The sequence below is a fragment of the Spermophilus citellus genome (genome assembly GCF_964194105.1).
Source record: "Spermophilus citellus genome assembly, chromosome: 7".
NCBI classification, from domain to species: Eukaryota; Metazoa; Chordata; class Mammalia; order Rodentia; family Sciuridae; genus Spermophilus; species Spermophilus citellus.
In genome coordinates this window covers 26089444-26215203 of record NC_138188.1, presented here as the reverse complement: position 1 = coordinate 26215203, position 125760 = coordinate 26089444, and the positions used below count along the sequence as shown (strand labels likewise).

The 125760-nt window shown below is 52.1% G+C and overlaps 4 protein-coding genes across 7 annotated transcripts; all 4 read right to left on the bottom strand.

The window, feature by feature from the left end:
* Window positions 1–3743: 3743 nt before the first annotated feature.
* GNAI2 (G protein subunit alpha i2) lies at window positions 3744–25308 on the bottom strand. 2 transcript variants are annotated; one of them, XM_081301875.1, is made up of 9 exons: window positions 25032–25308; window positions 10402–10444; window positions 10023–10164; window positions 9675–9835; window positions 7125–7253; window positions 6658–6787; window positions 6420–6573; window positions 5388–5601; window positions 3744–4094 (listed from the first exon to the last, which is right to left on the bottom strand). In XM_081301875.1, exons 1-8 carry the CDS (start codon window positions 25147–25149, stop codon window positions 5411–5413), a joined length of 1068 nt encoding a protein of 355 aa, XP_081158001.1. In that variant the 5' UTR covers window positions 25150–25308; the 3' UTR covers window positions 3744–4094; window positions 5388–5410. The 2 variants fall into 2 exon arrangements, with proteins under 2 accessions (XP_081158001.1, XP_081158000.1); XM_081301874.1 differs by having other exon boundaries at window positions 3744–4702; window positions 25032–25307.
* Window positions 25309–37750: 12442 nt separating this feature from the next.
* SLC38A3 (solute carrier family 38 member 3) lies at window positions 37751–55121 on the bottom strand. Of its 2 annotated transcripts, none has more exons than XM_081301530.1 (16): window positions 55012–55121; window positions 46746–46898; window positions 46556–46637; window positions 46281–46396; window positions 45650–45723; window positions 45470–45562; window positions 45292–45373; window positions 44147–44229; window positions 43946–44004; window positions 43381–43545; window positions 43224–43303; window positions 42852–42952; window positions 42497–42621; window positions 42267–42411; window positions 40377–40480; window positions 37751–40286 (listed from the first exon to the last, which is right to left on the bottom strand). In XM_081301530.1, the coding sequence occupies exons 2-16, from the start codon at window positions 46844–46846 to the stop codon at window positions 40182–40184; spliced, it is 1515 nt and encodes a 504-aa protein (XP_081157656.1). In that variant the 5' UTR covers window positions 46847–46898; window positions 55012–55121; the 3' UTR covers window positions 37751–40181. The 2 variants fall into 2 exon arrangements, with proteins under 2 accessions (XP_081157656.1, XP_081157657.1); XM_081301531.1 differs by having other exon boundaries at window positions 46746–46894; window positions 54873–55085.
* A 9445-nt stretch (window positions 55122–64566) lies between these two features.
* On the bottom strand, window positions 64567–69539 carry GNAT1 (G protein subunit alpha transducin 1). The gene is made up of 8 exons (XM_081301007.1): window positions 69124–69539; window positions 67858–67900; window positions 67608–67749; window positions 67348–67505; window positions 67126–67254; window positions 66780–66909; window positions 66374–66527; window positions 64567–66262 (listed from the first exon to the last, which is right to left on the bottom strand). The coding sequence occupies exons 1-8, from the start codon at window positions 69227–69229 to the stop codon at window positions 66072–66074; spliced, it is 1053 nt and encodes a 350-aa protein (XP_081157133.1). The 5' UTR covers window positions 69230–69539; the 3' UTR covers window positions 64567–66071.
* Window positions 69540–71406: 1867 nt separating this feature from the next.
* SEMA3F (semaphorin 3F) lies at window positions 71407–100797 on the bottom strand. 2 transcript variants are annotated; one of them, XM_081300754.1, is made up of 19 exons: window positions 100222–100797; window positions 95803–95961; window positions 82281–82441; window positions 82112–82174; window positions 81881–82000; window positions 81043–81135; window positions 79401–79494; window positions 77604–77723; window positions 77237–77376; window positions 76994–77108; window positions 76761–76830; window positions 76461–76605; window positions 75290–75512; window positions 74617–74705; window positions 74460–74501; window positions 74117–74274; window positions 73852–73919; window positions 73430–73563; window positions 71407–72757 (listed from the first exon to the last, which is right to left on the bottom strand). In XM_081300754.1, the coding sequence occupies exons 2-19, from the start codon at window positions 95912–95914 to the stop codon at window positions 72347–72349; spliced, it is 2358 nt and encodes a 785-aa protein (XP_081156880.1). In that variant the 5' UTR covers window positions 95915–95961; window positions 100222–100797; the 3' UTR covers window positions 71407–72346. The 2 variants fall into 2 exon arrangements, with proteins under 2 accessions (XP_081156880.1, XP_081156881.1); XM_081300755.1 differs by lacking the exon at window positions 81043–81135 and having other exon boundaries at window positions 100222–100796.
* Between the last annotated feature and the right edge of the window lie 24963 nt (window positions 100798–125760).

Genomic DNA, 125760 nt, shown 5'->3' with positions numbered 1-125760 from the left:
GCCTGTAGGTTCTCCCACTGTGGGGAGAGCAGCAGGGGTTATCATCACTGAGGACTCTAGGGCTCAGCAATAGGGACGCAGGAGAGAGCAGGCCTGTAGGAAGCCCTTCTACTTTCCTGGGTCTAGATGGGGAACTGAAGGCATACCTCAGACCACTCCTTGACCCTGCTCAGCTCCTCAGAAATTGACTCCCCTCACCCCAGTGAGGTCAGAAAGCAGAGCTCAAGGGAGGAAGGACATACCAAACTGATTTTCCTCCCAACCTAGATTGTGTGTGAAGCTACATCTTAAGCAAGGGAAAAACCAAGGCAAGGAAGATTAAAGGACCCATGGCCTTGCCTCTTCCCCCTTGGACTCTGGTGCCTACCACTGTGCGATTGAGGCTTAGTGCCTGGTAGGCATGCACACACTTGTTTGCACAGCTGGACACATAGCCCAGTTGGCAGGAGGCCATCACCCTGAGTGGGTGACAGGGGCTGCCTTCTACTTTGACAGTCCAAGGGGGTTGGGAACATGCAAATACCCACATCAGGATCTCCTTTAGGGCAGTAGAAACAGGGATAGGAGTCAGTGTTTTTGGATGAATTCATACTCAGAACTCAGCCAAGAGATGCTACAGTACTGTCTTTGCCCCTCCTAACTCCTGGGGGCTACTCAGACCTAGCTGGCCATGTCAAAGGCCAGGCAGCTGTAGTCAGGACCTAAATGCCCCAGCCTGTGACTGGTTTGGCACTCTGGATCTGAGGGTGTATATGGAAAGATTCTGAGGAACTCTAAGGGGGTGGGCGGGGTAGGAGGGTTTCCTGATGTCAGAAGCCATGAGAGAATGGAGTATGATGGCACATACCTATAATTCCAGTGACTCAGGAGACTGAGGCAGGGGGATTGCAAGTTTGACACCAGCCTCAGCAATTTAGTGAGGCTCTCAGCAACTGAGGGAGACCCTGTCTCAAAAAATAAAATTAAATTAAAAGCTGAGTATGGAGTTCTGTGTTGTAAAGCGGCCCTGAGTTCAATCCTCAGTACCCAAAATAAAGTAAAACCAGCAGTCATGGGGCTGCCCTGGAACAGTGAGGGGTTCCTCCAGGTCCTGGCAGGAAAGACCTCAGTTCTAACCCTGTGGCTGGCATCAGGGCCTCGACCCACCTGGGCCTGGGGAACTGAGAGCCTGCCTGCCTGCCTCTTCCCACAGGGTTTCCCAATATTCTCCCCTCTTTAGGCCTCTGACTCTTAGAGCTTGTCACTTTCTCTCTTCCCAGCTGTTCCCCTGCCCCCAAAATGGGTTAAAAATACCAAGGCTGCCACCACATCAGTAGCTCAGAGCAACTATTTCAAGTGGGCCCGGCCCTCTTTGAGGCAGATGAGCCTCACGGGCTGTCCCCAAAGTCTGGGACAGCCCATTCTACACTGAGAACATGAGCTTGGGTCTCTACCTGACTCTGCGTACCCTGCTAAAAGGTCGTGGGTTTCATAGCTGCAGCTGCCCAAGGGTGTGGACAGTATGATGAACAGTCTTAGGTTGGGAGAGCTCTGGAGACACAGGGACAGGGAGCATTGACGTTCAAGGGATGAGAAATGGCCAAGTCTCAACACTCCTCCAGGCAACCCCAGGCAACAGGGGATACCCACCTCATGAAGTTCCTCCAGTTGGGGTGCAGGATACCTGGGCAGCCCCTTTTGCCTGCCACCCCTCCATGGCTGGGAATTTCCCAGCTGTCAAAGACAAGGCAGAATTGAGAAGCCGCCCCCGCCAGTGCTGGGACAATAGAGCCTTATGCCCTCGAAAATCCAGCTGGGATAGGAGGGCCAAGGGCAGGTGGAGGCCTAGCTGTCTGCACCCAGGGAAGCCCTGCTTGCCAGAACCCCACCCAGACCCACTGGCAACTCTGGTCCAAGGGGAATCCTAGCCAGAGCCCTGCATGGCCCACCCAAGGTGGGAGGCAATGAATGCATGACAGGCAGACAATGCCAGCCCCTCAATGGTCCCTCTGTGCTGGGATCCCCCTCAGGACAGAGGGAAGGAACCATCTCCGGCACCCGCTTCCTGCTGGGCGGGCATCGGAACACTGGAGCAGCTCTCCCCACCCGACTCTAGCATGTCTGGAACTAAGCGGGGTCCAGGCCCGAGCCTCTGAGGGAAAGCAGGTGTCCTGGGATGGGCGCGGGTTGTTTTCCTTGTCAGTCAGAGGTAGCGGTAGCCATATTGGCCCATTGGAACTGGGGCCAGGAAGGAGGAGGCTGGGGATGGAAGGGGGGCGCTAATCTCCTTCCGACTCGGGCGGCCACAGGCTCTCATCTCCTGCCAGTACCCTAGGATCCGCTGCCGCGGGGCACCGGCAGGTGTGTGGAGGCGGAGCCTGAGGCCCAAGGCCCAACCCCTCCCTCTCCGCCTCCGCGGCGCCGACCCCAGCCCGCCACTGGCGCAAGCAGCTTTGTCCGGCCGCGGGCTCAGAGCCGCCGCCGCCGCACAAAGCTGTCTTTGTGCCCGCAGCCTCGGCGGAACCCGATGACGTCAGCCTCCGTGACCTGCCGGGAAGCGCCGAGCACGGACTGTGGTGCCTCCTGGCGGCCGGAGGCGGAAGCGCTGGCCCTAGAACCCGACCCAGCTGAGACCGGCCTTTCACTGTGTCTTCAGGTGCTCAGCCCTCAGAGGTCTAAGAAGGCGCTGGAGGCGCTAGAGCGCTTGCCTAGCACGTGCGAGGCCCTGGGTTCGATCCTCAGCACCACATAAAAATAAATGAAAGGGGCTGGGGATGTGGCTCAAGCGGTATTGTGCTCGCCTGGCATGCGTGCGGCTTCGATCCTCAGCACCACATACAAAGATGTTGTGTCCGCGGAAAACTGAGAAATAAATATTGAAATTCTCTCTCTCTCTTTAAAAAATAAAAATAGATAAATAAATAAAAGGTATTGTGACCAACTACAACTAAAAAATAAATTAAAAAAAAAAAAAGTCATGGAGCCTGGGGTTGGCACATAAGGCCCAACCCACTGATATCCATCACTTCAGTTAGTTTCTTGCAACTTACACATTCGGAGCCCTAGCCCCCAATACAGCCAATGACCTGCAGCTTCCCAGGCCTCATGCACCTTAACCTGTGGTTATCTGCCTGTCTCAACCCTTCAGGTTTGAAAGGGTAGGCTCTTTAGTCATGCAGCGCACTCGGCTGTGACCCAGCACCTCATACACCTTTGTACTTGGGAGGTCAGAAGTCACCATTTCCTTCTGCACTAGAGGTTGGCTGGGCACCCCTCTTGTTTGCAAGTGCAAGAACCCTTTAGAAGAGTTTCTGCCCAACTGCTTTGCCAGGCTTGCAAGCTGCCCCAAACCTGTAGAGAGGGGGGACACCCAGGCCTCTGCATACAAGCTGACCAGTCCAGTAGGAAATTAAAGCTCAGAATATTGAATCCTGGGGCTGGGGATGTGGCTCAAGCGGTAGCGCGCTGGCCTGGCATGCGTGCGGCCAGGGTTCGATCCTCAGCACCACATACAAACAAAGATGTTGTGTCCGCCCAGAACTAAAAAATAAAATATTAAAAAATTCTCTCTCTCTCTCTCCCTCCCTCCCTCTTTAAAAAAAAAAAAAAAAAAAAAAAAAAAAGATGTACTAAGAGATTAAAAAAAAAAAAAAAGAATATTAAGAATATTGAATCCTGGCCCAGGTGAGGACTGAGGTCCAGACCAATCACTGAGCACATGAGTCGTGGTCTCCTGGGAGAAAGAAAAACCATCAAGTCTTGGCATTTTTTTCTTTCTACATTTTATTATTTCAAACCATGTGAACAATTCCATAAAACGTGAAAAAAGCAAGGAAGTGTTCAACGCTGAAGGACCCGGGCCTGGGGCGAGGGCATGAGGGGCCTGGCCCCTCAGCAGGCAGCGGCGGTTCCTAGGTTAGCGCTAAGGAGCTACATTTAGGTTAATGGAGCCTGGGCCCAGGGCCACGGGGTAGGGCCTTCTGTGATGTTGGCAGTTGTCTGGAACAGCCCTTGGAACCCAATTCCGTGGAGGGCAGGGCGGGGTGCTGCCCGCACAGGGGTGGCGAGCAGATGGATGGGTGTAAACACGCAGACACACTCAAGGCACGGAATCACTGGAAAGGGGTTGGGAGGGTGCTGGTCAGGATCTGAGTTTTAAATAGGTTTTCTCTAAAATTCTAGGTTTGCAGTTTTTTTTCTTTACTTTCATTTTTTTTTTTTTTAAAGCTACGAGAATGAGCAGGTGGACTGTGTTCTCCAGGAATGGTGGTGTTTTACACTTCTTGTGCTTTTTCCTTTGGGGCCTCCAAGCGGTGGGGATGGGGTGGGGTGGGCAGGAGGCTCCCTGTAAACATTTGGACTTGGGCTGGGTCAGGGCTGGTGTTGGGCGAAGCTAGGGGTCTGGACTGGAGAAGTGGGTGCCCCTCCAGACACAGGCCTTGGGAGATTCAGCATGTGCTCCCCCCATAGAACAAGATAACGGTCAGAAAATCAGAACAGATGCCCAGGAAGAGGTACCATAGCCACTCCTGGCACCTCAGAGTCAGGCTTCAGAGAGGCCTGTGGTAACCCCTCCCCTAAGACTGGAGCTGAGAGAGGGGAGAGGAACTGGAACAGAGGAAAGATTTGAGAAGCAGCCAGGGCTGGGTGAGGCAGGCTGGGAGTGTGGTCTTCTTGCCCCCATCTTCCTCAGGGACTGGGGGGAGCAGAGTCAGCGATGGCCCTGGAGGTGGGGACAGTCATGACATGGGTTGGGAGGTAGCTGGGTGTGCCTCTTCCTCCTGCCTTCCTAGACAATGACCCTCTCCTTTATTGAACTTGCAATCCTCCTGCCCAAGTCTCCTGATTCTCCCAAGTAGCTGGGATTACAGGCATGCACCTCCACACCCTGCTGAACCTCTCCTTTTCCCCACCCACCTTTACCAGGAACCCAGGTGTCACTCAAGAAATAGTTTCTGTTGCTGGGTTAAGGAGGGTAGGGGAGATAGCACTGGCAGAGTCGTCACACTCCACCAAGGCCAGTTGGGCCAGCCTGAGCCCAGGACCCTGTCTGAGGGAAAGGTGGCTAAGGACAAGTGCAGAGCTGGTCACAGTGAGCAGTAAGTATAAACCTAGGCTCCCATCAGCATCCAGCTTCCATCAGGTTAGGTCAGTGCCCTGGTGGGTGAGGACATGAGTTTTCTCCAAGGAATACTGGGACAGAACCAGAAGACCAGGCCCCTTTTTCTGGCTAGTGGGTTAGGCCTACCTGTGCTACCTCCTCAGTGCCCTGAATACAAATAAGTTGACCTGATGGCCCCTTCCCTCCCATCTTCAGGCTTACCACCCCCACCAGGTCTCTCCCCAGGTCCCAAGTCTGTCTCTTTCTTTTCTTCCCCAGCTCCCTGCCTCACCCCACTCTGGCTCACCATCCTGCCAGGCCCGCTGCCCCTCAGAAGAGGCCACAGTCCTTCAGGTTGTTCTTGATGATGACATCAGTGACAGCGTCAAACACGAACTGCACGTTCTTGGTGTCGGTGGCACATGTGAAGTGCGTGTAGATCTCCTTGGTATCTTTGCGCTTATTCAGGTCCTCAAACTTACTCTGGATGTAGCTGGCTGCCTCGTCATACTTGTTGGCCCCTGAGGGAGATGCAATAGTGAAGACTTTTGCTGTGTGTGGTAGGTAGGCGATTTCCTATGTATATAGCAACTTTCTGTGCATGTGGATAGACAAGCATGTAACATGTATACATGCGTAGTGACCACATATGAATATACATGCACACTCTATGTAAAGAGAGCACCTGCTGTGTGAAGGATGTGCCCATGTGTCCATGTCTGTGTGTCTATGTTTTTTGGTACTAGGGATTGAACCCAGCAATGCTCTACTACTGAGCTACATCCCCAACCCTTTTCATTTTTTATGTGGAGACAGTCTTACTAAGTTGAGCAAGCTGGCCTTCAATTTATAATCCTCCTGTATCAGCCTCCTGAGTCCCTGGGATTATAGTCATATACCACTGTGCCTGGCCCCATGTATATTAAGAATGCCCTGTGGCTGGGCATGGAGGCACAAATCTGTAATCCTAGTGACTTGGGAGGATGAAGCAGGAGGATCACAGTTTTGAGGCTGGCCTCAGCAATTTAGTGAGACCTTCAGCAACTTAGCGAAACCCTGCCTCAAAAATAAATAAATAAATAAATAAATTTTTAAAAAGGGCTGGGGATGTAGTTCAGTGGTAAAGTGCCCCTGGGTTCGATTCTCAGTAACAAAAAGAGGGGAAGAAATAAAAGGCCCTGTGTGTGTGCAGATACAGTTCATAAGCCAGCCTCTGCAGGTGTGTCTTATAGTCACTCTTCGGTCCAGAGGAGGGCGCCCATGGGCCACCTGGTCCCCACTGGGTCCTCTTGGGAAAGGCACTATCTCTCCCTAGAGGCAGTGTCTATAGTCCCCTCACCTGTGTACTCAGGAAAGCAGATGGTCAGCGAGCTGTGTGTGATCTTCTCCTCAAATAGGTCCTTCTTGTTGAGGAAGAGGATGATGGATGTGTCCGTGAACCATTTGTTGTTGCAGATGCTGTCAAACAGCTTCATGCTCTCATGCATGCGGTTCTGGGGGCAGGACAGTGAGGTCAGCAATGGCATCCCCCCCACCCTCTGCATTCTCTTATGCCCAGCATTTTCTCCATCTCTCACCATCTCCTCATCCTCAGCTAGCACCAAATCATAGGCGCTCAAGGCTACGCAGAAGATGATGGCTGTGACACCCTCGAAACAGTGGATCCACTTCTTCCGCTCAGACCGCTGACCACCCACATCAAACATCCTGTGGACATAGATCACCTTAGCTCCAAGAAAGGGGAGATTCCCTACCTGTTTCACAGGCTGAGGACAGAGATGTGTCCAGAGTGGGGCCACTGCCTTCATGGAACCATCCACTTGCCCACTTCACTGCTAGTTCCCTGCTGGGGCAAGTCTTGATGGCAGAGGCGTGAACAGCTGGCAGAAGTGACCACTGATTTACTGGGTCATGAAGACATGCTTTCCCCAAACGCACCCTTGAGAAACCTGAGTGGGACCAAGGAAGGCTGGCCTAGCCCCCACTCTGCTACCCCAAAGGCTGGCAGGTGTTGCCCCTCTACCCTGCCCACATGCCCGCTCACTTGAAATGTAGGTCCTTGAAGGTGAAGTGTGTTTCCACAATACCCGTGGTCTTCACACGGGTCCGCAACACATCCTGCTGTGTCGGGATGTAGTCACTCTGCGCAATGCGCTCCAGGTCATTCAGGTAGCTACAAATGGGGGCGGGGGTCAGTGGAGGCCTCCTTACATGGACCCTGGGTCAGCAGGAAGAGCCCCCACTCCCTCCCACACCCACTTCTCAGGCAAAGTACTTGCTTCTTTAACTTCTGCCTACTTTACACTCTCTGCTCAGATAAGAAATCTGGACTCATAGCCTCTTGTCTCCCATCCACAGAAAGGGACTGGGAAGAGTTGAAGCTCAGTGGCCAGCCAGCCAAGCCCCAACTCCAGGGTTTTGGAGCTTCAGAAAAGGGGGTGGAAGGGGGTGGAAGGGAGTGGAAGGGGGTGGAAGGGGGCAAATTAGTCCTTCAGGGAGGGATTCAGGATGCTAATCGTGCAATTATGGTAATTGCCGCAGAGCAGCCTGGTGTGGTCCCTTGATATGAGGCTGAACATGTTGGGGCCTGCCAGGCCCAGTGGGCACCAATAAAATTTTGGCTTCTTAGGGAGAGAACAAAGATACCCGCTTGGCAGGTGTCCCAGGGGCTCCTCATTACCAGCTCCCTTAATTAGTATCAGTGCTGCCCCTGTAGGCCTGTCTCAATACACTTGCTACCCTGGAGGTTGGATTTAAGCATCTACACCACTGCCCTCTACCCATGTCTTGCTCCTGAGGCAGAGCTGCTAGGGCCAGCAGCCGGGCCAAACCAGGCCAGAGGGAAATGATCTCAGAGACACAGGGACAGAACAGAAAAACAGGAAGGGCCATGGGGGACCATGACGCATGTGCTGTGACCTGTGTGCCACGCCCCAACCACTACTGACAGAGCCCCCAGCCTGAAAATTTCATGGTGGGTTCCACAGCAGCCTCTCCTTCTCAATAAGTGGATTCGCCCTAAGGACCCCCTGCCCTACCTGCAGTCTTAAGAGTATTGCAGTAAAGAGGGTTAATGTATTCTTGTTCTCTATGGTATTCCAATCCATACCTCACCCCTGGGTTATCTTGTCAAAGTATAACCTACCTGGGAGAGTAGAACCTGTAATCACAGCTAAACCCTAATTCCCAAAACAGTATTGGAGGGCTGGGGATATAGCTCAGTTAGTAGAGTGCTTGCCTTGCATGCCCAAGGCCATGGGTTCAATCCACAGAGCCACCAAAAACAAAAACAAAAAACATCTAAAACAGTGTTGGGCACCCAATGGGTGCTCAATGTCTGGGGAATGAAGAGTCAGGATGGTAGAGAAGTGGGAAATTGCCTATAGGTGGCTTTAACCCTATCCTCCTTGAGTTTTAGGAGCACTGAAATGGCAATAGATGACTGAGCTTACCCCTTCCTGCCCCTGTGTCCTACAAGCTCTGCTGGTAGCTGAGCCTGTGACCTCAGTGAGGTGGGGGTAGCACTGAGGCCTACAGGCCCCTACAGTATTTGCTATAATCCTGCAGCTTCTATGGAGGGGACACACTCACAAGGGGGGTCAGGCCATACAAGGCGGGTAGAGGGAGGCTGCCCGTAAGATGAGGGGCAGGACTAGAAAATCCTGGCCAGGCAAGTCCTTCTTCTCACCCACCCTTGAAAGTTCCAGCCCCTCTTAGGTGGGCTGTGGCCTGGACAGACAGTAAAAGTCAGAAAGATGTTCCACACAGGAGTCCTAGCTGGAGCCTCTGCTCCAGGAGGGAGAGAGGACAGGAATTGCCGCCTATCTGGTTCCAGTACCTGTGGATATCCCCTAGAACATCTCTTTCCCATCCTTGTGGGGTCCTTAGCACCCTGCTGCAGTCCTGACATATGGAAAGGACTGTAGGGAAGGAGTTTAGAACTGTGGGCTGGGCTGAAAGGGTCCAGACCTATTACACATCTGGGATTCTTGGGACTCCCTGTGATTCCCCAGATGAATATTAGGCTCACCCTGGAGCCAGCAAGGGTCAGGACAGAGGTACAGGTTCCAGCCTGTGCACATGCCTGTCACCTTGCACAGAATCTCTACCCACTTTGCGTGTCCCTCTCAGGCTGATCTGATCTCAGTGCCCTCAAGCACAGCCCTGGAGTTTGTACACATCACACTCCTACCTGGAACCCCTGCCCATTCTTCCCATGGCTAGCTCTTTTTCAGCACTCAGCTGAGATGTCCTTCCACTGGACATCCCCCTCATGGTGCTGACACCCTCAGCTGTCACTGTTAGAGCAGGTGACAGTAAATGTTCTTTAGAACAATTGTGCATAAGACAGATAAGGCTTAAGTGGCCTGTAAGAATATTGTACAAGCCACCCTGTCATTCCTCCTGGCCTTTTAATACTATGCCACCCCAGCCCGTCCAACCCCACAAACCAGCAAAGCTTTGGTTGACAATCATCAGCTTCATAACCAGAAACAAGTAGTACCTCACTGGGGATGCTCAGGTTCTACAGTCCAACCCATAGTCTAGACCTCCCCAGACCCTTGCTCTCTACCCAGCCCCTTGGAGCACTCACTAGGCTGCTGAGTCGTTGAGCTGGTACTCCCGCGAGCGGCCAAAGCAGGCCTGCACACCTTGATCAGCCCAGAGCCTCCGGATGATGCTGGACAGATCCTCAGGAAGCATGCCCTGCTCCTCAGCAGTGCAAGACAGTGCAAACAGCTGCCTGGCATCATCCTAGGTACAGCAGTGGTGGGCAGTCAACCAGTAGAAGGACCATACCCCCACCCTGCCTGTCAGAGCCAGGGAGTCCTCAGGAATGGGGCCCAGGCTGGGATATTCTGATTTCCCAGGACAAGACTCCCTTAAAGCCTTATGGCTTAAAGCCTTGTGGGAAATGGGTGGTGGTGGAGGATGTACATACCGCACGTTGGGAATCAGCAAAGTCAATCTGCAGGTTGCCCATGGCCTTGACAATGGCCATGATGGACTGGATGGTGTTGCTGTAGACAACTGCCCGGTATTGCCGGCATTCCTCCTCTGAGTAGCCATCCTCATGGATGATCCTGACAGCCAGGGGTCAGGAGTTAGGGTCCACAGGGCACAGGGAGTTCATATGGCTTCCTGGGGCTTCTGGGGCCTGCTTCGAAGAGGGAAAAACTTCCCCCAACCCACCAGGGCTGATAGATAGATGACTAGCTATAAGTCTGGGCCTGGTTGAGCCTATACTGGGAGCAATACAGGCCCATGGGAAGAAAAGGGGAAATCAAAGTTTGGGGACTGACTGTGTGCATAGCACTTACTTCATCTGCTTGACGATGGTGCTCTTCCCTGACTCCCCAGCACCTGGAAGAGAGGGCACAGGCAGTCAGGGGCAGGCCCAGTAGGGCTCCACAGGCCTGCCCCTGTAGCCCTAGAGGCAGAACCCAATCTCCACATCTGTGGCACAGCGAGAGGGAGGCAGCTAGCAGGACCATATTGGTCAAGAACCTATAGTACCTGTCCCATGGAGACTGTCTATAGGCCTTTTCCTCTGTAGACTTCACTGGCCCCCATGGCTCCCCTCTGCCTTGGTTGAGTTCAAGGAGTCCTGACCAGAGACTTAAGGCCAGCCCTGCATTCCCTGTCATCCTCACATTGGCTTGCTGCCTTGTGCACCTGGGGCTCACCAACATGGCACCTCAAGCAGAGCTGGTAGGAAAGTGCCTTGTATACTCCAGCAGGACAGTAGCCCCTCTTCTCCCCACATCCTGAACCTTAGCTTCCTGGGGACCTAGGCTGGCACACAGTGTCATACTCATTTCTCCTGGATGTGGCTCAACATCTCTGCTGGATGGGGCAGGTCTGCTCTGAGCATATGGAGTATAGAATCTCAGAGACCTGGAACCACATGGAGACACACACAAACACACACATCCCTCTATACTGGCTCAAGCTTCTTCTTTAACCTGTCAGAGCCTCTACCCCATATTTCTTTCCAGCTTATTCTCTTGAGATTTGCTGCCATTCTCTCCTGTTCATCACAGCAGCCCCTATAGGCACTGTTTTTACTCCCATTTTTACAAATGAGGACTTTGGGGCTCAGGAAAATAAAATCTTGGTCCAGATTGTACAGCCAGGATTCAGAAAGACAGGGGAATACCAAGAACCATGTTGCCTAGTCTACCCTGCCTTTCTCAAAACATGGCTCAGACCTCCAGGACCATGCCCTGGGAGGGTATTTAAAAAGACAGATTCTGGGGCTAGGGGTGCAGCTCAGCAGTAGAGTGCATGCCTAGCATGGTTTAATTCCCAGCACCTTAAAAAAAAAAAAAAGAGAGAGATAGGACAAGGATGGACAGACTAGAAATAGGGCCCTACCTTTCCCCACACTGCTCCCCTGTTCTGAGCTACAGGTAGAATGGCCCTCAGCCAGGCCCCACTCTCCTGCCCAGGCTTTGCCCAGACTGTCTCCTCCTGCCAGACACTGCCTCTTGTCATCTCCAGACCTCTGCTCATGCTGTTCTCTTTGCTGTGCAGACCTGCCCCATGCTCCATTTCTGGCATCCCAATTCTCCTGAGCATTGTGGCAGGGCCATCCCTCTGAGCAGCTCAGGACGACAGGTGGCAGAGTCTGTGGGGAGGTTAAACTTAAGGACTGTGACCCGGCCACCAGCAACCCTAGGGGCTGATAAAGACAGCCTCAGAGGATAAAGGGGCTAACCTACAAATTAGCATGGGCAAACATCAGCAATGATACTGGCATTACTGTAAAGAGTGCTAGATGATATTACATTCACTAGGTACTTTAATCCTCACAGTAACCTTGAGAGGTAGGTTCTACTCTCATCCCTATCTAACAAATGAGGAAACAAACACAAAGAGGTTGAGGTAGCACAGTTATAGCCCCCTGTGTGGGTGGCCCACCTCATTCCACACACCATTCATTCTAGAGTTGTCCTAAATGACTCATACCACAGCTAGGCCACACAGTCCTCTGGGGCCAGCTGTACTCCTCACTGGGATACTGAGTTCACTCCCTACCTGCCCAGGCCAACTCTGGTCCCAGTCTATATGGTGACCAACAAGCAACAGCAGCATTAGCAGACACCAGGACTGGGTAACAGACATTTCCAAGGGCCTTGCCCAACTTAGCTCTCCTACCTGAGAATTTTTTTTTTTTTTAAGATGACATCTCACAATGTTGTCCAGGCTGGTCTTGAACATGTAGACCCAAGTGATCTTCCTGTGTCAGCCTCCAAAGTAGCTGGGACTATAGGCATGTATGGGAGGCTTCAGATCCACATTTTACTAGGAGAAACTGAGATCTAGCTATGACCCTTGCAAGAGTGGGTTTGGGCATCTCCCTATTCCAGTGGCTACTCTGAGAGGATCTGAACTCTCCTTATAAATGCTACCGGTTCCTGTTTCAATTTGTCCCAGGCCTGCTTCTTAGGATAGCGGAGGGTATTGGGTGGTATAACGTGTAGGCTCTGGGCAGATGGAATAGTGATTCCCTCTACGGTTTCAGCCCTGGGCATCAGGGGCACCTGGCCCCATATAGTTGCCTGGTTGTGGACTGCAGTCAGATGGTAGCACCCTCCCCCTCTACTGGGCTGCACATGGCAGAGCAGCCAGGATCCCTCGTACTCCACAGGGCTGGTAGGGATGTGGAAGGCGTAGAAAGCCTGGTAGTAATACCCAATCAATGGGACCCATGTCCCTGGGGCCTCAATAGCAACTCAGGAAGGGAGGGCAGCAGCGGCCATCTGGCTCTCCTTCCCTCTTGCTCCTACAGAGCAAAAGGAAGGAGGCACATTTAGAGCAGAGGAAGAACTAGGAGTGAGCCAGAGAGTCTTAGGATTGGGGGCCTCACTGGGACAGCAGAGACCAAGGATGTAAATTCATGGGTTAGATCAATATGCTGACCCCAGCCAGTGAAATCAAAACTCAGAGGAGAGCAACTGTCCAGGATACAGGAGACCTTGGAAAGGTAAAGATTTGCTCCCCTTTTGTTTCTTTGGGACCCCTGACCACCATCGGTTTCCCCCATCTGACCACTAAGAATTGAAAAAGCATCTGGTCTTCTGATCTTTCTCTTTCTAGGTAGCGTGGGCCACTCGTGACCCCGCCCAGTGATAGGGATAAAGCACAAACTTGCTTTGAATCTCATTTTCCTAGCAGAGCTGGTAGACATCAAGACACTGATAGCAGCACCTGAGCATGCCAGGCCTGAAGTCAGGACACTCGTTCTCTGCTCCACCCACTTCCCTGTCCTCTTCAAGCCTCAGTTTCTCTTCACAAAGTTCTCAAATGCTAAGAGTTAGGAGGACATTCTCTGGCCCCAGCAGGGGTCAATGCAAACAGAACCCCCTTTAACAGGTAGACTAATCAAGGTCATAGAGCTTCCATCCTTGGATTCAGGGTGGTCCCTTTGTTCTTCCAGTAGTTGTGACTCAGGCGGAAAACAGTGAGAGGGAGGACAAGGGCGTGGTGTTGGAAGCCAGGCAGAAAGCAGGAAGATACCAGGACAGAGTCAAGGCATTGCCCCAAGAAGCTACACAGGGGAGGGGCCAGGAGCACAGTGGTGGGGCACATGGGACTTCCAGTGGAAAGGGTGGGGTGAAGACCCTGGCTTTCTGGCAGCCTCTAGGCTGAGTGCCTGGGGAGCTTTGGGGCTGCAGTCTTGTTCTTCATTCCCTAGGCTGGGCTCCCTCTCTATCAGGGCCTGATGGATCTCCTCACCAGATAAGTGGGCATCTGGCCCAGAGTTTGCTTGCACCCTGCTGATTGGGGGCATTCAGCTTCCCCAACCAAGCCCTGTATCTTTCCATTAGGAGGGACCTTCCCCAGCTGACTCCAGATTGCTGCAAAGGGGCAGGGGAGCTCTGCCAATAGGTGACAGAAATCAGCTCCTTCTGCTGAGAGAGGACTCCACTGGGTACTCCATCCTCAGCTGGGTGAGACCAGAGGGGCCCACAGAGGTTCCCTGCAGGGGGGTGGAGATGGGGCTTGACATTCCCACCGGGTCACACTTCTTTCCACGAAGGAAGCCACCTCTGAAGCCTAGCCCAGTGGCACAGCTGCTGAGCTCAGAGCAGGCAGTCAGTGACTGCAGCAATGTGCTGGGCTCCAGGGGCTGCTCTGCATTAGAACAGCTGCCTCTACTGTGGGGTGTTGAGCTCCTGTGGAGGAGGGGACAATGGAGGAAAGGAGACAGTAACACCCCATCTGTCTGAACATAGCCAGCAGGGCCTTGCAGAAAGAGATAGCTCCATAGATCCACCTACTTGATGCTGATCCCAGGTCCCAGTATCTAAGTCACTATCCACCCATCTTGGACCCTCTACTCCCCCCATTAGGCTTTAATCTGCTGGGAGGTAGTAACAAGCTGTCCTCTTTGACCTCAGTTTCTCCTCTGAAGACTGCCAAGCACGGAGAGGCCAGACAGCCCATCTTCCCACTTTCAGATCTTTTCCCAAAGAGGTCCAGACCCACCATGGCCCTGCTGCCCACTGTGATCCTTCCTGAGATCTCCATGAACTTCAGTTCCCTCCCTGTCCTTTCTCTGGTACCTCACCTATGAAATGGAATATCCCATTATCTTCTCCTGGGAAAGGGGTGAGGATTTAATGCAAAGCTCTTCTCACAGTGCCTGACACATGGTAAGCATTCAGATAAAAATTCACACTTCTACCTTGGGAAGAACACAGATTTCCCCAAATCTCTCATTTGCTACAACCCACATTGACCATGCTGTGCTGGTCACTGTGACAGCAACTTGCAGAGTGGACTGCTGTGGTCATCTCATTTGAAGGAGAGCTTCTGAGAGCTTTCAGATAAAGAGTGGATGAAGAACAATGAATGGTGACCAACAGGCTGATTCAGAGAGTGGTAGTTCCCTGCTTGGATTTAGTGTAACCTGGGACAGGAGTAAGAACCAGTCAGTCTCCTGGCTTTTTGCCGAGTTCATCACTCCTTTTCCACAGCACTACCTCTCCTACAGGGCCCTCCTTCCTGCCCAGGAGCCTTCCCACTGATATTGCTCACTGACTACACACTTAAAAAGCTGAGAAGGCTTGGGAAAAGGCCTCCCTGAAGAGAGTTCCCAGGCTGGTGGGCTCTCCTGGAACACATGGGGTGAGGGAGAGCAGCCAGCTGACGTGGCAGCCCAAGGGCAGAGATTCTCATAAGCAGCAGTGGCTGGAACCACAGGGTAGACTTGGGCAGCAGCCCAGCTCAAACCCACAGCACCAGGCGCACCCATGCTGTCACAATCTTCTCTGGCCTATCCTGGTGGGGCACAAGGTAGGGGGGAAAATCGGGGTGGGCCCTGGAAAGCCCACCCCAAAGGCAACCCAGACATAACCTCTACTCTCATCCCAGGAGAGTACCACATCTCCAGGTTAGACCATGGTTCTCAGATCCCCCCATCCATCCCCCACCATGCAGCCTCGGTGTCCCAGGTCTGGCCACCAGCAGAGGGAGCACGGCAGCCAGAGAAAGCGGAAGAGGTGGGGGTTGGGCAGAGCTGGGGAGTGTTTTGTTTGGGAAAAACAACCCCCCTAGCTAGGGATGACTGGGGGAAGTGCCTGGACCCTCACCCACCACCTCCACCCTGGGAAGCCCCCAGCCAGCTTCAGAGACCACATGCAGAAACAATGGGAATAGGAGGGAGGAAGGGGGAGAAGGCCCAACCAGACAAAGGCCCTCCAGGCCCCACCCCCTGCCGGTCTCTTCCTTCCTCCAGGTGCTGCTCTTAGGCCCCTTCAATCCCTCCAAGGAGGCTCACAGGGTCCAGCACTGGAGTGGAGGCAGGGATATGAGGTCTTGTATGGCCTCTTCCACACTCCCACCCATTCCTGTAGCCTGGCCTTCCACCAGATGCCCCAACAAACCAAACCCTTTCTGGTCTCTGCCACTTGGGCTGCCTCCAGCAACTTCCAGAAGTTCCCAAACCCATTAGGGAAGCACCAACAACTAAGGCCTGTCTTGCTACTGCCAAGTCAAAGATCTCTGTACAAAGGCAACTGAGGCCTGGAATCCTGTCCAGACATGGAAGGCTTTCCTGGGTAGGAGCATCTCTCTCAGTGAGGCCCTTGCCCAGAAGGAAACTCAGATACCTGGTGAGGAAGGGAAGCCTGGGGTAAGGGAAACCTTGAGACCAGTTCATCATTGGTTAATCCTATGGGCTGCAGATCTCACCCTCTGCAGAAGCCAGAAGATGCTGGACAAGCCCAGGTCACACAAAGAGCTGGATCATTTGGTACATCCCTTTTCCAGGAAGCTTCTTCATTTAAAGAATCCCCCCTTTTTTTTTTTTTTTTTTTTTTTTTTTTGGTACTGGGGATTGAACCCAGGGGCACTTTACCCCAGCCCTTTTTATTTTTTATTTTGAGACAAGGTCTCAACTGAAATTGCTTAGGATCTCGCTAATTTGCTGAGGCTGGCCCTGATCTTGTAATCCTCCTGCCTCAGCCACCATACCACCAAGGAGACTCCTTTGTTATTTTTTTGTGGGGGTGGGGGCACACTAGGGATTGAACCCAGGAGTGAACCACATCCCTAGCCCTTGAGACAGGGTCTCACAAAGTTGCTTAGGGCTTCACTAAATTGATGAGAGTGGCTTTGAACTTGTATCCATCCTCCTGCCTCAACCTCCTCACCAGCTGAGATTACAGGTGTACACCACTGCCCCTTTGTTATTCTTAAAATATCTGAATAACCACCAACTCTTTTCTGACTTCTTTTGTTGTACCATGGGTGAGGTGTCTAGAGCCTAGCTCTCAGTGTCCCTAAATGTAAAATGTACCCCTCAGGGGAGTGCCAAACCCATGGTCTACACTGAGCAGCCTCTCTTGGGTCTTCACACTCACCCCAAATTGCGTTCATGCCCAACAAGCCAGCAGTTGTCCACATGTCCACAGATCACAGTATTGTGCTAAGAATCATATTACAGGCCCCAGCATTGGGCACAGACAGGGAACAGGATAGCCTGAGGTCATACAATAAGGAAGGTAAGGGATTGGACCCCTGGAACCCAGTCTTGTGTAGCCTTGAGGCTGTATGGTTTCTGCTTTCTGCATAGCTCCTGGCACAGAGAGATGTGGATACTTCTGCCCTGGCTCTCCTATGCCTCTCTTGGGACCCTCTATCCCCCTAGAACCTGGCTTGACAATATAAAGCAGAACCCCCGGGAACCTCCAAGGTGGAGGGCAAGGCCCCACCAGCCACAAAACTCAATGTGAAGACCAAGAAGCATGAGGAACTGACCTTACCAATTGTCATGCTGTCACCAGCCCACTGCAGCCACAATCAACCACCACACAGTACCATAAGCACCACAGGGGCACACACCTCTGAGTTGGCGCTCACAGCAGAAGCCTGCAGGAACATTCTTCCTTTCCACTCATCTGGCCAACTCCCCATCTTACAGCCCCACCCCAGACTTCAGCAAATCTGTAACCCTTCCTCAGGCCTGGTGTGTCTCCCTAAGAAAGAGAGCTACAGAAGGAACAATCCTAATATTAAGGGAAAAGTGAAGTGCTAAATTGCAGACTGTGACATGAACGTTGCCATGACATGAACATGGGCTGGGAAAAAAGGTGGGAAGTTAAAAAAAAAAAAAAATGTGCTGCATGTAGGATGAGGTCATCGCATGGACACTCCACAGATTTCTTTTTTTCTTTCTTTTTTTTTTTTTAGTTGTAGATGGACACAATCTACAATAAATGTAGATGGACATAATAAATATCTTTATTTTTATGTGGTGCTGAGGATCAAACCCAGAGCCTCCTCATGCATGGGAGGCAAGCCCTCTACCACTGAGCTACAATCCCAGCTCCCCACAGATTTCTTGTTTTGAGCAGCAAAGATTTATGCAGAATCTTGATCCCACCTTCCAGGGCAAAGGAGGAAATGAAGGCCCCCAAGGCAGGGCCCTTAAGCTTACACAGAACACATGGGCACCAGGGCAGCTGCCCCAGTATCTGCCTATCACCCTGACTGATCAATTCCCATAAGTTGGGCCCAGACTTCCAAGAGGCTATGATGATCAGAACAGGTGCTCAATTACTACCTGGGTCATATCCTGGCATCTCCACTTATTGAGTAAGTCACATAATGTCCCTGAGCCTCTGGCTTCCTCATCAGTGAAATGGGTGTGACATCAGTCTCAGTCTCTCAAGAAGATAAAACTGCAAAGAGTTCAGCTCCACACAATCATCAAAGCTTAATCAGAGGCAATGGCTGCTAATATTAGAGGAGAAACAGAGGCCTAGTGAAGGCCCAGAGAATGGCTGGTTGGCAGGAGGACTCCTTAAACTAGGACCAAGGCCCTCTCTGTCAATCTCCAAGCAGGGGAAACCCAGAGTGAGCTAATCCTGGGGCTGGTGCTCCATTTCCAGGCATTCATCTCGGCCTGTGGCTGGCCTTCCGGCTTTGGAGGGCAATGGCCGCTCGGGAATCTAACAGCAGCTTTCTGCTTTCCTGCTGGTCCTCCCACTGGCGTCCTTCTCCCAGCCACCACTTCCTGTGGCCAAAGGAGGGGCTGGAATCCTTCTCAGAGGCGCCACCTTCTCTGGGATTCTGGGCCCAGCAGTTATGGGGCAAGACAAGGGCAGAGCAACCTAGATTGGTCCCTACCTAGTGACTGCCCTCAGAAGTACTCTGATGAGTCTGGATACGTGTTTACCTCCTAGACCTTCCAGTTGGCAGAACCCTGGGCTGCCTGGGTTTATACCTCTGAACTAGCACCAAAGAGTCTTCTGGCTTCTTCCTCTTTTGGGCTCCTCCTCCTCCAGCTGCTTCCTCCTTTTCCTCCGATGTGGACACCACTTCCCTGAGAGGTCCTGCCATGCAAACTTCACTGCCCCCTCTCTGGGCAAGAGCACAGCAGGTACTGCTCTCAACATATCCTCTGTACATCCTGAGGCTGTGACAGCCTTGGAGCTCCCAGCATCCTCCAAGCCATAAAGATATCTTCTCTCCAAAAAGCCCTGGGGGATAACCCAGGCTTACTCAAACTGGCCTGTCACTGCCTTCTGAGCCTTGTAAGCACGTTCAGAAAGCCAACAAACACTGAGGGCCTGGCCAGTAATATTTGTTTATTCCAGGGAGATTATTCTTCCCAAACCAAGAGTGGTCACAGTCCCTAAAAGCAACAGGGTGAGGATGGGATTGGGGTTTAGTAAGAACAAGAGTTCCCAGCTAGAGGGCCTGGGTAGAAGGGGCCCCACCTTGTATCTATAGCTGCTGCCTAAGAGCATTAAGTACCAGAGCCATTATCTACACACCCAATTCTTTGCCTTTCTCGGGGCATTTTAAAGAGCATTTTTAAGCAAAGCCCATTAGCTGTCACCTGGTCACACACTTGTTGACCCCTTCCCCTACTCACTGAGCTAAGCTGGGACTCCTGGCTCAAGGTGCTGGGAAGGGGACACAGCTGCCCAGCCTACACCCTACCCTACCTCAGCTGCCTAGTCCTGCCCCCTCCATGACACAAAAGGGTCAAAGAGGCAGCACTTCAAGCTCTAAATCTGACTGGCTCATCATCTGCTGGAGTAGGTGGCCCCTGGGTCCTCAGTGGCTAAGAGCTTAGGCATTCAAAGTTTTCTTCCATCTTGTTCCTGCCAGGTGAATTGGTGGCTAATCTCCCCCCACAAAAAAAAAAAAAAAAAAAAAAAAAAAAAAAAAAAAAAAAAAAAAAAACCTGGTACTAGGGATTGAACCTAGGGGCTCTTAACTACGGAGCTACATCCCCAGCCCTTTTTATTTTTTATTTTGAGACAGGGTCTCACTGAGTTGCTTAGGGCCTTGCTAATTTACTAAGGCTGGCCTTGAACTTGTGATTCTCAGGCCTCAGCCTCCTGTGTCACTGGGATTACAGGTGCACACCACTGGCCCAGCAAATTGGTGGCTTTTGGAAACAGCCAGAGATCAAGATCAAGGGCATGATGTACAGGATCGGTGTGTGGACCAAGCAGCCTCAAGTGCCAGCACCCCTGGCAACCACAGTGCTGGAAGCATGAGGACTTCACTGGGATGGGCTCACATCCCACCCCCAGTACTACCTAAAAGCTGTTGCTTGGTGGGCAAATATTTACTCAAAACAAAGGAGACCAAAGGGGTCACTAACGTGATGCTGCCTCAGGGCTTCTGGCATGGAAGGCTGTGTCCCTAGGCTGGTTTGACTTCCACCTCCAGCACACTGAAAGCTCATTCCCAGTGTCCTTACCACCTGCTGGCCTGTTATGGTTCCCTGTCCCCACCCTCCAGAGATATTCCCAGCTGAGCTACTGATTCACCTAGTCTCCCAGATCAGGGGTATCCCTTGAAGGACCTAGTCACACTCCTATCCTACCCTTCAGGTACAATTTCTCATGGCAGGTGCTGAGCTTAGTGAGACTAAGGACATAGGCAGAAAGAATCAGAAATGGCTTAAATCCCCATTCTTTCCCTGCCGTGCGAACTGAGCTCCATCCCAGCCCACTCCAGCAGACAAAGCCTTGCCCAACCTGGGGGAGGGGTGGGAAGAGACTCTCAGGCCCAAGCAACCCCGCCCCCCATTCAAGTGCTAATGAGCTCCAGCAGGGGAGAAGAGGGCTGGCGGGGAGATTGTCTGGGCTGTGGGCCTGCCTGGGTACCAGCCTACCTGGCACTCAGAGCTCTGCCACATCCCCAACCCTAGGCCCCCAGAGGTTTTGTCTGACATCCCTGGGATAGTCTATCACTTTATCAGGCACTAACTCTTTACAGTACACCTTGGTCTCCCCACTTGCAGTGGAGCTGCTTGAGGACATGGGAGGGGGTTCCCCTAAGTCCCCACACTGGCCAGGCATCCTGTAGAATGAAAGCCCCCTTCCCACCATATGCTTGCTCAGCACTGCAGGAATCAGCAGTTAAGGTCCCTCAACCCTTTTCATACCTCCAGGGTTTAATGCAATGCCACCCACAATACCCTTGGCTGCAGATCTGGTCCCCAGGTTGTATGTGAAAGGCAAAACTCCTGAGAGGGCTTTATCTGAAAGTTTCTTAGCCAGAGCACAAGGTGAAGTTGGAATTTGAACACAGATCTGTGTGACCCCCAAGGTCTTGGGAATCCAGGCCAGGTCTCCTATCTGGGTGTTCTTGCTGAGTTGGTCTGTCTCCCCCAGTGCCTGCCCTGGCAAATGGTGCTCATTTTTCAAAGCCAGCCAGAGGACTCCTCCTCCAGGAAGACCCCTTCAAAAGCACCACTAGAGTCTCCCCACTGCCCAGCCAGGTCGGATCCCAGGGTAGCCCTCCCATCTACCTGCAACCAGGCTCAAGTGGCACCGCACACAGACACCCAGGATTATATTATCCCTCTCCCCAGGGGCTATGCCCTGTTGTAGATGTGTTCAACAGCCTCATTGTTTCCACACACACTTAATATGCACCTTATAAAGTGTCAGCCCTTTGCTAGAGGCACAGACAGGACTAAGGCCACAAAATTCCCTTCCTTTTCCTTTGGTAAACTTATTCTTTGTGCAGTCTCCCTCTGTGCAGTCCCTGTGCTGGCAGGCCCAGAGACTCTGCAACATTGCACAGGTCTCAGCCTGGTAGCCCTCAGGCTGTACAGAAGCTTTTAGACTGTCAGAGAAGGTAGCCTTGAGGCAGTCTCCAAATACCTCTTATTGAAAGGAAGAATACAAAGCTACTCTTCCCACAAACAGATGGAGTTCCTACTATGTGCTGTGCCCTGTGACAGGCTACAGGCTGGGCAGCAAATATTGTGGATGGAACGGGCTAGGGTCTGTTTCTGAGGTGCCTGCACAGACTGTGGACCAGGAAGAAACAGGCTGAAGAACTGTTCTCTTAGTGTCAACCCAGCCTCTATGGCTCAGTGACCTCCACCTACCCATTCCCCAAACCAAGTTCTGTGGATATGTACTTCGTTCAACAAATAAGTGAGAAGCACCCAATACATAGCTCTGTGCTAGCAACCTCAAGGCCAATATCATGCTCTGATGGAGGGAAGCAGCAGTACCCAGGGCCTGAAGAGAAGCTTTACCAGCCTCAGTGGAGGACAAGTAAAGATCCTGGGAGGAGATCTCAAGTAGAGTATTGAAGAACAATCAAGGGCCAGGGATTTATAGCTTAGTAGTAGACTGCTTAGCATGTGCAGGGCCCTAGGTTTGAACCCCAGTACCACTAAAAAAAAAAAAAAAAAAAAAAAAAAAAGAATAATCAAGTAGGAAACAACAGATGTAAAGTCCCAGGGGCATGACAAAACTACTGTACCTATACTCTAAATCCTTCATGGAACCCACAGTGGGCACTCTCCTTTCAGAGGCTGTCCACCAAATTCCACCTGGGCCTAGCTGGTCAGTCATGTAGAACTGGGTAAGGTTGGGGGTACGGCTAGAGTGAGATTGGGACCAGCTACTCTGATCCCCCACCAAGCTACCAGGAAAAACTCTTGCCAGTGTGTACACATCTGTCTCTGTCCTGGTGACAGTGACTGTGCCTGACGGCTGGCAGAGCTGCACAGAGGGGAGGGAGCCAGTGTGCAGGCAGGGCAGCAGGCGTGGTTCTGGCTGGGAGGGAAGGTTGGCACTTGCCCAGCCTGAGTCCCGTTGCCTGGACAGAGTTTCCCGCTAAGTGGGATAGGCGCCCAGAACTCTGAACCTGGCACAGTGGGGCTCCCATTGCCACCTTATTCCTGGATGGGGAAGGCATGGTTCAAGCCAGGACCCTTCCCCAGGCAGCCATGGCAGATAGGGTCCTGCAGATTGAGCCTCAATTTCAGGCAGAGCTTGGTCTCTCAGTCCCTTGCAGCATACACCCTGCTGGGTCTTAGTCCCACACCATGTCCCCAACAAGAACCAGAGGTTCCTGTTCGACTCAACCCAGGAAGCCCATGTCACAGAAAGAGCAAAAGCTAGAGAGGCAGAACACTGGGCTGGACTCCTCAGGCTGCAAAGTGCTGAGCCAGACCTTATACCTCTGGCTGCTACTAGTCCAGTGAGAAGGGTTGCCAGGTTCCACCAGATTCCACCTGGCCTGGCCCCAAAACTGAGCTGGGTTCCAAGGGGCAAGTCTGTCAAGATAAGGGAAGCTTCCGGTCCAGTCACAAAACAGGTTAGAATCCCTGTGTCTCTAGTACCCTAGGGTCCAGCCTCACATCTCCTGAGCTACCGCAATAACTGAGATCAACCTGGGAGGGGCTGGCAAAAGTCTTGGGCTGGGCACCAGAAGGTAGCGGTCCCGGAAGTGCCCTCCCCAGGCCCAGCAGGCACAGGGCATTCCGCCGCGTCGACACCCACTCACTGCCTGCCGCACTCACAGCAGAGACAGGAAGAGGCAAGCGCCCAACGCAAAGCAGCCCAGGAGGCTGGGCCGCCGCCCCTTCCCGCCCCTTCTCTTCCTCCCCGCGGCAGCAGTGGAGCGGATGCCATTTTGAAACCTCCGGGGCTGTGCCCCCGAGACCAGACTGCCCGGACAGTCAACAGATGGGCCCATAACGTACATCCATGCGGTTCTCAGCCACCAGCCCTACATAAAAGGGCCTACTCTTCACAGCCTGGAGGCCCTAAGGCAGCTCTGGAACCAGGGGCCACACCCCCACACACATACTATCCTGCCTACAATGCTCCTGCGCTGCTGCCCGAGCCCTCCCTACCCTCATCCCTACCACCACCAATTCAGGCTTCTATAGGGAACTACTGCTCCCAGTGTGAGACTGGGCTATGAGGAAAGGCAGGCTCACTGCCTTTGCAAAAGACCAGCTGGGATGCTCCCAGGCACACTGGCCCACCCCCAGCTCACCCCCCAACTCCTCATCCAGCTCCTCCATCACACCCCTCACATGGCTCTGAAATCCAACAGGCCCACCCACTCTTGAAAGCCATATCCCACCCTTTCAAGTCCAGAAAGGTAGGGGAAGCCCAGCAGCACCCGTCAGCAGATCTCCTCCGCCCAGCCGCAGGGGCAGCAATATGTCGGCTGTCTCACCACTTCCACTTCCCCCCATCCCTCTAGCAACCACCATCTTCCCTGGTCTTGGAAGCAGCTACAACCCTAACTCCTCCACACTCCCTCCTACTTCCCAGACTCCCCCCTACTGGCCCAGACAGGGCTTCAAAACTGGGAAATATGTTCTCTTGGTGAAGAACCTTCCAGGGAGACTTGAGGTCTGGTCCCCTCCCCAACATTACCAGTGGAATCTCAGTCCAGGCCCTTGGGGTTCTACCTAACCAGCCTAGGCTCTCTCCAGACCCTGGTTCTTCTCCCAGCACAGCCCACCTGGTGCAGGAGAGGTGGTGGACTCTGGGAAGGCCAGAGTGTGGGAGAGAACTTACAGAGGAGCAGCAGAGAGTTTGAGAAGTGATGCCTGCAGAGAGGGATCTGGTGGCCAGAAGCAGGGGCTCTGAAGAAGGTCCAGCTGGAGAGGGTTCAAGAACAGTTTCCCACTTGAGAGATCCCTTAGGGTTAGAATGCACAAGTGGAGAATATAGATTCCAGAGTAAGTACAGGGCAGAAGGTAAAGGAGGGAGTAGGGGCCTGGCAGGGACCCCAAGGGATGCTCATGTCCAATAGGAATAGGGGGAACAGGTGAAGCCTGGGGGTGGGGACGGAGTAGGGTTTTGAGGGTTCGGATAAAGTCTAGGAAAGAATGAAACGACAAGGCATGGAGACTCTGTGAGATTAGTTATCAAGGACTGGACAGCTGATGTTAAAGCACCTTTGCCTGGATTTGGAAGTTTGGGGTATGATATAAGTTGAGGATCTGATCTAGTGTGGCCTAGAATTAGAGATCTAGACTAACCCAGAGTTTCCTCACTCTTATTTGGGGGTCGTGGCCAGGCTTATCCCGGGGAGATTCAAACCCGGCTATGGGGTCCAGAGCCTGCCAGGGAGTTTGAAGCCCTTGTCTGGGGATTCCGGCTGGGAATTGGCAAAGGGGTGAGGGCAGATCCAGGCGCGGCCTCACCTAACAGCAGCAACTTCACCTCCCGTGCCGCCTTCTCGCCATCCTCTCGCAGGTTCTTATCGATCATCTTAGAGCGCTCGGCCGCCGCCTTGTCCTCGGCGCTCACGGTGCAGCCCATCCTGCCGTCCGCCGGCCTGGCCCGGCCCCCACACGGCCCACGGCCCGGCTTGGCCCCGCCCGACCCACTCCGCTCCCGCCGCCGGCCCTCTGCGGACAGCTCTCTCCGGTCCGCAGTTCCGAGCGACTGCGGGAGGCGCCTTCCCGGCGGCCGCGCACCGTCGGCGGGGCGGGCCAGGGGTGGGGCCCGAGGGAGGCAAGCCCGGGACTGGACCGGGGCGGGTCTGGAGGCGAGGCCAAGGGAAAATAAGGGCTGACTATTGGCTCGAGGGCGGAGCAAAGAGCGAAGTTAAGCTCAGCCCAGGCTCGGGCGCGGGCTGGAGGCGGGGCCACGCGGAGTGGACGGAAGGCAATAGCAGTGGAGTCAACGTTGGGCTCTGGTTCTGGGCTGGCAGCAAGCGGGGCCGGCTTCGGATTGGGTGCTGAGGGCCTGAAGCCCCGCTTTAGGGGCAGCCGGGAGGAGGCTAGGAGGGTGGATCTCATAGCCCATGGATCTTGATGCCCGCGGGCTGAAAAGAAACCAGCCTTCTAAGCTTTTGAGAGCTGGGCGAATAGGGTGCAGGAGGCGTGTCTAAAGCACTTGTTAAAGTTAATGAACCCAGTAAACTTGTTTTGGGATCCAGTGAGCCAGGCGAATGGTTCTGGACCGTGGTTTTCTTTTCTTTTTGCGGAACTTGGCATCGAACCCAGAGCTGTGCACATGCTAGGCAAGGGTTCTGCCCTCTTCTCTGTTGAGTTGCGGCAAGTCAAAAATAAAACCAGTGTTGGACGTGGTGTCAGACGTGGTGGTGGCAGACGCCTGTAATACCAGCTACTCTGGAGGCTGAGGCAGAAGGATTGCAATTTCGAGGCCAGACTCGGCAACTTAGTGAAAACTTGACTCAAAATATAAATTGAAAAGGACTGGGGATTTAGCTCAGGGATAGAGCACCCCTGGGTTCGAACCCCAGTAATATGAAAAACAAAACTGCTAGCAGCCATCCTGGACTCCTAGGACCAGGTAAACAGGACTAAAGCAGGAGAAGGAGGGGGAAGAGAAATTCTCATTGTATTTCTAGAAACAAAAATCACGTTGATCTTATGACTTGTCTCTTCCATGGCTTATCCACCTCTGAAGGTGTGTGGACTCAATCCCACATCCCATCTTTCAGTAGCCTGTCTCCACTGGACAGTGGCTGCAACTCTATGGCTGGGCAAAGGTGGAGCAGAGGCAGCAGTGTTTCTAGCTGAACCATTTCAAATCTCTCTGATCTGCTCTTCAGGAGGAACCCACAAACCCTAACTTGATTGGACATTTGAAGGGTCTGCCAAGGATTACCCAGGAGGGAATCCTGTGTGATCTTGGTGCCATGAGCCTTGGAGGTCCCAGACCAAAGACAGAGAAGGTCCCCAAAGCAAGGCCTGGCCAGCAATGCTTGGGTCACCCACAGACCCCTGTTTAACACAGCTTCCTCCTTACTACCTTGACACACACCTTATTCCAGTTCTCAGTACTGAAGCTGTCTATGCTCTTTGGAGTGTCTGCATAATCCTATCTGAATGTATCCTTGTTGAGGAGTCTTTTTATTGTTTGTTTTTGTACTGGGGATTGAACTCAGGGGCACCCGAACACTGAGCCACATCCCCAGCCCTGTTTTATATTTTATTTAGAGACAGGGTCTCACTGAGTTGCTTAGCACTTCACCATTGTTAAGGCTGGCTTTGAACTCAGATCCTCCCATCTCAGCCTCCCCAGCAGCTGTGATTACAGGCCTGTGCCACTGTGTCCCGCCCAGCTCTTGTTGAGGAATCTTTGGCCTGTAATCCTCCAATGGTTCCCCCAGAGTTCCTCCTGCCCTAAAAGCAAAACTGAAGCAGTCCCTGCTATGGGCATACAACAAGCAGAATGAAACACAATGAAGCCCACCTCCAACATACCCCAAATCCACAGAACACTTTATAAATATAGGTGCATAGAGCCAAGAACACAGTCTGTCTAAGCACAGACTACAAACCCGACTCCAAGGCGGGCCCCTTCCCCCACTACCCCGCCCTGTGCTGGAGAGCTTCGCTCCTCTGGCCTCCCCAGCCTGCTCCTAGCAACAGCCAACAGCTCTTTCAGTTGCCAGGCAACCAAAAGAACCTGTCAGCCCCTTGGAGGCTGGGCTGGAGGGAGGTGGGCAGGACACAGACCCCAACCTATGGATGCAGGGCAGGATGGGGCCACTAGGAGGCATGGCCTTTTCCAGGCCCAAGCCAATATCATGGTTCTTGGGTCAATCACTCCTTTCCAGTCCTGTGCTCTTCCTAGGGAGTCCACAAACCCTTGCTTCCAAACCTCTAGCTGCTCATTCTCCATCTCCTTGGGGGTTCCCAGGGCTATGGCAGGCTCTGCTCTCTACTCCAGTCATACACCTTTCACTCCAGGGGCTAAGAACGCATGTGGTCATCTCAAATCTGACTTTGCCCCTGATTGCCAGCTCTATATCTACTACTGCCCTGATGCCTCTATCAGATACCTTGGGCTTCTCAAACCCCTGCCTAGAACTGGATACATCTCACCTCCACTGGCACCCCCTGCCTAGAACTGGGTACATCTTACGTCCATTGGCCCCTGCTTCTGGAGCCTCCCACCAGCCAAAGCCATGATCACTCTCCCCCACCCCAACATGTTGTCAGCCTCTTCTCCTCCTCAATTCCCCTTCAAATCTGTTCCCTGCACTGTGTACCATTCTAGACCTCCCTGTCTCCTCCCTGGTTCTACTGTTTCCCCTCTAAATCCATTTTCCACATGGGAGCCAAGAGGATACTGCTGAAAGGAAACACAATTAATACCTTGCTTACAAACCTCTCTGGCTCCCCAGTGTCCTGAGAATAAAGCTCATGCACACTGGTTTGGATTCTGCAGGAGATTGAGGCAGTAGAGTGGCAGTTAGCAACAGGGGCTCTGGGAAATAGTCTGCAAACTTTCTAGCTTCACCAGATGGGCACAGTGGCTCATGCCTGTAATCCCAGCAACTCAGCAGGCTGAGGCAGGAGGGTGGCAAATTTGACCCTGTATCAAAAAAAAAAAAAAAAGTTTGGGATGGATCTGAGGATGTAGCTCAGTTAGTAGAGTGCTTGCCTTGCATGCACAAGGCCCTGGGTTCAATCTTCAGCAGCACTAAAAAATAAAAAGCAAAAAGGACTGGGATGTAGCTCAGTGATAAAGCTCCCTTGGGTTCAATCCACAGGAAACAAAACAAACCAATAACAAGAAGAAAAAAAAAAACTTGCTGGCTACATATTACTTTGGACAAATACCAGAAACTTCCTGTGCCTCAGTTTTCTTGACAATAAAATAGGTCTAGCAATTATATCCACCCAATACACAGGCTGAGGTCAGGACTAAGGGAGGAAATGTAAGTAAAATGTTCAGAACATGTATGGTATTAGAAAACCCTCAATATGAGGTGAATTGTTATAATAGTAATTTCAGTAAAGCCCTTATAAAGGCTGTCCCCCTCCAAGTATCCACCTCATCTTCCTCCACTTGCAACACAATGACACTTCAACTATTGATCTTGCCTTATAGTCTCTGTCTCCTTGCTCTTCCCGCTTGGTCCCATATCCTATTAATCACTGCCCCACCCCACGCCTGCCATCATTCACTTCCTGACTATAAACTGGGCCTTTTTTTTAGGAGGGGTGGGGGAAATTACTATTATAACAATTCACCTCCACCTGAACATGGGTATGGATGTTGGAGCACAGGAGGATCAAGAGGGAAGGGTCGTTTGCTCAAGCACTGGGAACTTATTGGTGCCAGTGTGCCGAGAATCCAGGACAAGGGAAGCAGGTGGACCCTGCCCTCAGGAGCACATACCAAACAAGTAAACAGGGAAAGGAACTCCAGTTTTAGAGGAAGCCTACAGGGTGACACAAGAGTCACTGACAAGTCCTGTGACAAGCAGAAAAGAGTGATAGGCAGAAGCAACATCAAATACAAAGGCCCTGGGGTGGGAAAGAGCTCCCACAAAGAAGGGAGAAAAACTAATGGTTCCTAGAAGTTCAGGAAGCTTTCTTGGTAAAGGAGAGAAGTGCTTGAGGAAGAACACTGAGGAAGAACATTCCAGAAAGAGGAAAGGGCACATGTAGGGGTAGGAAGGTAGGTATTAGAGAATTACCATAGAGAAAATAAAGGGTCAGAGCTAGAGAAACCCTTTACTTTGCAGCTGAATCAAGTGAATCCCATCCATAGTCATCCAGTGAGGGACAGCCAAGGTATACTGGTTATTTCACATTCAGGAATCCAGAAGTCCTTTTGGGCGAGATCATTTTGGGGGCAGAGGGTGGTTGCCTAGCCAGGGCCTCATGAGCACCTGGAGGAAGCATGACTTGTCCTTCTGCCTTCTGGGCCCAGCGCCACCTGGACTATTCCAAAAGGACAGTGGAATGACACAGAGAAGAAAGTGGTACTCTAGTTGGAGCAAAGAAGTACAGCTTCTGGCCTGGTGTAGTGGCACACGCCTGTAATCACAGTGGCTTGGAGGCTGAGACTGGAGAATCACAAGTTCAAAGCCAGCCTCAGCAATGGCGAGGCACTAAGCAACTCAGTGAGACCCTGTCTCTAATAAAATACAAGATAGGCCTGGGGATGTGGCTCAGTGGTTGAGTGCCCCTGAGTTCAATCCCCAGTACCAAAAATAAAAAATAAAATAAAATAAAAATAAAAAGAAGTGCAACTGCTGGCTCACACTGACTACAGGCTCTCCTCCACAGACTACAGACAGATCCATCTTGTCCTAAGTTCCTATAAAGCAGCAGTCCCTAGCAGGGTGAGGAACAGAGACCCCTGCAGTGGGCTGTGACACCCTAGCCTACAGGCTTCAGGAAGGGGAAGCTGCCGAACTTCCCCAAAAACAGTTTCAGAGTGGGTGTGTCTGTACCCCATCCCCTCCAAAGGCAGGACCCCCTAGATCCTGACCAAGATCCTGACCCCAACTATATGGTTCCTAGGTGACAGGGAGGGCTTAGACAAAGAACTGTGACCACCAAATCACAAAGACAGGGTCTTGGCAGTTTTTACTAGAGGATCTTAGTGGCTAGAACTCACATCCTCCCAGCAGTCCTGAACTAGACTCCACCTCTGGGTACATCCCCTGAACTTCCCCCTTCTAGCTTCTTAGCCCAGCAGCAGTTCTGAGATTGGAGTCAACTATCCTGACCTCCCTCCCCACTCCCTGCTAGTCCCCCCTTCTCTGCAGAGGAACAGTCCCAAGCCTGGGGAACCTGAGCCCCAAGACTCCCCTTCCTGGTCATCTGCCCCTTTGCAGATAACTGTCTTTGGCCTAAAGAACTCAGGATCCAGCACTCCTCATCCAGAAGTTTCTGGATGAGGCAAGACCCTGTTCCCTCCACCTGACACATGGGTATGGATGTTGGAGCACAGGAGGATCAAGAGGGAAGGGTCATTTGCTCAAGCACTGGGAACTTATTGGTGCCAGTGTGCTGAGAATCCAGGACAAGGGAAGCAGGTGGACCCTGCCCTCAGGAGCACATACCAAACAAGTAAACAGGGAAAAGAACTTCAGTTTTAGAGGAAGCCTACAGGGTGACACAAGAGTCACTGAAAGGTGTGTGCAAGGGAAAGTCTGGTGGGGCAGGGGGAGGGGGGATTTGAATCATGGGAAGGGAATAGTCCAGTCCTGTGATTAGCAGAAAAGAGTGATAGGCAGAGGCAACATCAAATACAAAGGCCCTGGGATGGGAAAGAGCTGGCTCTTCCTGTACCAGAAAGGAGACTGAACTGCTGGGCACAGCAACGCACAGCTGTAATCCCAGAGATTTGGGAGCCTGAGGCAGAAAAATCCCAAATTCAAGGCCAGCCTTGGCAATTTAGTGAGATCCTGTTTCAAAATAAAAAGGTAAAAAGGGCTGGGAATGTAGTTCAGTGTAAAAATACCTCTGGGTTCAATCCCCAGTACAAATTGAAAAAAGAAAAGAAGTGAAAGAAAGAGAAAAGAAAGGCCTGTCCAGAATAATGAAAGCATAATGATGTGAGAGGGGGCTGCCATGAGGCGTCACTGAGGAGCAGAGCACACAGGAGATACTTGAGGTAGGGACACCAGTATCACCAAATCAGTGACCCACAACTAGCCCTGCAAGTCCTACTGATCCTGGCACTCAGAGTGCCAGGCAGCCTACCTAGGTCCTGGGAGGTCTAGGAAGACCTCAGGGCCTTGAGGCCAAGGTCTAAGCTAAGCTCCCCTCTTGTTCCTTGTTCTTGAAGAGTTCATGATCTAATCTGCCACTGTGCCTACCACATACACTGCTTCCAAAGGCCACTTCCCCTGGGAAGCACACAATCCTTGGCGGGCCTGGGAAATGATAATGGACTCTATCCCCAGGAGCTCTTGTTCTGCTCACATTGTTGCCTAGTCCTCCTTACCATGCTGTCCAAAGGCTGGGCTGGTAGCCTCTCCCATGACTCGTTAGGGCTGTCATTAGCACTGCTTCCTGGAATTTAATTTAATAAAGGCGCAAAAACAGCCCTAATGAAGGTGATGCAATAGCGGACAGCCCAGCAAGGTGAACCTTGCCACCTGGGCCCAGGGGCTTTCTGTATCTGGTGACTAGGAGAGAGAGAGAGAGAAGAGAGAGGGGAATCTGTCCTGGGGAAGTTGGTCACTGAACCCAGGAAGCAAGGGGGCATTTCTCTACTCTATAGGGAGTAAATGCTGTACCCAAAGCCAAATAGACAGTTAGGAATGAGCCTGGTGAGGAGCTGCTGCCCAGGATGTTGGGGAAGAAGCTTCTGAGAAGCCACCAATCAGCAAAAAAGGCCAGCATTATGTCACTCAACAGACCAGGCTAAAGGTTAGCACCAGGGTGTGGAGATTGACAGGAGCCAGATCATCAGGGACATGAGGGCAAGAAAGAATTAAAACTGTATTCTAAGTTTAGTGAAAATCATTGGAAAGTGTTGTTTTGTTTTTAATATATTTTTTTCAGTTGTGAGTGGACAGAATATCTTTATTTTATTGGTTATTTATAAAAAAGTATTTATTTCTTAGTTTTAGGTGGGTATAAAGCTTTATTTTATGTGGTGCTGAGGATCGAACCCAGGGCCTCACACGTGCTAGGCGAACACTCTACAAATGAGCCACAACCCGAGCCCTGGAAAAGTTTTATTTATTTATTTATTTTGGGTACCAGGGATTGAACCCAGGGGCAATCTGCCACTGAGGCACATCCCCAGCCCTTTTTTGTATTTTATTTAGACACAGGGTCCCATAGAGTTGCTTAGTGCCTCGCCTTTTTGCTGAAGCTGGCTTTGAACTCAGGATCCTCTAGCCGCGCGGGATTACAGGCATGCGCCACTAAACCCTGCTGGGAGTTTTAAAAACCAACTAATATGATTTTCCCCCCTCTAATACTGGGGATTGAACCCAGGATTTTCATGCATGCTAGGACACATCCTCAGTCTTTTTTTTTTTTATTTTTTAATATTTATTTTTTAGTTTGTTTTCGGCGGACACAACATCTCTGTTGGTATGTGGTGCTGAGGATCGAACCCGGGCCGCACGCATGCCAGGCGAGCGCGCTACCGCTTGAGCCACATCCCCAGCCCCATCCTCAGTCCTTTTTAAAAAATTTTTTATTTGGGACAGGATCGCACTAAGTTGCCCAGGAGGGTCTGAAATTTGTGATCCTCCTGCCTTGTCTCCTCAGAAGCTGGTATTGCAGGCAAGTATCACTATATTGGGTGAGAGCTGATATTTTAAAGTCCCCTCGGCTATGAGAGGCAAGGCCAGAGGAGGAGAGTAGGCAGGGGGTGGCCACCAAGTGATGGTGATGGAACGAAATCTTTGGGAACAGGGCTGTCCTAAGTCTTCCGGGAGAAGAAATTTGGGGAGTGGGGTGCAAATATAACCAGGAAGTTTCTATTTCCTCTAGAAGCTTTGAGCTGGCTCATCCCCGCTCAGCCTTCTCTGCAGGCTTGGCTTCTCCAAATGGACGTTGCTCAAACACAAAATATAAAGATCCTTCTAAAGACCCCAACTCTCCACCTCCTCGGGAGTGCCCCTTCCACCGCTCTATCCCTAGGAAGACTTCCGGGCCCCCTAACGGGTCTTGGCAAGCGCTAAACTATCAAGGGACCCCAAAAATGCATTTTCCCAACGTACACGGATGGGGGGGGCTCGGGCCTAGAACTTCGTATAGAGCACCCTCCCAGGTTGCAGCCTGCTCTCGGTCCCTGCCCTCCGCAGCCCCCTCGAACTATCCAGTTTTCTACCTCCTAAGAGTTCTCGGGAACCACGCCCCGCCCCCGGGATCCTAGGCCCCCAGGTTCTCGCGCCCCAACCCAGGCCTTTCAAGCCAGCAGAATCCGGAAGCGACCTCAGTACGTTTTGCCCCTCCTCTTCCGGGGCTTCTCTAGGCCCGAGCGCGCGGTTTCTGTGGCCACCCGAGGCGGCTCAAAGCTCGCGGGCAGCGGCGCCTCCTGGCGGGCCTCGGGCGCAGCGCTCTGCCGGTCTACTGAAAGTCAGATGACACCGGCTTTCTGCTTCCTCCTGTCCTGTTGCTTCACACCCTCTGTTTCAGGAAACTCCCTCCCTGTCTGCTACCACTTCGCGGAGATTAGATGGTGATTTGAGTGGTACCCCCCTGGATCCTTGTCTTCTCCCTGAAGACGGGGAGGCTTGGTACCAATCGCCCGCTCTCAGCCCAGAGCCAGTGCACCATGGACTTCCTACGGTGCCCTGTGGATTTTGACTCCAAAGCCGATGGAGAGGAGCTGGATAATACTCGGGTCCCGGAACGCTCAATCAAGAGTGTATCTAGCTGGGCATGGTAGCACATGCCTGTTATTCGAACGACTCCGGAAGCTGAGGTCGGAGGAACGCAAATTGGAGGTCTACCTGTAATTTAGTGAGGCCCTGACTGAAAATAAAAACAAAAAGAGCTGGAGGGAGAGATGTAACTCAGCGGTAGAACGCCCCTGGCCTAGGGGTCTAGCCCCTTCTGCCCTGGGGACCCCTCCAAGGTCAGGCAGGTGGGGAACCTGGGCTGGCTCCTTTCCGTATTCACCTCCCGGTCGAACTCCCACCTGAAACCTTCCTGCCTGTCTTCCTCTGGTATGCCAGCCAGGAAGACTTCCAGAAATGCCTTGGAGCCTTAGGGGTGAGAGGGTCCCAGCCACTGGGCTGGGCAATGCGGTGGGTCATTGTGAAACCCTGACTCCGCGGTTGATCGCATGGGGGCAGCAGAGGCCGCTTCTCCCAGACTGGGGCGATTTAGATCTCTGGCTATAACTGTTCTGACCCAGCTGTGCCTGGCATGGTGAGTTTACAGCCCTGTGTGGTTTTGAAAGCAGTTTTGTTCTCTCAAATTTTTTCCAGGGCTACTTTATTACTAAGTCACTCTCAGTCAATTATCACGGCTCCAAGTTGTTTGAAAGAAAGTCAGTTGCTGGGTGACTTTTCTCTGGGGTCAAGACAAACATCTGGATGAGTTCCCTGGGTCTCTTCACATTCTCATTGTTGTCCCTGGGCTGCCTCTGGGATTCATAATGTCTTAATATCTAGCACTTGGTCAGAAATCAGCAGCCACCCTTCACACTTTCTGTTTTCTTTCTTTTTTTTTTTAATATTTATTTTTTAGTTTTCGACGGACACAACATCTTTGTTTGTACATGGTGCTGAGGATCGAACCCCGGCCGCACATGCCAGGCGAGGGGGCTACCGCTTGAGCCACATCTCCAGCCCCCCTTCACACTTTCTAATGTGCAGATTTCACTATCCAACCTCCCACAATGGTCCTCCAGCTCAGTTTCCCCAGCAGTATATTCACAGAAGTCCTTCACCTACCTTTGGCTCACACCTGACCAGCCTATTCCATTCCTTCCCCCACAATAGCATCTTTCCAGTTTGTTTGGTACTGGGAATTAAATCCACGGATGTTTTACCACATAGCTACATCCTCAGTCCTTTTAAGTTATTTATTTTTTTTATTTTGAAACAGGATCTCACTAAGTTCTGGGGCTGGCCTCAAACTTGTAATCTTCCTGCGTCTGGAGCCACTGGGACTGCAGGCATGTGCCACTGCCCGGGCTTCCAATCTTTCTTAAAAGCCACTTTTGGCTCTGCCCCTTTAACTTCACATAAGTTGTCTATATTAGCTCTTTCTGATTGTCTCTCACTTTTTCCTCTACCCAACCCAGTCATGTTTGCTTCTCCCTCCACAAAACTGCCTTGGACAGGATCCTTAGTTACCACAGGGTCCTGAATCTGATGCTCCCACCTGAAACCTTTCTTAGTGATTCCCAGCATCTGATATTTGCCTGACTCTAGGTACCCACACTTTCCAGTTTTCCTCCTACCTGCTGGCTTTTCCTACGCAGATCCTTGCCTGATTCTGTCTTATTTCTGCAGGGCTCAGTGTGAACTGTTGCCTTCCTCTGTCTAAACGTCCTCCTATTTTGTCCAGGCCCATGGCTTGAAGTACCACTAACTTTGCCTCTCAGACCCAAAGCTCCACTGCCAGCCAATACTGAGCTTGCAGCACACACCGGTAACTGATGTGACTATACTTTGATGTATGGTCAGTACTTTCAACTCTTCACAGTCATGCTGATATCCCTTCCAAGCCTTCTCCTACCCTAGCCTCCTGAAGTGGCAGCTCTATCCCTAGACAAACTTGGAGTCACCCTGATTCATCCTCTCTCCCCATATCCAGGCCATAAGGCAACCCTGCCACCTTTATCTTCCAGACAAAATACCTTACACCAACTCTGCCACTACCTGAGCTAAGCCACCTGACATGATTGGAATAATTGCAGTAGTTCTAGTGACAGTGTAACTCTTGCCCCCCAACCTATCCAGAGTTTAGTTTAGTGTAGTAGCTAGCATAATCCATACAAAGCTTAGAGTCATACTGAATCAGATCCTGCCTCCCTGCCCCCTACTCTGTTTAGGACCCAATATTGATTCTGATCTTACCCAAATACAAATCCAAAGTTCTACTTACTATTTTGTTTTCATATTGGGATTGAACCAAGGGCTGAGCTATATCCCATCCCCAGCCCTTTTTTATTTATTTATTTTTATTTTGAGACAGGGTCTCCTTAAGTTGCTTAGGACCTTGCTAAGTTGCTGAGGCTGGTTTTGAACTTGTTATTCTCCTGCATCAGCCACCCGAGTTGCTGGGATTACAGGCATACACTACCACACCTGGCTCCCAGTACTTTTTATTGTTTTTATTTTGAGATAAGGACTCACTAATTTGCCCATGTTGGCCTCAAATGTGCCTCAGCCTGCTAAGTAACTGGAATTACAGACCTGTGCCACCATGGGATCCAAAGCTCTTTTCTTTCTTTCTTTCTTTTTTTTTTTTTTTTTAAATGATACTGGGAATTGAACTAGGACACTCTTCTATACCCCAAACCCCTTTTTACATATTCATTTGCTTTTATTTTGAGACAGAGTCTTGCTGAATTGCCTAAGTTGGTCTCAAATTTGCAATTCTTCTGCCACAGCCTCTAGAGTAACTGTGACTTCAGGTATGTACCACCACCCTTGCCCCCTCCAAAATTCTTATGGTGGCATGACAGGGCTCCACAACATTTGGCCCTCTCATGAGCCTCCAACCAACCCTGTAACCATCTCTTGCCTTACCCAGCCCCAGCCACAATGGCCTCCTGGCTATTTTCAGATGTCAGGCACATTCTATCTCAGAGCTTTGCACTGGCTGATCCCACTGACTAGAACTTTCCTCCAAAGATGTTCGCATAGCTTCTTCTTTCTTCAAATCTCTGATGGCCTCTTTAGTGAGGGTCACCCTGATCTACCTCCTGATCTCTTGTTTTCTATTGCCCTTACCTTGATATTTTATTTCCCATAACACTGAGCATCTTCTAAGAAGTGATTTAAGCTAGTGGTTTGTTTAATATTTCTGTTCTGAATCCAGTTCTTCACCAGTTCTTCACTGGTGTACTTGGCAGGTGCTGGAAGAATGCCTGGCACATAGGAAGTCTCAAAAAACACATAATTTCTGGGGTAATAGGTAAGTTGTAGTGTGTGTGCCTTGTTATGTGCAAGGTCCTTGGTTCAATTAGGATTGAAGCTAGCACCTCTTAAAAGGCTGGAGATGTATCTCTGTGGTAGAATGCTTGACTAGCATGCATGAGGCCCTGTATTCAATCCCTAGCACTGCAGAAAAAATAAACAAATAGTTGTAGACTGACTGACTAATTAATGCATCCCTTTTCATTTGATAAGTGACTATGTGCATGTAAACATGGGTGAGGATTGTTTGGGCAAGGACAGTGGCTGGGCAGGGAAATCAATATGCTTTTGTCCCTTTTCCTAGTCTGTATATCTTATTTTTCTGTAACATTCACAAGAAAAACAGTGAAAATAAGTAGAGATGATGTCTATATTGGACTTTCTGGCTACCCTGCCTTCTTTTTTTTTAATATTCTTTTTTAGTTGTAGATGGACATGATACCTTTATTTTTTTATGTGGTGCTGAGGATTGAACCCAATGCCTCACATGTGTGAGGCAAGCGCTCTGCCACTGAGCCACAATCCCAGCCCATCTACCTTCTTAATATTCCAAAAAGAGCAAGGAAAAAATTCTTTCAGAACAATGTTTTATTTGCAGTGCTGGAGATGGAACCTAGGATCTCATGCATGCTATGCAAGTATTCTACTCCTGGGCTACATCCCCAGGCTTAGAACAAGATTTTTAAAGTATAAAGGGGAGGAAAAAACTTGGAAATTCTTCAAAACATTTAAAAACGCTTAATAAGGCCCAAGGGCCTGAAAACCCATCCTCATGGAGGCTGAATGGCTAGAATTTGACAGCCAGAGACAAGGGATACTCAATTTCACATAGTCTATGGGCACATGGCTTTGGAATCTAGTGCAGTGGTTACATCACCTGTCCTCTCTTTGCTGGAACTGTTGTCCCATGATCAGGCTAGAAGAGGCCTTTGGAGGCCAGGGTCCCTCTCAATCCAGTACTATATGTGTTGGGGAGTGGGTAGCTAACAGCAAATCCCACCAGCCTGGTGTTTTGATGATGCTCTATCCTACAGCGCTCTTTGGATGGAAGAAGTATGTGAAAAGATCCCCTGGGCCTATTAGCAGGACAGACTCTGCCTCTTGTTGCCCCTGACTCCCCAGCAGCCAAGGGTTCCAGACAGGGCTCTGGCCCCATCTGATGGAGAACAGGCCTGAGAAATCCAGAGGGTAGCCCCTCATGACAGGGCACCCTGGGCTCCATCCACCTCTAGGCTAGTGTTCAGCTGTTTCCTGTGGCCACAGGTCTTCTGGGTGAGTTTCCAGGCTGGAGTCAGGTGCCTGGAGATGGTGGGAATGGGATTCAGGAAGCCCCCCTCTACTCAGCTGGCACTGCTATGGGCCAAGCAGCCACCAGCTTGAGGAAGTTCTTTTTTCAGGAGTTTCCCAGGCTGGCAGCTGCCTTGCTAGTTCAAACTAGATTTTTCCTGCTGTCCTTTCTCTGGTGGCCTAGCATGGTGCAGGGTCTCTCCTAATGAGGGTTTGATGCCAAGGCCTGGACAGCTCCATCCTGCTGTGTTGCAGCTGGTTTAGGCTTGCCTAAGGCGATAGACAGCTTCCCAGTGCCACTGGGCCAGGACACCTGGGGCCTCCTTGCAGCCCCTGCCCTGCCTTGGACTGCCACCCCCTCCCCCACTGCCACTCAGGGCCCCACACATAGGAACTCACTAACCCACCTTTATTCACAGTTGATTTTACTGTTAATAAAAAGATCAGCCCAATGGGGCATAGGATCCCTGGACTTTTGTCCCTAGACTCAAGGCATTGACAGAGGGTTAACCTGGCAGCCTCGGAGCCAGGGGAGGGCAAGAGGCCCTTCCTGGTGCTTCTTCAGGGCTCAGCTGCCCCCAACTCAGACCCTCTGTGAAGCTGCTGGGGATGCACCTCACGTTGCCTCCTTCCGGAGGCCTCTCTCTGTCCCACTTCCTGGGGCCTCATTAATTCCTCCCCACCTCACCCCGTGAGAAAGCAGGTCTGTGTTGAGCTTGGCCCAGGCCCAGAGCTGGATCTAAGCATGCCATTAGTTGTACTGGGAGGCAGGAGAAGGGGTATGTGGGGGTCTTGCCCTGTCTCCACCCTCATCCAGGCGAGGAGACAGGGGGCTCTCCATCACTATTTGTGTCCTGACCCTATCCCACTTTCTAGGAACCCAGGGACTATAGAAACCAAGAATATAAAACACAGCTGGTCTTATGTATATTTATAAAAGGGGGCTGCCAGTTCTTCCCAGCCCTATCCCATTCTGGCCCTTGGGGACTTTGGCTCCCAGGAGCAGGACACTCTAGGCTTGGTCCCTCTTCTCCCAGCAGTGGAATGTGAGCTATGATCCAGGCTTGGGGTGGGGGAGTCCCAGCCTCCCCAGGACTGGTGAAGGAACAAGGCTAGGGTTCCTTGGGGGGACCCATGCTAGCCCTATCCTCAGCATAACCTTGTGGCCCCAGCTATGGATGGGGTCTACTCTCATGGAAGGGATGGGAAAAGAGAATAAGAGTATTCAAGGGCCTGAGCCCAAGTGTCCAAAAGGGGCCAAAGGGATAGAGGGAGTGAAAGCAAGTGGGATGGAGGAGATGAGGCCTCGGGTGCAGACCCTAACCTTGCAGCAGAGTGGAAGAATGACTGCAGGCCTGGGTTCTAGCTCTGTGTGCCCCTAGGCTGTGACCTCAGGAAGCAGTTGTTGGGCCCCAGCATATGCAACTCTGCCAGGGAGATGAGGGATTTGAGTGGGATCTGAGGCAATAACCCCACCCTGTTCACAGCTCAGGAAGCCTCTAAAGCTTGGGAGCCCTGCAGGTAGTGCCCCAGGGCCTTGGTCCTGGTTCTTTAACAAAAACCTTCCAAGGAGAGGACATGGGCGGGGCCAAGTGCTATAGTATTTTCCATGCCTGTCTCCCCTATCTTTCTCCCCCTGACTAGCCACTGGATGGAAGCAGGGGCTGGAGAGTCTAGGCAGGGGCACTAGGACAATTAAACGAAACGGTTTGGGGTCATCCTAGTGGTTTCCTCCATGCTGGCTGGTTCCTGAGACCCAGTCAATGATGATGAAGCTCAAGCTCATGGTCATCAGCAAGAGGCCAAGAACAGCAAAGCAAAGGGCCTATAGGATCAGAACTGAAGGTCAGGTATAAAGGTTCAGGGCAGCCTCCTCAGTCCCACACCAACCCACCAGCTTCCAGGTCCCTCGCACCAGAATTTTGGGGGTGGATCTTGCAGGCTCCTTCTCAGTGGGCATGATTCGGAAGTAGAAGATGGCAGGAAAGATGAAAATGAGGCATGGGGCAGATGTGGCACCTGAAAAGAACAAAGCATGGTCACTGATGACTCTTGTTCACTTACTGGCCAAGTTTCAGGGGTAGATGCTTCAATGAGATCAAACATTCTCACTCTACTTGAGAGTGCTGCCTGATTCTGGGGAGCCCACCAACCTCTGCCTTTGATCTCCACCTATCAGAATGGAAGGCTGGTGCTGTTGGTGTCAGAAGGAAGTCAATGAACAAAGTTGGCAATGAGAAAAGGAAGTTATGTTGGAGCAATGAAGCCTTAAGGATACTGGCTCCTGGGTATAACTTTCTATAGTTTGGATCCTGAATGTTCCCCAAAGGTTCAAGTATTGGGAGACTCTGAAGGGATCTGGAGGGGTCAAGTGCTAGGATACCTTGGGGCCCAGGGTGGCTGTTGGGAGGTGGTGGAAATGTTAGGAGGTGGGGGGATCTTAGGCCATTGGGAGTGTGCCCTTGGATGGGATTATGGGATCCTGATCTCTTCTTCTTTCCCTTTTATTTCCTGAGCTTGAGGTATGTGGTTAGCTCCTGCAATAATGTGGTACCTTGCTATAGGACCAAAGCAATGGGACCAAAAATCATGAAATGGAACTTCTAAAACTGTGAGCCAAAATAAACCTATTCTCATCCTCTCTCTCTCTCTTTCTCTCTCTCTCTCTCTCTCTCTCTCTCTCTCTCTCTCTCTCTCTCTATATATATATATATATATATATATATATATATATGTATGTATAATTTTTTTTTTTTGTGGTACTGGGGATTGAACCAGGGCCTTGTGCTTGCTAGTTGAGTACTCTACCACTGAGCTACATCTGTAGGCCCAGTGATTTCTTCCTTACTTCATTTTGAGCTAGATTTTTCAACTCATAAAAGCAATATCTTGTCCTGGATATTCATAATACTCAGCACCAATACTGTATCAGACCTCACAGAGTTGGGACAAGGAGTCACAGGGAGTCAGTATTCTGAGTTGGGTCACCCCAAACACGTATCAGAATTGTCTGATCTTCCAGCTCAGAACCCCACCTGTGATGGAACAGTGGACAGAGCATCAAGCCTACAGCTTGGTAATCCTAGGACTGAATCAAGGCTCTCTACTCACTAGCTGTGTGGCCCTGCTGCTTCTTTAATCAGCGTGGACTTCAGTTTCCTTGTTATAATAGGGACAAGAACCAATGAGGTCCTTTTGCTTTTCTTTCTGTTTTTTTTTTTTTTTTTTTTTTTTTTTTTTTTGGTGCCTGGGATTGAACTAAGGGGCACTTGACCACTGAGCCACAACCCCAGCCCCATTTTGTATTTCATTTAGAGAGAGGTTCTCACTGAGTTGCTTAGCACCTCACTTTTGCTGAGGCTGACTTTGAACTTGAGATCCTCCTGTCTCAGCCTCTGAGCAGCTGGGATTACAGGCGTGTGCCACTGCACCGGCCTGCTTTTCTTTCTTTCTTTCTTTTCAGAAAGGGTCTCATTATGTTGCCAGGCTGGTCTCAGATGGGCTCAAATAGTCCTCTTGCCTCAGTCTCCCAAGGAGATAGGATTACAGGTGTGTGCTACCATGCCTAGCCTAGTGAGATCCTCTGTGGAGGCCCTTGAACACTGGAGTCCACCTCTGCCTCCCTAGCAAGAAGGATTGACTCAGTAGTTCTCAGGCTTCAAAAGAGCCTACAATAGCCTTAAGGACAGAAGTTCAGATGCACCACCAAAAAAAAAAACAAACAAACAAACAAACAAACAAAAACACCCAGGATTTGCAGAAGTGAGGCAATACCCCCACTTCCACAGCAGGACCAAATTCTCACCGATGATCCCAAAGATGCCCAGGATGTTGGGGGCAAAGATAACCAGCAGGTTGATACACGTGAGCAGACCAGTCGCAATGAGCACATGCCGCAGCCAGCTGAACTCCTGATTCTGAAATAGCATCTGCTGGATGGCACGGCGCACCTGGGGGCAGGTTGGAAGAGCCATCAGCCTGTCTGCCCCATCAACCCCATTCCCCATTGGCTCAGCCACCCATCCACTGGCTCACCGGGAACAGAACAATCGGCACTGTGAGTGTGACAGCTGTCAGCACGGCCACGCGTACACACAGGATCAGAACATCAAATGGGTCCACCTTGCTGTAGGTGTGCAGCAACTCTGACTCCACCCCGTCTGTGGCGAGCAGGGAAGGTGGTCAGCAGGCCAGGGGTGTTGGGCTCTGAGCTGCCTGGTGGACCCTGACACTTTGGGGAGTGGCACTCAGACTCACCTCCACAGCTGCAGGGCATAGGCAGGTATCATGCACCTAATGAGCACCTATAGTATGCAGGGCACCATGGCTGCTGACCAGCCCCTGTCACCCAACCTGGCCTCTGCCCTAGTCCCCACTGGTCCAGTCATACCGTAGAAGGTGAGGTAGCCGAAGAGAGCAGCCAAGAAGTACATGACGTACATGACAGCAATGGACAGGTTGGAGATATGTTGCATCTTTCTCTTGGAGGGGCTATGAGGCAGTAAAGAAGAGAGCTTAGTGACAAGTTGGGCCACATCTGGAGAACTCCATGTGCCAGTCACTGTGGTACCACATCCTCACTATTTGACAGAAGAAGGGAGTCTCCTTCTTGCCCTGAATGTCTTCATAGTAGCCATGGATATCTCTGGCCAGGTAACTTGGATTGTGTTAACCTCCTTGCCCCCTCCCACCCTGGTCCCATCCATTCTCCCCAAACCAGCTCAAGGCAGCCCCAATCCCTCTTCCATCCACAGACACGTACTCCTTGAGCTCTGTGTAGATGGGTAGCACCTCAGGGTGGCAGACGAAGGCGAAGGCCATGATGGGTATGGTATATGCTGTCTGAGGACATATGGGGTTGTGTCAAGCCAGCTCCTTGCCACCAGGCCCCCCCCATCCCTACCATGGCCTGTTGGAACCTGTGAGTTGAGTGTGAAGTAGCTCGGGGTACAGAGGGCAGCAGCCTCAGGTTCTCCTTGCAGCTGCACTTTCTCCTCAAGGATTTCTGTGTGGCTGAAGTTGCCAGTGACGTTGGCTAAGTTGAGAGGCAGGGGACAGGGCACTTGGAACTTTTTGTAGATGACCTTGGGTGGGAAAGGATGAGGGTTTCAGAGCCAGGCTGGGCTGCCTGTGAAGTCACCATGAAGCCATATTTAGATCACAAACTGGAGGAGCTACTTTTTTTTTTTTTTTTTTTTTTTTTTTGGTACCAGGGATTGAACTCAGGGGCATTAGACTACTGAGCCACATCCCCAGACCTATTTTGTATTTTATTAGAGACAGGGTCTCACTGAGTGGTTTAGCACCTTGCTGAATTACTGAGGCTGGCTTTGAACTTGCGAGCCACTGGGATTACAGGCGTGTGCCACCCCGCCTGGCCTGGAGAAGCTACTTTCTGATCCAGGCATCCCCCAAACATCTGTACCTTCTCTTTGACAGAGGACTCCCCTACCCCTTTCTTGACCAACATGGAGGGTGACTCACAGCAATTAGGAAGAACACCATGCAGCTGAGAGAGAAGCCACTGGAGTAGCCCAAATAGCCTGCAAAAGGGGGAGGATGGCTGTGAGAGTGGAGCTCTCTCATGTGTTCCTCCAATATCCCCTCCAAGAGGACTGTGAGATTGGGATCCCTTCTGTACATCCCTCCAACATCCCCTCCAAGGCCTGACCCTACCACACCCACCAAGCTGCCGCATCAGTGCCAAGGGCAGAATGACAGTGACGGACACCAGGATCACCAGGTAGTTCCCATTCATGTACCAGATCCTGTAGGGATGGGAATGGGGTGCCAGGGTTAAAGTCCACCACTTGGCCTGGGGTGGGGCCACCTGCCTCCCCCAGTTAGGGACACCAGCAGAGCTACTGAATAACCTCTGAAAATCTTTGATCATAGCTGAGTCTCCTTGCTCTGAATTACAAAATGGGCACACTCTCACACTCTCCTTCTATGTGATGTGAGGACAAATGTGCTAACCTAGCACATGGTTTGTGCTTACTATTGCAGTTCCTGCTGGTGTTTTCAGAGCACACATAGGTCTGGGTTGAGCCCTCCTGAGGGAGATGAGTGAGAGGAGGGACCTTCCTCTGGGAGGTGGTGTTTTCCATGGGGGCCTCAGGGACTTGCTTATGACCCTGTGGTTCCTCCTGGCATCTGCATTTTGCATCACCCCACCCCCTCAACCTCCTAGAAATGGACATGAGGTTCAGGGAGGTAAGGGGATAAGGGCCAGGACCATCTTTCTAGGACAAACCCAAAGGCCAACTCCTTGGGAAAGGTGGTGGGGTCTTGGAGGCAGTATCCTGGCTCTTCCTGCCTCCCAGAGCTTCACTCAGGCTCACAGCCCCTTCACTTGCTTGGGCTGGGCTGAAAGAGCAGAGCTGGCCACCTTCTCTCTGATTCCCACCCACAAGACAAAGTTGATACCTAGTCAGTGCTGGCTAAAGTAATGGGCAACCAGGACAACCCGGGCTTAATCTCTTGGTGGGAGGAGAGGCGGGGCTGACCCCATGGTCAGGAATAGTAGGTGCTTAGAGATAAGCCTGAGGCTGTCATGCTCACAGGAGGGGTCCAAGCCCAGGCAGGCCCAGCTTCCTCAGTCTCACCTTGGTCCCAGCCCCAGGTGTCCCCATCTGGGGAGGGGTTCACTTAGGTGGTCCATAAACAAGTGGGAGCTAAGTGCTGGCTCTGCTGGCAGCTTTCTGTCCTTCCACCAGCCCTATGTCCACAGTCTCATCTTCCCCCAAAACCCAGCCTGGGCCCCCCAGGGCCAGTGGACACAGGGAGGGGGACTAGGACCTCCCACCCTCACCCCCACCCCCAGGGCTCACGAGGTCTTCTCCTCCAGGTTCAGGAATGTCTGTATGACAAGAGGAAGCTCAGATTTGATGATGTACAGATAGCTGGACATGGCTAGGGAGAGGGGAAAAAGGTGCTGGGGTCAGCCAAAACAGCCAGCCCTCAGCCCTGTACATCACTAATTGCCTGCCACCTGCCCACTGGCTTTACCTCCAATGTTCTGCAATGTGATGGCCAGGGCTGCTGCCAGCTTTCCAGGAGTTCCAAAGGCACGGTAGCCCAGCTGCTCATAGGCGCGGATGCCTGTAGGAACAGGGGATCAGGACAGCCTGGGTAGCTCATACCAGTCTGCTACAGCTCCACCCTTTTGCAGGCTGGTGGGAGGCTCACCCACAATTCCTGAGGATTTGAGAAGCAGGTGGATGGAATAGCTAGAGAGGAGGGCCACGGCCGTCAATAGGAACCTGGGGAAAACGGAGAAAAAGAAGCCACTAGGGACTCCCCTGGCTGCTAGGGGGTAAGGGTGTCTAGGAAGCCTGGGGAGGTCTATCATCTGGACCCCTGACTGGATGTAGATGCAGGCTCTGCATGCCTGGTGGTGTGAATACCATTTTGTTTGACTGAACATGGGACATAACCCAGAAGGGTCCCTGTGGGTCAAGAGCAACCTATGACTAAGGAGTTCTTGGGATAAACACGTTTTCCATTCAGGCTTCAGGGCAGATCCCCCAGACCAAGACATGTGTGCCACACAGGTCCTGGCCACAGGGTTTGACCATCACATGTAAACATGGTTGAAGAACAGACTTGGGCCTGTAAAGCCGGCTCTGTGTCATGGCCTCAGTGGGTTTTCTGGGCTGTGAAGTATATTTGTCTGGCTGTGGATGTTTGCGCAGATGTGGTTTGGGTTTAGAGTAAGAGGTCTCCACCCACTGAACAGGGAACTAGTGGGTCCTAGGAGGTCATGGTGGTGGCTTATTCAGGGCTCCCCATCTATACAAGTTTTGCTGAAGGCACTCACAGGAAAAGGATGATGCCTGTATTGGCCATGGCATAGGCGAGTCCCAGGATGCCACTGCCCATGATGGCGTTGCTGAGGTTGAACACTGACATCCCAAACGACGTCTTCCCCTCGAACTGCAGGCACCAGAATGGGGTGGTGAAATGGCAGCAAGACTAGGGCGTTGTGTCATTCCCCCTTGCTGTCACTCAGCCTCCCATCATCATCAATGAGCATGTATTACTGCAACCAAGCTCCCCACAGTACCCCCAAGCCCCTTAGGCTAGCTGGCTTACATCGGTGAAGTGTGGCTCCTTGCTGGGGCTTTTCTGTAGGAAGCCCTTACTTTCCACACAGCTCTGTCGAGAGTCCTCAGCTCTGCAGACACAGGCCAGGAAAGGCAGCTCAGTTCCAGTCTTGTACTCTGTACCCCTGCCCTGCACTGTCCCGGCCACCACTGGGACATACCTCTGGTTGTCTACATACCTCTGGTTGCCTGCTGTGGGTGTGCTGACTGGGAGCAGCCCCTCCATGTGTTTGCCATTGGGCACCAGCTCCACCATCTCTGTCTGCAGAGGCACCTCCATGGTTCAGGGATGACCACTGGGAGTAGAGTTCTCACACCAACAATCAGGCTGTCTGTGGAGCAGCCAGTCCCTCTGGTTATCCCCACTCTGTGGCCCACTGCCCAGTTCCTCAAATGAGGCCAGAAACCATAGCACCCACCCAAAAGGTCACTCAGGACGGACACACACACACACACACACACACACACACACACAGACGTACACACAGACGCGCGCACACACGTGCACACACACACACACAGACGCACACACAGATGCGCACACACGTGCACACACACACACACACGCAACTTGCCTGCTGTCTCTCTGTGATCTGCCTTTGTAGAGGGCACAGCTTGGACACCTGAGTATATCCTAATAGGATACCTCTGCCAGCACAACTCCCCTACATATTCTAGCCTAGTCAAGCCTTTGGGGCCTCAGTTTCCCCATCTGTGAAGTGAGGGTCATCTGGATAACCCAATTCTGAGCCCAATGGCATCAGGGCCCCTGGATGCTGAGTCCTAGGCTCCCAGACTCTACTCTGGGTTTGCACCCTGGATGGACTTCCTCCATCCACACTAGTCCTGGGAGACAGTTTTATGCACTGGCCCTGTGTGCCAGGGGCATTCTGACCAATATAGAATGGCACTGCCCAACAGCTAGAGGCCTCAGGAGAGGGTGAGGGCTGTGGGCTCTGTTCCCAGCCGCCCAGCGGGCACTGCTGGCAGCCAAAACAAAGGGCCCTCTGTGGGCTGAGAGCTGGCGCTGGGAACAGCAGGCGCAGAGGCTGCCCGCCCTCCCAGAGCCAGGAGGCCTGAGGCAGTGCTGGGTGACTGGACACCTGGGCCCTTCCTGCCTGGCTATGGCGAAAGGCCCTCAGGGGACCTTCCAGGAAATGGGTGTTCCATGGCTCAGTTCTCTGGGCCTCATGGTCTTCATCTTCCACACAGTCCTGGCCCCAGGACCATGTTCTCCTTGTAGCCTCTCCTCTCCTCCAGGGAGGCCCCAGTGCTCATGTGCCCATTATCCAGGATCACACCTCCAAGCAGAACTCTCATTCCCTGAGTCCCTGGACAGAGCTCAGGGGCTTGGCCACCTGAAGAGGAGCCTAGATCACCAGGTCAGTGTCCTTTTCTCTGTTCTCAGGGCCTGGCCTAGCTGGATTCTAGGATCCAGCTTCCCTCCGCTCCCCCTGCACACTGCCCAGACAACTTACTGGCCCCTCGCCCACCAGTGGGGCCTGGAGTTGCCTATCCCATGCCCAGAACGTGTCTGAATCCAGGCTCTGTCAGGACATCACAGACTGGCTAGTAGAAGAACTGAGCCAGAGTGCAGATCAGGAAAGGTGGTTCTGCCTGGCAGGTTGGCCAGAGACTAGTCCTGGGGCCATGGTGCCCCTCTGCTTGGGAACCCCAAGTTCTGCCCTGAATCCCCATTTCCCACTGCAGACCCTTGGGTCTGCTCTTGAGTCTAGAGTGCCAGGGAACTCAAACCAACACTATGTGCTGGGAACAATGAGGAGATGGGGATAGCTGCCTCACATTACCACTACAGGACCCCCTCTCCATTGCCCCAGACCAGAGTTCAGATCCCTGTCATCTCAGCCCTGGAGATCCCATACCTGGCATCCTACATGCCTCTGCTCCTCAGCTGTCAGCTCTGAGCATCCCTCCCCTCCCAGCCAACTTAGCTAGGACATATGTTAAAATTTCTCTCTTTTTTTTTTGGTATAGTTCAATCTTTTGAAGATTGAACCCAGAGGTGTTTTACCACTGAGATACCCACCCCCCAGCCATTTTTTAAATTTCAAGACATGTCCCACTAAGATACCCAGGCTGGCCATGAACTTACAGTCCTGCCTCAGCCACTTGAATAGCTAGCATTATAGCTGTGTACCACCATACCTGGCTTGATATCTCATCTTGAGCCCTCTTTCCCTAGACCAGGGTTCCCTAGGCCAGCCTGTTCTCATGCCCCTGCCTAACTCTTGCCATCAGAGTCCCTCTAAGGATTCCACCTGGATGCACAGGTACCAGTGACGGGTCTCCAGAGTCCCTCCAAAGCTCCCCCTGGCACTAAGCCAGGGTTGCCCTTGCCTGGCCCCCAGCCCTGGGCAAGCTAGGACAGGCCCTTGGAGTGTGCTGAGTCGGCAGCAGGCACAAAGCACCCTTCTCTGTCTTAATAACCAAGGTCTGAGGGCTTGTCTGGGCTGGTGTGTGTAGGGGGTGCACTATACACTGGCTACGGTGTCCCATCAGGACACCTAGCAGCCAGACACTGCCTCGAGGGAAACCCCAATCCATGGCATGGGCCTTCGGAGGTGTATGAGGTTCTGGCTCTAGGTTCACTATCCCCCTGCTGGATGGAGGCTTCAACCTTTGGGGTCTGGTGGTCATTATTCACTCATAACCAGTCATTGCTGGGTCTCAGGTTGGGCTGAGATTCCAGAAAGGACATGAAATATCCCTCTTCAAGTGACCTCCAGTCTGGAAGCAGGGGAAAAAGAGCAAAAAACAATAAAACAAATTCCACCCCTCCACACTACCCTAAAGTTCCTGCTACAAATATGAACCACATTGTACTTGGACTCAGAGAAGGGGAAAGAGGGCCTGGGGACATAGCTCAATGACACAGTACTAGCCTAGCATGTGTGAGGTTCTGGGTCCTATTCCCAGCACAGCAAAAAAAGACAAGAAAAAGGGAGTGGGGTAAAAGGAGTCATCAAGGAGGGTGATGAAGCCAGCCCTAAAATTCCAATAGGAGGCCCTGAGGTGTGGAATAGGAAAGAGGGCCTCAGACAGAGGGCTAAGCATGGGCAACACTTCTGTGGTGTGGGGCAGGCAGTGAGGGTGGAATGAAGTTGTTGTGGCTACAGACAAGCCTGAAAGGCCATGGCAAAGTCTGTACATAGGTCAAGGCCAGGCCTGAGGACTAGGGGGCCAGAGTAGGATTAGCTCTGGCCTGGCACTCAGGACCGTAGCCATTCCCTGAGGCTGCTAGCCCATCTTTGAAAGCTCTCACCCCTCAGGCTTGGTGCCTCCCACAATCCTTTGCATTGGGGAGTCAGGAAAAACTCAGAGGGGAGCCCCTGAAGGACAGCTGCCAGTGAAGCCTGACCCACGGTGGTGAAAGCCTGGACTAGACCCGAGGCAAAGGTCTGGCCTGGCCAGCCTCACTGTGTAGCCATAGAAAGAGTATTCCTGAGACAGGGTTTCCATGACCTCTGGCATCCAGGTTTCCTATGAGGCTTGGCCAAAGTTGAGGATAGAATGAGGAGCCTCCCTAAAGCCTTTGCCCTGAGAACAGACCATAGGTACCCAGAGAAAAGTCAAGCATTACAGCAGGGAGATCATTATGACTGTGGGAAAGTCATCAAAATGGCATCTGTCACGGGTACAGAATTGATGACCTGGGCTCCTGCTCTGGGAGCTATTTGCTCTACTGGGAGAGAAGACCAGGGGGCCCAGGAGCCACAGGATGGTGTGGCAGGTAACACCTGCCCACGCGGGCATCACAGAGTGAGAATTCATCAGGCACACCTCTCAGGTGTTGGGTTTGGCTAATTAAAGACTTTCAGGCCCAGGAATCCAGGCCACTGTGGGGTGATTGCTTTCGTCAGCCACTACAGGAAGCACATCTCTTTGCCCTGGGATCAAGGTCCTTGGAGTCCCCAGGCTCTGAATCCTGCTTTCCTTTCCAATGCTCAGGGACACAAGTCCATCTGCAGTGGTGGGCTGGCTACAGGGAGACATCTGCTTGCCCTTCCTTTGGTCCTGTGGCCACATGCACTGATGGAGGCATAACCCCATTGATAATATTGCTATAGGCCAGGCTTCCAATACCTAGAGAGTCCTGACCTCAGTCCAAGGAGGACCTGGGGAGAAGCAGCTAGTGTGGCTTGAGGTCTGCTGTGGTTATCCCTGGGTGAGGTTCGGGGTGAGGGCTGTCCACAGTCTCAACTCAGCCCATCCTTACCATTCCCCTCCTTAGCTGAGACAGGGCACTCACACTCCCCAGCTACCCCTCTGCCCACCATCTTCTCCAGGCTTCAGGGGAAAGAAAATCCTTTCTAAGGCAGAGTATAAGTCAGTGGGTAAACTAGATGCAATCAACATATTTGAATTGTGTATCCTCCAGGCACAGCCAGGGGCTGCTGGGAGCTGAGGTCAGAGGTCTAGGGCTAGGGCAAGTAGGAGACTATTAGAATAGGGGAGAGTACAAAAACACCCCCTTGTTCCTCCCCCAGGCCACAACCCCATATTTTATCCCAGTCCCCCATCTGCCACTCCTCATTGTCAACAACACATAACAAAAAGTAGCCAACCCTGGGCTGGTTCTGAGGGGGTAATGTACAGGAGGGGGCACATTCAGAGAAAGGTTAATGGCCCAGAACATTAATAGAGTCACCACACCAAACCCTCATTTCCCAGCTCCCTGGTTCTGGGATTAGGCTCTCTGTGTCTGTGATCTGGGGATCCGGAAGTGTCTAGGAGGATCTGAGAGTCCCAACCAGGACCGGAAGGTAGACTTTCCTTTGGTGGGGAACATTTCCTAGACATCCAACAGATGCTTACCAGCCGCATAGGCTTTGCCTCCTACCCAGCCCTGGACCCTCCTTGCTCAGGCTTCCTCCATTGGAGGTTGTAACCAGAACCTCTTGACTCAAGACTGGGCTAGAAGCCAGGTGTTGTGGCACAAACCTATAGTCCCAGCTTTTTGAGAGGCTGAGGCAGGAGGACTGCTTGAGCATAGGAGTTTAAGCACAGCCTGGGCAACAGAGCAAGACCCTGTCTCAAAAAAAAAAAAAAAAAGACTGGGCTAGAGCCAGCAGCACCTCCCTCTCCCCCTCCATTGCCAGCCTGCTGAGAGGGACGTGCAGCCAGAGGCCCAGCAGAGGCAAAGGACAGGACATCACGTGACTGTGGCCCCCCAGGGGCAGGGGAGACCCTGCACCAGCCAACTCATCTTCCTCCCTGCTGACCCGGAATCCCCTGGAGGCGGCCAAATATTTGGACAGCCGGACTTCTGGCCCCAAAGAAAGCTGGAACACAGGCCACGGGCAGTTCAGGACTCATTGGAGACCATGATGGGGGGCTAAAGGCAAGGTCAGCCTGGAGGAGGGGTGACATCCAACATCAGGAAGAAGCAGAGAGAGGCAGAGGGAGGGAAGAGAGAGACTGGGAGAGATCAGGGAGAGAAAGCACACACACATTCAATATATGCACCCATGCATACTGATCTAGGCAGACAGACAGACAGACAGAGGCCTAGCCCAGGGAACTAGAAGAAAAATGGGTATGGATAAAGAGACACAGAGAAAAACACAGAGAGACAAAAATCACATGTAATAGGTAGACAGACATTCAGACAGGGAGACAGAAACAGAGACAACCAGAGAGGTAGGAAACAGAAAAGTCCAACCAGTCAAAGATAGCCAGATGGAAAAAGACACAGACAGACTGAAAGAGATGGTGGAACGAGACAGCCAAGGAAAGACAGAAAACCCCAGAAGGAAGAAGAAGGGGAGAGGGGCTGGATGTGGTAATACATCTATAATCCCAGTGACTCGGGATGCTGAGACAGGAGAATTGCAAATTTGAGGCCAGCCTTAGTAACTTAGAGAGACCTTCAGCAACTTAATGAGAATTGGTCTCAAAATAAAAAATACCAAAAAAAAAAAAAAAAAAGAGAGAGAGAGAGAGAGACAGAGAGAGACACCAGAATGCCCACATGAGGGGGCAGGATGCTCAGCGGGCACTGCAGGAATGACCAGATAGAACCCCATACAAAGGCAACCACTGCATCTTTACATCTTTGCCAGGGCAGGTTATGACCCCGCTGGCTAGGGACAATTGTCATCTAGAGGGTGCAGCTAAACCCACTAGGGTCACAAGGCCAGGATCAGCCACCTGAAGCACCTCTGGTCCAGCACCTGAAGTTTTACTATTGGAACAATGGAAAAGACATGCAAAAATGATGGTCAGTTATAGTGACTCCTATTCCCAATGACCACACACGTGTGCAGACGTGCTGGCTGAGAGGCTGTGTACAGGACGTGGCCTGCAGAGCGGAAATTCAAAACCAAGCCACCCTAGGCTACTGGCAGGAAAGGCCCTCCTGCCCAGCAGCTGGTCCTTTCCTTTGGCCTCTAGAAGCCCCGCCTGGTCCTTAAGAGCCCCACCCTGCCCTCCCATCCAAAGTCAAAGGTCCACCTCTTCAGTACTCTTCCACCCACAAGACTGAGTGCTCATGAGTCACACAGTAAGTGCTTAATAAGTGTTGGATGAATGGAATGAGTTCAAGCCCCTAGGCAAGCCCTCAGTCCATCTAACCTGCTCTAAGTGGGGCTTGACCCTGATCATATCTGTACAAGAACATACTTCCACAGGGCCGCCATCCCAACACAGCATGGACTACAAATCCCATCCCAGTTTTTCGTGCACAGAAACGTCAAAACTGCATCTCCCTGGTAGCCAGTCAACCCCTTCCCTTGCAAATGTTTCATTTTCCTCTGAAACTGAATATCTGACCTCACTCACACTCAGCCAAGACTTCCAAGGTGTGCTCAATTCAACTTGAAATCTTTCCCCATCCTGGCCCAGAGACTATGAATCACCAGCCTAATCTCATTGTGCCTCAGTTTCCCCATTTGCCTTACTAGAGCAGTGGCATAAGGACAGAAAGCAACCAACTCTTGTGATCCGGCCACTTGGAGCCCTGGACCTGGGGGTGGGGTGGGCTTGTAACATGGGCCACAAGAACCAGCACTCAACAGAATGGCTTGAGAGGCCCATGAGGACATAGGCTCTATGGGCCCAGGCACAATGAAGTTCTGAAACACACTTCCATCCTCCCCCAGAGACAATCCCCCTACACCCACTCCTAAGAAGTCAGATTGCCATTCTTGATTTCAGTTATTCCAGTTCTCTCAGAGATGGGACAGGCCTGGTCCTATCCACTCCAGATCCCTCTCTCAGTAGGGGCTCCCAGAGGGATGGCTTCCATGGCTGTATGAACCTCCCCCTTTCAAAAAGGAACTGTCCTTGGATCTCTAGCTTTATGTCACCCAGAATGAGAACTGGGAGGGTCTGGCTTCCCTTCTACAAGGCACTAAGCCCCTATTCCAGACCAAGTGCCTCTTCCATGGGCAGCAAAGTATCAGGAGGCAATCACGGAAGGAAGGACAGAGCTAACAGGCTGAAGGAAGGATGGGCATGGGAAGGGGTGTTCTCCCTGTGCTGCTCAGGACTCCAGGGCCATTGAATTAGCCCTCCTCAGCTCCACTGGAGAGTCTACACCTGGGCTCAGGGTTCAGGTCGGGGTGGAGGGAGGGAAGAACCCCACAGGTCCCATCCTTGACCTCCTTCCTCGGGTGTAAACAAAAGCACGCATTCGTTGTGGCCAATGGAAGGGGACAATTCAGCCAGAGCGGGCTCCTGCAAACCGCGTCTTGGACCCTTTTCTCCGCGTGTGCGCTGGGCTAGGCTCTTATCCCGCCCGCCCGGCATAGTCGCCAGGTGGGGAGGAGCGTGCAAGGCGTCCCGCACTTAGGCCAAAGAGCCACGCGAGCCCTGCGCCCGCGGTGCCCGCTGGCCCCAATGCAAATGGCACTGGCTCTGGGGCCAGCATGTACCCCGCGGCCCCTCGGGCGGTCCGGCCCGATCTGCCCTCAAACCCCTGCCCAAAGAGGCCAGGATAAATATACTCGGATTCCGGGCGTGCCAGCCAGTGGCTCTGCCTGTTAGGCTCCCGTCGGGGCAGCGCTCCAGGGACTGCTCGGGGCCCTCTTGAGTCGTCCTCCGGGACCTCTCTAGCCCGCCCCGCGGGCCATGCCTCTGGGAACCTGGTCGGGTGCTGCCTGAGTGCCCAACAAGGCGTCCTATGATCCCAGTTCTGGGGGCCGCTGACCTCCTGCTGTCCAGCCTGGCCCTCCCGAAAAACCCCAGTGGACCAGGCGCCCCTTCCGGAACCCTGGCTCAAGCCTGGAACTGAGTCCCGACTGGCAGGTCCGCAGACCAGTGCCTGGAGCGCGCGGGGTTCTAACTTGCCGGAGGCTAGGGCGCTTGCCTAGGTCGCAGAGGTCGAAAGGTGCTATCCAGAGCTTGCAACAGACGCCAGCTAGGCGAGTAAGACAGGGCTCGCCCGGGGGCCCTCAGCCTGTAGCCCGACGTCCCCAGTGGTACCTGGCCTCGTGGGTGGGCACGCGCGGCGCTTGGCTCAGGCTGGCTCGGTCTGCTCTGCTCTCGGACTGAGCGCCGGGCTGCAACAGAGCCAGCAGAGGCTGGGGATGAAGGGCGCTCAGCCCCGCCCCCGGTCCGCCCCCGGCCCGCCAATCCCCGGCGGCCCAAAGGAGGAGGGGCTGTCCGAAGAGGGACGGGGGCGGGACGGGCCTGGAGCAGAGGGGCAGCTGGGGCGTAGGGAGTCCCTAGGTTTTGGAGTGCTTACTTGGTTTTTAAGGATTGACGAAATGCTTCAGGCCAAAACAGATTCTATCAGAGGTCTCTTGGTGATCTAAACCCCTGAAATGCTCTGCCCTCCTGTCTTTGAAGCCAGAGGGAATCTTTAGTCAAGAGGAATGGGAACAGGGCAAAGCTTAACTTCAGTGAAGGGTGCTCTGCATGGAGTACTTTTAGACATTACTTAGGCATTTCTTTCCTTTTTTTGGGGTGTGTGTGTGTGTGTGTGTGTTGGTACTGAGGATTGGGCCCAGTCCCTCTACCACTGAGAACTTTTTTATTTTTTGTTTTGAGACAAGATCTCACAAAGTTGCCCAGGCTGGCCTCAAATTCACCATCTTTTTGCTTAAGCCTCTCCAGTAGCTGGGACTGCAGGCATGGCCACCTCACCCTTCTTAATCAGTGATGGGATGATGGGGTGGGAATGGGAAGGACTTCCTATTATCAATTCACCCCAGATATTTAGAAGAAAGTATTATTGAGGCTGGAAAGACAGGAATAGGGGAAGTGAGGACAGGAAGGGAGTCAGGTGACCTCTCTGTGTCTTGCCTGGGGCCTTCTAGATCATGCCCTCCAGGCTGGCCCTGCTCTGGGGACAGAGGTTTTAGGGTGGCCTCCTTCTTGACTGAAGGCTTCCGTCCCACCCCTGTCTGCTTCTCAACTAGGGCCTTGGTGCTTAGAGGTGGCTAGTAGGTGTAAAGCTCCAGGTCCAGCCAACAGGGAGCTGGGGGGAGGCATTGACCTTTCAGGACAAACTGGAGGGGGGTTTTCCAGAACAGCTGTGCCCCTTGCTTCTCAGCCACTGGCTCTGATCCGATTAATCCCATGGCCTCTGCTGTTCCTATCCACGCTGGACTTCTCTGTGTCATGTCTGCCCCACTTCCTGTTGTGGGGGGAATGCCTTCAGAGGACAAGCCTCACCCCTCCCCTGCCATGGGCTGGGAGTCAGGACTCCCAGAATCCAGGACTTCTGGATTCTCTTCCTGCTGACTCATAGCCAAGCCTTAGCATACCTCAGTTTCCCTCTGTATCACAAGGAAAAGGCTTTGTCTTTCCCTGAACCCGAGGAATATGGGCGAAAGGAAAGCTGTATGCTATGGTCAGGGGTCCAGGAGGGCTAAAGAGAAATGTATTGGGATGGGGGAAACCTCCAAAAACCTCAAGTCACCTAATTCCTGCCTTGTCAGTAAAAGGGACTTGGCTTTGCCTCCTGATCTGGGACTAATATAATTGACAGAATGGAGCTCACCATGATCATGAGGGGCCATTAGACTCCCACTATCCAAAGGACATAGACAGAACCCTGGATGTTCAAGGAGCCATTTACAAAGAGCTACTGGCTCCCATTGGCAGTTTGTTTTTTCATTACTTTTTTTCTATTTGCATTTGGTACTGGGGGTTGAACCCAGGGATGCTCTACCACTGATCCACATTCCTGTCCCTTTTTTTTTTAAATTCTTTAAACCTTTATTTATTTTTATGTGGTGCTGAGGATAGAACCCAGTGCCTCAAACGTGCTAGGCAAGTGCTCTACCACTGACCTATAGCCCCAGTCCCCCAGCCCTATATTTTTAGACAGTAGTGTCTAAGTTGCTGGAGGCCTTCCTAAGTTACTGAGGCTTATCTCAAACTTGCAATACTCCTGCCTCAGTCTCCCTAGTAGCTGGAATTACAGGCATGTACAGGCAAATCCAGCTCCACTGGCAGTTCTGATGAGCGAGACCTGGTTCAAGGTCATCCAGCATGTGAGTGTAGAGGTCCTCAATTTATACTGGAGGGAGCAGGTCTGGCTGGACTGAGCTGCTGTGGAAGTCCCAGAGGAGGGTATGATGTGGGGTCCCTGGGCCAGACTAGTTGTGGCCAGGCTGGGGGAGGAGCTGACTGTTTGTTGTTGTTAGGCCTGGGCCCCCGCCAGGGCAAACACAGCACTGAGGCCTTTCCCACCACCTGCCGAATCTCCCAGCCCAGCCTGCAGTGGCTGGACAGCTGGGCAGCAGAGATGGGGCTATGTGAGCTGCCAGGCACCTTCTCCCAGAGACCAGAGGGAATGTCTATCCATGCAACTGCTGTGTAGGGAGCAGCAGCTTGGGAGTAAAGGAGGTTTTATCTCCTGCATCAGCCCAGCTGCTGCTTCCACTCTTCCATCTCTGCATCTCAAACACAGGTCCAGGAAAGTACCAGACATATGGAGCAGAATTTAGGGTCCCCAGGATTGCCAGATCCTTCTTTCACTATTTCAGAAAACTCTCACTCACCCCACCCTTTCCAGTCATGAACACTCAGCCTCCAGCAAGGCAGCCTCTTCTCATGACACCACCATATCCACTGGCCCACATCTACTTGATGTCCCAAGACCCTCTCCCAACAGTGATGTCCCATCTTCACCTCTAACCCAGTCCTTCTCAGAACCCAGCATCTGGATCCACTGGCTACTTAGGCATCCTTCAGGCTCCTTCCCTCACCTTCAGTTGGCCTACCTGATATCCCCCCACCTGCTCCCAGTGCCCCCACCTCCACCCTATGCCTTGGCCCAGCTGGCCACACATGATCCTGCTCTTCCCAGAATATTCTAGTCTTCATGTTGCTGTGCTTCTGCCCTCGTGCTTCCTAAGGCACGAGGTCCCACCTCCTTGGCAAACTTCTACTTGTCCCTTAGCACACAAATAGAAGATCATCTCTGAGAACCCTGCCTGAGTCACCAGAAGAGCCAGCTATCCCAGGATTCACTGTGGTGGCCCTACCATCTCACTCAGTTCCAGCCTCCACATCTCCAAGTGCTCTCTATGGTCTAAATGGGAAAGCACCTTTCAGAATGGAGGGCATGAATCAAGGAAAATCAATAGCCAAGCCAGACTCTGGCTTGGCTCTGCCAAGGAGAAGGAAGGCACATGCCAGGGTTGGGAAGAGAAAGGACCCACAGGTGGAGGAAACCAGAATGCATGTGAAATCAGCACTTGTTAAGTGGAGAGCTGTGTGCAGGGACAGGACACTTGCTCTGGAGTTCTTAGAGATTCAAAGTCCTCATAGAAAAGGATGGTTCTCACTCTATTCACCAGGGTCAAGGACTCAGGCCCATGCACCTGACCACATTCTTAGTTTGGTACCTTGGAGGCTACTCTTTGAGCATGAAGGACTTTCTCTCCAAGAAGTTTATTAGAATGAAGTAGTGCAGGGGGTAATGACAGGGATTTAGTGGGCAGAGGCAAAGGAGAGTTTAATCTTACACACAAAGTGTGGAATTGTGGAGGGGACCCATAGGAAACCTGCTATTTAGCCTTCCCCAGTCTGGGGGCCAGGGCTGGTGCCTCTTGTCCAAGGCCTGCCCCTGCAGCTCTGGCATGCCCGCCCTCTTTCCCCTGAGATCTGGCCCCCAGCTTCTCTGGCCACTGAAGCGGCTTAATGATCCCAGGTCACATGGGCTGTGCTGCTGCCCATGGGGAGGGCCCAAACCCCCAGTGGTCATCTGGCCAGGCCCTGACGTCAGCAGCATTAACCGTCCACCAGGCTTGTCTAATCTCTGGTCAGTGACTAGGCTAGGTTAGTCCTGTCAGAGCCAGAGCTAAAGACCACAGAGTCCCTCAGGGACACCTTGAGATTGTAAGTCAAGAGAGATGGTGGTGGCTGGTGGTGCCCATAGTAAATGTCCCCCACCTACATGACAGGTGAGGCCATGGTCCTGACTCTAGGCCAGCTCTCTCTGATTCAATACCCTGGACTGTGAATCGGTCATCAGGCCACTGATCCTGTTCCTTCGGATGTAATTACACTGGTAAGTGGGGCTGAGGAGTGAGGTGAGTGGCTGGAGACAAAGCTCCCCCACACCCCATTTGCTGGTCATAGATGAGGTAGCTTGAGGCCAGGCAGTGTCTCCAGCCCTCATGATCCAGGCCTACCAATCTTTAATCCCAGACTCTAAAGTCAGAACCATCTGTGGAGGGCAGGGTCCAGCCCCTACATGGTGTTCTGGCTCTCTGTGTTCTTTCCCCAGGAAGGATGAGGACTTCATTACCATTCTAAGACAAGGCAGCCATGAGGAAGACCCCATTAATCCACCTCTCCTTCTTAGTCTACCTTCCTCCTTCTGAAGCCTAACACTTCCAGCTAGCTACTCAAGGCCTCCTATCCTCTCCTTTGCCTCTGCCCACTAAATCCCTGTCATTACCCCCCTACACCACCTCATTCTAATAAACTTCTTGGGGAGAAGGTCCTTAGTAGAGATGAATAGCTCCAGCTCAGCAGACCCAAAGACCACCCAGCAGGGATTCTGTACCACTGGCCTGAAAGCCCCAAACTCCTTCACTCAGGCTTGTGAACACCACCAGTATAGCTCCCACATGTGTACTTGGCTCCCTGAGCTATTTAGTTTTCTTCCCCTGCTCAGGTCTGTGTGCCCTTACCCTCCCTTCTTACCTCTCCAGCCCACTGCAAGTTCATAGTTCCAACATCCATCTGGACATTGAGGATGCCATCTATAATCTGCCTTCTGCTCAGCCCCAAGTATCTATCTATCTGTCACCTGGATATCTGCCCCAAGTGACCAAAGGTCCTGCTAACAGCCCATTCAATACTTCCCTGTGGTCTGGGCTTGGTGCAGCATCACATGTGCTTGGTCAACCTGTAGACCCAGAATCCTGTGGCTGAGTCCCTTGTTTTGCAGGTCCCTTACTCTGTTGGGTATTGAGGACACATCCAATAAGCCTCTGATTCATGGGTCTTCCAGACTACTCCTCTCCTTTTCCATGCCCATAGAGGTCCCCGCAGGAAAATGTGTGCTCCTTATGAAATGCTTTATGAAAAAAACATTTTTGGTATTGGGGATTGAACCCAGGGCCTCACACATGCACATGCTAAGCAAGTGATCTACAACGGAGCTACATTCTCAGCCCCTCTTTTTGTTTTATTTATTTATTTGAGATTGCACCCAGGTGGGCTTAACCTCTGAGCAATATCCCCAACTCCTTTTTAAAATTTTATTTGTTTTTAGTTGTAGATGAACAGAATGCCTTTATTTGTTTCTTTTCTTTTCTTTCTTTCTTTTTTTTTTTTTTTTTTTTTTTTTTTTTTTTTGTGTGTGTGTGTGTGTGTGTGGTGCTAAGGATCAAACCCAGTGACTCATGCATGCAAGGCAGGTACTTTGCCACTGAGCTACTGCCCCAGCCCTCCCCAACCCCTTTTATTTTTTTGAGACGAGGTGTCACTAACTTGCTTAGGGTGTTGCTAAATTGCTGAGGCTGGCTTTGAACTGTGATCTTCCTGCCTCAACCTCGTGAGTTGCTGGGATTGCAGGTTTACACCACAACATCCAGCCTTATTGTTTTATTTAAGGACAAGTTCTCACTAAATTACCCAAGGTGGCCTAAAATTTGCAATCCTCCTACCTTAGCCTCCTGAGTAGCTATGATTACAGTACCACCATGCCTGGCTTGAAAAATTTTAGTGATTATTTTTTTCACATAACAAATTTCAAAAATATTATTGATGATTTTTGTCTCCATTAAACCCAGGAAAATAAAATTATAATAATTCTTGTTTAGGTAGAAATAAACTATTTAAGCTTAAAATAACATAAATTTGGGCTGGGGATATAATTCAGTGGTACAGTGCTTGCTTATTCGCAATGTGAAACCCTGAGTTCAATCCCCAGCACTGGAAAAAGAAGTGAGTTTTAATATACCTACTTTCAAATTTTTTAATACCTTTAATTAATTAATTTATATGTGGTGCTGAGGATTGAACTCAGGGCCTCGCATGTGCTAGGTGAGCACTCTACTGCTGAGCCACAACCCCAGCCTCTACTTTCAAATTTTTAACTATTTTAATGTTCTGGGGGAAAGTGTAACTATTAAAAATACATAAAAGAGGATGAGTGGGCATAGTGGAGCATGCTTGTAATCTCAGCAACTCAGGAGGCCAAGGCAGGAGGATCAAAAGTTCAAGGGAAGCCTCAGCAATTTAGCAAGGCCCTTAACAGCCTAGTAAGACCCTGTCTCAAAATAAAAAATAAAAGGGGCTGGGCAGGGGCTGTGGCTGTGGCTCAGTGGTAGAGTGTTTTCCTGGCATATATGAGGCATTGGATTTGATTCTCAATATTACATAAAACAAAACAAATAAAATAAATAAACTTTTTTAATTTTTTTTTTTAATATTTATTTTTTAGTTATCAGCGGACACAACATCTTTGTTTGTTTGTGGTGCTGAGGATCGAACCCAGGCCGCGCGCATGCCAGGCGAGCACGCTACTGCTTGAGCCACGTCCCCAGCCCCAATAAATAAACTTTTTAAAAAAGGGCTGGGCAAGGGCTGGGGATGCAGCTCAGAAGTGCCTCTGGGTTCAATCCCCAATACCGCCACCACCACCAACAAAAAAGATTTAAGAGGGACTGGGGTTGTGGCTCAGTAGTAGAGTGCTCACCTAAACAAAACATTAAAAAAAAAATTAAAGAGTAAAAAAAGACATAAACCCAAAGGACGGGAGAAAATATTTGCAAATAATGTTTCTGATGGGGATTATTTTCCAGAATGTATAGAGAATTCCTAAAACTCAGTAACAAAAACCTCAAACAAAGGTGGGTATGGTGGTGCACACTGTAATCCCAGCAACTCAGGAGGATCACAAGTTTGAGGTCAGTCTCAGCAACTTAGCAAGGCCCTGAGCAATTAAGCAAGATGGAGTCTCAAAATAAAAAATAAAAAAGGGCTGGGGATGTGGCTTAGTGATATAGTGTCCCTGGGTTAATCCCCATTACCAAAAAAAAAAAAAAAAAAAAGGAAAAGGAAAAAAAAAGAAAAGAAAAAAGCCCCAACCAATTAAGTTAAAAAATGAACAAAGGATTTCAAAGACATTTTTTCTGAAGATGTGCAAATGGCCAGTAAGCATATGAGTATGTTCAACATGTAAACAGTAGGGAAATGTAAATCAAAGCTACAATGAGGAACTGTGGGTGTAGCACAGTGGCCCTGGATTCTACCCCCAGCGTGCGTGCGCGCACACACACACACACACACACACACACAAACACAAACAAAAGGCCCACTATGAGATATCATTGAAGCCAGGTGTGGCACAGACCAATAATTCTAGCTAATAAGGAGGATGAGGCAGGAAGATCTCAAGTTTGAGGCCAGCTTGGGCAACTTACTGAGACCCTGTCTCAAAACAAAACAAAACAAAACAAAAAATGGTCTGGGGATGTAGCTCAATGGTAGAGTGTTTGCCTACCATTCATGAGGCTATGGGCTCTATTCTTAAAACAGCACAAAAATAAAACAAAACAGAAAATAACAAGTGTTGGCAAGAATGCACTATTAGTAGTACAAATGTAAAATGGTATAGCCACTGTAGAAGATTATTCTGCAAAAAATTAAAAAGAATTATCATATGATTCAGCCATTCAACGTCTGGGTATGTACCCAGGAGAACTGGAAACAGAATATCAATGACATAGTTGTACACCCATGTTCATAGCAGCTTTATTCACAACAGCTAAAACATGGAAGCAACTCAAGGATCCATTGACTGAAGAATAGATAAACAAATGTTTACAATGGAATATTATTCAGCCTTTAAAAGGAAATTCTGGCTCCGTGCAGTAGCATATAACTGCAATCCCAGTGATTCAGGAGACCAAGGCAGGAGGATTGCAAGTTTGAGGCCAGCTTCAGCAACTTAATGAGACCCTGTCTCAAAATTTAAAAATAAAATAGAAAAGATTGGGGGTGTAGCATGTAACTCAGTGGTAAAGCACCCCTGGGTTCAATCCCAAGTATCAGAGAAGAAGAAGAAGAAAGAAGAGGAGGAAGAGGAGGAAGAGGAGGAGGAGGGTGGGGGGAGGAAGAAATGATTAAGAAAAGTATGACAATGGATGAGCCCTAAGAACATTATACTAAGTGAAATAAGCCAGTCATGAAAAGAAATACTGTATGATTCTACTTACAAGTACTTAGAGTAGTCGAAATCATAGACAAAAGTTGTCAGGGGCTGGGAGAAGGGAAGAATTGGGAGTTACTGTTTAATAAGTATAGAATTTTCCTTTTACAATAAGGAAAGAGTTCTGGAGATAGATGGTAGTGATGGTTGCACAACATTATGAATGTATTTGATATCATTGAAATGTACACTTCAAAATGGCAAAGATGGTAAATTCTATGATATGGGAATTTCACCACAGAAAATGAGTAAAACCCTTCTGCCCTCTTCCTCTTCCTTCTCTGCCCTCTTCTCTCTTCCTCTTCTTTCTCTCCTCTCTCTCTCTCTCTCCCTCTCCCTCCCTCTCTCTCTCTCCTCTCTCCTCTCTCCTCTCTCTGCTTTTTCTATTTCTCTCTGCCTCTACTTTTCTTCCCCTTTAGGCAGCCCCCCAATAAAATCTATTGCTTGAAAAAAATTTTTAAAAAAGATAAAACCTCAAAAAACACATACAGTAGTAGATATTTTCCCCTTATCCTTTGGGTTCTTATGTTTTGGTATGCCCCTGTTGCATTTTGATATTTGGTTCATTGTGAATTTTTTGCATTAATTATGAGTTTTTTTAATTATTGCATTAATATATTATTTATCTTGGTTACTGATTTTTTTTTTGGCCATCCCCTTACATTTTGTAACAGACATAAGGTCCTTACTAGCCTTACCCTAATCCCAGCCATAATTATGTCCCAGCTTCAAGAACTTTCATGATTTTCCATCACCTTCTAGAGAAAGCACCGGCCCTTCACCTGGTGTTTGTCACCAATTCACTGTCTCTCCACCCCATCTCCTCACTTCCCTACTCTTGCTCCACTGAGCTCCCATGTTCCCCAGCCTTATCCAATCAAAGGAGGCTCTACCTCAAAACTCACTCTTTGATGGGGGAGACTGGGGGTTGAACTCAGGAGCACTAGAACACTGAGCCACATCCCCAGCCCTATTTTGTATTTTGTTTAGCAATTCACTGAGTTGCTTAGTGCCTCACCATTGCTGAGGCTGGCTTTGAACTCGCAATCCTCCTGCCTCAGCATCCTGAGCCACTGGGATTGCAGACGTGTGCCACCACACCCAGATCAAAACTCACTTTTGATTCCAGATTCTCCCAGTGAACATTTCCCATAGCTTCACCCCTCAAGAGGCACAAATTGGTCCCATACTACCAAGAGAGTCCCCAACATCAGGCCAGGCTCTTCTTCCTGGAAGGAGTCATCTTCCCATTTCATGTCCAGCCCATCATTGGGTACTTAATAAATATGAACAACTCATGATAATTAAGCTCTCCACACCCACACTCCCCCAAGAAAGAACAACTGGGGCCTGATGCAAAGGTTTATTGCTGAGTCTGCTGTGCATCTAGCTAAGGGAAATGCAGTTTATGTTCTGGTTTTGCCAGATAAAAGCTCCTTATCCCCAGCTATAGCACAGCCCTGCCCCATGGGCATAAGCAAAGACTTGCTGCTCGATGAGGAAGGCAGAAGCAGGATGTTGGGGATGTGATTTTTATCCCTGAGGGTTCAGGCATGGCTCTCAGTTTTCCCTACCAAGGAATGGGCTCTGGAAGGAGAGGGCAAGAGGAGCAGGGACAAAAGGGTTACCTGGGTTTCCTGTAATCCCACATGAGGTAGGCTCCTCTGGGCACAGCCCACACCTCCATCCTATCCTGCATTTTCTGCCTGGGACTGATCGATGGGAGTTGGACTCTGCCCCCAGCCACCCCCTAAGACAGCTTGACTATTGGCCAAGGCTGTGGTCAACAGTTTGCTCCCTCAACACACCATCCCCCTGGCTGACCAGCCTAGAGTACTGTGTATATGTGGGTGGGTGAAGTGGGGTATGGTCCAGATCTGGTATCCAGGGACAGAAAAGGCAGATCTGAAGGATGTGAGCTCGGGGTACTCTGAGTCTGGTATTTGGGGAAGGGTCCAATTTATGTCTCTTTCTAGCACCAGGGACTCCCAGCTCCAACTCCAGTCACTAATTTATCTGTATGGAAGCCTCTCAGCTTGGACAGACCAGCTTGGACTTTGGATTCCTGAAACTGCTGAGGGACAGTCACTGGTCACTGAGTAGACAGGTGTCAGACTTGCCACATGGAGGTGGCAGGGCTGGACTGGGCTGCTGGTAACAGCAGGCCTACTTGGGGTAGGGGTATCTCAAGAGTACCTTCATGAAACTGTGGGAGGGAGGACTGTTTGGTGAACCCAGACCCACCAGGTGAGTTGTGGGTCCCCAAGGGCAGGACAGCTGCAAGAGATTGGTCAGTTGGGCAGTGCTGAGTCACTGTAAGCTCTAACTGCCCCCAAGTACTGCCAGGTCCTAGCTGTGGCTGGCTGCTGTGGGTCCAAGAGGCCAGAGCAGCCAGGCGGTGAATAGCAGGGCTGGGGTTGGGGGAGTGGGGGAAGGTCTGTGACTCAAGGCTCAGGGTTCAGGGTTTTGGGTGTGTGGCTAGTGGGACAGCAGACTGTGTACCAAGAGTCCTAGAGACCTGGTGGGGGACAGGGATGTGGCTACTAGGCAGCTAGGGCTGCAGGGCCACAGGACAAGGGACATTCATCAGTTCAGACATCTGTGATGAGAGAAGGAAACTGAGTCAACTGGGTCAGCATGCCTGAGATTCACATAGATTTAGTCATTCTGTTGGGGGCTGCCCTGAAAGATATGACGCCTGTGAAGATGGGGCGGGGTCGATATATTAAATAGGTGGGGCCTATAGGGTAAGTGGACGGAGTGGACCCTGAAAGCTGTGCGGTGGGGACATTGGAGCGGGACTCCAGGGAGTAGAGAGGAGTCTAACCCAGAAGACAAACAGGGAAGAGAGGACCCCACCTCAGAAGAGGCCGCAGTCTTTGAGATTCTCCTTGATGATAATATCGGTAACAGCATCAAAGACAAATTTGACGTTCTGTGTGTCAGTGGCACACGTCATGTGGGAATAGATCTCCTTTACGTCTCGTCGCATGTTGAGCTCCAGGAACTGCACCTTGATGTAGTTGCCCGCATCGTCGTATGTATTAGGCCCTGTAGCAGAGGGGAGCGCACACAGCCGGCCTTAGCCCTTCCTGGTGGGAGGAGCGTGACCCAGATCATGGGAATGGGTCGCCGCCTGGTGGCAGGGCTGAGGACTCTCACCGTCGTAATCCGGGAAGCAGATGTTTAGGGGTGCCTTTTTTATCTTCTCGGTGAAAACGTCTTTCTTGTTGAGGAAGAGCACGATGGATGTGGTGGCGAAGTAGCGGTGGTTGCAGATGCTGTTGAACAGGTGCAGGCTCTCGTGCATACGGTTCTGAGGAGAGCATCGGCTGTCGGGCACCAGAAGACACCAGCAGTCGCCCTCACCTGGGCGGCGCCCAACAGACCCGCCCAGGGTTTTCCGGCTCCCAAAGTTCCCCGAGAGCCTCCGAATTTCCCCCTCCAGCAGGGCAGCGAGCTGCCTGCTTGCCTCCTCCAGACCGCCCTGGAACAACTCTCTCTGCTCTCAGATGCTCCCCCAGTTCCGCTTTCTTCTTCAAACATTCAGGACTAGCTTGGCACTCACCACTTCATCATCCTCCACCAGCACCATGTCGTAGGCGCTCAGCGCCGCGATGAAGATGATGCAGGTCACTCCCTCAAAGCAGTGGATCCACTTCTTGCGCTCCGAGCGCTGCCCACCCACATCAAACATCCTGTGGGGCATAGGGGATTTGAAACTGCGCCTCCAGCGCCTCCCTGGGGTTTCTTTCCTCCCTAGAACTGGCTGGGGAGCTCTCAGATGAGACCGGCATCTAGGGGCGCCGGACCTTTCCTCCGGCAGGGCATCTGAGAAGGGTCAGGGAGCGGGTCTAGGGGCTGTGAACTCCGGGGAACTCAGGGCAGTCCTGAGCCAGGGCATTGGATCTTACCGGAAGTTGAGATCCTTGAAGGAGAACTGCGTCTCGATGATACCTGTGGTCTTGACACGAGAACGCAACACGTCCTGCTCAGTAGGCACATAGCCCGGAGCCACCAAGCGCTCCAGGTCTGAGAGGTAGCTGTGGGAAACACCCGGTGTGGGTAGGTGGGTGACCTAGAGGGGCTCGGAAGAGTCCCGCCCGCACCCTCCCGCCCTGCCTGCGAATGCTCACTAGCCCGCAGAATCGTTCAGCTGGTACTCCGAGGCGCGTTCGTAACAAGCCTGGATACCCGAGTCCTTCCACAGCCGCTGAATGATGTCCGACATCTCTTTCGGCATCGTACCCTCCTCAACCGTGTCTGCCATGTGCATCAGTTTCCGGGCATCGTCCTGGGGGGCAGGGTGAGATTGGTAGTTGAGGACGCCGAATTGGAGCCCATTTGGGCGCCTCCAGTTCCCGGGGGGCCCCCATCAGCCCTTCTCGTGGCGCACCTGGCGCGCTGCGTCTCCGTACTGAATGTTGAGCGTGGTCATAGCCCGCACGATGGCCATGATGGATTGCAGAGTGTTGCCATAGATGATGGCAATGAACTCAAGGCACTCTTCCAGCGAGTACCCGTCTTGATGGATAATCCTGTGGCCAAGGCTAGCAGAGTCAGCGTCTTGGGAGGCAGTAGTGAAAAATAGGTCCCAGTGTGCTTGTGCCCACCCCCAGGGGTTTCAGGAGGGCAGGGGCACTCACTTCATTTGCTTGACAATGGTGCTTTTTCCGGACTCACCCGCACCTGAAAGGGAAGCTGCGCTTTAGAGCCGCATGGATCCCCTCCATTTCCCTGAGGGAGGCCAGAAGAGGAGTTAGCCATCCCTTTGGACCCGCATCCAAGGGACCAGCACTCTATATAGATCCCTAGTCATATCTGCTCTCACCCCACCCGCAGTAAACATTTAAGCACTGTCGGAAAAACGTTTGTAAATGTCAGCACAATGACAAAGGGAGCCAATGAACAAAATCAGAAAACTTAACTGTCCAGGGAATCTCCGGGACCCTGGTATAAAGCATTCTTTATTTTGCTGTGAGACCAAAATAAAGAAATCCTGGAGCTCCACTTTGTGGGAATCTCTGGTACTGCATGCACAGAATTATTTGAGCTGCTTCAACCTTTCCCTTTCACCATAAGGCAGGTTGTCTTTTAGAGGCTCAGAGGGAATTAGTGCCTTTGGAGGCAGAGAGGACAGAGATGACATCCCTTTTGAGCTGGCTCTCTTGGGAGCACTGGGCACAGTTAATGGGATTTTGGCTTAGCTTCTCTGCAGTTCCTCTGGGGGCCCTGGCTCAGTCCCTCTGCCCACCTCCAGCTGATTGGATGGATCCTGGAAGGCTTGGAAGACTGCCTCACCCTCTTAAAACAGCTCTTTCCCTTGGGGGGTTAAGCAGTGGCTTTGAGACAGGCTTAGATCCGCCCATCTCCCTTCACTACCCATGGGACCATAAACTCAGGTTTATCTATTCCCCACAGTACTTTTCCAACTCCTTTAGCTGCTTTACAGGTCTGCCAACAGTAAAGTTCTGGCATCCGAGAGTCATTGTTTGGGGATCTGGGATCTGGGTGGTCCTAGAGTATCCCTGTTCTCAGGATGATTTCTTCCCAAGGGAGTGGCCCTATGTGGGGCTCCTAGTGAGACCTTTGGTTTCTAAGTCCTGCCCAGATGGCCTGTTAAGCTGAAAGTATCCCTTCTGCACACTTGTACAAAGGTATGTTTGGCACAAACTTCTGCAGTGGGATGATTGTTCTTTGGAGATTGCCATGGGACGCCCAGCCTAGGGGGGACTGCAACATCACCTGTCAGGCCTTGCCTTGCTTGGCCAGGGCTCCTACACTGTGCTCTGCCTCATCATAGGCTTCTTATTTCCCCCCAAGGAACCCTGCCTCATAGAAGGGCTGCCCACTTGACTCCAGGTCCCTGACTTGCTGCAGCTGCCCTTCCCCACCAGGGCCCACACCCCTACCCAGAAGCAGCAGTTTCACAGTTTGAGCATCCTTCTCAGCATCCTCTTTCAGCTTCTTTTCCAGCTCCTTGGAGTGCTTCTCTTCTGTGCTGGCCCCAGCCCCCATGACCCCAACAGCAGGTGAAGGGACAAGGTGAGCAGGTGGCTCTTCTGAATGGAGGGTATCCCAAGAACTTGGTTCAGGCCAGCCTCTGGCCTCCAGAGACTCTCTTCTGGCCCCAAGACTGGCAACCAACTGACACTCCAGAGACCTTAATAGGTCTCTGGAGACGGCCCTGGTGGGGGCTGCTTAGTGGGATTTGAGAGTTAGGATGCCCAAGGCCCAATCAGAGACAAGGACAGGTGAAGCCAGCTCAGTCCCCCAACCCTTCTAATCAGGCTGGCATGTCCCCAATCCCTCAACCGCTGACTCTGCATCCCTTCTGCTCCCTCCCTCCATCCCTCTAGGATAGGGCTTGAACAGTACTTCCCCTATCCCACTACAGTAAGACATATTTGGTATGGTAAGACTAAGAAAGGGGGCTGAGGTTGTGGCTCAACGGTAAAGCACTCGTTTAGCACGTGTGAGCCCTGGGTTCGAACCTCAGCACCACATTTAAAAAAATTTAAATAAAGAAAGGGGAGGACAGGACCTGGAGCCCTGGGGGATTACAGGAAGAGGAAATGGTGGGAGAAATAGGCATGGAGCACCTGCCATTTGCCCAGCACTGCTTGTTCCTTATTTTGTAAGCTCATATTGGTCCTAGGAGATGGCTGTCCTTATCATGAGCTCTATTTTACTGATGATTAAGTAGAGGCTCACAGGAGTACACTGAGGTAGTGGATGAGAAGAGTTAGCTCCAGACCAGGATTCTATGCCTTGCTGGGAATCATGGGGCAAAAGGCTTACTCTGCAATTACCCATACTGAAGGCTAGATCTGACCCTGAGCAGGGCCTCTACATGCTTCTGATGGACCCTGGTAGGTATGGTAGGCATGCACATCAGCTACATGTGCCTGAATGTAAGTTTCTGTCCTTTACTGGCACCGAGCAAGGTAATGGCTTGACAGGTTTATGCTTGTATACCACTGTGTACATGTGTGCTTATGCTTTTTAGTGCATGTGAGTATTCATGCAACTTTGTGTGCAGTTTTACGTGTACACACAAATATACACGTGCATGCTATTGTGTGTTTTCACTGCTGGGGATCACCAGGGCCTCACACATACTCTACTATTGAGCAACATTTCCAGCCCCCTATGCATTTCCCTTCACAGGCACATGTGTGAGTTCACTTGTGTGCTTGAATGTGCAAATACATATTCCTGTGCAAAGCATGTTAGAGTTTATCTGCCTGTGTGCATGTGTGAGCACAGTTGTGTACCTGAGCATTTGTGTGTGGTTGTATGTGTGCATATATAATTTCCTGTACCTATATATACATATGTATTTTGGTGCAACAAAGTCTCTGATCTGCAGAGGTGGCAAGGTTTTTCAAGTGCATCTTTTCCAGTCAGTTGTCAGATGGGGGAAATCAAGCCCCAGAGCAGGTTTGGTACTCCTGAAATCATGGAGAAGTGGGGCTCTCCATAATACCTGCTCCTGTTCTGGCCCTAGGACCTGCCTAGGGTTGCTTCTAGGGCCTACCTGCCTGGTTGGGGGGCCTGAAGCTCTGTTCAGATGCACCACATTGTTGGTGAAGTAGTTCAGGTTGAGTTGCAGACTGAGTTCCCAGGCTCTGGAGATTTCCCACCCCCAACCCCATCAGACAACCCAAATCAGCTCTTAAGGCTATCTACATGGGCCCAGAGCCTCCTGGCTGGACTCCTTTCCTGAAACCTGTTTGCCATTTAGTATTTAACCCTGCCACTGACTCAAAAGACCACAAGGGGGTGCCAGGGTACCAGACACTGAACACTGAGGTCTTCTCTAAACAGGATGCATAGGAAGTGGACACTGGCTCTTGCCATAAGCTGGAAGTTTATGATATTCACCCTGTTGGATGGGATCTATTTAGAAGTAAGACTATTTCATTTGTGCCAGTTTCCGCCTTTGAGCTCCACCCCCTATTTCCACACTGTAAGTGGCCCCAAAAGTCCCTGAGACCCTTCACACTGCCTAGGGACTAGGGTAGTACTGGAACTCAGGCTGCTTAAACTAGACCTGATTTAAAAAAAAACAACTGGGCTTTTAAAAGTGGGGCCAACCTGCTATCTCCCAGCTCCCCACTTGTCTCCCCTTACCCACCAGGTGTGGCCCTAACCCCTCCCACCACAACCACCACCAAGGAGAGAAGCCAAAGTCTAGTCCCAGAGCCAGTGTTTATTAACAAGATGGAACCCAAGGGTGACTGTGATCTGGGCAGCAGAGGGCTGCCAGGAGCCCCCACCCACCTACCCAACTGCCCCCAGAGCTATTTACACCCACTGCCTGAAGTGGTGGGCAGAAGGGGGCCCTGGGGAGCCCCTACAAGCCCCAGGCCTCCACAATGGCCCCTCTCCCCTCACGACTTGGGACTCCCTTCCACCCTGCCTGTACCTGGCGCCATTGCTGTTTTCCCAGCCTCCAAGTCAAGGTAGCATAGGAAAAGCTAAGGAGGTAGAATGGGGCAGCACTGCTATCCAGGCAGGGAGGGGAGAAGGGGCTGAAGATCCTGCCCCACCCAGGTAGGACTCCTCCTGCCCCCAATAAATAGAGAATAAATACCTGGGAAGGGCTGGCCTCGACTAAGTGCCCCCAACCAGGCAGGGGCCAGCATCCTGTGATGACCCCTTCTTCCCTTCTGAGTGCCCTGAGCCCCCACACCCAGACTCCAAAGCAGTCCTAGCATTCGTGCCTACACCACAGCACAATTGACAGCACACATTGGCAAAGATGTATGGTCCGTGGCCCTTCAAGTAGGGCTTGCTCCTTTCCTGTGTTCTGTAGATCTTGGCGTCCTTCAGACAAGCAGACTTCCAGATGAGTCTGGGGACTGTGTGGTCCTGGCCTGGCCCTGCCAACTCACTGGGCCTGATTAGGTGGGCTCAGTTTTCTGCCATTTCTGACCAGCATGGGTCTAAGTTCTGGATGAAGCTGCTGCTGAGGCAGGCTATGTACAACCCACCAATAAATACTGTCTTTGCAGGGGCAGGGTGTGTATAGAATATAGATATTTTATATATATATATATATATATATATCTTTTATATTAAAAGGAATGAGGGCTAGGCTCGCCCCACACAGGGCTCAGGCAGCTGGCCTCATGTGTCTGGAGGGTGGTGCCGGCGATTCCGGGGCTTTTTCTGGTCCTGGGGCTCAGGAGGCCTGGGCACCTCTGGAGCCTCCCTGGGGCTTGGGGGCACATGACGCCAGTAACCCTGGCAGTACTGGTGGATGAGGCCCACTTCTGGCTGGGCGAGCAGCTGGGCCAGCTCCTGGTAAGGAGGCGTGGGGGGACCTGTGCCAGGGGGCGGTGGGGCGCTCACAGGCAGTGGGGGGAAGAGGGCAGCATGGACAGCATCCCGGCCCAGTACATGCAGCTGCACCCGCGTGACGATGTGCTTGAAGTTGTTCTCAGTGGCCGTGCAGGAGTAGAGGCCACGATCACCGAGCTGCAGGGCGCGAAGCAACAAGCCCTGCTCTGTACGCAGGAAGCGGTCCTCTGCACGGATCTGCAGGGGCAGGGGCGGGGCTCAGCGGCTGGATGACCACTTTGCTGCCCTAGCCAGCTTCCAGATGAGACCACCTTTGTAGCCATTTCACGTAGGGGTACCCACGTGGGATTTCCATATACCAAGAAAAACCTACATGAAGTCTCCACATAAATGAGAAATATCTGAATAAGGTATCGGCACATATTTCCATTTCAGGAGGGATGACCCTATGAGGGTTCTGTACAATGAACGAGAGAATTTTGGAGCACACACACAGAATTTTCATTTAATGAGAATACCCGAATGTGGCACCCACATAGAATGTTCATGTAAAGAGGGACACCTGTAAGACTTTTCCACAAAATGAGGGCTACCATAGAACCATATACTAGAGCTCACCCACATGATGTTCCATACATGGAGGCATACTCCAATGGGGTATGCATATGGAATTTTTATGAAGAGGCATGCCTATAAATGGTTGCTCTATAATGACACCTATCCTGCAGAGTTTCTACATAACTAGTTGCACTCAAATTATTTCCATATAGGGAAAGAAGCTCAGAAGGGGTTTCATAGCATGAGGACATGTCCAGATTGGCTCCTACACTACATTTCACCCATGTGGAATTTCCACTGTACAAGGGACTCCCACATCCATGGTGCAGCACTGTGAGCACAGGAACTCACCTCTCGGCGCCGGTCACCAGGATCTCGCTGGAACAGCCACTTAACAGTGGCTTGGGGTGAGCGAGGCTGGCATTCAAGGAAGGCCGTGCTGCCTGCCACACCATACTGCACAGACTCCACAGCATTCTTGTTGGCTGTGGATCAAGTAGGCACTGAGTGGAAGCAAACTTGCCCTAGGCAGAGTATTGACTGGGGAGGGGCTGGCACCCAGGGCACCTACCCTCAAAGGCAGAAAGGCACCACTGGGCATCCACTCCTTGAGGGGGTGACCAGGGACATCCTAATCAAAAACCCCCAGTACCCTCACCCACCACTAACCAACTTGAGTCCTTACGGTGGGGACCCTGTAAGTAGTTTCATGGGCTGCATGGGGCTTCACACCATGAGGAGCACCCAGTGGGAGGCACAACACACTCACTCACCATTGGAGTTGAACCCACGGCACTGCCTGATGGGGTTCCCATGCCGGACATCCTGCCGGCGGCTCCGCCTGGATGAAGATAGCTCTTAAGGGAGTGTCCCCAGGAAGCTTGCCCCCTCAGGTCCCTGTATCCCCAACACCCCAAGGCAGGGCCCTATGTTCCCAGTGTAGTGATGTCTTATCCATATACCCTCCCAGGGTAATGCACATTCACCTCCCAATGACCAGGACAGGGACTAAAATTCTTAGTGTCTGGGGATCCATACCTCTTGGAGGATGCTGTATAGCGGGAGCAGGATTGGCCATCCCAGGCACAGTAAGGGTCCCGGGCAAGGCAGCAGTCAGCACAGGCAGTCCCATATGCCTGGCAGCGGTGCAGGCTCAGGTGTGTGACACCCACTGCTGAGGCCACATACAGTTGTTGCTAGGAGCAGGGGCAAGGGCTTGTCAGTTCCTTTCCCAAAGATAACCCACATCATTGGTCTGGGCTTCTTTTCTTCCTTGTTCCATGCCTTAGTTTCCCCATCCATATGCCAAAGGTATGAGCCCCCCCCCAAGGGAATGTGGGTTCCATCCTGATACCCCTAGCCCACATTGTCAAAGACTCACCCTCTTAGAAGAGATGGTCATGGTCTTAATGGGTGCTGGGTCCTGGAAGAAGACAGGGATCAGCTTGGGACTTTGGGACCTCCTCCCTGCCCTGAGGTCTAAAGTCAGGGAAGGGGACTGGGGAGGGTCAAAGTGGGGAAGACAGGACCAAACCCACCTTGAAGACCTCCACCTCCTCCAGCATGAGCTCCTCCACCTCCTGGTCATCCTTAGGCAACACAATGACCTTCTGCACTGTCCCGCGGTCTGGAACGGGCCGGGCAGGACCTCAGTGGGGCTGGGGACACTGGGGAAGGGGCAAAGCTTCAGCCCCTTCCCCACCAGGACCCCAAATCCCTTAGGGCAGTGGAGCAGGCATTCCTTGCTGAGGTTAAAGGGTTTCCCTGGGTTCAGGATAAAGGAGGTCACGGCCAGGGTCTGCCTCCCTTACCCCATATTGGGCCCTGCTGAGAACAGGACACTGGGGCATTCCTTGTGTCAGGAGTTGCTAGAACTGTGGGTGCATTTCTCCGTATGTGTACATATGCCAGCATGTGTGTTAGTATTTGGATCTGGGTTATCCTAAGTGCCTGCCATCTATCTCAACCCCTTTTCTGTCATACTATGGCTACCAGGTATCCAGTGTCACTGCTCCTCTGAGGGTGGGAATGGAGTTTTTCCATCCTTAGCCTCAGCTCTCCTGGCAAAAGGGAGATTCCCAAAGATGAGTATGACAGAGCTGACCTGATGAGCCCATAATAATCCATAGGAGGGCAGGTTCCAACCCCAGGGACCAGCACCCCCTACCCAGTGGGCCCAGTGTCAGAGGGGCTGGAAGCAGTAGTGGGTACCTGTGCCCAGGAAAAGCACCTCATAGCGCCCATCAGCTGCATCCACCTGGTCCACAGCAACAGTAGTGAGACGGTAGGGAGCACCTGTGCGCACCACCAATGGCCGCCGTTGCAAGGGGTATATGGCCTGGTACATAAGTGGGTGACTACGCATGAAGTTGATCACTTCATCAGGATAGTCTTTGGTGGACTTCATGGATGGTGTGAAGGTTCCGCCAGGACACTGCAGGTAGGTGATGAGTGTCAATCCCAGGCTGCCCGGGTGGGGCACATGGACCCATTAGCTCAAGAGAGGCCTCTGTACTGTCTCTCCCCACCACCTCCACTTTCCTGCTTTCTGCCTTGCATCAGACCTCTCTGTAGCTCCTTTTGTACCAAGGTTCCAAGGTCTCATGTTGTCAAATCCATAGCATCATACACTATGACCTTGTGGTAGCACCTGGCCAAGCTGACTACTCCCTTCCCATATCCTCATCACCCCCCTGCTGTCTCCTTCCCTTCCTTTCTGGCTATCCTTGGGATCTTGCCCCTCTCCCTTTTGCTGAGCTGGGCAGCAGACCCTGAAGTCATCCTAACACACTAGACATGCTCTCCCCTTCCCTGAGGCTATCCTCTCTGCCTGGGGCTCAACCTGCCCACTACCCCAGCCATCCTGCCATCCTTCCAACTCCAAGTTCACCTCTAGGGGAAAAGCTTCCCCATGCCAGTCTTAACCCTATGGAATGGCATCTGCTGCTACATTAGATCAGATCATGCCTAAATCTCCTGCTGAGTCTCCTGAGGTGATCCAGGTCATACCAAGATAAAGCAAGATGCCACCCATTGCCATAGAGACCCTGCAGGGCTGGCCTTGCTCTCTCCCTACTTCCTTGCTCAATGTTAGCTAGCCAAGGTGACTTCCAGCCTGCCTCCAACTTTTGCCTTGGAGATTCTTCTCTCTAACCTTCAGCTCCTCCAAGGAGGATTCCACCATACCCAATCCCCTATCCACATCACAGGATGCTGTCTGTTTCTGCTCCTTCACAGTCTGATGCTTTTATAACCTAGGGGTTTCTGAGCATCATGGTCCACCTCCCCAACCAGTTGTGAGCTCCAGGATGGTAAAGCCCATGTTTGGCAGACCCAGAGTAGGCCTCTTATAAGAAGATGAAAATGAGAGGCAGGTGCTTACCGTGCCAGGCCGGGGGTAGGGCATCTTCCCTGAGAAGGGCATCCATTGGTAGTTGGGGCCCTCCTTGTGGGCAAAGGGTCCATTGAAGACCATTCGAATGTCAGCCATGGAGTAGACACAAACGGCAGAGCCTCGAAATACAGAGCTGTGTGCAGGGCAGGTTGCTATGGGTGGGGCAGAGCCTCGGCCCAGGGTCCTTACCCTCCCCAGCCTGCCCCAACCCCAGAGCTTGTGTCCTCCACAGGTCATAATCCCCCAATCCCGTCACCCTGTCACTGCTGGCCTCAACCCTAGCCTCACCCTGAAGAGGTAAAGACAGCATAAATGACGGGGTTCCTCACATCCTGGGTCTGCTGAACAAACACGTCCTCTGGGGACAGAAAGAGAAGGTACTGGAGGAGGTCTTAGGCAGGAGCCTCAGAGCCCTGCCCATTTCTACCCAGGGAAGGGGGCCCACCAGAGGTACCCTGGGCTTCCATCCACCCTCCATCCCTCTGCAGCCATAGGACCCTGCCTGCCTGCTGGGCACTCACGGAGCTCATCAAAGTGAGTCTCAATGCCATCCTCTCCTGGTACAGAGCAGACAAGCCGTGCCTTCAGGAATGTGCTCCACTTGTTGACTAGACAGCAGTGACCACCGTCATCATTCTGGGGGTGGGGCAGGATGTCAGGTCAGACTAGCTCATTCATACCCAAGACCCTGCCAGAATGAGCAGGGTTGAAAGAACCAGAGCTGGGCCTGTAGAGGGCCAGCAAGGGGCCCTATGGACACATACCAGGCAGATGCGCCCAATGCGGGCATATACAGCAGGGCTCTGAGGTGCCTCTGTGGACCGCTCTCGGAAGAAGAAGTAGAGCTTGTCATCATTGCGTTCTGCACTGTCAGGGATGAGCTCAGCGTGGATGAATGCAGGATCTATGGATGAGCAGGTTCAGCTGCATGAGCCTCTCCTCTGAAGACACCCCTTTTCCCCAACAGAATCACTGGCCATGTACAAGAACACCCTTGACTTTTCTCCAGATAAGAAATCACCCTGCCCCACCTAGGTGCAGGACAAAAATTCCCCCATGTAGGTTTCTTAAGGATCTCCTTGCCACATCCCAGATGTACTGCCCACTTAAGGTCTTGCAGATTGCACTCACCATTGAGCCACCGGGAATTATACTGATCAGTGCGCATGGCTGTCTGCTTTCCAAGTGTGCGGAAGATAGCTGCATCAGTGCCCATAAAATCGATGTACACACCAGCATAGAGTTCCTCGTCTGTGGGTAGCCAGTGAGTCAGTCAGGGGGCTGCCCTTTGTTATGGCCAGGGCATCAACCCAGTGATCCCCAGGTAGGGTCCCATCTCCACCCTCAGACTTCCCAGGGTATGACTGCATCTCCTGTAGGGTACTCTGAAGTATTAAACAACTGGCTCTGAGAGGGCTGGGAGTAGTAGCAATGAACTCTGATTAGTAGCAACAGCCAATCTCTGATGTAAATACTCCCACCACAGCTGATCCTGAGCTGTTATCACCCCATCTGCCAATACCATTGTATAGTATTTCTATCCCATAAATACAATAGATGAAAATAACTCCAAGAGCATAGATAATAATAAAATGTAGTAAAATAATTAGGGAGTAATAAGCTTTGAGTATTACCTTTTTTTTGTTGTTACCTTTGTTTTAGTGTAATTTATTTTGATCCTAAATTTTTTTATTTTTATTAATTTTTTTTTCAATGCTTGGGATTAAATCCCAGGCACTCTACCACTGAGCTACATCCCCACCCCATTAATTTTGTTGTTGTTGCTGTTTGCTTGTTTGTTTGTTTAATTTTGAAACAGAGTCTCAGTAAGTTGCCCAAGCTCGTCTCAAACTTGTAATCCTCCTGCCTCAGCCTCCTGAGTCACTGGGATTACAGGCGTGTGTCACCAGGTCTATTTTTTTTAAAGATGGACAATACCTTTATTTGTTTATTTTTATGTGATGCTAAGGATTGAATCTAGTGTCTCCCATGTGCTGGGTAAGCACTCTGCCACTGAGCTACAGCCCCAGCCCAGGTCTGTCTTGATTCTAAGTTTTTATAACTTAATTTTAAATAATATCTATGTTTAACAACTGGCTCAAAAATTCCTGAAAATTTAACCACTGAGCTGGCTCCACCACACCGATTCATGCTTTCCCTCTGAGACTCTCCAGGGAAGGCCCTGTCTTTCCCATTAGACTTCCTGGTCTGGAGCCTGTGATAGGGCTAGGACCTTCTCATTCGCCAAGAAGAGTATGAAGTCCACCCCCTGCCCTAGGGACCTTTCCCAGGCTTGCAGGTGGCACAGCGCCCAGCAGCTGCTTTGCAAAGCAGTTTGGGTTGGGCAGCCAGAAAGCAGGCAGAGTGCCTGGGCCAGGGGACAGGGGCAGCATCCCCAAAGTGGGGGATCCCTAGGGGCAATAGCTGCTCCTGAGCCAGACAGGACCTCTCCTAAGAGAATCTTCAATTGTCCCTGAAGATTCCTGCCCAGTCAAAAAACAAGCTCTCCACAGCTGGGTCAGAACTCTCCACTGGTGCTTCCTTGTGGGCCTCTCCCAGCCTCCCGGACATGTGGAGGAGCTATGGGTTGCTTCATATCACCTTCAGTACACATTCAGCTAGTCTTCTCTTCTAGGCAGCCTAAGACCTGGAAGGTTCTGAGCTTTACATGGATCACGCAGTGTGTTTTCAGGGGAGGACCTGGCCCCTCAGTGCCTCCATTCAGCCCTTCATACCACCTAGTTGCTGCCCCTCAGCTTCCATGGGAATTTGACTTGTATCCCTTCTCCCTACCAAGTGGGGCCCCATTGGGGGTTTTAGGGATAGCTTGGTCATGGTCTCTGCCCTGGGGTATTGATCCCCCTCCCTAGTCCAGTGGCTGAGGCCACATATTCAGATTGTAGATCTGGGGAGGGTGGAGGCACTCACTGATGAGAGCTGAGGCTGTGTCCAGCTTGGGGTCATATGGACATTTGCCCTTTCCTGACTCGAGTCTCTCAGGCTCCAAGTAGAAGATGTAATCCTGCAGGGCAAAGGAGGGCTTAGCAGTGTCCAAGTCAGTCCATAGCTAGAAAGGGCATCATCAGATTCTCAAGGCAAGAATGAGCCCCCAGGGATACCCTGAGCCCACCCCCTAGAATCCCCAGGACTCTCAGGCTTGTACTCCATCCAGGCAGGTCTCTTGGGGCAGGACCATGCTGTGGTTCCAAGGGATCTGCTTCCTAGTCTCAGGTTTCAGGCAAGACCTGGGAATCAAGTCTCAGAAGGTTTGACCTTGGGGGCTATGAGATGGGCATAAAGTGGCTTATAGGGGATAAAGATCCTCCATGCCAACTGGCTCAGGAGATGCTGGCCAAGACCCTTTTGGGCCACATAGGACCAACTTTTTGAGTTGTGGCTTCTTTTCCTGGGCCAAGGAGAGACCGCAGACCTGGCCAGGGCAGGGGGCACAGGTTAAGGGCCTGGGTCCTGTACTTTGCCATCAGATTAGACCAGGCCAGAGAGCTTTAAGATTGCTGTGTCCCCAGGCTTTACGCCCTACCTGTAGTCCTCAGGGTAAACAACAGGCCAAGGCTTTCCTGCCTCTCAGCAGAGCCCCCAGGCTCCACATCTCCCCCTGGGAGCCAGGAATTGGGGGATCCAGCCCAGACCACACGGAATTCACAAAGCCCTAGTGCCTCCCAGCCTAGCCTGGAAGATGATAGGAGGGTTGGTAAAGGTACTGGAACCAGGATGAGCTCCTGGGCCTGGCAGGAAAGGTAGGGAGAAGGGAGGGAAAGGGGAGAGGACAGAGACAGAGGCAGGAGGAGGTGGCAGCAGGTGGCAGGATGGTGATGGGAAGGTGCACACAGGCCCACTTCCAGTTACACTCTGCACACAATTTCCTGCACACACAGGGGCTGCACACACAGCTCCACACATGTCACCACCAGCACACAGAACCCATGGCTTACACCCTGGACACACACTCATGGAATGGAATGACCCGACTTTTCAGCATTCCCCACTACACATGCACACACACTCTATCATTCACCGGCAGCCCCTGTCCCCCTGCCCGCCCCTGCCCAGCCCCACCTTGCCCAGCCCAGATCTGACTCCTGACTAGTGAACAGACATCACCCGAGAAGACAGCCCCTATTTGTGCGTGTGCAGGGTTCCAGATGACCCACAGGAGGCATGAGCACGGACACCTATCAGTCATGCATCAGAGGGCACGCACATGCCATGTTCCCACTCTGGGCACTGAAAAAGGGTGCTCGAGAATATGTTGGTATGTGCTCATGCAAGTCTCCACACATGTTCTCAGGGTGAGGCACAGCTGTCTCCAGGGCTCCTGTCTTCCCCACCTGGTGGCTTCATGATTTCTTGCCTGCAGGGGCCACACTGAAGCTGACAAGAATCCAGGTTGGACTGCCTTCGTGTCTAAGAGCACTGCAGGGGAAGGGGTGGGAGCGGGGTGGGGAAACAGAGGTAGAGGGGAGCCCCTGCTGGACTGAAGGGCAGGCTCAGGATGAGTTGACCTCAGAGGCTGTGCTGCCTAGCAAAGGCCTGGAGGGATGAGGCCCACCTGGCGTGGGGCTGCAGGTGTTGGGCGGAGGGCACTGTCTGTGGCTCTGCTGCCGCGGCCTTTGACCACCTGCGTTCGGGTCCATGGTGAGGCCTGAGAAGATGAGGAACAGGGGTTAGAGCTGGGGGTGGCAGGGGCTGGGGGAGCGGGCTTGGGCTGCCAGCCTCTCACACCACACAGGCCAAGTACACACGTGAGCACAGGGCCCCCAGAGTACAGATATGCATGTGTACGTGCACGCATACACACAGGCTTGGCACACACTTACACACACATGTGCCCCTTAGGTCCAGTCGCTCTCTCTCACATATGCCCTATGAGGTCACACCAGCTCACATACATGCCCACATGGAAATGGAAAAGGGCAGAAGCAGGCAGGGTGGAGCAGAACTGAAGAAGGGGCAGCTCCCCCCAACCCCTGAACCCAGGAGAGGAAGGTAGCTGTCCCTTAGGCCACATGGCAGAAGCTGACCCAAGCATCTAGCCTCCTGAGGCCAAGGTCCCTGCCAGCCCCTCTGGCTTGGCTGCAGGGGAACAGTCCACAGACGTAGCCAAGAGAACTGTTGTCAATGTATGGGGCAGGTGCTTACTATGTGCCAGGCATAGTGCTAAGAGCTTGGGATCATTAGCTCTCTGCCTCCGCCTCACACCGACCTGTGAGAAAGGCAGTTGTTAGCCCCATTTCAGGTGGAGAAACTGAGGCTCAGAGAGTTGAACAAGGTCACTCACCCACGGTCACAGGGTTCAGAAGTAGTAGGGCTGGGGCTCATGCCCATCAGGACCCTGAAATGCAGGCATCAGTGGGGATAATACAGGGCCAGGGTGGGCCAGGGCTTACCTGAGCGCGGCGGCCACGGTTCACATAGGTGCACATAGGGTTGTAAGCTCCTGTCCCGCACACATACAGGTGTGTTCTGTTCCAGGGCTGGATGAGCCTGACGAAGTTCCCACACTCGCCCTGAGACCAGAGAGAAAGCTGAACAGATGCACAGATACCTGCCTGGTCCCATCTCCTCTCTGGGTTCGTTCATTCACCCTGCTTCCCACCTGTGAACCCCACAACACTCACATTGCCATTCTTGCCTGAGAGCACGCACTCTTCAATGCGCTGAGGGGAGGCCGCCCAGTGGATCTGCAAGAGATGGGGGTCAGAGGGTGCAGCCTGCTGGACAGGGCCCTGTGCCCTGAGATCCCACGCCCTTATGTCCCCCATGCCCTACTTCTAAGATGGCCCTTACAATGAGGGGTTCGCGATTGATGTCATGTAGGTCCAGGGACAGCACATAGTCCTTGCTGCCCACATACATGCGGTCATGGTCCTCATCCTTGAGCAGAATTCGGTAGTCAGTGGTGTTGAGCAGGAAGTTGAAGAAGTGGGCAGTGCCTGTGGCCTTTAGCTCTGTGAGTAAAGGACAGGGCACCAGTTAGGACTTTCAGGTGACCATCCAACCACATTCCCTCTGAGAAAAAGCACTGAGGTCAAGGTGTCCCTCAGGGACCCCTCCACATCTTTGTCTTAAGTCTCTTAAATTTGATCTCCCAGAGCCTCTGTAACTTCTTCTCCAGTCCCTGACAGGCTGGGAAGAGAAAGTGGGACAGGTGGGCAGGCCAAGGAAGGAGTCACACCCAAAGCTGATTCATAGTCAGCCCTAGCCAGCACCAATGAAAGGGCAGTGGGTTTCAGGCCAGGGTGAGTGATGGCATCAAAGTGTCTTTACTCAGTGGGGGTTAATGCTCCCACGCTCAGGGTGAGGCCAGCTTCCTACATGAGCCTAAAAGGGTTAATGAGCAGGTAGGAATGGGGGTCAGGAACACATAAGACACATCCAGCATACAGACGCTGGCATGGAGCCTCGATGCCATATCCTCACCCTGGCTGTTCATCAGGCAGAGGACACAGTTGGTACACAGCCAGGTCCCCACCTGGTTTGAAGCAGGCTAGCAGGATTCTGAAAAGTCCTGCCATGCTGTCCAACAGACCTCTGGCTTTTTCCAGACTCCAATGGAATGATGACTCCAATGCTAATGATGGAATACTCAGGCCACTTTGAAGTCAGAAAGAGGGGGGAAAGAGGCTCTCTCCTTAGTGCCTGAGAGCCCCCGGGGCTGGGACAAGGGGCTGGTTGGGTCTCTGTTTTCTATTTGGCATAAGTCTAGCAACCTTATCCCCCTTACCCCCAAGACACTGGGAAAAAGTCCTCCTTCCTGGGGAGGAAGGACAGGAGGGAGCTCAGCCAATGACAGACACAGGACTATGAGAAGCTGCCTCTGGGAAAGCTAACGTGTCCCCTTGGTAAGCTCCTTCTCTGCCCACCCTCACCTATCTTTAGTTCAGCAAGCGAGAAAACATGTGATGAGGGTGATGAATACTTGTATGCACAAGAGGCTAACGTGGCAGCACATAGAAGAGCACATGTATACACACGGTACAGGTATGTGTGTGCGTGCGTGTGTGTGACACACACACACACACACACATCCTGCAACAGCTGAGGCACTCAGCTGGTAACCCACTTCACAGGTGGGGCAATCAAGAGGGGGGCCTGGGCCAGGCTTTAAGGCACCTGGAGGAAGAACAGCTGGGATCTGAAGCCCTGGGCACAGACTGAAGTTGGCACTAGTAAGTGGCTGTCCTTGACTGGCCTGGCTGATCCTGACTCCATTTGTGTGCCAGGGACCCTAGGATGGGCTGGGGACTTTGCCTGAGAGTAGCTTCAGACAGGAGCTCTAAGATGTGCTGGGCTGGGCATGTAGGGTAGATGAGGCGGGCTGGGGGCCAGGAGCTCCAACAGCTGATCTGGAGTTCATGTCTGGTACTAAGACCTCACTCTGAGAGGTTGGAGGGTCAAAGTAAGGCCTTGCCCTTCCCAGACTTGACTACACAGCAACAGAGAATACAGGTGATGACCTTGGCCGGCTGCTGGGACGCAGGGACGCCAGGATGCCAAGGGATCAAAGGGCCGATTCCTGCCTGGCTATGGCCTCACCCACCAGTCCAGCGGCGCCTCAGAAGTCCTAGGCAGGGCGGCCTGGGCACCTGTCCTGCACCTGTTGTTGGGCCACTCGGAGTCCCCCGCCTGGCCACCCAATCATAGTGACAACAGGAAAGTAAACACTCCCTTACCCCCCAGGACTGGGAAGTGGCCAGAGAGGAAGTGGGACTGCCAGCAGAGCCCCTACAGGCAGGGACAGCCCGCCAGGGGTTATTTATACCCTGGCTGGGGGCATGGCCTTGGTTATGCCCTCACTCATCCTGCTGGGCTAGGGGGTGCTTTGGGGACAATGGAGGGGTGAGGGGCAGAGCTCAAGTGGCCACGTTCAAACATAGCACCTGGGATAGGGGAAGCTTCAGACATCTAGCTCCCAGAGACCCGAGCAGTCATAATCCCTACCCTCCATCCCTGCTCATCCTTGACCTCCATAATCCAGACCCTCCCCTCTGCTTGCCATGACTACCATGGCCCCTGCCCCAAGTCCAAAAAGACCCCAACCTACTCCCTAAGTCCCAGTGCTCCCCAGCTTCCCCTGCAGGGGAAAGATTACTTGGCAAGTGAGGAACCTGAGTGCACAGAAGGGGACAGGAGACTAGCCTTCACCCAACACCCTGTCCCTGCACCCTCTCCCTATCTGTCCCTGGGGGGAGGTAGAGTGGTGGGCGCCTTTCACTCATTCAATCATCAAGCACTACCACATGCAAAGCCTTGTGCTCACTTATCCAGTTTGTAAGTGAGGACATCAGGGAACAGAGAAGGGAAGTGACAGGCCAGAGTACAGCGGGGATGAGATTCCTACGTAGGTCTATGGCTGAAGGACGGGGAGGCCCTGGGAAGCCAGTCCTGGTGGTGGAGACCGCCTGCCAGCAGAGCCAGGACCGGAAGGTGACTCGCCCTCCATCAATAGGACACATGACTCAGGACCCTTGGACCCCTCCCAGTGGCTGCGGGATATGGCGTCAATGGCTCTGGAATTACAGGACCCTCTGGTGTCACAGGACGTGATACTTTAGTCACTGTGGCAATGGTGGCAGGGTAAGGAAGCGATGGAACCCAAGATCAGGAGTCCTTGGCTATGGCTCAGTTTCTAGGGAGGGCTTTGTGATCCCAGTTGGGGCACTCTGGCTCTGTGGGTCTCATTTCCCTGCCTAGGACATATCCTGGACCCTCCTAGTACTGACATTCAAATTGATCCTGAGTGGGAGTCCCTTTTTGATCTCAGAGAAAATGATAGCCAGGCATCCATCTGCTCTTTCCCCATTCCATGGGCATCTGTCTTGTGGGGATAGGAGAGCTGGGACAGGGTCCCAAATTCTCTGCCTGAGGAAGCAGGCTTCCTTCTAGATGTCACTGTCTCTTAGAGGATATCCTCCCCCATTCCCATCCCTGCTGCCCCATTTCCTAGTGCTGGGGTGGAGAGCAGAGAGGGCTATGGAGAAGGAAGGAGCTTCCTGTTGACTCAGTCCCAACCTCTACCAAATCCAGCAGGTCCCCACCCACTTCATCCACAGAAACAGAGCTAAGTCCCAAATCATTCATCCAAACTGGACTACAGAAGGGAAAACTAAGGCAGAGAGATGTAGGGGTTTCTCAGTGTCCCAGGTAGAATTAGGGCTAGGGCTCTGGCCTTATTAACCCACACCAGGAACATTGGTGGCAGACAGCAGGAGAAAATAAAACAAGGAGCCCCAGGAAAGTCCTGTATTCCTAGCTGCAGAGAGGAAAACCGAGGCTCCAGGGAAAATGGCGATTATCCCAGGTCGTATATTGAAAGGTAGAATTGGTGTCTAGTACCCCCCCTAACCCATGCACCACAGGACAAAGGAACTGAGGGGCCATATTCATCCAAGGACCCTGGATCGGAACAGAGGTGGTCAAGTAGCCTTAGGTACCTTTCCTCGATACCCACAGTTTATCAGTAGAGGCCAGAACAAAAAGGTTCCAGGGGCCCCAGGTGGCATCAGTGTGGGTAGGGGCTGATGTGAACTTAGCCTGATCATATCCTCAGGTCAGGCCCACCTCAGCACCACTTGTCCCCAGCTCATCCCTGATAGCAGGAGTGTCACCCCTCCCGCATGATCATAGCAAAATTGAGGGAGGGCTGAGGCCCAATCAAGGGTTCGTTGGAGGTCAAGATTCTAGCCCACGCAAGCTTTGACCTTGGCAGGAGGGAGGGTGGTATGCCTGTGTGATGCCTCCTGGGAAGGCCCCCACCCCATCCTCTCACCAAGGCTAGGCATGAATTGGGTGGGGCAACATCCGGGAAGGATTTTCCCCTCATAGAGGAAGGAAGAGCCTTTTCTGGCATCAGACACCTCATTTCCGCAGCCATTTGCTGCCTCCAGGCCTCTCCCTCAGCCATCATACAGCCAGTATTCTGGCCCAGAATGGCCTGGCCAAGGTTCTGAGGCAAGGAACATTCTTTGTGCCTGGGGGGGCTTCATCCCAGGGGTCTCCTCATCTTTAGGAAGCAGCAGCTGATGTCTTACTTAGATAAGAGGGGGCAGGAGACAAGGACAGGCACTGAGGAAATGTGTACACAGCTCTCACCAGAGACCCCAAGTGTATGAGGGGTCTGACCCCTGTTGCCCATCTCTAGGATACCAGGTCTGCTGCCAGAGAGGCAGGGTCTGCAGCAAAAAGAGGGTCTTGGAGCAGAGGTGAGCACTCTACCCCCTTGGTTACAGCTCCACAAAACAGGAGGGCCTGACTGACAGATTCACCTCCCCGGAAGAGCTGGGGTCCAGAGAGTGACAGAAAGGTCTCTGCAGTCTACCTCTGACCTCTGACTTCATGTGGGTTAGTACAGCCCTAATCCTTGAGCTTTAGAGAAAGGGGATTGGGGGTAAAGAGGTGGGGTGTGCCGGCCTGGGTCTTTGTTAGTATATTCCATCAAGAAGACAGACCTCATGACCTTCTGAGGTTGGAAGACAGTGACAGGAGAGTCAGGGACCAGGCAGTCTGTACTGGACACCCCCTGTGGGCTCTAGGGAGGGGGCCCCCAGCCGCTTTCACTTCCCCAAAGCTGTAAGGGGCCCCAGAGGAAAGTCCAGGGCTGGACTGGCCCCCTGGCTTCCAGCCTAATCCTCTTTTAATGAGCGGCCAGCCGGAAGGCCTCAGCCCCTGGCCACAGCCCTGCAACCCTGGGAGCCCCAGCCAGTGTGAGATGGGGGCAGGGCAGCCCAGAAGCCTTTGCATTCATGGTGTCCCTGCTCAGCACACCCAGTCCACTCCTACCCCAATGCCAAGCCTTCAACCACTGACCAGGTCAACCCAGGGTCCATCATCTGTAATGACACCTGCCTTGTGCTCTCATGGACCTTCTTGGGCACTCACCATTTATTGGAGGCCAGGTCTTAGATGGAGCTGAGCAGGGGAGGCTGTCAATGCTGATCCCTTTCCCCACCTTGGGTGTTCTGGATAGAATCCCTGGAAGCCAGAACCAGGGTTCGGCCCTGGGCTTAAGATGCCTTGCCTGGTGGTAGGCTCCAGGTTCCTCTGGCCCTCCTAAGTCCCTCAATACTTGCCCCCCCATCTTCTCTCTGGCCAGGCTTTCCAGATTGAAGATCCAGAGGCCTCCCAGGGAGCATCCACACCCACTCCCCTTCCCCTCAGGCAGGTGAGCCAGGTCGGTGCCAACAAAACCAATTAAGCCACTCTCACCCAATTAGCAACTAATTATGGCCTCATAGTCCATTCAACATAATTAACATGTAAATGACTCCTCGTGTTTATATTCAATCACCACTCTGATTGAATTTAATTTAAATGTCTGAACTGGGGATCCAGTTACTCAATTTCACCACCTAGAGCTGCCACTTCTGGGAATGTGGCTCCTCCAGGGGAGAAGAACCCAAGCCAGAGAAAGGGGTGGGGGACAGTGCCACTGGTGCAGGGTCGGATGGAGGCTGTCCCTACATCCTTGGCACATCTATCCCAGGGGTTCAGGGAGATGATGAGGTGGGAAGAGCTCTCAGTGGGACCCTCAAGATGGAAAATCCTCTGGAACAGGGGCCTCTTCTTTTAAGGGCTACTGTAAACATCCCAGCTGTTCAGTAAACACTAAGCAGGGGTAAGAACAGCCCAGCTGGGCTAAAACTCTGCTCCGTTCTTCCCTCCCATTTCAGTTGCTGGCGGGTGGGGGCTGGGGGCTGGGGCCTACAGGCCTAGGCATGCTGTTCCCACGACCGTTCTGCCCCAGTGCCCACCTGCTCCGCCCAGGAGGACAGGCTGGGGGGCTGGCTCATCTCTGAGCCAGGAAGAGCCAGCCAGGAAGAAAGGAGCAACAAGGTCATCCCCGGGCACACATCAGCCCAGGACCAAAAGTTCCACACCTTGCACCCACAAGACCATCCAGTGACTCTGGACCCTCTGTCCCAGCAGATGAGGGCTCTCCAGCCTAAGTGCCTCCACTAACTCCTGCTCATCCCATGGCCCCCTGATGCCTGATCATTCCAGGTCTGGGCTGGTGGTTCAGGAGCCACGAGGTTCTACACGGATACTTAATGGTGTGAACCTATGAGAATACACGTGGACATTTGCAGGGTGGGCAGAGGCCAATGCCTGGGCTATCCTTGGGGAGGACACAGTATGATCAAGAGAAGTCCTGGTGCGGGGGTGGGAGGAGGTGACCAGGGCCTGACAGGTGGATCACACAGGAATGTGTCCCAGGAAAGGTAAAGGGGTAGGGAGAGAGGTTGGTCCTAAGGTGAAAGGCTTGCGCTGATCCATTTCTCAGGTGGAGAGAGTAAAAGGGCCTTCAGAGATGCCTCCAGTTCCAGAGGCCCCAGGGGCCCACTCCTCCTCCCACATTCCAGACCTGGCCCGGAAGCCCCTCATTCCTTCCTCCACCACCACCTCCTCCTCCCAGTGACTACAAAAGACAACAAACTCTCCACGGCTCATTTACTCCGATAAATCACCCAGCTGGACAGGCCAGGATGGGACGACAGGCTGGTGGGTGTCAAGACCCTCCCCCTGCCCTGGGCCCATCCCCTATCCCTGCTGCCCTCCTTGGACTCCTGTAGAACCTGAAACCTCTCCACATCACCCTCATAGGATGCCAAAGACAGTTTAGCCCCCTTGTCAATATATTCTGATGGGAAAACGAAAGCATGGAGAAGAGATCCGGGCTCAAGGTCAGCTTTGAGGCTGTGGCAAGGCTAGATCAGAAGCCCAAGCAGGTCTAAGCGGGCAGCCAATTAAGAGAAGGCAACGGGTATGGCACACAGGCCTAGTGCTGGTACAGGAAGGGGTTGATCAAAATGATACTGCAAGCATCCCTGGACTGCGGCCACCTCAAGGGCCAACCACCCAGCTTCAGTGCTTGCAGGAGTCCACAAGTCCCCAAAATTCTAGGCACTGCTCTGCTAGTTGTAATGTGTAATGTAATGGGGGGAAACCAGGGCTCAGAGAGGCTAAGGCACTTGTCTGAGGTCACACAGTCAACAAGGATAGAATTGAGGGTTTGTCTGCCTTCAGGGCCATGCTGACCGGCTGATACACAAAGTTGAGGACTCTGCCCATGGAGGGAAATAAGGGCATCCACACTGGGTCCCAAGTCAGAAGAAATAAGGTTCTTGGCTCGTTGCTATAACTTCAGAGGAAAGACTAAATTGGGGTAGGAAGTCAGGGAAGGTTAGTGTTAGGAGTGGGTGAAAGTAAGTGGGGAAGAGGGAGGGAGGAAAGAAGGAAGAGTGGGGGAAGGGAGTCTGGAGCTGAGGTGTCCAGGCCCCAAGGGCTTGTGGATCCTTGCTTTGGGTTGGTCTCTGCCCTACACAGTAATGTACCAGCTGGCTAGCTCTTGTCCCTCCTGTAAGAACGCCACAGTGGCCCTAGCAGAGCCTCGTCCCCCACCACAGACCGGTTCCCTGGATCCTACACCAGCAGCCACAGCCCAAACCCCATTCTCTGCTAGGTCAGGACCAGTGGCCATGGTCTGGAGCCCAGGAGGACTCTACCCTCTCCCTCGGCAGCCTGGGTGCGGGACTGCAGGCCTGCCAAGCGCAGGCGCCCACGTGAGCTGGGCTTTGGATTGAGGCTGCAGCCTTCTGGCATCCAGACCTCTGGCAAAGGCCCTCTTGCTATTTCTAAGAAAAATGCAGCAGGAATCCTCTCTGCTTCTCCAAGGGCTCCCTTGAGACAGGGCTCAGATTCCCAGGACAGCACCAGGCCAGGAGAGGCAAACACATTCTCTGCCCTGCTGTGTAGATGCCTGAGTGAGCAGCCCAAGTCTGGCCACCCTAACACAAGCTGCAGGAGCCACAACAATATCCACAGAGGGAGTCACTGGAGGTGATCAGGTGCCCCAACCAGGCTCTAAGTTGATCTCAGCAGGAGGCTACTTCCAAGGCACCCACTCTCCCCAAATGCATCTCTATCATTAGAATTTTCCCACCATCCATAATTAGTACCTCTGCCATAAGAAAAGAGCTAAAAGTCACAAGGTTCAGCACTGCATGCCCCTCACCCCTGTTTTTCCCTCTCTATAATCTCCCTTCCTCTGAGATGCTATCTCCTCCAGATGAAACTTGCCAGATACCTGGATGCTAGTGATAGGAATTCCCCTCCTGACCCCATCCATCCAGCCTGCAGAGCTCAGGGTCCTTCCAAGTACCATCCCCCTAAACAAAACCTAGAATTCCAGAGGGAGAGGTGTGTTCACCTTGGGGCACTCCCCCTCCTCATCTGTCAGCCACCATCCTGGTCACTGAGACTTCCTTCACTGCTAGGGCAATAATAGAATTCATCCCCATTTTGCAGGAGGTAGTGGGAGCAGAGACATACACTGCTCAGGGTCTACCCCATACCAGGTCACAAGCAAAGCAGCCTGAGCCTTTGGGATGCTGTTTCTAGGGAGTAACTACCAATCCTACTTTTCATGGGGGAAACCAGGACTCAGAGAGGCTACGGCACTTGTCTGAGGTCACACAGTCAACCTCAGAGGTTTGTCTGCCTTCAGGGCCAGCCAGCTTAACCGCCACCACCACTGCACCATAACAAATTTAAGTGTTCTACTCAGCCCTGGGTGTGGAGCTGGCAGGCTCCCAGAGACAGGGGTCAGAAAGTTATAGCCCTGAAGCCACCTTCTGAGCTATCACTACCTCTGGAAGGATCAAGGGGTCAGAAGTGCTTACACACAGGTGCAGATAGCCACAAGGCCCCTCTGAGGCTGGCTTGCCTCTTGAGCCACAGGGTGAAAGACGCCTTTATGGGCCAGGGTGAGATTTTTATCCTGGTGGTTTCTCTTTAAATTCTTTACGATTACGAAGCAGTGGGGGCTGCCAAGGAACATGATTTACTCCTTGAGCATGCACCAGCTCCATGCTCAGTGCCAAGGGAAGCTGGAGCCAGGCAGGGAGGGGCGGGCAACATGCCAGGGAGCTGGAGACGAGGCCTGTGCTGGGGAGGCCCAACCAGTGGCAGTCCCATCCAAAGCGTGGCTGGACCCGGAGGGGCAACAACTGAAGGCCCCAGCCCATGGTCCGGCTGAGTCAGACTGGGCCTCACACAAGTTCTTGGATAAATTCAATGACTCTGTCTCTACTTTCTCCATGGGCCAATTGTCATCCTGGTTCATCCTGGAATACACACCGATCCCTATCGGATTAGTTCCACCTGATCCCAGGTCAGCTTCCTGAGGCCACTCTTGGCCTCAGAGCTCCTGGGTCTCTTCCTTCTACTCTGCAATTGAAAGCTCTGTGTCCCAGTTTGGCTGGCCATGGAGCCCCTGAGGGGCAAGAACAGGTCATCTAGCTCTCCAGCCTTATTCCCATCCCCATCCCCACCCCAGTAGCTAAGCCTGGTTCCAAGGCTGCAGGCCTTCCACCTTAACCCCTATTGTGACCTCTCCTGACTTCCAACCTTGTCATTTCCGAACAAGATCTGGCAACCTTGGTCCTTGGATACACATGCAAATGATATGACTGGGACTACTCTTCTGAGCCATTCTCCACCCAGAATCTAAGCCAAAGCAGGTGGGAGAGCAGCGACCAGCCCCACCCATTTATCCTTACTCACTAAGGAGTCAGCTACACCTCGGGTCAGAGAGGGCCCAGATGCACAGAGACTCTGGACACCAAAGCCCCTTTTCTTTGGGGTCCTGGTTGTCTCATGTCTGACTTAAGAGGGCTTCTTGGCAGACACTGTTCAGTAGAATTACAGCCTGAAAATAAGCAAACTCCGATTCTGCTCCTTTAGTAGACAGAAGACAAGAGGAGCCTGCCAGTGCCACACCAGCCCTTTCCTCGGGAAACAATACTATGACCACTGAAGCTGGCTCTGCAGGATCCTAGAACCCAAGCTGTAACTCATGGCTGCAGGTGGGGCCACAGCATCACCAGGACCCCACCCTCTACTCTCAGTCCTGGAACAGGTTTAGGCATCAAGCAGAGCCAGGCACAATTTCAATCTTCCACTTGGGTGACCTGGGAAGCCCCTCTGAGCCTCCTTCTCAAAGTTAACTAACTGGGCAGCCTCTGCTCAGGCCTGGGAGAGACTACAGCCTGTTTATCACAATAAGCACCTACCCACCCTTATTTCCATTATTTTCATCTTTCCTGACCTCCCCTCACAAGGTGACCCTTTGTTCCCTCTCCCTTTTCCTGCCTCAGTTTTCCTCGTAGTCCAACTGCCTGCCATCACAAGATCCCTCTCTCCGACCAAACATCTTTTGACCCCAAGTCCTGGCCAAAGCTAGTCCAGGCAGCAGCAGTGCATTGAAGGGCAGCTTCCTGGGAAAAAGTAAACACTCCCAAGCTAAACAAAGGACAGGGCGGGCCTTGCACCTCCCTACTGTGGCAGGGGATGGAGGTGGTACCCCAGGGCCTAGAGTCATCTCAGGGTAGGGAAAGGAAGAGCTTTTTCATGGAGACAGTCTGTGACTGTGGGTGAAAGGGACTCCAGACCTTGGGAAAGTGGGGAGGGGAAGAGGGCCCCAGTCCCAGGCATCCATGAATTCTCCAGAACCCAGAATCAAAGAGCATTTTGCCAACTCCTGGAAAACTGTCCCATTTTACCCCTCACTTGGACCTGACCTTGTCTGTGCTGCTGATGGAAGCTAAGGAGATGGGCCATAGGAGTTACCAAGCTGAATGAACTCTGGGCCCCTTTGACCTCACAACCTTCTAGTTCTAAATCTGGCTGGGGTGCCTGGGCGGGCAGGGCAGCAAGCCCAAGTCTGGTACCAGTTCCTGCCTTTGTTCCTTTATCTGGCCTGAACAGTGTGACCCCTTATGCCAGCACTTCTGCTTTGGAGGGTCTAGCCCTACCCAGGCTAGAACTGGTACTCCTGCCTGCCAGTTGCTATATCTATCCAAGCACAGAAGGAGAGTCAGGGAGCCCAAGTGGCCAGTGGTGCTTCTGAGAACAACCCTTTCTATGCCCTCCTGTGTACCCTGGAAGGAAAAACTCCCTTCCCCATTTTCCAGCATGTAGCCTAGCTGTGGGAGCCCAGTTTCTCTAGGCCTTGGTCTTTATTCTTTCTCCACAAGCATTTGGTGAGGACCTTCTCCTCACTGAGGGACACTTGTATATATATAATCAGCTGAGATCATTCAGCATGGAGGACTCAAAGGCACAGTGCACACTAGCTCCCCAGGGCACTGATCAACTGAATATCCATTGTCTTTTCAGCTGTCTACCTGACAGCACCTCGTCTCATCCACAGCAGTCACCAGCATTCAGCCAGGGCCAGGTGCACAATAGGTGCCCAAGAATCTGCTAAATTGAAGCAATTAAGCACAATACTAGAATGCAGGGCAGGTGGGGACAGAGATGGTCATTCTCTGCTGGTAAACCTGCCTGAGGAGGGGGTGGCCCCAGACAACCTCCAGCCCCACCCCAGTCCTCCACAGCATGGGGCACCCTAGGCTGGTTGCCAGCAAGCATGGCTTTTAGTCACTGTGGGTGTCGGCTTCAGAACTAATTGAGAGGGAATCGACCCAACAAGATGTGGGCGCTGGCCAGGCCAGGACACCAGGGTTCTATTTCTGGCCTCACTTCTGCCTCTTGCTTGACTGACCTTGGCTCTGCCCTTGCTTGAGACTCAGTTTCTCTCTCTGGAAAACAGGAACAAAAGCCGTTGCCCCTTTACCCTTGGAGGTCCAAGAAGGTTAAAAGGAATGTCTTGTCCTCCCTGTTTCCTTGTGTGGATAATAACAAGAATAATACCCAGAGTGGACACAGGATCCCTAGGGTATGGAACCCAAGCCACCTCTCCCTTCCTCTGTGAGGGAAGGAGACACTCCACTGGCCCTGCAGACACCCTGGGCAGGGAAGGATTGAGGAGTGGACCTGACCCCTTCAAGATTTATTAATCTGTTCTGAAGAATTCCACCAGGGAAGGGTGGAGGTATCAGCAGAATAAATATCTCACCTACCCAAGCCTGGGAAAGGGGGGGTGCTTTTCTAACCCGAATGGATTAACTCTTCTCTGCTCATTTCCCAGGCCATACTGAGGACTCCCTCCAGGCCCATCCTCAGAAATTCCAGAAGTGAGGGGCTAGGAAAGCTGATGATAGGCAGCTCACTCCCCACTCTTTCCATCTAGTTGCCTGGGTGGCATGAGGCCAGGGAGGGGCCCTATGAGAGAGGGAGGGCATTTGGTAAGATGGGGGCTGGGTCTCAGCCAAGCCTGAGGAAGGAAAGGTCAGCCCAGCCTTTCAATATGGCTGCCCGGAAATCTGGCCAGCCAAGGCTGAGTTGGCCCCACCCAGGGCAGAGGAGGCTGGGCAAAGTTACCTCTGGCCAGAGAACAGCTGAGGCTGAGAACTCAGCAATGACCCCAGATTCCCCAGACCCCGGCATGGCCACTGCCCCTCTCCCCAAGCTCAGGTTGGACTCTGGAGGCCACATCCTCCATTGAGGAAGTTGCTAGCCAGGTGAGCTATATGTCCTCTTGGGTGTGTGCACCATGTATTCACCTGCCCAAGTGGGTTAGGCGCAAAGGTGATGGAGCTGGGAACTAGCTGCAGACCCCAGCACCTCATTAAAACCTTCCAATGGCACTGGGGATGGTGGCATGCACCTGTGGTCAAAGCTACCCAAGAGGACGAAGGATGGCTGGAGCCCAGGGGTTTGCAATCAGCCTGGGAAACACAGTGTGGCCTCATTACAAAATAAACAAGCAAATAAAATAAAAGACAAACAAACAAATAAAAACCCTTCCAGTGATTTTCCAATCAAAGTCTCACTAGGGATCCAGGGAGCGAGGTCTCTCATAATAGCATGAGTTTTCCCTGAACCTATAACAGGCCACAGTTACTGACTCCCAGATTCCTGGGAACCCCTCCCCCTTGGAGATCATAGGAAGGCTCCTTGGAACCCATGCTCCAACAGGGGACGTGCTGCTCCTCCAGCTTGGTGAGGCTCCAGTGTCTACCTCAATGTCTCCACCCAGGGGCTGCCCAGGACACCAGCAGACACTACAAAGCAGTTGCAGGTTTAGAAGGAATAACATACCCATTTCCTCAGCTGTCACCTTCAGGGAATCAGAGACAGATTCCCTGAACACCGTGAGCCACATAGCCCAGGAACATAGATGCCCAGACTCTGGACCCTTTGTCAAAATATTTAAGTGGTCTAGTCTCCAGCCTTTTCCAGCAAGACTCCATCTCCTGTGTTGCCCTTCCCACCATGCCCAGGAAAACCCATGTGGCTGTACAATCTGTCCCTTTTTTGCCCCGACCCTTCTTCTCTTTCATGTGCAGTGGAGCCAAGTGCTCTGAAGAAAGAAAGATTTCTAGGGAAGATCAAGGCAGCCCCTTACCTTTGTATGAGAGCCGGACGCGGGGAGTGGCCTGGAGGTGGTCTTGGGTAGGGGTGGCTGACCAGACCCCAGTCAGTAGGGAAGCCCAGAGGAGGAGACCAGTGACAAGCATTGTGGGAGGGGCCTAGGGCCCAGGAAGCAGGCTTGGTCTCTGGACACCTAGGAGAGGAACAAGATTGGAATGTATGAAGCACATGAGGGATTCCCTCCTTACCAACATTTCCCTTATTCAATTTCTGCCCAAGGTACCTCAGTTTCCCTACCTGAACAAAAAGAGTAATGGTGTGGGGGGGTCTTCATGTTTACACACCCCACTTGGGGCCATGAATGTTCCAGTGTGCAGACCTGATATATGCTCTTCTGCCTTTGTCTGGGAAAGTGTCACAGACAAACAAGACCAGGCCATGGTGGGTGGCTTGGGATCACCAGAGCTAATGAGGAGCAGCTGGAGACTTAAATTCTACCCCTCATAGAATCCTGAATTACATTCAAAGGGTCTAGCATGAGCAGGTGACCTTGGAGCCCTCTCCAATCCCCAGTAGGCTCTCTCCCCTGCACCCACTGCCAGCGAAGTGGACTCCTTTTCTCTCTCCCACCTTCAGCAATGGAGGAAGAGATGGGTTTCATCCCTGACTGCTCTAGCCAAAGTTTCCCTCCCAGTGGATGCAGGGAAATCTGGACCTGATTATTGGTGTGTGGAGAAGTACAGGAGAGAACTGGGAGGATGAGCAAGACACACAGAGACAGCCTAAAGCAGAAGGGACAGCATCAGCAAGAAAAAAGAGATGTTCAGGGGCTGGGGATGTGGCTCAAGCAGTAGCGCGCTCGCCTGGCATGCGTGCGGCCCGGGTTCGATCCTCAGCACCACATACCAACAAAGATGTTGTGTCCGCCTAGAACTAAAAAAAAAATAAATATTAAAAATTCTTTCTCTCTCTCTCTCTCTCTCTCTCTAAAAAAAAAAAAAAAAAGAGAGATGTTCAGAATAGCAGGGCTCAACTTTACTAAAATCAAAGCAGGAAGAACCCAGGTCAGATAGGCAGAAGGACTTCCTGCCAGGAAAAGTTCCAGTTTTGACCCTAGAGGGTGAAGAAGGGGAGCTAGGATGGCCAGTGGGCCTGGGGCAGGGTATGAGATGGCTGAATTACCTCCTTCAGACCCCCCACATCCTTAGCAGATCCAAGTTTCAATACTATGTTTTTCAAATATTGTCTCCCCAGGCAGGCTGGCTGTTGGGTAAACGCAGCCCAGCACCAGTTGTCAGAACATATTGCTCCCTCCCGGCATAAACCAGCGCCAACTCCTACCACCCCCAACACACACACACACACACACACACACACACACACACGGAAGCATGGGTTGGGGGGGTCATCAAGAATGATAATGTAAGGCCCATTCCTTAGTCTGCCCTGTCTGTTCCCAGGGAGGTAAGACCCAGGCCCATTTCTAAGACTCTTTTGGGGGTGGGGGGCACTGTGGCCTATTACTCCCTTGACATTGCTAACTAATGCTGAGGCAAGAACCAGGCATCACATCGGACTCTTAGGCCTCACTGGACAGACCCTCATGCCCTCCCAAGACCCACATCCCCTGAGCTCTTTCCTCTCCTGCCAAGGCAAACCACTCATGGTTCCTCAAACAGGAAGTACAGCTTCAGGCCTCCTGGCTTATTCCTCATGTGGTGCTCTCTGTGGGAACATGGCTCCAGAATGCCTGGCACACCTCTCATGTTCCTTGAGATATCCTCCATCCCAGATGCTCCCTCTTGAGGAGGCCAGTTGGGGGTGGGGAGAATCAGAACCAGCCCCTCCCCCCCAGTCTGCTGGGGCACAAAGCTAGTGCTGACGGAGAAGCAGGCTCTGATAAGGGGGACAGGTGGGAGGAAGGGCTGTGCAACCTCCCTCACCCACCTGGGAGGCCCCCCACTAACAGTCTTGGATGTACACACTTCCATACCTGCATGCCTATGCAGGTCCTCACAGGCATGACTTTGCTCAAGAACTTGACCTGCTAGTGGGGTGGGGCTCAGGAAAGCTGGGAGATACTGTCCCGGCTTGGGAGGATGCATTCTCAGTCCCTTTGAGAGCTTTGATTCTATGTAGCAGGGGGCTCCTGTCAATCTGCCTCCCATCTACCCCTTCCCCGTGACCTCATTCTTCTTGCATCCATTTTCATGGTGACAAAGGTCAGGGTCACCAAGGACAGAAGTTAGATTCACCCAAGGTGTCCAGGAAGGTGGGGGACTTCCCACAGTGCCCCTACAGGGACCTCCTACAATGCTCTGGCCCTTGAGAGAGGTGAATGGGGGATGTGAATTCTGCTGGGGTCTCAGGCCTAAGTCCAGGCTCCCTCTTTAGCCTAATGATGGCAGAAAGAAGGAGAAGGAAGGAAGAAGAGGGAAAGGACTGAAAGGGAAAGGGGGAGGAGGTTTCCACAGTCCCTTCCCCTCTGTCAGCCCCTAGATGCCTTCTACTTGGCCCCAGCCCCCTAAAAGCCCCCAAATCGGAACAGATTCAAATGGGTGGACAGAGAAGGAACAGCCACCGCCACCTGGGAGCCCACCAGGAGGAGGAGGGCTGAGAGGGAGAGGAGGAAAACTGGCGGGAGGGAGTAAGGGAGGGAGGAGGAGAGAGGGAGGAGGAGAGAGGGAGGAGAGAGGGAGGGACGGAGGAGAGACGCCTGAACAAAGAAACGAGGAGCTGGGGCTGGCAAGGGGTGCAGGGAAGGGGCGGCTAGAGGAAGAGGTCCGGAGGCACCTGGGGGCTGGACAGGGGGCCAGGTGGTCGAATTGTCCAGCCTGATCCAGACCTCCCAAGCTCAGTGAGGGGTGGGGGGTGGACAGCCTGCCTCAGGAAAGGGAGGTTGGCTCTTCTGAACTGAGAACTGCCTAGATGGAAATAAGACAGAAACAGGGGCTGTGGGGGAACATGGGGAGGAAATTATTAAGAGCACCCCACCAGCTACTCAACCCCTCAGATATAAACCACCCACCCACCCCCCCAGCTCCTTCCTGGCGGCTGGCTCCCCCTCCCCCAACACCTCATGGACCAGGAAGCAAAGCAGCCCCAGCATAGCTGGGACTGAAACCCCGCTTTTGTGGCCAGGGTTTTCCAGTCAAGGTCACCTGGGCCTGGCTCCATCCTCCCCCCACCCCAAGGTATGCAGAGCAGCAAGGACTGAAGCTAGGGCTGCTGGCCTTCTCTCTGGCCCCCACCTCTGCACTTCCGGGCTTGGCTTCTTCAGAACTGAGGGGGAGCAGTTGGGGTAGGTATGCCTATGCCCTTGTCTTGCCCAGACACTATACCCCATGGGGTCCAGGCACACCCCCCTGAGTAGCCTGGGAAGAGGCCCCAGCTCCATCTAACACGCTGGGCTGGGATGAGTCTCCTGATCCCTGGGCAGTTTTCCCATCTCTGCAACTAGGATAGTGGCTTCTGGGAGACAAACTGGGTGAATTTAGAAGGGCAAGGGGTCTCCAACCTGGCTCAGCTCCAGGGTGAACACACTGGTGCCTTCCATTTGTCCTCTCTCCAGTCACTAATCGGCTGGTGGCAAAATGCAGCTATCTCAAAAATTAGGAGTTATTTATCCATCAAGGTCCCCAGTTCTAGTTCCAAAGGACTCCTCTTGCCAGCACTACCTAATTCCTGGGCCACCCTGACATCCTCCTGTCCTACTTGCTCCAGGCAAGCCCATCAAGCCCCTATTGACCCTGTTACACTTAAGTAGTGGGGCCCTGGGTTCAAACAGGGGCTTGACTGCAGGATCATTTCCACTTCCACATGCAGGGGACCCATAAACCCAAGCAGGACTCCCTGCTGTAAAAGCAAACCCAAGATGCAGCTGAGGGTCAAGGGGATGGCAAAATGCTAGGAGAAAAACCTCTGAGTTGGCTGTGTTCCTGCCCTACTGATCAGGGCAAACCCCTACCCCCGTGGGTGCTGCCAGTATAGCGCTTTCCTTCTGACTGACCCGGTCTTCAGATAGGGACACTGAGGCAGGGCAGGCGTACCTAATGCAGAAGAGTGCTGCCTCGGGCGTTAATGGGAAAGAAAACTGAAAACAGGAGAAGGGGAATCGGAACTCCAGCTCCAGGAGCGTGAGGGTGAAGGTATCCACCTATTCGGATCCCTGCGGGTGGGGGAAAAAGTTGCTTTGCACACTGGTGACCCCACAGGCCACATCACCCAAACATCCATGCATCATTATACAGCCCCAGAGCTAAGTGGTCCGGGCCGCCGGGACAGGTACGAAGCCCACCCTAGTCCTGTAGCCTCTTGCGTCTTCGGGCAGTGCCTCGGCTTGCCGAGTCTAGCTCACTGGACACTTCTGCAGAGTTGCAGTGCCGCGGATCCCAGAGGGGTCGCGAGGTGGCCCGGCCGCCTGCCCACTCCCTCCGGTTACCGCTGCACTCACCTTTTCTGAGGCGGCGGGGCCTGGGCGCCCGGGCGGTGTCGACCGCAGTGGTGGCGGAGCGGCTCTTGTTGGGCCGGCCCGCTCTAGCGGCCCCCCGGGGCCATGGCCCTGCCCGCGCCCTCTTGCCGCTGCGCTTGAGCACAGATCCACACCGGGGCCGCGGCTTTAACTGGTTCCGCGGGCTTGGGGCACGTCAGCAGCCGAGGCCCCGGGCCCCAGCCCGGGCCATGGGAAGGATCAGGGGCGCTCGGGGCCGCCTCCCCCGGGGCGGGCTGCGGGCGCCCCCTGGCCGGCGCGCCGAGGGCGCATTCCCCAGCGCGGGGCGCGGGCGGTGGCGCGCGCTCGGCTTCGGGGCGCTGCGCTTGGCTCGGCCCGGTGTCGCTGCGCTCGCCTGGCTGCTGGACGGGGGTCGGGCGGCCGCGCTGGGCTGCACGGTTCCTCGAGGCGCGCCCTGGCCCTACGCTGCGCTTGGGGCTCCTTGGACCGCCGCGGTTCGTTCGCTTTCTGCTCTGGTCTCGCGGCCGCTGGCGGGACAGGGCGCTCGGAGCCGCGCGGGGAGCGCCAGCAATTGGCCGCCCGTGGGCGACATTTGCATAGCACGGCCCCGCCCCGCCCCGCCCGGCCGGCCCCACCCCCGGGGCGGGACCCGCCCGGCCGCCGCCCCGCCCCCGCTCCACCTGTCCGCGGGCTGGGCTCAGCGTTCCCAGGCGGTGGGCAACCCATGCCAGGGGAGGCTAATCTGAACCCAGCATCCCCGCCCCCGCTTCGCGGGCGGCGCCCCCGCCCCGCCCTGGCTTTGTCTCTCCGTGGATACACCGTGCACATCGCGACTGGTGTTTACCCGGGCACTCAACTCCCTGGCGAGAAGGGCTGGCGCCGCCGGGAAGCAACCAGCCTGCGCTCACCTGCGCACCCCCTTCAGCGTCCCTCCTTCCCACTCGCCGCCAACCGCGCCCGAGGCACCTAGCTTGAACCCAGCAGCGCAGGACCTGGGACTGCCCTGGCTGCTCAGCAGGTGGCGGTGCAGCCCCTGAGACTCCTGACACTGCTGGACCTTCCCGCGGGCCACCACCTCTAGCTTAGGGCCAGGTCGGAGCAGTCCAGCCACCAGTTCTGTCCGGCCACCAGATGCTCCCCCCATTCCGTGATCACCTCAATAACCAGCTCTATTTCAAGCTTGCGGCTCTCAAAGACTATCCTTTATAATTCCATATCCCAGAGAAATCAAATGAACTGAGGCCTCTCCTAAAAGGGCCACTTGCTTTCAAATGGCCTTGTGATAACCCAAGGGCTCAGCAACTGAACAGGGGCTCACTTTGACCTCAGGAAGGGACCCTCTGCTCAACCGAACCTCCAAGGTCATGTCCTCATCAGCCAAGACTACTTCTCCCTGCCCTATGCACTTTGCCAAGGTCCCCAGAGATTCTGGCCCTCTTTGTCCTCTGCTTCTTCTCTGTCTTCTACTCTTTCCTTCTCCAACTCTTTTTCCCTCTCCTCTTCTCCTTCCTCTCCCTCTTCCTCTTTCTCCTCCTCTCCCTTCAGCTTTGTCTCCTTCATTTCCCTCCTCTTCCTCCCATAATCTCTCCTTCTCTTTCCCCTCCTTCCCCTGCCTCAATCTGGCCTTTTCTTCTCCCTCCTCCTTTTTCTCTTGTTCTTTCTTCCTACTCTTTCTCCCTTTCTTTCTCTTATCCTTCCTTACTTCTGTTCCAGGCTAAGACTCCTAGGAGCAAAACCTCTGTCCCTCTGACCCATTGACTGAGTGACTATAGTGTAGTGTGGGACAGATCATAGGATCCTGCTGAGGACTCAGGAGCAGAGTGCTACCCACATGCTTTGAGCAGAGGCTGGGCATTTGAGGTGAGGAAACACCAACTGGGGTTATGGTACCTGTGGTGATTGTGTCTGCACCTCCTCTCTCTGTCATGCTTCATTCAAATTGCTGTGATGCTCAAGTGGTAGAGGGCATATTTAGCATGCTCAAGGGCCTGGGTTCAATCCCAGCACCAGTGGAGGGGTGGGGAATGACAATAAAACCCTGTGACAGTCATCCTTCTTTATCCTCACTCCTCTGTACCATAACCACCACTGAGGTTATTACCACTTTACCACCACCACAGCAGCGAGGTCACCTTCACTATGGCTTCAAGCACCCTCTCTTCCATCCTTTCTCAGCCTCCATGGTGTCCTCATAGCCCATCCACTGCTGTCACCACCCTGGAATTATCAGCATCATCATGAACACTAAGGCAGAACTGTGAGGACCTGACAACACCTACAGGTTGCAGGGTCCAGAAGGAAAGAGACTCAACTGATTTGTTCATGAAGTTCCACTTAGGTGACCTGGAAGGGGAGGGACAGAGGCAAGGGGAAGGAAAGAGAGTTAGATTTGAGCCTCATTACAGGATGGAAGGCCAATTTCTCTCATAGATAATTTGGGGACTGAATAATCAATCCAAAAAAAATAGTATTATTGCAGCAGTGAATCCTCACTGAGTCCTTGCTCTGTGTCAGGGGTAGGCTAAGCATTTTGTATCATTGTAATATGTTGTTATATGATATTATTTGGAGTAATATTGTATAGCTTTCTACAATTTTGCCTTCAACTTCAGGGATCTAAAGATCCCATTGAGGGCTGGGGATGTGGCTCAAGCGGTAGCGTGCTCACCTGGCATGCGTGCAGCCCAGGTTCGATCCTCAGCACCACATACAAACAAAGATGTTGTGTCTGCCGAGAACTAAAAAATAAATATTAAAAAATTCTCTCTCTCTCTCTCTTTAAAAAATAAAAAAAAAGATCCCATTGAAACCAGCCCTGGAAATCATAATTCCCAATCACACCAAGAAGCAATTATCCCCATTGCAGAGAGGAAGAAGTAGAGACTGGTAGAAGTGGGGCATATGACCATCAGTCTTATGGTGACTGAAGAGGGCAGCATTTAAGGAGCTTTGAGAACCCAGGACAGAGTCTGGTGGGGCACCTGTAATCCCAATAACTGGGGAGGCTGAGATAAGTTTCTGAGAAACTCAGAGAGACCCTAAGCAATTTAGTGAGACCCTGTCTCAAAAAATAAAAAAGGACCAGAAATGTGACTTGATGGCAAAAACATTCCTAGATTCAATCTCCAGAACCAAAAAGAAAAAGAAAAAACTTCCAGGACAGAAGGACCAGCTAGGGAACCCATGTGGAGCTGAGGCCTGCCATCCCAGACACAGGTGCTTAGAATTGGTTCTGAGTCCTAGAGCCCCATGTGGAGTTAAGGGAGTTCAGTAAATCTTTATTGAACAAATAAGAGAGCAAGGCCCGGCAGCACTCCATCTTGATCTGAGAGGGAATATGAGCCAAGAAGCCAGAGAGTCAATTCCTCACTCTGCTACCAAGCTGCTATGGACTGACTGGCCTTACCCTATGGTCTCCCTGACACCCATATGCCTACTGTCCTCCCCTCAAAAGACTACTCAGCTATTTTAGCTCTGCCTGAGAAACACCCAGGATGCCCCATAGTATGAAGTTCCACTTAGGTGACCTGGAAGGGGAATAGGGCAACCCGAAGGGAAATAGTCAGGCCTCCTCCCCAGTGTGCCAAGCATCTTCTTCAACCCTACACTGCCCCCAACTCCATGGCCCACCATGGTACCAGTCTGGTCACATGGGCTGGGGAAGGGTAGAGACAGAGAAACAGGCTTCTGAGGGGTTTCTGGGCCAACAGTGGGATTTACAGTTGGGAGAAATTGGCCCAGCCCCCACCCTGGGTGATGATGCTGTCAGCAGGCAGGAGAGTCTTGACAGGCTCCTCCCCTAACACCCCAGCCCTTCCACCTGGCCCAACTGTTCCTGGCAGCACCCAATAGTGTTCATGCCTGCTTCTTTTCCTTCTGACTCTTCCAGGCTGTGCTATGGGGACTGAACTGCCACCTCTTGGCCTCCTGCTGCGTGCATCCCCTGTCTGCTCCTGGCCTGCCTGAAGCAGAAAAGGGGAGCCCCTTGATGCACTTCCTGAGAGAGATCCTGCCTTTCTGGCCTGGCATATGAAGGCTGGCCTCAGAAAGCCTGGACCTCAGAGATTCCCCCCATACCCCGAGGATGAAGGTGGCAGCCACACCGGCACTCCCTCCTCTGCCCCAGTCTCGGGGGAACCTGTTTCCCGGGCCTAGCAGGCTGAGCAGGCCCTGGCCCGCCTAGCGTTGCTGGCTCAGGTTTCCCCACTTTCTGGTTTTCTCATCTCCCCTGCCCCAGGCGCCGCCTGCTCTTTGGCCCAGGAACCGGATCCTGGAGAGGGGGAGTGTTGGGAAGGGGCCTGGAGGGGGTGTGGGCCAGCTGGTTGGGCAGCACCAGGAAGGGGGAGCAGTGAGGAGTCACCATGGCTCAGGGCCAGGATGAGGTTTGGTTCAGCTTTCTCCTGCCCAACCTGCCCCAGGGGCTGGCTCTAAGCCGATCAAAAGCTGGAAAGACCCACCTCCCTGGCTGTTCCCCATAGCTGCCACCAAGTCTTTTCTGCTGTTGTTCCCTCTACCAGGAATGTTCTTCCCAGACTCCAGCACCACTAAACCCTGCATTTCCTCTAGGATTGGGCCCTTGGCCACCTCCTTCACCCATAAACATTGCCTCTTTCTGCACAGGCCTCCTTTTTTAAGGTTGCCGCATCACATCTTCCTCTTCCCCTATTGGGCCCCTCGGGATCCCAAACCTCTTCCAGGAGCTCTATACTGTCTCTCATCTTTGAGTCTTTGTACATGCTGTTCCCCTGGGCCTGGAATGTCCTTCTTGTTTCCTGCTAGATCCTTCAGGCCTCTAGACAGAGACATCATCTCCCAGGAAGTCAGCCTTAGTGGCTGTGTCAGGATTAGGCCCCTGCGGATCCTTCACCTCAATCCAGGTGCTAAAAGATCCTACCCAGGGCACCCAAACCCTTCTGTACTCCCCTGGGGCCCTTTAGGAATCTACTAGCAACTGCTGCTCATGTGAATTTAGCATGAATAACAGAGAGGAATAAGGGCACTGGGGTCTTTGCTTGTTCTCACATACTCCCTCATTTCATGTGGTGTGTGTATATGAATTGGACCATGTAAGGTAGGGTCGAGTGGGCCTACGCTTTACTGGCTTCGAAGTGACCCATGACCATTGGCCAGCCTGAACACATCCTGTTTAGACAGAGGCCAGACAGCCTTCCCTTACCCCCTCAGGCCTGCCCAGCCCCCACTGGGGAGCCCAAGTCCAGGCTAAAAGCTCAGTCCCTACTGGTTCTGGAGAGGCCTCCCCAATAAGAGTTGGGGTAGAAACTTGGGTTTCCGCCGGGTATGGTGGCACACACCTATAATCCCAGGGGCTCAGGACACTGAGGCAGGAAGATGGTGAGTTCAAAGCCAGACTCAGTGATTTATCAAGGCTCTAAGCAACTGAACGAGATCCTGTCTCTAAATAAAATATTTTTAAAAGGGCTGGGGGGCTGGGGTTGTAACTCAGTAGTGGAGCACTTGCCTCATACGTATGAGGCCCTGAGTTTGATGCTCAGCACCACATAATAATAAATAAGTTAAAATAAAGATATTGTGGGGCTGGGGATGTGGCTCAAGCCGTAGCACGCTCGCCTGGCATGCGTGCGGCCCGGGTTCGATCCTCAGCACCACATACAAAGATGTTGTGTCCGCCGAAAACTAAAAAATAAATATTAAAAAATTCTCTCTCTCTCTCTCTCTCTCTCTCTTTCTCTCTCACTCTCTTTAAAAAAAATAAAAAAAATAAAGATATTGTGTCTCTACATCAGTCACTAGAAAGGCAATTTGTAAATCAATGGAAATGTAACTGATGTGACACAGCAATCTGTATACGGGGTAAAAATGGGAGTTCATAACCCACTTGAATCAATCTGTGAAATATGGTATATTAAGAACTATGTAATGTTTTGAACAACCAACAATAAAATAATTAAAAAAAAAAGATATTGTGTCTCTATCTATAACTAAATAAATAAATAATTTTAAAAAGGGCTGGTGTTGTAGCCCAATGGTAAAAGCCTTTGGGTTCAATCCCTAGGAAGGAAGGAAGGAAGGAAGGAAGGAAGGAAGGAAGGAAAGAAAGAAAGAAAGAAAGACAGACTCAGGTTTCCTCTGGCTGCATTGTAGAGGTCTTATTTCTGGGAATCAGGGCCCTGGATCAGTAGTGACCAGTCCCAGCCACTGGCCAATGAACCTGGCTGAGGACAACCTGCCCAGGTGAAAAAGCACCCAAACTGGGAGCTCATGCCACCCTGGCTCAGTGGGGCAGCTCTGCCCTTTGAGCAGCCCAGGCCAAAAGCCCCAGAGTTAGCCTGGACTCTCACATTCACATCCAAACCACTGGCAAATCCTTCAAACTTCACCTTCACCATATACAAAGTGTCAGGTGACCACTTTTTACCTCCTGACCACATGCTCTGCAGCCACTGCCTAAGAGGCCTCCACCTCCATAGCCAACCTCATCTCTCACATGACAGTTATGGGAGCTTTCTCCCTGCTCTCTCAGCGCCTATAACCTACTTAGCCAGAATTCAGAGGGACCCTGGTAAAATGAAAGGCAGATCATGTCTCTTTCTTGCCCAAAGTTCTCTATGGCTCCTAGTTTGATGAAAGTCAGTCCTTAGCGTGACATCATTCCCTCCATCCCCTCCCCAACTTTTTTTTTTTTTTTTTTAATTTTTTTAATATTTATTTTTTAGTTCTCAGCGGACACAACATCTTTGTGGGTATGTGGTGCTGAGGATCGAACCCGGGCCGCACGCATGCCAGGCGAGCGCGCTACCGCTTGAGCCACATCCCCAGCCCCTCCCTCCCCAACTTTCTGACTTGCTTCCTCCTGTTTTGGCTATAGCCTCCTACTTTTCTCCCACACCTGGCACATTCTAGCCCTTAGGGCCTCTGCAGTGGCTATTCCCCTTATCTGGACACACTTCCCACAGATGTGTGCATGGGCTTTACCCTCCCTACCTTCAGGACTTAACCCCGATACAAGCCTTTCTCAGGCCCATCCTAGCCACCAGTGCATCCAGCATTCTTAACTTCCTTTTATCTCCCTTCTCTTTTTCTCCTCCCAACATATTATAGAATTTACATATTTTTTTATGCTCAACTGTCAATTCCAAGAGGAAAGGACTTTTGTGTGTTTTGTCTTATGTTGCTTCTCCAGGTGTTGAATGAATGAATGAATGGGGCTTTGGGGGACAGGAGCTTCAGTCCCATGCCCGTCCATACGCTGATCACAGGCTGTGAGCTGCTTTTCACTCCTGCCTTGGGGCCTCTGCTCACGCTTACCTGGAGCTTTGGATGGACTCAGAAGGGTACCTGTTTGCTCTTTCCCCCTCTTTTTAAGAGCTAGGCTGAAGAAAGAGGATCTCTCAAGGTGTAGTATCCAGGACTTAAGATAGACTCTGCTTTACTTAAAAGGTAGCAAAGGGGCTAAGGATGTAGACTTAATAGTATAGAGCTTCAAGGCCCCAGGTTCAATCCACGTGAACACACACACACACACACACACACACACACACACACGCACACACACAAGGCAGTGAAGCTCACTTGAGCTCCCCAGGGCAGGCATAGTCCCTTAGGTAGAAGTGGACTTCAGCGCTAGGAGAGACCAGGCAGCTCCCTGACAAAGCTAACACCAACAGGCTCTGGTCTTGTGAAGTTTCTGGCTGTGTCCCAGGTCCACATCTGCTGAGCACACTCCCTCCATGTGTCTGTGTGGCCCCAGTCCTGGGGGAGGGGGGCCCCTGAGAAGGGTTCTGTAACCAGGCCTGCTAGCTGAGATCTGGACTTACTTAGTTCCAAATGACTGGGGAATGTCCCTTTCGTGACAGTGGTGATGGCGGGTGGCGTGGCCTCCTCTAAGTTCTACACTCCCAGCAGGGAAGTGGGGACCAGATGAAGAGAGCCCTGCTGGAAGGGGAGGGGTTGATGTGCAGACTTTGGGCACCCTGTCATCCTGGCCCTCCTCCCTAGGCCTGGCTCCAGGTCATCCCTGTGGAGGGCTTGCAATCTGAGGTTACTGTCCCTGCCTTCACACCAGAGATCTGAAACTAGAGCATCCCAATTAGGACTGTAGCCTTCCCAGGCCAGGAGTCAGAGAGGCTACATCAGCAAGGTCTCTGTGGCCCAGCAGTGTTGGGGTTGACTAATAAGGAATGCTCCCTCCAGAAAATCTCCCCTTTATAGCTTATGGTCTCCTTAGAGGAAGGTTAGGGTAACAGGGCTGACACTAGTCCTGTGGGGAAGCTGAACCTGCCCCTGGAGCCGGCTAAGCATTCATCCAGAATGATGAACCTCCTTGTTCCATGTACTGTGGTTGGCAGGGCAATGAAGTCAAGCCTGTGCTCCTTGCCCTGGGGTTTGGGTGATTTCCTGTCCTATTAAGGGTTGATTTTCAAACACAATTGGGCAGAGCAGGGGGCCTTGGCTATGTTGGGGGTCTCTGACCTCTCACCCTGGAACTTTTGGACTCTTCCTGTGTTATCTGTGTAGTCTGGGGAAGAATCTGAGCTCAGACTCACCTAGATTAGAACACCATTGTGCACCCATTTAATAGAGGGGAATGCTGAGACCTTGAAGAGTAAGGACTTGGGTGACTTCATCTGGGAATTCTAGACTAGGACTCCATTGAATGTTGAGGTGCAACCTCTAAAAGAGGAAAGCCTATGACTGACTTGAGGATGAGGGGGAATGGCAGAGTCTGATTTTAGATTTTTGGTACTGGGGATTGAACCTAGGGGTGCTTAACCATTGAGCCACATCCTCAACTCTTTTTTTTAACATATTTTATTTAGAGACAGGGTCTTGGTAAATTGCTTAGGGCCTTGCTAAGTTGCTGAGGCTGGCTTTGCACTTGCGATCCTCCTGCCTCAGCCTCCCAAACTGCTGGGACTATAGGTATAAATCACTATGCCCAGCCTGATTTAGATTTTAAAGGATCTCTCTGACTAGTGGGGTGCCAGAGAGGAAGTTGCAGACATCCAGAAGAGAGGACAAGGATCTGATCAGCACTGGGAGTGTTCCTGGGTATCTTTGAACATGATCAGGATTCCTTCAGCCTTCCCTTAGAACCCATCTATTGGACCTGACCTGGATTTTGGAGGGGGAGACAGGATCCTCCCTAGTCCCTATACCCTTGGACACATGGCCTGCCTGGCCAGCCACCCTGCCCCCTTCTCCTGAAATAGTGGTTTAAGTTTTAATCTGAGGACAAGTTTCTGCAAAGCTCATGTTTGCTGCTGGAAGCAACAGGCACCGACCTAGATGGAGGGATAAGACACAGGGGGAGGGATGTAGGCAGGGAGAGGCAGGGCCTACTTGGGAAGAGAGAAAAAAAAATCAGACCTCACACTCTGCCCTGCCTGGCCCCGGCATCCTCAGTCTAACTAGGGAGAACCCAGTTCCTGCCACCCAAAGGAATAAATTCATGTGTCAAAACCTGCCTAAAAAACAGGCTGGGGATGTGGCTCAAGCGGTAGCACGCTCGCCTGGCATGCGTGCGGCCCGGGTTTGATCCTCAGCACCACATACCAACAAAGATGTTGTGTCCACCAAAAAACTAAAAAATAAATATTAAAAAAAGAAACCTGCCTAAGCACCTACTGTGTGCCATTCCAGCCTACCTCAGCCACAGTCACCGTTCCCAGGAAAGAGGGTCTCTGGGGCTCAAGTAGTCCTCCTGGCTGGTTCAGGTCTTGGTGGGTCCAGCTTTCCCAAGATACTAGTAGCCAGACCCAGAAGGGCACTGCTATCTCCAGAGGAGGCAGTTGTCCTCCAAATCCCTAAAGGGAACCAGGTGTAGGGGCTTATGCCTATAATCCCAGCAACTCTGGGAGGTTGACTGGAGGATCTCAAGGTCAAGACCGACCCTGGCAACTTAGTGAAAGACCCTATCTCGAAAGGTCTGAGAATATAACTCAGTAACAGAACACCCCTGGGATTAATCCACAGGTTTAATATGGGGGGACAAAAACAGTTGAAGTGAAACTGAGGCCTGCAGCATCCCCACATCCCTATGCCTTTTTAAAAAATATATTTTTAAATGTTAATAAACCTTTATTTATTTATTTATTTGTGGTGCTGAGAATCAAATCAAGTGCCTCACACATTACTAGACAAGTGCTCTACCACTGAGCCACAACCCCAGCCCACCTATTCTTTTTCTTAAAGTACCCTCCATTGCTGTCTTCTAACCAAGTTGTCCCCGTTTCTTCCAGCCTAATGGTCACTTCAATCCTCAGCCATGGGGCTGCCTTTCCCTGCTCTGCTCTCTGTGCACCCAGCTCCTGCTCCCAGGGAGAGGAGACACATGGACAGCTGGTGGCTGGAACAAGGAAACCTCAGCTCCTTTCTGTTAGCTCTCTCCAGTCTCAGGGCAGCCAGGTATGGAGAAAGGTTGGTCTGTCACTCCACACCCAGCCTACATCTTATTATCTGTGGATAGTCCCACAGATCACCCTTGGCCTCAGCTTTCCTCCCTGGAAATGGACTATCCCAAGCATCACCTGCCCTCACTGTGGCTGCCCCTCCAACTGAGTACACCAAGGGTATAGCCAAGAATATCCAGATCCCAACCTAAGAGAGGTCTTAACTTCATGTGGGGCCCAAAGATGGAGTCTGAGGCAGCAGCCTGAGGCTCTAGGATGACTAAAGTTCAGAAAGCCCACATTTCCCAGCCAGAGGTCTAAATGGGCCTAAGCTAGGCTATGACTAGGGCCTATTCTCTGAATAACACTGGTGTACCCCCCACCTTTTCCTTTTCTTCCTTTCTTCTCTCTCTCTCTCTCTCCACCCCTCCACCCCCCACCCCCTTCTTTCTTTCTTTCTTTTTTTTGTTCAATTTTGAGACAGGTCCTTGCCAAATTGCTAATGCTGTCCTCAAACTTGCAATCCTCCTGCCTCAGGCTCCCAAGTAGCTGGGGTTGCAGGCATGTGTCACTGCAATCCCAAACACTGGTGCTTCTTTCTGGAGTTTTATTTGCTTGAAAGGAGACCGGTCCTGGGCCGTAGGCTGGCTCAGGTTCTGTGACCTTAAGGGTCACAAGGTGGCCAAGGTGGCCGAGACCTCATCATCCTGGGTCTTTCAGGTAGAGAAGGGGCCTCAGAGAAGAGATAAGAGCTGGATTTGAGGCACAAGGCCTGAGAGCTCCTACCACACGCCAGATTTGGGAAGAAATTCTGTGTTCACTTCCTCCGTGCATCCCCCTTGTTGCTCCCAATATTTTCTCACAATGGAGCTTGTGGTAGGGAGGTACCTTAGGGTTCCCATCTGTCTAGGTAGGTACTAGTTTCTGTCCCTCTATTACCTATTGATCAGGGCCACAGAGTTCAGAACTCTAGAGAATCCATCCCTAGTCCTTGTTCTCCCCACAGAGCCCCATCCCTAGTCCCTGTTCTTCCCATGCCAGGGACCCTCTACTATGCCAGAACTCAGACAAAGATGGCAGATGGGGAAATGAAGGCCCTGATAGAGTCCCATGGAAAGTCTAAGTCAGACAAGCAGCAATGCCCAATTTGCCTGCTATGTGATCCTAGCAGAACAAGTCAGAGGATCTTTGGAGGGCCTCCCAGACAAAACTCAGTGGCTCGCCTGGGCAGTGCCTCTGGTTACTGCAGAGCCAGCTTCATCATCTGTACTATCCTGTTGTGCCCAAGATTTTGCCTCAGCTCCTCTTCCCCCAAGAGTGCCCTTCCCTGTCTCCCTAGTAGGAGGACTCCTGGTCCTTCTGGCCTGATTCAAAATGGTCCCCTCTGAAAGCCTGTCCTGAATGTCCAGCTAGTCTTTCTCCTGTGAGGTCCTTGGGGGAACCCCTTACTCTGCCCTATATCTTAGTCAAATGTCATTCATTCTGTAGAAATCACGTGTGCCCAGCCTTGTGATAAAACCTGGGCAGAGAATCTGGCTTCATCCCAGTTTGGCTGGAAATTTCAACATAACTGTCTCCAAGAAGTGACAGACTAGGCTCTCAGGCTTTGAGCTGAGGACTGGGAGCCACCTCAAGGAGAGGAGACCTTGCTGAACGTGGTGGTACACATCTGTAATTCCAGAGATGCAGGAAATTGAGGCAGGAGAATTGAAAGTTGGAGACCTTCCTCAGCAAATTAGTGAGACCCTATCTCAAAATAAAAAAAAAAAAAAAAGGACTGGGGATGAGAATGTAGCTCAGTAGTAGACCACCCCGGGTTCAATCTTCTGTACTTCAGAAGAAGGAGGAGAAGGAGGAGGAAGCGGAGGAGGAGAGGGAGAAGAAAGAGGGAACATAATGGCCCTGGGTTGGGGGATCTGAGTCCCTACAGGGCCCATAGCCCACCCTGACCCGACACCTTGATGTCCCCTGAGGAGTGGAGAGGGTCCCAGGCAGGAAGGGGTCAGGCATCTAGAGAGAGCCTGACAAGTGGAAGCCCTATGGGTCTGACCCACTAGAACTCCTATGGGCAGACACAGGAAGGGCCACTAGGCTGACACTGTGGCCCTTTGACCTCACTGAGCTCCTTGACCTCACTGTGCCTCATTCTATCTATCCAAACTACAAGCTGGGACCACGGGTGCGTGTGCACACTTGCGTGTGGGAAGGCTGCTAGTCTCCCATAAATCTGCCCTCTCTAAACCTGGCTATATGAGGTTCTTACCTACGCACCCATGTGCATTCATTTTCCCCCAGTTTTCTCCTCTGTCAAATGAGAACAAGTGCCTTCCTCACGGGATCTGAGAGGATCAAACAAACCACCAATAACAGATCACTGGAAGCAGCCTCCTGCATATAGGGTGTAAGTCTCCCCGTGTCACCTTTGCTATGACTCATCAACCTTCCCCTGTGCATGACAAAGTGGCCAAATGCCAGTGCTAGGGGGCCTGGTTGGAATTTCTCTGCTGGGACCCCAGAGAAGATAGGTGTTTGTCTTCTTATCCAACACATGGGTCCACTTGGGCTGAGGTGGCCACAATTGCTTAGCTTTGACTCTGTCTCCTATCATGGCTTGACAGCAATCCAGGTCCCATGGCAGCACACGCCTCAGGTAAGCACAACCTCACTGTCCCCCCACCCCACCCCACACACACAGAGAGCCTGTTTACAGGTTGTCATGGGAACGCAGTGTCAGCAAATCAGGCCACCTGGGACTCATGGGCCCAAACCTGCCTGCCTGCCTGCCTGCCTTCCTTCCTTCCTTCCTTCCTTCCTTCCTTCTTCTTCTCCCCCGCCCTACCTCGTACCAGGGATTCAACCCAGAGGCACCGAACCATGGTGCCACAAGCCCAGCCCTTTTTTTTTTTTAATGTTTTTATTTATTTATTTATTTATTTATTTGGTTTTTGGCGGACACAACATCTTTGTTTGTATGTGATGCTGAGGATCGAACCCCAGCCGCACGCATGCCAGGCGAGCGTGCTACCACTTGAGCCACATCCCCAGCCCAAGCCTAGCCCTTTTAAAAATTTTAATTTTGAGACAGGGTCTGGCTAAGTTATTAGGTCCTTGCTAAATTGTTGAGACTGGCCTTGAACTTGCACTCCTCCTCCCTCAGTCTTTGGAGCTGCTGAGATTACAGGCATGTGCCACCACACCCAGCTACCTCCTTCCTTAAATAGGCCAGCCCAGCTCTGGCCCTGACCCCAGCATCCAGCCCACAATTCTTCTAAACAATTATGCACCAGGAACTGTGGAAGTTGGCAAAATGATAATGTTCTTGATCAACTCCCAAGTCTGCAGGGAGGTGTCCTGGTGACAGGTATGCAGAGTGCCCAGAGGGGCTAGAGAGTAACTAAAGGAAGCATGTCTAGAGCAGGTGACACTGCTGGGCCTTAAAGGAACAATTTTTTTTTCAGGTTGATAGACCTTTGTTTTATTTATTTATATGTGGTGCTGAGAACCAAACCCAGTGCCTCACACATGCTAGGCAAGCACTCTACCATTGAGCTACAACCCCACTCCCCCTTTTTCTCCGTGGGTGGGAGGGGTTTACAGGGGATTGAAATCAGGGGCACTCAACCACTGAGTCACATCCCCAGCCCTATTTTGTATTTTATTTAGAAACAGGGTCTTACCGAGTTGCTTAGTGCCTTGCTGTTGCTAAGGCTGGCTTTGAACTCTAGATCCTCCTGCCTCAGCCCTCCTGAGCCACTGGGATTCCAGGCCTGTGCCACTGTGCTCAGCCAACCCTAGCCCCTTAAAGGAACAATCTTGAAAGTGGGGTAGGTGCCAGGCCCAGTGGCACATGCTTGTAATCCCAATGACTTGGGGACCAGAGATAGAAGGATCCCAAGTTCTAGGCCAGCCTTCACAACTTAGCAAGACCCTCAGCAACTTAGTGAGATCCTATCTCAAAATAAAAAAAATAAAAAGGGCTGGAGATGTAACTCATTGGTAAGTGTCCCTGGGTTCAATTAAAAAAAAAAAAAAAAAAGAAAAGAAAGAAGAGGAGAAGGAGAGGGAAGGAAGGAAGGAAAAAAGGAAATAAAGAAGGAAGGAAAGAAGGAAGATGAATAGACCTGGGCAAGGGCTTGGAGACATGTCCTGTTGTAGTGTGTCTGACAAGAAACTTGGGCTACCTTGAGCAGGACATGGGCAGTATCTGAACCTAATAGGGATGGACAAGGGGCTAAGAGGGCAACAATGGCATCTGAGCTCCATTTGTACCTACCCTTTCAAGGGCCAGGAGGGACCAGGACTGAACAACAAAGTGGTAGAGTGAAGGCAGCTATGGGCCCTGGAACAGTCCTTGGAAAGGCCGCAGCTGGAGGCCAAGGCCAGGTGAGGAGGTAACCACTGGCCTCAGGCAGCTGGCAGGGCTAGCCAGAAGGGGAAGCGGAGGTGCAAAGGACCAGGACAAATTTACACAAGGTGGTGGGGTTCCTGGAGCCCCCCTGGCTGGGGAATTTTTGCTGCCTCTAAAAGCATTCTGTTGATTGACTGAAAGCTATCCTCCCCAGAGAGACAGGAGAGCCCCTCTGCATGACATGCTGCTTTTATGGAGGGTGGCAAATTCAGGGCATAGGACATGTGTCGCTCGCATACTTTCTTGTACCTTGTACCTGGGCTAGTCCCTGACCATATCCCATTCCTTCCAGCAGTCCTTCCTAAGAACTTCCTACTTCCATGGGCTTTGGCTCTTTGGAGGGCTTCTCTGGGAGGTGGATCTGCTAAACCAGGTAGGAGGAGACCACCTGGGGTAGGGGTGGATGCAGGACCAAAGGGTATTGCAAGTGGGGGAGCACAGGACAATCAGCTTCTATCTCCCTGAGGGGTTGTGTTCCAGGTGTCAGGCAGGACTCTAGGCTGCCCTGCCCCCACCAGGTGTGGGGCTTCTGGCAGCTCAGAGGCCCCTTTGTCCCTTATCTTTGCTTCCTTGGTGGCAGCATACAGATAAGCTTCCCATTCTGGGCTGAAATTCCAGCCTGGCTGCTACTCTACCACTCAGGGGTCTGGGATTTGCCAGCTGCACTCTTCCCTGACCCACCCAAAGGGGACATTCCATTTAGGATTCCCCCCCCCCAGCTGTACATTTTCCCTGGACCCCTCCCCCATCTGCACATTTGGGCCTATACCTCTACCACCCCCTTAGCCATACAGGCATAGGCCTCCATACACACATATATAGTATCTCGTTACCCCTCCCCCATTTGTTGACAGCGGGCCCCCTGCCCCTTCTATTTCACATAGCTGGGGGTGGGGAGGTTTGCAGAGGAGGCCCCGGACCCAGTGGGAGCCTGAAACTGAAGAGCTGACCCCTAAATATCCCCCCAACCCCAGACACACACATCCCTGAGGCTTCCTAGACCACCCTTCTCAGGGACTGTCTCCATCTCCCAGCCCTGTCTCAGCCTCTCTTCTTCCCTGTCTCCCCCCTCCCCCTCATTAAGCCTCCTAAACCCGCCAGCTCCCTGAAGCAGGAAATTGCATTCTGCCAAGATTAAATGGACTTGAACGCCCTGCCTCTGCCCGGGAGGGAGGGGAGTTGAAAGGAGCCAAGTTTGCTGGGGGTGGGGGCCAGGACCCTGAACCCCAGCTAAGGGAGGGGCACCCCCCAAGGGTGGGATACTTTAGGATAGGATAAGGTCTTCCTGAAGGACAGAGGGGAGAGGACAGAGCCTACAGGGAGGCAGGGGCTGGGATGATGGCCACTCCTCGAAGCAGTTGGACTAAGCAGTGAGAGGAAGCTGCTCTGTGGGGTGGGGGGAATTCTGATTAGGTGGGGGAAGGGGGGAGGGGGGAGAGGAAATGGTGATTGGGAGGTGAGAGAGGATGCCTGTCAGGTTGAGACCCAACCAACAGGAAATGGAAAATGAGCCTTGACTGGTATACTAAATGCTTTTTGGAGTACCCAGAGGGAGGGATTGCCATATTCTACTCTCCCCACTGGCAAGTCTCACAGCAAGTGTATACTCAGGGACCCCTGTGTGACCTTAGGTCCTGGGGAATCTTACATAGTCCTCTTGATATGCAGGACCCCACTGGCCCATCCCAGCCCTGACTGAAAGTGCCTCATCAGGACACAGACAGCACTGAAGTTTGTGATGGGGAAAGATGAGTGCAAGGGTACCAACTCCTTCAAGAGGCCTGGATCTTAAGGTCCATAGCAGTTCATACTTCCTGGATAAGAGGTCTGAGGACAGGCAGGCTACTTCCCCTCCCTAGACCTAGGGATCCCCCAAAGCCAATCCCACATGTGGAGTGAGGAAGAGGTTATACCAGTCCTTTCCTTCTCATGTGGGCAGGGTAGTGACAGCTGGGTAGAGAGTGGGCCTCCTATGGGGTCCTGGAGTTTAGCTCTGCATCTAGGTAAAGTCTTCAGAGCCTGGTAAAGCCCTGGGCCTGGAGCCAGATTTGGAGGAGAAAGGAGGAATATAGCTGGTCCAAACTGGCCAGGTGTCACCCCGGGAACAAGTACCCTAAATTCTGTGACCAAGGTGGCAATGCTCACTGAGCCAGCCTGTCCTTGGCACTGGGGCAGTAGCAGGCACTAGGATGATAGGAAGCACCACCCAGCTCTATTAGTTTAGTGGCAGGGAATGGAGGGAATGCTTCCTGGAGGGAAGCAGAGGCCTTTTGTGTATCAAGAGGAGATAGATTTTCTGGGGAGGGCTTGGCTAAACATGGGTAGGGAGTAGTCCACCACAAGGCTGAAGGATTAGGAATTAGAAGTTCATGTAGTCATCAGGCAAGACTGGGCTCATGGACAGCTGCAGGAACTCAACTCCAGAACAGGGCTAGAGGGCTACCTCCCCTACCGCTGCATCCACATCCCACTCAGGGCGGCTGCCCCCACCCCCCCCAAGCTCTGTTTGTTCTTATGCTGGTGCCCATTTCAGGCAACCTGAGCTGGGCAGATGGTTCCCCAGGAAGGAGGCTGGCTCCTTTCTGGCTAGTGAAAAATAGGCTTCATGTGGTGTCCAGAACTGACCCTTAAAGTCCTGGGAGGAGCAGGCAAGCTGTGGAGAAGGTATAAGGTTGATTAGTGCACCCTTAGGGTCACCCTGGCAGACCCTGGGGGAAGACAGACCAGTCCCTTGAAGGGAGTGTCTACTACAGCAACAGCTGTGCTGTCCCTGCTGGGAAGGGGAAGTACTGTTGGGTGGGCTAAGAGGGCTTCTTAAGTCTTTAATTTTCATTATGGTAGCCAGTGTGGGGACCAACCTCAATGACTCCCCGGTGCCCCCATACTCATAGCTGTGTTCTGCTCCCTCTCCTTTGCCCCAGACCCATGATCATCTGAAGCTCTGGCTCCACAAGGGGAACTGGGCCCTTCATTCCTTTTCAAGAGCCCTGACCTGGAAGCCCCTCCCATACCACAATGATCCCCGAGCTGGCTTTTCCAGCCCTACTGTCCAGCACGTAAAGCCAAGCAGATCATGACTTATAGGATTTTGGATGAGTCTCCTGTACTTTCTAGACCTCTGTGGCCTCCTAGCTTAAAGCAGAGATGCTCATCTCTTAGCTGGCAGGTGGCTACCCGGAGAAGGTTTGGGCTGGCACCTCCCTTGGGCTATAAATATTTGCTGGCATTTATTTCCTCAGCTCTTCTTTTATTTTGTTTTTTAAAGAGAGAGTGAGAGAGGAGAGAGAGAGAGAGAGAGAGAGAGAGAGAGAGAGAGAAAGAGAGAGAATTTTTTTTTAAAGAGAGAGTGAGAGAGGAGAGAGAGAGAGAGAGAGAGAGAGAGAGAGAATTTTTAATATTTATTTTTTAGTTCTCGGCGGACACAACATCTTTGTTGGTATGTGGTGCTGAGGATCGAACCCGGGCTGCACGCATGCCAGGCAAGCGCGCTACCGCTTGAGCCACATCCCCAGCCCCGAGAGAATTTTTAATATTTATTTTTTTTAGTTCTCGGCGGACACAACATCTTTGTTGGTATGTGGTGCTGAGGATCGAACCCGGGCCGCACGCATGCCAGGTGAGCGTGCTACCGCTTGAGCCACATCCCCAGCCCTCAGCTCTTCTTTTAAATGCTCTCTTGGGAGGCAAGACTCTAGGCCCTGATACCCAGTCCTGGAGCCTCAGGGACCCCTCTCCACTGAGGCAGAACAATTCAGGGTTTTTTGTTTGTTTGTTTTTGGTTTTCGTACTGGCTAGTGAACCCAGGGGTACTTTACCACTGAGCCACATTCCCAGCCCTTTTTACTTTTTATTTTGAGACACTGTCTCACTAAGTTGCTGAGGGCATCGCTAAATTGCTGATGCTGGCCTCAAACTTGTGATCATCCTGCCTCAACCTCCTGAGTTGCTGGGATTACAGGTGTGTGCCACCACGCGTGGCCAGGGTTTCTTTTTTAATTTTGACACAGTGTCTCACTGAATTGCTTAGGGCATTGATAAATTGCTGAGGCTGGCTTTGAATTTTGCAATCCTCCTGCCTCAGCCTCCCAAGGTACTGGGATTAAAGGCGTGTGCCAGCACTCCCAGCCAGGTTTTCTTGATGTTGAAGGATCAGACTGTTCCAGGGAGATTACAGTGCAGTTTGAGGTTTGCTCTTTTTATGATAATGTATATATATTTAGGGTGGGGTTGTGGGGAGGGTCCTGCCTCTGACTCTAAAGGAGAGAAGGCTCCAGAAGTCTAGGCAGGGCCCAGAATCTAACCATCAGATGTCTGGGATGGAGCTCTTACATTCCCATCATGACTATTGTCCTGCCCAAGCCAAAGACCTTGGCCTTGGATCGTCTTGGTCTCTTTCTCACCTGCACCTGCATCTGATTCTGGATAGGAGTTTCAGTGCTTCACAAGCCTACCAGGGCTAGCAGACTTTCTTGGAGTTTCTGCTCAGCTAGTCTTAGCTCTGGCTCATGTCAAGTTTAAGCAGGTCACACTGAACTGAACAGGTCTCACCAGTCGCCTCTGCTAACATGAGAAACCTCTAGCAACCCTGCCCTGCCCTCATGATTTTAGCAGTAGGGTCTCAGGTGTGAAGATCCTAGTTGGAGCTGTAGTGTGGTTCAAAAGCAGTTCCCTAGTGGACTGGAAATGTACCTCAGTAGTAAAGCACTTACTTGTATGTATGAGTGAGTTCCTAAATTCAATCCCTAGCACTGAAAATTTAAAAAAAAAAAAAAAAAAAGGCAGAGGCCATCATTGGTTGTAGAGGGGAAGCACCTGGGAGATATTAAATACCCAATTTTCTCCTCTAGGAGCCAACCAGTTGAACGTGGGAGAAGATCAGGGACCAGGGTTTCCCCACCTAGGACATACCCCCTCATCTAGAGCTTGATTTGGGCTCCTTCCTCCCCAGCCTAGTCTGGGGTCTCTCTGGTATTGGAGCCTGGCAGGAAAAGTAGGCAGATATTAGGGGTGGGTTTCCAACATACCCCTTCAATCTTCATACCCTCACTGGGCCCCATCATTTCACTTTTTGGTATGATACTAGAGATTGAACCTAAGGGTACTTTATCACTGAGACACACCTCCAGCCCTTTTTATTTTGGATCTTACTAAATTGCCCAAGCTGGCCTTGAATTTGTGAATCTCTTGCCTCAGCCTTCCAGGTATCTGGGATTACAGGTGTGCACCACCACATCCAGCTCCCTCCTCCTTGCCTGAAGAGGGTTTGAGCCCTCTTTCCCCACTCCTCCCACCAACTGGCAGGAGAACAGAATTAATTATGCCTGCCATTGAGAACCCTGTGGCTTTGTCTGGGCCAATGGAGCCAACAAGGCTGGTTAGTGGGAATAATAACCCATGAAAAGTGTCAAATACAGATTTTATTATCCTATACATGGGAGGTGGGTGGCATGGACCTGTAAAGGCCTTCTGGGGCTTGGTGGGCAGGGCAGCAGGGAACCCTTCTCTAAGTAAAGTGGACTTGGGCTGGGGCCACTATTTACTAGAGGAGATGGGGGTTGCAATTCTTATCCAAACAACCCTTCTGGTCTCTAGGACTTCCCTGCTTTGGGAGAGGAAATGTGGAACCTCAGGCAGAGGCTTCAACCTAGGGATTCTCTGTAGCCTCTTAAGTTCAGCTGGTCCATCTGTACCCCCAGAAGGACCGTTGCTATTAAGGTTTTGGCCCTTGTGCCCAAGAGACAGGGAGGCTGAGAGTAGTACTCCACCTTTCCAGGGGGTCAGAAGGCGAAGATGGGCCCCTACTTCCCAGCAGTGGGTCACAGGAGCAAGAATTGTGGGGAATAATCTCCTAGCTCCCTCCTTTATCTCTGGTACCCATCAGATGGCCCTGCAGTCCTTTGCTTTGAAGAACTACCCATGGGGCTGCTAGGGTAACAGTGCTGTTCCACATGCAACTTCAGGAAATAGGACCCCCACCCAACCCACTGAGGAGATGGGAAACAGGCATATGTCAGGACTGGTGGGGGTTATTCCCCTGCTATAGGACTGTCCAAGATTTTTTTTCTCTTTGAAACCTCTTCTCTGGGGGAGGCCCCACCTGTGGGAGCAACAGTATGCTACAGGGACACGCCAAAGTGTGTTACATGCAGAATAGGCAGGTTCAGGCATCTACCTGTCTATCCTAGGCTGTCAGCATCTCTTCTTCTAGTCTGGAGGAAGGTGGGGGCAGGGAGGGGATTCTGGCCCTCATGAATTTATAATGTCTAGACTTAATGAAGCAGGTGCCTAGGGATAGAGGACTCTGATGGGGAGGGGGAGGGGGAGAACCAGCTACTGGACAGTGTCTGCATCCCCTTCCCTCCCTCCATCTCTCTCATATGCCCTCTGCCCAAATCCAGCCAGCCCAGGGTTCTGCTATGCTAAGCTTCTTAGCACCAGGACACAGCATAAACAACATCTGTCCCCTATTGTCCTAGGGTCTGAGCCCTGGTGTCTTGAGATCTCTAAATGAGCCTGGGGACACAGTGGGGAGGCCTGGGAGGATCCCTGGGGACTCTCCTTGATCCTGTGTAGGCACACAGTCACATGGGCTGCACCCTCATCTAGACCTCCCAGGTGTACCGGCTGCTTATCAAGCCAGGCAAAGCCTTCATATTCTCATCTTAGGCCTGGGCCTGGGGATGAGAGTGGGAAGGAAACTGTCCTACTCTCCAGGGTCTAGTCTGGGTGGAAAAGTCTGGGAGGAATTGGTGAAGTCTTCCCACAGGCCCATCTTACATCCAGCTCTGGCTGGTGGCTGTGGGATCCAACCCCCCACCACAACATTCTATCATTCAGAGAAGAAAAGAGAAGAAACGAGGTGTCTGAGGATGAGGATTGAGGGGTAGAAATTACCTCAACTGAATTTTAAAAACCCCTGACTGGTTGCCATAGTAACAGAAAGGTGCATCCCATCACCATGGCAACAGGCAAACACCGAGGTCTGCTGCTGGATTGGGGATTTGGGATGTGGCCGGAGGGGATGGGCAGAGGAGATGGGCCTGGGCTATAGTACTTGGGGACAAGAGGTTAGAAAGACCTGGAATTAGTCACCCCCAATCTTTCCAGGGGGCCAGAAGGCCAAGATGGGCCCCTCCTCCCTAGCAATGGTTCACAGGAGAAAGAATTGTGGGGAGTAATCCCCAAGCTTCCACTACCCACACCTCTCTCACACCATACCCAGCCTGAGAGTCTGGAGCTGGGTCCTGAGACTTCTTATCTGGGTTCTTAGCTGGGGAGAGCCTGGGTCTTGGAGACCATCCAGGTGGGCTCCTAACCTCGGGAGTTGACAGTCTGAGAATCACCATCACTCATCACTGGTCCTGAAAAAGAAGTACATGGCCAGAGATCAACTCCAGGATCCTAGAGAACAACTATGTAATACCCTTAAGACAATGACACACATCTGGAGGGTTGCCGCACACATCTGGACGATGACTGCACATACCTGGAAGATGGCTACTCAAGGTGGCACTCATTTTCTCCAGGGGCCTGCAGGAGAAGACCTATCACCAAGTCACTGATTTAGTGTGAGGGTCCAGGAGAGGCAGAAAAGTTCCTGTTCTATCATCACAGAGGACACTCTCAGGGAATCCAGGACAACCAGGTAACCAGAATCACAGGTGACTTTAACAGGTCCCAATGCAGGCTCAGCACTATGCAGCCATTACTGTGCATACTAGGGGCTGGACATTCTGGCTAACCAACCCCATGAGATGCTGGTTAAACACACCTGGGAGCATCGTGGCTCCTAGAGTATCGGGCTTTTCCATTAATGCATTAGCATTAGTGTAGCCAAGCTTCAGAGATTATATGGGCTGCCTGTGTGTGTGTGTGTGTGTGTGTGTGTGTGTGTTTCTGCACATGAGTGTGTCTGCACAGAATAGTTAGCAATGGAGGTGGGGGGTATAAACTTCCCAGGCCTGCCAACTTCAAGTTGGCTTGTTCCAATCTAGATTTCCAGACCCATGCCTGGGGTTCCCTTCAGTTGAGGGCATGGTCTAGGCACAAGAATTCCATAGAGACACAGAAGCACCAGGCAGGCTATCCTGCCTGGGCTATCAGGATGCACCGTATAAACACTCTGGGCCTGCCTGCAATGGACAGAACAACAAGTTCAGTGGAGGTTTGGAAGATCAGCCCTCAAAGCCAGGATGCAGCGATGCATGCCTGCAATCCCAGTAATTCGGGAGTCTGAGACAAGAAGATGGAAAGTTCAAGGCCAGCCTCAGCAACTTAGTGAGATCCTCTCAAAAAATAAAAAGGGCTGGGATATGACTCAGTGGTAGAATGCCTCTGGGTTCAATCCCTGGTACCAAAAAAAAAAAAAAAGGAAGACCAACCAGCTCTCAGGTAGGGAGGCCTGACTCTGGAGAAGTAATTAAAATAAATAAATAAATAAATAAACAAACAAACAAACAAAAAAACCCAAGGGCTACTCCTTCAGGATTCACTGGCCCACTAACCTGTCACAATAGGTTAATGAATTCTGAGCTACCTGCAACTAAAATTCTGCTAAGCACAGAACCACCCTGGACAGCTGAATGGACCCTACTGCCCACACCAATTCTGAGGATGAAGCATCTAATCTAGAACACCTGGGACCCTTGACTTGGAATCACTGAGGCTGGAGTTAGACTGGCAGGGGGTCACTAATCCTGATCCCTAATAGGGATAGAGGAATAATGTATATCCAGGCTGCACCTCTTACTTATAAATGTGGGCATGTACACACATAGGTACCGCTGGAGTTGTCCCCAGGGCCTGTGGCCCTGAGCCTGCATCTATCTCCATCCCCATCTGCTTCTAGAACTGTGCTGTGCCATGTGAAGTATAGCTACTCCAGACCAAGTGTCCTCAGTCCTACAAATGATAATACCTGGGATCGTAAAGCAAGAGACTGATCCCAAAACTGAGGAACCCAGCCCTGGGCCTAACTCCACTTTGGCTTCCACCCAGCCTCCACCCTGTACCAAATGGATTTGGTGGTTCTCTCAGAAGTTTTGCTGGACAACCCTCAGGCTTTCATGAGGAGAAGGAAAGGAGTCTGGGCCCATTAGGCAGCAACTGGACAGAAGGAGATAGGGGCTCTCCCTCAGTTTCCTTGGGCTGCCCCCACAACTTCATGATTCATAAGCCCAGTTTGGCAGAGCTGAGCTAGATGCCTTGTGAGGGCCTGTATCCTGTGAGCAGGTTTGGAATCCATGGGAAACCTCATTGATCATCTGAGCCCCACACCATGGGCCAGGAACACCTGGAGTATTATTGGATTCATTATTAATATATCAATTTCAGCGTTTCTTTGACTGTCCTAGTTAAGAACCATCCCTAAATGTAAGTACAGCAATTCTCCAAACAGGAAAAGAGGTTAAGTATGTCCCAAGTACAGAATGCACCTGCCCCCAATACAGGACCTGACTACACCTGGGTGTGGCTCAATAGAAGAGTGCTTCCCTAGCAAGCACAAAGCTCTGGGTTCAATCTCCAACACAGCAAAAAAAAAAAAAAAAAAAAAAAAAAGTTAAAAACTGGGCCCAGTGGCGCATATATGCAATCCCAGCTATTTAGGAGGCTGAGGGAAGGAGGAGGATTGCAAGTTTGAGGCCAGCTTTCTCAAGTTAGCAAAACCCTATCTCAAAATAAAAAATAAAAAGGGCTGGGAACACAGTTCAGTGGGGTAGAACATCTCTGGGTTCAATCTCCAGTACAAAAAAAGTAAAAAACAGAATGCCACATATACACCCCAACCAAAGGACAATATTTATGTTTTACCCACATTCCACCCACCTAGAGCCTGAGAAAGGTATGCTTCCTTTCAGAAGCAGGATTTGCTCAAGGACCTGGGATGGTGTACACTGTGAACTTTGTTCCCTCACAGCTTAGATATGGTATTCCTTGGAAAAATGCTTAGCCATATCCGAAGAGGAGGTGCCCACACTGCAAGGATGGTACTCGCCAGTACTTAGTTATACTTAGTAGACTAAGAGTCTGCCCTCCTTTGGGTACAGTATTAATTTCCTCTTCAGCCTGGTATCTGATGCCATTCAGATCTAGTATTTAGCCTGTAAATGGGGTACAGTGTTTAATAATCTGCATGCACACTGGATGCAATATTTCACATTCCCTCTAATAGTGTTCTGTTCTCTCGCTCATTAGATGTTCAGCCCCTCCTGCTGTTGGTCCTAGCACCCACATGGGAAGACATATGGCGAGATGGGAAGGGAGGGGAAGGTGGGCCAGCCCAGAGGAGCATATCTTAGGCTGGGGGGCCTGAGAAGCCTGGTGGTCTATGATCTATGACAGGAGGCTGGAGTTCCTTCCCTGACACATGCCCCTCAGAGGGAAACTGAGTGTGCCTTTTGCCAGGCCCCCAGGTCAGTGTGGTCTTAACTTGGGGGTTATGAAGCCATGAAGACTCGAAGTCAGAAGGCAGGGTGGCAACATCAGCAGGCAGGTGATGGAATTCCTGCATAAAAGGCCAGCCAGCTTAGTCTGGACAGACGCAGCCTGGCAATGGGGACAGCCAGTGTGATGAGGGATACGGGGGTCAGGCCTTGCCAGTATGACACTTTGGAGGCAAATTCTTCACCATCTGAGCCCTGTTCCAAGCCAGAGGCTTTCCCTGAGGCTGCCCAGCCCCATCCCTATTATGGAACCCAGGAGACTTACCCAGAGAGGTCTACCTTGGCCAAAGACTTGGCTCTGCCTCAGGAAGCTTCAAGTCCT

Excerpts from the sequence above, each read along its gene's own strand:
- SLC38A3 (XM_081301530.1), bottom strand. The coding sequence starts at position 46,846 with ATGGAGGTGCCTCTGCAGACAGAGATGGTGGAGCTGGTGCCCAATGGC. Across the intron at positions 46,638-46,745 it reads CCCACAGCAGGCAACCAGAG|AGCTGAGGACTCTCGACAGA; the intron begins GTATGTAGACAA and ends CTGTGTCTGCAG. Across the intron at positions 43,546-43,945 it reads TGGTGTTCTTCCTAATTGCT|GTCATCTACAAAAAGTTCCA; the intron begins GTGAGTCACCCT and ends TTCCCACCCAAG.
- GNAT1 (XM_081301007.1), bottom strand. The coding sequence starts at position 69,229 with ATGGGGGCTGGGGCCAGCACAGAAGAGAAGCACTCCAAGGAGCTGGAA. Across the intron at positions 67,901-69,123 it reads TGTGAAACTGCTGCTTCTGG|GTGCGGGTGAGTCCGGAAAA; the intron begins GTAGGGGTGTGG and ends CTTCCCTTTCAG. Across the intron at positions 66,528-66,779 it reads TGGTGGAGGATGATGAAGTG|AACCGTATGCACGAGAGCCT; the intron begins GTGAGTGCCAAG and ends TGCTCTCCTCAG.
- GNAI2 (XM_081301875.1), bottom strand. The coding sequence starts at position 25,149 with ATGGGCTGCACCGTGAGCGCCGAGGACAAGGCGGCGGCCGAGCGCTCT. Across the intron at positions 10,445-25,031 it reads GGTGAAGTTGCTGCTGTTAG|GTGCTGGGGAGTCAGGGAAG; the intron begins GTGAGGCCGCGC and ends CCTCTCTTCCAG. Across the intron at positions 7,254-9,674 it reads CTCAACGACTCAGCAGCCTA|CTACCTGAATGACCTGGAGC; the intron begins GTGAGTGCTCCA and ends CCCCATTTGTAG.
- SEMA3F (XM_081300754.1), bottom strand. The coding sequence starts at position 95,914 with ATGCTTGTCACTGGTCTCCTCCTCTGGGCTTCCCTACTGACTGGGGTC. Across the intron at positions 82,001-82,111 it reads TCTCAGGCAAGAATGGCAAT|GGCGAGTGTGGGAACTTCGT; the intron begins GTGAGTGTTGTG and ends CTCTGGTCTCAG. Across the intron at positions 72,758-73,429 it reads CTGGTGACCGGCGCCGAGAG|ATCCGTGCAGAGGACCGCTT; the intron begins GTGAGTTCCTGT and ends CTGCCCCTGCAG.